At 34.7% G+C, this 142,210-nt stretch overlaps 14 protein-coding genes, 1 long non-coding RNA gene and 2 pseudogenes across 23 annotated transcripts; 12 read left to right on the top strand and 5 right to left on the bottom strand.

The window, feature by feature from the left end:
* LOC121203519 (uncharacterized) overlaps positions 1-3,392 on the top strand; it is a 4,525-nt pseudogene extending 1,133 nt beyond the window's left edge.
* Positions 3,393-3,981: 589 nt separating this feature from the next.
* On the top strand, positions 3,982-8,341 carry LOC121203295 (uncharacterized). Its single transcript, XR_005901505.1, has 3 exons — positions 3,982-4,967; positions 5,283-5,423; positions 7,265-8,341. It is a non-coding gene; the product is annotated as an uncharacterized lncRNA (long non-coding RNA).
* A 3,161-nt stretch (positions 8,342-11,502) lies between these two features.
* LOC107939826 (splicing factor-like protein 1) lies at positions 11,503-15,153 on the top strand. 2 transcript variants are annotated; one of them, XM_016873210.2, is made up of 2 exons: positions 11,503-14,177; positions 14,908-15,153. In XM_016873210.2, the coding sequence occupies exon 1, from the start codon at positions 11,781-11,783 to the stop codon at positions 14,139-14,141; it is 2,361 nt and encodes a 786-aa protein (XP_016728699.2). In that variant the 5' UTR covers positions 11,503-11,780; the 3' UTR covers positions 14,142-14,177; positions 14,908-15,153. The 2 variants fall into 2 exon arrangements, with proteins under 2 accessions (XP_016728699.2, XP_040933358.1); XM_041077424.1 differs by having other exon boundaries at positions 11,714-14,177; positions 15,021-15,153.
* Positions 15,154-39,884: 24,731 nt separating this feature from the next.
* Positions 39,885-41,039, top strand: LOC121206068 (probable transcription factor At5g61620). The gene is made up of 4 exons (XM_041076254.1): positions 39,885-40,173; positions 40,340-40,557; positions 40,678-40,839; positions 40,905-41,039. Exons 1-4 carry the CDS (start codon positions 39,885-39,887, stop codon positions 41,037-41,039), a joined length of 804 nt encoding a protein of 267 aa, XP_040932188.1.
* A 6,685-nt stretch (positions 41,040-47,724) lies between these two features.
* Positions 47,725-49,276, bottom strand: LOC107939836 (uncharacterized). Its single transcript, XM_016873219.2, has 3 exons — positions 49,109-49,276; positions 48,203-48,444; positions 47,725-48,119 (listed from the first exon to the last, which is right to left on the bottom strand). The coding sequence occupies exons 1-3, from the start codon at positions 49,201-49,203 to the stop codon at positions 47,953-47,955; spliced, it is 504 nt and encodes a 167-aa protein (XP_016728708.2). The 5' UTR covers positions 49,204-49,276; the 3' UTR covers positions 47,725-47,952.
* Positions 49,277-49,648: 372 nt separating this feature from the next.
* On the top strand, positions 49,649-51,459 carry LOC107939835 (stellacyanin). Its single transcript, XM_016873218.1, has 2 exons — positions 49,649-49,823; positions 50,442-51,459. The coding sequence occupies exons 1-2, from the start codon at positions 49,664-49,666 to the stop codon at positions 50,837-50,839; spliced, it is 558 nt and encodes a 185-aa protein (XP_016728707.1). The 5' UTR covers positions 49,649-49,663; the 3' UTR covers positions 50,840-51,459.
* A 137-nt stretch (positions 51,460-51,596) lies between these two features.
* Positions 51,597-62,001, top strand: LOC107939834 (peptide methionine sulfoxide reductase). The gene is made up of 2 exons (XM_016873217.2): positions 51,597-52,180; positions 61,530-62,001. The coding sequence occupies exons 1-2, from the start codon at positions 51,818-51,820 to the stop codon at positions 61,779-61,781; spliced, it is 615 nt and encodes a 204-aa protein (XP_016728706.1). The 5' UTR covers positions 51,597-51,817; the 3' UTR covers positions 61,782-62,001.
* A 1,464-nt stretch (positions 62,002-63,465) lies between these two features.
* On the top strand, positions 63,466-65,235 carry LOC107939821 (cyclin-U4-1). Its single transcript, XM_016873209.2, has 2 exons — positions 63,466-63,883; positions 64,750-65,235. The coding sequence occupies exons 1-2, from the start codon at positions 63,546-63,548 to the stop codon at positions 65,033-65,035; spliced, it is 624 nt and encodes a 207-aa protein (XP_016728698.2). The 5' UTR covers positions 63,466-63,545; the 3' UTR covers positions 65,036-65,235.
* LOC107939819 (ATP-dependent DNA helicase SRS2-like protein At4g25120) lies at positions 65,221-82,593 on the bottom strand (annotated as a pseudogene).
* Positions 82,594-82,744: 151 nt separating this feature from the next.
* On the bottom strand, positions 82,745-87,014 carry LOC107939820 (uncharacterized). The gene is made up of 9 exons (XM_016873208.2): positions 86,941-87,014; positions 85,792-86,131; positions 85,389-85,528; positions 85,188-85,287; positions 84,990-85,088; positions 84,231-84,578; positions 83,802-83,894; positions 83,514-83,720; positions 82,745-83,323 (listed from the first exon to the last, which is right to left on the bottom strand). The coding sequence occupies exons 1-9, from the start codon at positions 87,006-87,008 to the stop codon at positions 83,060-83,062; spliced, it is 1,659 nt and encodes a 552-aa protein (XP_016728697.2). The 5' UTR covers positions 87,009-87,014; the 3' UTR covers positions 82,745-83,059.
* A 576-nt stretch (positions 87,015-87,590) lies between these two features.
* LOC107939815 (chaperone protein ClpD, chloroplastic) lies at positions 87,591-93,480 on the bottom strand. Its single transcript, XM_016873200.2, has 12 exons — positions 91,955-93,480; positions 91,399-91,559; positions 91,079-91,308; positions 90,832-90,940; positions 90,621-90,751; positions 90,115-90,216; positions 89,748-90,029; positions 89,546-89,649; positions 89,140-89,434; positions 88,628-88,861; positions 88,250-88,483; positions 87,591-88,040 (listed from the first exon to the last, which is right to left on the bottom strand). The coding sequence occupies exons 1-12, from the start codon at positions 92,599-92,601 to the stop codon at positions 87,729-87,731; spliced, it is 2,841 nt and encodes a 946-aa protein (XP_016728689.2). The 5' UTR covers positions 92,602-93,480; the 3' UTR covers positions 87,591-87,728.
* Positions 93,481-93,787: 307 nt separating this feature from the next.
* Positions 93,788-96,645, bottom strand: LOC107939818 (calnexin homolog). Its single transcript, XM_016873206.2, has 6 exons — positions 96,231-96,645; positions 96,064-96,133; positions 94,586-95,712; positions 94,422-94,493; positions 94,233-94,346; positions 93,788-94,137 (listed from the first exon to the last, which is right to left on the bottom strand). Exons 1-6 carry the CDS (start codon positions 96,315-96,317, stop codon positions 94,009-94,011), a joined length of 1,599 nt encoding a protein of 532 aa, XP_016728695.1. The 5' UTR covers positions 96,318-96,645; the 3' UTR covers positions 93,788-94,008.
* A 2,530-nt stretch (positions 96,646-99,175) lies between these two features.
* On the top strand, positions 99,176-105,274 carry LOC107939816 (dual specificity protein phosphatase PHS1). 5 transcript variants are annotated; one of them, XM_016873203.2, is made up of 11 exons: positions 99,176-99,681; positions 99,846-99,923; positions 100,059-100,201; positions 100,557-100,761; positions 101,146-101,322; positions 101,487-101,647; positions 102,008-103,097; positions 103,525-103,671; positions 103,784-104,011; positions 104,348-104,505; positions 104,657-105,274. In XM_016873203.2, the coding sequence occupies exons 1-11, from the start codon at positions 99,622-99,624 to the stop codon at positions 105,015-105,017; spliced, it is 2,808 nt and encodes a 935-aa protein (XP_016728692.1). In that variant the 5' UTR covers positions 99,176-99,621; the 3' UTR covers positions 105,018-105,274. The 5 variants fall into 5 exon arrangements, with proteins under 5 accessions (XP_016728692.1, XP_016728694.1, XP_040933357.1 ...); XM_041077423.1 differs by having other exon boundaries at positions 99,194-99,681; positions 99,825-99,923; positions 101,221-101,322; XM_016873201.2 differs by having other exon boundaries at positions 99,194-99,681; positions 99,825-99,923.
* Positions 105,275-106,502: 1,228 nt separating this feature from the next.
* On the top strand, positions 106,503-110,570 carry LOC107939833 (uncharacterized). Of its 3 annotated transcripts, XM_041077421.1 has the most exons (5): positions 106,508-106,633; positions 107,525-107,824; positions 109,203-109,319; positions 109,409-109,839; positions 110,139-110,570. In XM_041077421.1, the coding sequence occupies exons 4-5, from the start codon at positions 109,409-109,411 to the stop codon at positions 110,383-110,385; spliced, it is 678 nt and encodes a 225-aa protein (XP_040933355.1). In that variant the 5' UTR covers positions 106,508-106,633; positions 107,525-107,824; positions 109,203-109,319; the 3' UTR covers positions 110,386-110,570. The 3 variants fall into 3 exon arrangements, with proteins under 3 accessions (XP_040933354.1, XP_040933355.1, XP_040933356.1); XM_041077420.1 differs by lacking the exon at positions 107,525-107,824 and having other exon boundaries at positions 106,503-106,633; XM_041077422.1 differs by lacking the exon at positions 106,508-106,633 and having other exon boundaries at positions 106,750-107,824.
* A 2,222-nt stretch (positions 110,571-112,792) lies between these two features.
* LOC107939830 (protein BONZAI 2) lies at positions 112,793-119,368 on the top strand. Of its 2 annotated transcripts, none has more exons than XM_016873214.2 (17): positions 112,793-113,192; positions 113,538-113,585; positions 114,523-114,671; positions 114,772-114,820; positions 115,169-115,225; positions 115,457-115,645; positions 115,740-115,874; positions 116,203-116,264; positions 116,345-116,447; positions 116,533-116,647; positions 117,700-117,776; positions 117,861-117,998; positions 118,099-118,263; positions 118,397-118,510; positions 118,629-118,725; positions 118,836-118,945; positions 119,024-119,368. In XM_016873214.2, the coding sequence occupies exons 1-16, from the start codon at positions 113,055-113,057 to the stop codon at positions 118,928-118,930; spliced, it is 1,731 nt and encodes a 576-aa protein (XP_016728703.1). In that variant the 5' UTR covers positions 112,793-113,054; the 3' UTR covers positions 118,931-118,945; positions 119,024-119,368. The 2 variants fall into 2 exon arrangements, with proteins under 2 accessions (XP_016728703.1, XP_016728704.1); XM_016873215.1 differs by having other exon boundaries at positions 113,060-113,192; positions 114,486-114,671.
* Positions 119,369-119,444: 76 nt separating this feature from the next.
* On the top strand, positions 119,445-121,563 carry LOC107939831 (ankyrin repeat and SAM domain-containing protein 6). The gene is made up of 2 exons (XM_016873216.2): positions 119,445-120,631; positions 121,275-121,563. Exon 1 carries the CDS (start codon positions 119,712-119,714, stop codon positions 120,579-120,581), a length of 870 nt encoding a protein of 289 aa, XP_016728705.1. The 5' UTR covers positions 119,445-119,711; the 3' UTR covers positions 120,582-120,631; positions 121,275-121,563.
* A 9,894-nt stretch (positions 121,564-131,457) lies between these two features.
* Positions 131,458-133,586, top strand: LOC107939838 (uncharacterized). The gene has a single exon (XM_016873221.2). It carries the CDS (start codon positions 131,771-131,773, stop codon positions 133,421-133,423), a length of 1,653 nt encoding a protein of 550 aa, XP_016728710.1. The 5' UTR covers positions 131,458-131,770; the 3' UTR covers positions 133,424-133,586.
* The last annotated feature ends 8,624 nt before the right edge of the window (positions 133,587-142,210 follow it).

Genomic DNA, 142,210 nt, shown 5'->3' with positions numbered 1-142,210 from the left:
TGATTCTACTGTTCTCTTCCTATATTAATATTTTACCTCATCCTCACCGTGTTTCTTTCTTATATCAACATTATGGATGCTAATGCTTCTTTTTTTTGCCGTCAAAGATTGATCTTTTCTTTTTTGGCAAGATATATTTTCCAATTTTACCTCTAAGGTTCAGCTTCATGATTCTGTACTTCTCGCTCGAGTGTTTTGAATGGTACATGTACCAAGGCTTTTATTAGATTCGTATTTACACCCTTTGAGGTTTATCTGAGAAAATTCAATTTTAACTCGACGTTTACTTGGTTATGATCTTTAAATTCAAATTTCGTTTTTTTCCCTTCAAATTTACCGTGTAGTTTCTTTTCTGGTTCATGTTTGATTCGTTACCACTTACCATGAACAAATTGATGCTACTATCTATGTGGCTTAATAAGTCATTTAAATAATATCAGCTTGCAGTTGTTTTCTTTTCCTATGAGGTTCTCTAGTAAAAAATTCAAGCTGACCAAACAGTTTGCAGTTTGAACTATTTATCTAACGGCAGTGTTGCCCAATTGCTGATTTACTGTGAACCCACTGCGTTGAATAAGACAGCACAATGGGGAAATAGGGAGTGGTGCTTGGAGGACAAAGAGCCGACGCCCGTGGGGAATGGTTATGTTCATTTATGGTTTTCCAACCAATGTATCTGCTCTTCAGGTCATATATATAATATATATTTTATATTTTATATTTTATATATAGTCTATAACATGGTTGTATTTGAATCTGTTGCATCACCTTTTGGGCTTAGTAGAAATCTGTCAGATTATTCTTGAAATGCCATTTATATGACTATGAATTGGTCTATCTCGCAAGTCTCATCATTTAGTGCTTGTTGATTTTCTTGTATACATGCGCTCAGGATCCTAGCTTGCTTCTTGTAACAAGGAAATTTGTTGGGCTCTACAGCTATATTCTACCTTGAGTTTTCATGCATTTGTATCATATTTTTTATTCTCATTGTATTTGGTTAACTTATTCCAGCGACTGCAGCAGAGTATCTTCTCACTCTAGAAGGTGAGCTTGTGCCTGCGCTCACCATCAAGGACTCTGTCGCTTCTCCCTTGCCTTACAAGTGTTTTCTCACGTGCTTTCTCAGCTCTTCTCCTCCATTTTGGCAGGAAAACCTGAGTCACGGTTCGCTTTCCTTTGATTTTCTTCTCGGAAAACTGTTTTGTTAACCTTTATTAACTTGAAATTAGGAAAATTATTTAGTTATTATCTGTTGCAGAGGCCTTGTCGTCGTTTCATTTTCCTGGAATCCATGTTTTATTTGGATTTGCTGAAAAACAAAGGAACTGACGTCGCTTCATCGGATAAACGGTGAATTTCTTTTTGGCTCTAACTGTTTTTTCTAAATGAAGAAACGAAATTTAACCAATTTCCTGATAAATTAAAGCTGTAAAACTGCACGAGTTCTGCTTTATTTCCTTTAATTAAATCTTTTTGGGTGACATCTCAGGATTCAAATTTTAGATTGTTACAGTGATCCACCTGGTTGGAAGGATCAATTAGCAGGTAGTGGAAACTTCACAGCTCTTCCCAATGAAGCTTTGGTTTCGAGTACTGCAAATGTTTTTACGGAAGTTAAACATATGGATAAGTTGTACAATTCAATTATTGAACTTGGCGAAGGTAAATCTTTTGCAAATCCTTTTCAAGTTTGAAAGATCAACATAAGCTTTTGATTGTTTGTTGAGTAAATTCATTTATGGTTTTTGTTGGGTTTTTTTTATTGTTGCTTTTGATTGTTTGTAGGACTGGTAGGAGGTGGAAATATCCGGTTTTCTATTGCCATAGACTCAGTAATCCTCTCTATCCTGTTTGCTAATGTTTGATTGAATGAATCTTGGACTTTTTTTTACTAGTAAAATTTCAATGTACAGAAAAAAAAAAGGTGAAGTATAGACAAAATCCAAGTAAGCATACTGGCGTTGCATGATTAGTATTTCTTTCAAAATATTTTTGTTGGATATCTAGCTGGGAGTTGTCTCTAGCCTGGAATGGAGTACAATCAAGAAGTTTGGAGCTTAATATGATTTTGTTTAATATGCTATTCTAATATGTGCAAGAACACGAAATTTTGTCTAGAACTTTTGTTAAACATGTCTTCTTATTTCTCAAGAAGGTGCAAGGAAGTTTCCTTTAATAACAACAAAGTACCTGAAAATATTATGACTGATAGGTAGAATTCGTATGGTCAAGGGCACAAGGTGCATTCTAGGTGCTAAAATTCTTTTATTTCCTGAGGTGCGAGGGGCAAAAACTTTAAAAAAAGAGCTTGCCTAAGTGCAGTAAGGCATAAGATATATGTGTCTATCCATTTATATACCAAGGTTAATATATATAGTTATGATAATAAACTCTAAATTGTGCTCCAGCTTATCTACAAAATGTGCAATTTTTTTTTCATTAATAGACCAATCTGCATGATTTCCTTACGATCCCATGTTGTTCTTGCCTGTTGTTGGATATGCAAATATTATGCACATTAATTAAAAGGAAAAAGAAACCTAATTGAACTTGAAGTAGTTGGGTTTTTGTTTTGCACCTATTGCCTCACAGAAAAGTGTATCTAGATGCACTAGGCGTGCATGTGTGATCGAATGTACTTTTCCTAAAGGCTCTAGGGTGCTTTTATCATTTGGCGCTAAGGTGCAATTGCTAGGCATACACCTTGACATTGAAGGTTGCAATGTCTTGGTTGATGCTCATTACTATGTTCTAAATTGTATTGAATTTTGAGTTGCCACTTATGGAGATAGTATGGCCCAGAGCTTAAAAAATAGTAAAGCCTATGTTCATTTATTTCTGCATGCTTGTTATTAAGTTGATCTTGCATGGTTTTTTTATTATAGTACAAAATGTTTAATCACTGAATGCAATTTGGATTGAAGTAGACTTGAAAGTTGTTAATAGGAAGATTGATTAGCTTTTCTACTTGAGAAGATTCCCCTTAGCTCAATTGCTAGCTTTACGGGACTTTAAGTCTTTAATAATGATAAATTTAAATTTAAATATGGAAATTCTTGTTAGAAAAGGTTAAGAAATTAACCACCCCCCTCTACACTGGGTTAAATAGAAGAGATTTTTGTAACTTTAGAAACTTACTATTATGAAATTAGTTTTCAGTCCCGTCTCGCTGAATGCTTGCTATTAGAATTTCTGCCTCCAATTTTCTACCTTAAGTGGTATTCTTCTTTTTCTGATTGTATTGCATTCTTCTATTTCTACCAGGTAGATGAAATGTTGAGACATACATCTGTGTCATCAGTTGCACGCTTGTAAAGCTTTGTTTATACTTTTCTGCTACAATCTTCACCCTGGAATTGTTTGTTTTGAAATTTCTCAACTTTCCTAGACATGTGATTTGTCTTTAGTTCTCTTGGAATAGTTTCAGTTCTGTCTGCAAAATTCTATGTTTTTAACACATTCCTTCTTGATTTTTAAAGGGAATGTTCCTGGCTTTTAGTAGATACTTTTGAAATTGATGGGTGGTATAAGTGATACCTGTAATGATGGGTGCTTTCTCAGTGGTATTTGTTGATGTTTGCAGATCAGATTTCCCGTATCTTTTGGTTATTACATTCAGACCTTCATGAGGCTAGGGTTAGAGCTGTTCTGGAATATTTGTCATCTATGGTGGCAAGTTTAGAACCATCACATCAACTTGCAAATGGACAGAGAGGTCACTTGGAAAATTTCTCTTTGATCAAGCATAACTCCAAGAAAGGAAAGTTTCATGTTAGATTTAAGAAGAGAAATGGACGGTATGGTAACTCTCTCTCCCTCTCTCTCTCTCTCTCTCCTGGTTAAGATAGCAGCAGACTGACACGATAGTTTTTAAACCTATATGTAGTCAGAGGAAGTTCACATTGACAGTCAGCTATCAACTTTACATCTTTGCCATCTGAAGGAGCAATTAATCAGGGTCTTGTGCCAAAGGTCATAGCTTAATATCTCTGTCTCTCTCTCTGCCTTTTGCAGCTTATTCTTTTTATCTTGTAGTACACTATTACCTGCAAGAAATCTTTTCTTTGCTCAAAAAATTAGTGTATATCGTAAAGAAAAATTGATGTGGATTGGGGAAGAAAACAGCAGCAATTAAAAGAACTAGGACTGAAGGAGCAGATGGATGCCCCTTCTTGTGCTGGCTGCAAATCTTTGTCCTAGTGGCATTGAATGCACATTATTCCAGCCAATCCAATCTATATGCTACTAGAATGTTTTGCCGACCATGCACTATTTTAATTGTATTAAATAATAATTGTTTATTTAAATAGTTACAAAAAATTCTGATATAAGTTGCTGAATCCGAGTGATTTTGATATTTTCTTTACTAGGTTTTTAATTGATTGGTAATACATAACCTCTGGACTAGCAGTGTCTATAATGGTAGTGGTGTACCTTGGAATATTAAATATTATAATTTTTTTAAAATATTAATAACTATTTAAACACTTAGTATTAATGTTTATAATATATATTAAAATTTTGAGTTATTATCATTTATCAATCAGATTTTTGATTAATTGATAATGCCTATTCATCAATACACTTAAATATTAAATATTATAACTTTTTTAATTTATTACATAAAATTTCCACATAATTGCTAGTGAAGCTTAATGAACCTCTAATTGGGATGGATCAATATTCCCGAGGAACTCATCATCCAATCTCTTATTACTGTTTCTGTACGTGGCTCTGTGCTCATGTAGAGCACCTTTTATTACAAAAAGAAAAAAAGAAAAAGGTACGCGGACGACCGCAGACCGTCCATTCTTATTTCTAGAGATTATTTATTAAAACTGAGCAACACCCATCTCGGTTAGGAGAGACACCCAACATCAGTAATAAAGTCTTCTCCTCTCTTCTCTGACCTCCCCGCCAACATCCCTCCCTTCCCCACCTTTCCTTTCTCTGCAAGTAACCAAGTATCTTCTCATTTTACCTTTTGATTTGTTTGTAAAGGTAAGGCCATCTCTGTCTGCTAGTAATTTGCATTGTGTGTTGACTGCCTTTATTTTTTTTTTCAAAGTCTCTTTTACTGTTTTAATCTCTTTTATGGAAAAATTTTAAGGACATTGTTGGATACTTCTTTTTAATTTCCATTTTCTCATTCATTTCTTATGCTTGTTGCTAAACCGTTGTTCAATTTACTTGGTTGGGTTACTAGTATGATGTTCTTATATATACCCTATGGTAATTATTTGTTTTGAACTGAACTTTGCAACTGTTGTTTCTGACAGATAGGTTTGCACATGTCTTTGATTCAATTTCGTCTTACCATGTCTTTCTCTACCAGCAGTATGGCAGATTTGCCCTCCTTTTCAACTGAAGAATTTTATTGGCTAGCATCATGCTTTTGGGGCATCATCACCTGCAAACTAGTAAGTAGTCCAATATGCTTTTGCTTTCATCAACGACATTTTTGGTGGATTGGAATTTTTTTCAGATCTTTCATCTTCGTAGATTTCGGTCAAATTCAATGGCTTTTATTAATCTTCTTTTTCATTTCCATCTTTTATAAATTCAATACACTCTAATCTTGGCACTCGGTAAAACATCCTCAGCCTTCTCTGGTTCGTGTTACTTAAAATTTTTTTCTTAATCTTGTTGATAGATTAGCTTCATAGGCTCCTTTTTTTTTTCTGGGAATGGTAATAGTTATGATAGTATAAAATTGCTTTGAATCATATTCGGGCAGTTTTTACCATTTCTTTTTATCCAGAATTTAGGAATAGGCTTTGAAATTGGCAATTAAGAAAAAGAGAATGGCTGTGAATAGTACCTTAAAACAGAGAGGAAGAATAGGTTGGCTGAGAAAAAAATGGTTTGGCACCAACAATGATGCAACTAAATTGTGCTGACGCTCATAAAAGACCTGCCTTCCAGAGATTCTAACCTCAAATGAATCATAAAAGGGTTTGGGAAACTTAGGATAAGACAGCTCCACACTGACGACTAAAAGACCCTGGTAGTGGTTCCACTTTTGGACCTGTATCTTTGAATTTTGGGCCAAAGTTATCCATATCTACATTTGCCGTCCATGCCCAAGTTGGAGTAGTTTATTAGGTTTGTTCTAAGTTGCCAAAGTTTGTGGACTATTTAGGGAAATTATCGAAACCGACTGAAAATTAGATTTAAACCACTTTAACTTTGGTTAATCTATTTAGGACTGCCTAGAACTGCAGTATTAGATTTGTCATCAGTACGATGGAATTCACATTTCACTTTTAGAATACAGAATGTACATAGTTCTGAGATAATCATTTCACAATGACTTTTGCACTTTAATTTTGACTTAGGCTCATTTTTCTATAGGAGCATTTGATTTCGATTAAGTTCCATTTGTTATAAGAGAGGGCTTTAAGCTCATTATATAGGAATGCTGGTACAGCACTTTTCTCGGTTGTGTTCATGCTTACCTTTCTCCTGCATTGTGGGCTAAATATATAGTGAGTGCTCTTGTAGGATAAAGCATTTCGCATCTTTATATTTTGGGGCTCTTTGCTTATTTAGATTTGTCATCAGTACGATGGAATTCACATTTCACTTTTAGAATACAGAATGTACGTAGTTCTGAGATAATCATTTCACAATGACTTTTGCACTTTAATTTTGACTTAGGCTCATTTTTCTATAGGGGCATTTGATTTCGATTAAGTTCCATTTGTTATAAGAGAGGGCTTTAAGCTCATTATATAGGAATGCTGGTACAGCACTTTTCTCGGTTGTGTTCATGCTTACCTTTCTCCTGCATTGTGGGCTAAATATATAGTGAGTGCTCTTGTAGGATAAAGCATTCCGCATCTCTATATTTTGGGGCTCTTTGTTTATTTAGCAATTAAAATCCAATTTGCCTAAGCCCTGATCTGATTTTTAAACTGGATTATTTTTGAGGGTTCAGAAAACTTAATTGAGTCATTGCTTTTGCATTTTAGCCTTGCAAGAACTTAAATCTTATCATAAATTGAAAGGTTCATGTTGTCCTAATTTTTGTGTGTACATTTATTCTGATTATAGCAGAACTTAAATATTATCACAGTTAGTGACTTCTGTTTTTAATGATGCTTGAAGATGATTTTTTCTTGTGGTATTCTGCTTTGTTTGCTTTCTTTTCATTTTGCTCACACTGGAACAATTGGTCTCTTTGTGGTCCTTCTTGTTGGAGGTTGATTATTTATCTTAATATGATCAATTACAGACTTCTGTTTTCTATGTGCCATAGGTGGTATGCTTGGTCATTACTTTAGAGACCGTCAAATGTGGACACTTCGGAGCGTGTGCTCAAGCCGTGTGCTCAAGCCGGTGTGCCCCTTTGATGCTTAAGAAATTACAAGTTAGAATTGCCCACGGGCTGGCCACACGGCCATGGGAGCCATAAGGGCCGACCACACGGGCATGTGCCCCTAACTTCAAGAAAATTTTTTCAAAGTTTTCCAAAGTTACCGATTTAGTTCCAAATCATTTCTAAAGCATGTAATGGGCCTTGTAGGCCCATATTAGGGACTTTATGGCGTAACTTGAAAAGTTTTGATTTGGAATGAAAAATTATGACTCGGTTTTGTATAAATGCTAGTGTAAGTCTGGTAATGCCTCGTAACCCTATTCCGATGATGGATATGGGTTAAGGGTGTTACAAAATTTGTGGTTGATTTTCGTGTTTTGCAGTAAGCTTTGGGGAGGTTTTTAAACCATATGGGCAGCCACACGGGCATGTGCCACTTGGATATTAGGTTAATTGTTTGTTACACGGTTCGGGACAGGTCACACGGTCATGCTTTCCCTGTGTCCTGCAAGTTAGTAAGTTACATAGCCTGTGCACACGACCGTGTACCTTATTCACACGGACGTGTGTCTTGGCCATATGGACGTGTCCCCTCTGTACTTAAAATTGACAATGAGCTACAAGGCTAGCTCACACAGGCGTGTACCTTAGTCACATAGGCGTGTCCCTCTGTCACACGGTCTGGACCCTTCCATACGGCCATGTGGCGTTATTTTTGTAGTTTTCCATCTTTTTTTGCATATTACTTCGTTTTAGTCCTCGAGTGATTTCGAGTTTGCTTACATCTTTGTAAAAGCAGTTAGGGCACTATTTCTATGAGAGGAAGGTTTATTTAAGTGCATTTTACTTCTCAATTGTATAAGAATATGTATTCGTACGGTTTAGTTCGTTATTCGAGTGAATACCTAGTGATATGGTAAATTAAGTTTGTAATGTGAGAATGTCTGGATGTGATAATTGAAAGTGTGTTCATTGTTGTTTCGTTAATTCGTATCTGAATAGGAGTATGTTTGATTCTGACGCTGATTCTGTTAAACTGAACTGATTACAATGTGTATTGGTTGTGCAAGTTCGGAAAATGGTTATGTTCAATTTTATATATTCGTATTGATTATGTTATCTGCATTTGCATATGAGTTTGTGATCTTAATATGAAGTGAAAGAAGTTTGATTTGGCAATTTAACTGCACAATTTAATTTGGCAATAAAACCGCAATAATTCAAGTGGCAAACTACCTTATAACTGTGTGATTTGGCTGAATGGGTCCACCATAACCCAAAACTGGTATGTAGAGGATGGAAGGGTCTAGTAAACCCTATTTGGTGTGATTAAACAGACGGGGATGGTGTGTAATGGTTAGGTAGGTGGGGCTACATTGTATTTGTTTTGGCATTCAAGTGTGTATTGCATATACGTCTGATTGTGTTATTTGCGTACTGATTCGTTTATTCAATGTGTGTGGATATCGTGAATTATTCAATATTTTTGTTATGCTTGGACGATTGATAACACCACTTATTTGCGCTGTTTTTCAATACCATTGAGCTTTTGTAGATCACTCTCTTAGTTTTCTCTCTTCTAGGTAAATCGAGTGGATAGGTCTCGAACTCAGCGGATCGCAGGATCTCAGAGTTTTTCGTTCTGGTTTGATTCAAATAAGTTTTCTATAGTATTTTGATCTGGTTCAATTGGTTTTGTAAATAAGTTTAAGTAAACTGCAATATGGGATTCTCTATTGAAGTTAACTTAATTGTTCCGGGCTTTGACATTTGATTTAAGGTATATTGGTTACTTGGAAAATTAGACAGTTTTAAGTGTTCATTCGAAATTTCAATTACTTTTACGTCGTATTACTTCAAAATTAAGATTACTAAGTCCATTTTGGGTTCAAAGCTAGTACATAAGTATTTTTATCTGGTTTTAAGATAACTGAATGGCATTTTGTTTTGAGCTATCTCGGTGGCCATTGTGACTTCCAAAATCTAGTCGAAACTTCTAGGTAGGGTATAGAGTGTTACAGGTCATGACGTGATAAACTGGTCTGCAACTTCACGATGTGGAGGAGGTGACGTCATGACGTCGACTTTGAAATTTTAAAACTTTGCAATTTGATCATATTTCATGCTCGGGTTAACAAAAGAAATTTGTTAAGCTCTATTAAACTCATATTTGATTGTATATCATAATGTAAGTGTGTTTAACATATAATTGTATGTTTGAATGATTATATTACTGTATAATTGACTGTATTTGCTCGGGCAATGAATGTAATATCTTATAGCTTGGACTCAGTGATCAAGTTGAGAAAGGGATATTACAAGTTAGGACTCAATTTTCAAAATTTGAAAAGTACAATGAATGTAAAATCATTTTTTTGTTTGATTTTTGTATTTAAAAAATTAATTATAAATCATTTTATTTATATTTTATTTTATATGTGTTTATTTATAATTAATTATATGTTCGCTAACATGTTTTTGTCCAACGATTGCAAACACATAGCAAATCTTGCTCGGGTATCCTTATTAGAAATGGTTTTGGTTCTGTGTTATGTTAGAAAACAACCATGCTTGGCAACATACCTTCTCCTTTTGCAACAGAGGCTATGGTTTGCTTTCAAGCGGCTGTGATGGGTCTACAAATGGATTTGTCGAGAGTGGAAATCAAGGATGATTCCTTCACCTTCATTCGAAAGCTGCAAGCAAACAGAGTTGAAAGGTCAATTTTAGGAGCTTATATCTGTAACATTAAGACTATTTGTATCAGGTTCCAGATGTGCCAAAACAAGCAAATGAAGGGGCTCAATTATTGGCTTCTGAGCGATTGAGCGATTAAGAGAAGAAGTGTAACACCCCCTACCAGTATTCCGAGCCTAGAATAGGGTATTAGGCATTACCGAACTTAATATGATCAATCATGTAAAAATCAGTCATAAAATTTCTTCTAAATTAAAAACTTTCATACATATGTTTAATGTCTCTTATATGGGCCTATGGGGCCCAAAACTTTCTAAGTTGAGAAAGAGATATTACAAGTTAGGACTCAATTTTCAAAATTTGAAAAGTACAATGACTAAAAATGATCAAATATAATTAAAAGGATTAAACCTACGACTTTTGTAAAGTACAGTGACTAATAGTAAAATTTAACCTTTTTTTAATAATTTTATCTAGAGGTGAGTAAAATTCAATTCAATTTAAAAAAAATTATTTTTTTTAATTTTGAGTTAATTAAATTGAATTATTTGAATTATTCGAGTCAACTCGAATAAGTAATTTGAGTTTCAAGTTCAAGTTGAGGTAAACATTACAATTTGAATCTTGAACAATTTGAATAACAGATTGGTGTAAATACTCATTTGGTTCCTATCAATTTCGAAAATGAGTAAATTAGTCTGTCTCTCAACATAAGTTAAAAAAAATAAAAATTATTTTCAAAAATATAAAATAATTTTTAAATTTCAAAATATTTATAAAAATCCAAAAAATATATATATTTAAAAATATATAATTTTTAATTTTTTTAAAATAATATATAAAGAAAGTTAAAATTTTAAATTATTCTAAAATGATAATTTTGGGACCAAAATAAGTTAATCAATGATTCAAGTTTATTATGTTAAAAGTATCTTACTTTTTTTAATTATTTTACTTTGAAAAAGTACTCAAATATATATGGTTTCAAATTTATATGCTTTAAAATGTAATTAGTTATACCGTAACAAGATTTTAATTTGACATGTTTAATTTTTTAAGTTAACTCGAACAATTTCACTCGATTTGACTCGAATATCATTTCACTTGACTCAATTTTAAAAAAAAATTAAAATCAAGTCAGAATGATAAAATAAGACTCAACAATTTAATTAACTCAAAATTTTTTTACTCAAATTTTTTTATTATTTGCATTGACAAAAGGTTTCATATAAATAATTTTAAACAAAAATATTATAATTATAGTAATTTTGGTGGTGGGTGATGGCTTTTTTATTTTTATTTTTAAATTTAATTATTTCAAAGTAGTTAATTTGTAGACAATGAATAATAAATAGATACCAAAATCTCAAGAGGTGATGATATTTTGAAACATGATTCTATTATTTCGAGATTTCAAATTTCAAAATTGAACTTCGAAATAGAAAGCATATCTTAACACATGACTTCAGTATCTCAAAACATCTAGATTGCTCACAGCCGAGTGCCCCCGGAATTGAACCAATAGCTTTTGTCACCGGAACCATGGCCTTGAACTGAATGTTTAGTTTATCCAATCGTGAGTGGCCTTGAACTGTATAGGGCCAGGGCTTGAGAAAGTTATCTGGGCTAACTCCAAAGCTCTGCTGCCTTGGGTTTTCTCATTATTTGTCCAAGTTGATAAATATAAAAATGAAGTAGCAACTCCAAGTCCATAGCACCTCTCTCTGTCTCGAACCCTAAGCTCTCTGTTTGGCTTCCAATGGATTCTGTCCAAACAAACCTTAATGATCCCCAATCTTTTTCTGTGCAAACCCTAAATTCATACAACCAAAACCCTCCTCCGCCTCCATCTCAGACATTCGATTCCGATCCTGTCCTTGAACACAACAACGCCAACAACGGTGCCCTGTCTAATCCCGATGCCCATTCCAATACTATTAACAATACTTCTTCATTTAAACCCGACATCCACAAGCCTCTACTGTCGGAAAATGGGTTAACTAACACCCATAGCGGTACCACAGACAAGGATTATTCTGGCGGGGAAGAGGAGACCACCAGCAGAAGGCGAAGGAGGAGCCGCTGGGACCCGCCCTCAAATTCCAACAACCACCAGACAGGTAATGATGAGTCTGCCTCTGGAACCAAGAAGAGGAAGTCCCGGTGGGCAGATGATGAGCCCAAGCCCGTGATTCAGCTCCCTGATTTTATGAAGGATTTCACTGGAGGTATCCAATTTGACCCTGAGATTCAAGCTTTGAATAGTAGGCTTCTAGAGATTAGTAGGATGCTTCAATCTGGATTGCCTTTGGATGATAGACCTGAGGGAGCTAGGTCTCCTTCGCCTGAACCTATATATGATAATTTGGGAATTAGGATTAACACCAGGGAATACCGGGCAAGAGAGAGATTGACCAAAGAACGACAAGAAATTATATCTCAGATTCTTAAGAAGAATCCTGCGTTTAAGCCACCAGCTGACTATAGGCCACCAAAGCTTCAGAAGAAGCTTTATATACCCATGAAAGAATACCCAGGCTACAATTTTATCGGCTTGATTATTGGGCCTAGAGGGAATACCCAAAAGAGGATGGAGAAGGAAACGGGTGCGAAGATTGTAATTAGGGGTAAAGGTTCCGTGAAAGAAGGTAGGCTGCAGCAGAAGAGAGATTTGAAGCCTGATCCTGCAGAGAACGAGGACTTGCATGTTTTGGTTGAGGCCGAAACACAAGAATCACTTGATGCTGCTGCAGCAATGGTGGAAAAGCTCTTGCAGCCTGTAGATGAAGTATTAAATGAGCATAAGAGGCAACAGTTGAGGGAACTTGCTGCGTTGAATGGAACAATAAGAGATGAAGAGTATTGTAGGTTGTGTGGTGAGCCTGGGCACCGTCAATATGCATGTCCTTCTCGCACCTCAACCTTTAAGAGTGATGTTTTATGTAAGATTTGTGGTGATGGTGGGCATCCAACAATCGATTGTCCAATGAAGGGAACTACAGGGAAGAAAATGGATGATGAATATCAGAATTTCTTGGCTGAGCTAGGTGGTACTGTCCCTGATTCAGCTAACAAGCAAAACTCTTCGTCAGTCAGTTCTGGAAGCAATCCTCCTTGGGCTAGCAGCTCTGGAGCTGCTGGAAGTGCACACCCTGGCTTAGGTTCCAATGCTGTTAAGCCCCCCAAAGAATATGATGATACTAATTTGTACATTGGATACTTGCCTCCTAGTCTTGATGATGATGGTTTGATTAGTTTGTTTTCTGCTTATGGTGATATTGTGATGGCAAAGGTAATCAAGGACCGGGTTACTGGACTGAGTAAAGGGTATGGTTTTGTGAAGTATGCTAGTGTTGACATGGCAAACAATGCTATTAAGGGAATGAATGGTAGTCTTCTAGAGGGAAGAACCATTGCTGTGAGAGTTGCTGGCAAGCCACCACAACCTGCTGTGCCTCCTGGTCCACCCACATTGTCAATGCCCGCTTACCCTGTCTCTAGTCAGCCAGTTGGTGCCTATCCATCACGACAATTTACAACTGGAGGTCCTATTCCTAATGCTGCTCCTGCTAGTTATGCGGGAAATCCAGTTCCATGGGGACCACCAGTTCCTCCTCCTCCCCCTTATGCCCCTTATGCCCCTCCTCCCCCTCCTCCTCCTGGCTCAACCATTTATCCTCCTGTTCATGGTCAGCCTATGCCACCTTATGGTTTGCAATATCCCCCACAAATGCAGACGGTTCCTCCTGGTGTTGCACCTCCACCTCCACCTGTGACTTCTAGTGAAACAGCACAAAGTTTTCCACCAGGAGTGCAATCTGAAAATAGCACGTCTGCCCCAGCTATGCCTGCTAATATCTACGGGAACTCAATGACTGCAATGCCTCCAAATTCACAATCTGCATATCCTACATCTTCTTTAGGTTACTCTTCTTATTACAATGCAGTTCCCCCCCCTCCCCCTCCTCCACTACCTACATCTTCCACAGATAATTCTCAGAGCCTTAGTAATGTCCCTTGGGCTCCAAACCCTCTTTTGACTCCGGCAGCATCCTCTGGAGAGAAAACAACCTATGGTGCAGATACTGAGTATGAGAAGTTCATGGCAGAGATGAAGTGATGCAAATTTACACCGTTGGTGGTTATATGCGGAGAGGTAATGTGTTAAACGTGTTTTCTTCATCTATGGTCATGTGCTTTTTTCTTATTTTATTTTCATTTTTAACAAACCATGACTTAACTATCCGAATACTTTTAACAGTGCCATGTGGTTCTGGTATGACCATACAAGCCAATTGCTCATCTGTATATATGGCAATGTGTTTTTTTTTTGGTCGCTGCAGTTGCAAAATTTTGGTTACTTATAAGAAAGTTAGAGCCTAAGATTGATAGTGCTTTTCTTTAGTTTACATTCTGTGCATTAAAAAATAAACTGATCTAAAATAAAGAATTCTGTCAGTCCATGATCAGGGTTTGTAATAGGAGTTTTCAACTGATTGTTTCTTATCTTTACATCTTTCATTATTTAACTTTTCTTTTAACCATCCATACCATTTTTTCTTGGTAATCTCATGTGACTTTTATATATTTGAAAAGGAAATAAGTGTTCAAGCCAGTCTTCTTCTAATGACTTAGAATTGTTCAACTTGGAATATTTGGAAAGGAAACAAATATGTGTCATGTTAAAGATTATAGTTTAACATTATAGTGCAGTGATCAGTTATGATATTGCTTGGACCTCACAGTATCTGCATATTTCCTTCGGGAAAATGCCTTCTGCTTTTGGGTTTCGCATATAAATGCTACAGATTTTATCTTCCAAGTCTCCTGTTATTTTATGTTTACATTCTTAACCATTTCCCTTGTTATTATTACATAATTGACAGGACTGATGTTTCTTGGAGCTCTTGTGAACCTGATTTCTTACCTCTTGCCATGACTTTGTTGGAAGTTTGGGACTCACATCTTTAACCTTCCTGTACTGTTATGATATTTGCAGAGACTTGGATACAAGTTCAGTTCATGAGGTTGCATTCTGAAAAGGCCGTTCAAATTTTATTAATATGAAATATTCAATCAACCTGTAGGACTTGGTTTTATGTTCTATGAATTCACATTGGGTTTCTGTTTTTCGTCTGATTGCTAGTGTTACTATGGTTCCATTTTGTCAAGCTGTTTTCCACAAATGGTTCCTGACATTTCTTGTTATTATGTTTACTTCTCTCGGGGATTGTTTGACAGCTTTGTCAATTAGTTTAGCATATTATGCTATTTCCTGGTTATAATGCCCTTTATTTGTAAGGTTAAATTTGCCTAGTTGCTGTGCCTGGAAGCTTTCTAGCGTTTGTCGTTTCTGGTTGTTGGAGGTAATTTGTTAATATTAAGGCTGCAGGGTTATGTTCTCTCTATTATATGTATTTGTGTGTGTGTGTTTTCTATGATTCTATTTGTCTTTATATTACACTGATGTATCTTCTAAGTTCAGATCTGGCTGGTGAAAGAAACGACGTCTTTATAGCCACTTGGTTTTTCATTTTGTCTTTTCTGCTTCTTGAGCGGAGAAATAGCTCCCATGATTGCAGTCTGTGTGGGAAAGAGAATGACAAGTGTTTGACTCATCAATAGAGGTTGTACATGGTCCAACTTAAAGTTGGATAGTTGTAAATTTAAGAAGTTTGATTTATGCCTTTTGAGTAATCTTTCATCTCTTCATATTTCTTTAAGCATACGACATATTAGGACAAAGAAGAGCAATCTTTGAACTAGTAATACTTCTCTAATAGGTTTTGGTTGTTCTAATTGACTGCTTAAGTTAAATGTTAACACTCTCAATAGCTATTATCTATTGACTGCTTAAGTTAGATGTTACTCTGTCTCTTCATCTTTCTTTAAGTATCCTTGTCCGACAAATGTTATGACATGGTTAAGGGGGGTATGATCTTCCAGATATATGGAAAAACTTAGTAAGGAACACTCATCTTTTGGTGCAGGCAACTTAGGCCATTATGATCCTAGTCATGGCAAATTGACTTTTGGAATCTGTAAAACTTGGTATGGTCTTCAGTGAAGAACTGACATGATGATTATAAAGCTCTGATGAGCTGATTAACTATTATATGATCCACTATACATAACCTTAATGTGTTTTCAACTGTTGGATTGCAGATTTCGTTGCATTTTTTATTTTCCTTATTCAAGTTTTATTTTTAACTTTTTTGCTAACATTATATAATTCCCATGGCAACTATTTTTTTATGTATCAGACCATTTCATTTACTGTGCTACATAGATTAGGTTTAACCTGTGTTGGTGTAACCTAACCCAGGATGCTTTTAACATTCATGCACTGCCTCAAAATAAAATAGTGGTATGGTCTTGCTGCAGTTTTTTTTTCTAATGGAGCATAGTATTGCTAGCTCCTTCTCCGTCTTTTAATAATTTAGAATTGTTGGTGATGCATTACTGACCTTATGTTTCTAAAACTTTAGAATTGGTGCCTGGTTTGTAAGGATGAATTTTGATGTCATATATATGAAAAGGTGAATACTATTTCTTATGTACTTGCTTTTCTGGGGAATTCATTGATGATAAAATATTGAGACTGACAGTTCCATTCTGTATCGTTAATTTCACATGTTGGTGTGCTTATATTCCGTGTCTATACTGATTAACCACTTGGGTTTCTTCTTTTGCCTTTTTCTTTTGTGCTTGGTATTTGTGAGGCTGGAGATAGTTTTAAACCAAGATTAATCTGCATATTGCAATGTCTTTTAATTATGGTGAAACTAGTAAACCACCGCTCTGCATTATCCTGGATTTTTCATTCTGTAATCCTGGTAGGTTAAATACTGAGGCAGACAGCCTCATCCACATTTTTTTTTGACCACCTTATCTGACCTTGTTATTTTGTTGAGTAAGTTGGTCAGGGTTTGCATGTTTTGAGATAATGGGATGTTTTGCAAGGTATGTGTTGCTGTCAGAAGTTTTTGTGGACTCCAATGAAAGCTTTTTGGTATATCGGCTAGTACTGGCCTAGCTTCATGGTCTTCAATAGAATGAATGGCTTTGTTCCCATTTTGTGTGTAGCGTTAGGAGAGTGTTGGTGTAGTGTGCTTATATAATGGAGTTCAGAATTTTTGTATATTCTGTTAGCTGCTTAGTGGCGCTTCTTGTTGGATCTCCTATATATCAAGTGTCCAGAAGTTGGTTATTGTATATGATATAATTCACAGTTTTTCTCTTAGATGAGTGGAAATCCTTGTGTTTTGTACCTTGGATCTGGTTTTCTGGACAGCATTGAGACAACCTTGAAGTTAATTACACCTGTGGCTCATTCCTTTTATGACTTGCTTTATATTTCCATTATAATCATAGCACAATTTGATGATAATGAGGCTTATATGCCCAAATAAATTGCCAACAATAATTACTTTGCAGGTCTCATATTATTCCTCTGGGTATTTTTTTGCTAGCAGTAAAGATCTTGCCCTAATTGGTGGCAGGAAGGCTGTCTTAGGTCTTTCCTCTGAAAAGCTGGTCCCGAATCCTCATTTGAACATATATGCTTTAGTTGGCTGGTTTATCAACCAATTAAGCCATCCATACGCAACATTTATTTCCTTCTCGGTACATTTTTATTTTTGTTTACTATTATGTTGCTCTGCTCCCCCAATTGTTTTTTTCCCTCTGAAAAGCTGGTCCCGAATCCTCAATTGGGCAATATTGTTTTGGTGTCTTTATCAAACCAAGTTTTCCTTACGGAACTTTTATCCCCTTTTCGGTATATGTTAACTTTTATTCTTGTTTAACTATAATGTCGTCTGTCTTCTAATGAAAAAAATCAAGCAATGCTTTTCTGGCCGGGAAGCGCTTCTAGATTTAAAGATCAGGGTCGTTGAGGTCTTGCGGACCGGTGTTTTGAATTACATTTACAAATACAATAGGCTCAGTTACTTTGGAGTTGATGCCTGGAAAGCTTTAAGGAAAGTAGCACAAGTATGTTTAAATGGAGTCTGGACTATATAGGAGGATCTCCTATCCCTCCCAGTCCTTGAAAAAGTTTTGATGCATTCGATCGTAGTGTGTCTGTCAATCGTTAGTTAGGGAGCTTCTAATATCAAATTTCAGATGTGATGTGAGGATGGTTACAACATAAAAATAAAATGCTAATACTATCAAGTATGTATTTTTCTTTAATTTATATGGTTAAAAGAACATCCTAATGTATCATTTTTTATTGTTTAAAAAATAAAATAAAAAAAGAAAGTAGAGAATTCAATTAAAAAAAAAAGTCAAACTAGAGAACCTAATTTAAGGTTAGATCTCTATTACTGTTGTGGTTGAAAAGTGTTTTTAGAGCAAGAAAAGGTAGAATAGTTTTGTGAAAAAAATGTGTTTATTAATTTTTAGTGTTTTTCATTATTGCTAAACATAGCGGTTTTTTTAGATATGATAGTTAAGGGTGTTCAATTGGTTAATCGATCCGAAATAACATTAACCGAATTAATCAAATTAATTATATGTTTTTTAACCGAATTAACTGAAATAACATTAAACGAAAATAAAACATTAATTATATGTTTTTTAATTTTTGGTTACAATAAGTATAAAATTAATCCAATTAATCGAATTAATCGAATTAATCGAATTATTTGTATAAAATTATATTTTTTTATTTTTTATTTTTTATTTTTAGTTTTAGATTTTTATTTTTATTTATTAAATTATTTGTGATTTTTATGATTGGGTTAAATAATTGGGTTGGGTTGGGTACTTGGGTTAATATATATTAGATTGAGTATTTGAGTTTATGTTGAATTGGGTTTGAGGAAATAGTAGGCTATTTATACATTATAATTTTTTTATTAATTTTTTCGATTAACCGAATTTTTTGGGTTAATCGATCGATTTCGAACCGAATTAATCGTTAACCGAAAACTCAAAAAAATTTTAACCGACCCCTAACAGAATTAATTTGGTTAACCGATTGATTAACCGAATTCGGTCGGTTAACTGAATTTGTTCGGTTTTACCCGAATTTTACACACCCCTAATGATAGTAGAAAAGTAAAAAATTAGTTAAGTTATATGATATTTAAATAATTTAATACAATTATATATGAAGTATAAATTTTAACTTTTTAAGTAATTAATAAAATTATTTTAAAATTAATTATATATAAAATATTTTTAAAAAGTTAAATATAATAATAAATAAGATTTAAAAAATTTAACTCAATAATAAATGATATTAAATGATTTAATATAATAATACATAAATAAAAATATTTTGATAATTTTCAATTTCAAACAAAAGCTAAAAGCTAAAGACATTTATGCTCCCTTTGGATGCAAAATATTGGATGCAAAATAAGCCATGGTGAGATGGAATATTGAGAGAGTACTCCTTTTCACTGCATTGTTTGATGTTTGGATAAGTGATGGTGAGCTGCGGTTTAAAATTTTTATTTCACTGTTGGTTTTATTTTGGACTGGAGTTAAAGGTATTAGTGGGAAAGAAAGCACCTGCAGTGAAAAGCTATTTTCTCACTATAACCTTCTTGTTCTTATTCAAGTCCAATAAAAAATATTGTTTGTATTTTCATGATAATAAATAATATTTTTAAGTGGATTCTATAAAAAATAATTATATAATTAATTAAAATATTTATAATAAAATATATTGTTTGTATTTATATATTTATAAATATCATAAGATACAAGCTGAATCGTTTTATCTGTTGCTGATCAAACATGAGTTAATTCACTTTCCTTCTTTTGTCTTTTGATTATTTCATACTGTTCTAACAGTCAAGAACTTGTGTAGTTGAGTAACTGTGAAGAAAAGTCCGTGATAGTTTTTTTCTTTTTGTATTTAATTTAATCCATTTGGCAATACCTGACTGTTATTTCTTGTTCGCTGCATGTCTAAAGTAGCATAGTTGAACTGGGCTCTAAGCTCTTTGCTATGATATTACCCTCTAACCATCCCATTATTAACCAAAGGTTTTGGCGTCATTAGCCCCGAACTTGTAGTAGCTGTTTAGCTGGAATCATTTGCACAAATATTTCTACGAAATGGAAATGCAACGTTTCTAATCTGATGCAGAAATATTTCATAATTTTTCCTAGTGATTGTCATTGAATTACCGTGCTTTACTGAACTGTCTCATAGTGTTGGCTTAACTTGTAAATTTGCTTTGATGCAATGTGTGAGGATGATCTTTTTGCTTTATTTTGCCTCTCCTGCAGGCCGAAAGTGATATATATATTGCAGCTCTCAACTGCAGTGGTGCAATTTTCGGATCACTGCCCATAAGGTTGGTTTGTGAGGCTTCATTGCTTGAGCTTGATGTTTTACATGTTTTTTTGGTTATAAGATTGAAAACTTTCCCTAAAAATTGTGACTATGTTGGCTGTTTCACATGCAGGGTAAGCCCATCAAAGACACCTGTTCGGCCCCGTACTCTTCACCCTGCAATGCAGTTAAACATCCTTGCTTGTGTTCGTTCAATTGGCAATATATTTACCACATACATAGGTACAGCGGCACAATCGATTCAGTGTTAAATATAAAATACCAGTAAGTAATAAAGTCTGATACTATGTGCCAAATTGAGGATTAAATTTTAACTTGGCTGATGTGCATCATTTGAGTTAAAACTTTGAATGTTCAATTACTGGTATGGTTCCACTACGCTACGCGCTGGGTCAATTAATTTTTGGGACCAAATTATAAAGTAACAATTTGAAGATCAAAATATGTTCCAAGTCTATGTTCTCCGTACGTTTTAAAATTATTCGTGTTGGGGGATCGACCCGATTAAATAACGAAGAAGTAAAAATAGTAGAAGAATTTTAGAAATTAAGAAATTGAGCATACAAATTTAACATGAAATTTTTTTTCAAATAGGATAAAAAATTCAGGTAAAAATAATTTTATTATAATGGTAAAAGAACGAAAAATACAAAAGATGGAGATAAAAACTAAACCTTAAGTTCTAATTTCTAATAGGTGTATTTTCTAATGTTCTAAAAGAACTTATTTATAGGCTAATTTTATAGATCAAATAATAATAAAATAATCTAGACTAATTAGAGTTTGATTAAAATAATAAACAGATTATAATTAGAAGATTAATTTTTAAATTTGACTGAAATAAGAATCATACTTAACAAATCTCCACCTTGACTCATGTTACCACAACGCTATCTTTGCTAAAGCCTGCCATGGGCCTATCTTGAACTATGCAGAGAATTAACCTTTGATTTTTACACTGCCAAATTAAAACTAATCTGAGTTTGATTTTTATGAACACAGTGCTATGACTTTTTAAAATCTGCATCCAAAAGAGAACCTCTCTTCAACGAAATAGTCATATCTTTTTCCCTCCTATGACCAACTTGCCTCCGCTCCAAATGAATTAACTTTAACTCTGTAACGGACGAGAAACGTCTGATTTCACCAGTCACTGTAGAAACTTCCAGAATATAAAGACTGACAGTCATTTTACCTTTTAAGAAAATGAGAGCTTTGCGAGATACTTTAATGCCGTTCGACTCGATATTGATTCTGCATCCTTTTGAGTCTAAAATATTTAAGGAGATGAGGTTCTTTCATAAATTAGGTACATATTTGACATTTGAGAGTGTCTTAATCGTTCCATCGTGCATCCTAATTCTTCTTTTAGCTCTTTGTATTTTTCAAACATTCTGGTGATAGAAAAAGATATCGTTCATTCGTTAATCGTTGTCGAGGTACTATTACATTGATCACTGTTATTGTTGTATACTGGGAGGCATTTGACTAACGTTTCTCGAAGTATTGTAGGAGCAGATGAATTTGTCTTAAGGAAACTTTGTTTCATTGGCCTCAACATTTTGTAAAATCTCAATTGTTCTTATTTCAATTTTTTATTACGGTTTTGTTTGATTTTTGTATTTAAAAAATTAATTATAAATCATTTTATTTATATTTTATTTTATATGTGTTTATTTATAATTAATTATATGTTCGCTAACATGTTTTTGTCCAACAATTGCAAACACATAGCAAATCTTGCTCGGGTATCCTTATTAGAAATGGTTTTGGTTCTGTGTTATGTTAGAAAACAACCATGCTTGGCAACATACCTTCTCCTTTTGCAACAGAGGCTATGGTTTGCTTTCAAGCGGCTGTGATGGGTCTACAAATGGATTTGTCGAGAGTGGAAATCAAGGATGATTCCTTCACCTTCATTCGAAAGCTGCAAGCAAACAGGGTTGAAAGGTCAATTTTAGGAGCTTATATCTGTAACATTAAGACTATTTGTATCAGGTTCCAGATGTGCCAAAACAAGCAAATGAAGGGGCTCAATTATTGGCTTCTGAGCGATTAAGAAGAGAAGAAGTGTAACACCCCCTACCAGTATTCCGAGCCTAGAATAGGGTACTAGGCATTACCGAACTTAATATGATCAATCATGTAAAAATCAGTCATAAAATTTCTTCTAAATTAAAAACTTTCATACATATGTTTAACGTCCCTTATATGGGCCTATGGGGCCCAAAACATACATTCAGGGTGGTTCGGGACCAAATCGTAAACAATGAAACTTTTACAACACTTAGAAAATTTTCACACTTTGGAGAGTCAAACGCCCGTGTTTTCAACCCGTGTAACTCTCTGTTTATAACTTCATCACCCTTGTCAGTCGTACACTTCATATAAATAACAAGAAACGTGTATGGACTCATTTCTCATTAAATTTCTCATATATATACACAATTTCACGTTATGTAATCATACAACATATATCAACCATATCTCTGTAATCTAAATATATTTTTATAACAACTTATCTTGATTTCATACTGTTTCATATTTAAGCTTAAATAACCAAAGTATTTGAAATATCATCTTTATGCAAATAGTACACATGAGGTATATAATTCCATAATTATGAATAAACACATTTATCAAATATTTTCCATATTAATATACCAATGTCTCATGTCTCCATATATCAATAACCATCATTTTCATGAATTCCGAGTTCAATTTCATAATTATTTGTCTCGTGTTCAATTTATTCCATGTCGGAACTTTATTCATTAATACGTTTGAATTATCAATACATATGGACAGTACATTCAAGATGAAGAATTATATAATCACAAATGAATTCATTTATCAATCAAGTTCTATACTCATATCTTATCAACTCGTACTTCCAGTATCACATAATTCCATGTAACACTTACCAAACTTTGTCAAATTAGTGAACGTCTTACGGAATTGAGTACTTCGTTTACTCGATGTCATAGTTCAACTATGGTCTTACACATCTTCATATATCGATGTCATAGCCCATCTATGGTCTTACACGTAATCACATATCACATATCGATGCCATAGCCCAGCTATGGTCTTACACGAATCACATATCTCACTGATGCCATATCCCAGATATGGTCTTATACAGAAGCATATATCACACTGATGCCATATCCCAGATATGGTCTTATACGGAAATCACTTGTCACTTGTAGCCGAAGCTACCACTATTCACTGATCAGGTAGCCGGAGCTACCATTTTTCATTGATTAGGTAGCAGAAGCTACCACTTTTCACTTATCAGGCAGCAGAAGCTACCACTTTTCACTTATCAGGCAGCAGAAGCTACCACTTTTCACTGATCAGGTAGTCGAAGCTACCACTTTTCACTTATCATTTGTCCTTGATCAGATAAGGGTAGCCGAAGCTATTACTTATCACTTTCACTTATCCTTGATCAGATAAGTGTAGCCGAAGCTATCACTTATCACTTGTTGCCATGGTCTAACTATGGTCTTTTCCTTCAATTCATCTTGTCACTGAACTGAAATGCTTAATTTGATCATTTATTCAATTTTCATGCTTTTACATTATTCACGATTTTATCATTAATACATATGAAATAACACATCATGAAATTCATAAAATTAACAAATAATCACTAAAATTGTGCCATATAAACTCACAAGTACAAATTTTGTATTATAACGATAATCATAATTTCATAATAAATATTCCACATAAAACATTATATCATTTCTAATCCAACAATTATCGATTATAATCGGGCATGTGTTTAATTTATACACGAGTCATTCATATATTTTTCCTCCTCCTCCTTCCACATCCTTGGTATAAATAACACACTTGTAAGTAACCTTATCCATAATTTTCACTAATTACTTATGTGAATATTCAGACTATCCACCCGTATCGTAGTCACTAAATTATTTATATCTGGAGCTACAGAACTCAAAATTAAGATCCGCTAATTTTTCATGAAAATAGACTCATATATATTCTTACCATAAAAATTTCATAATTTTTGGTTGGGCCAATTAATACAGTTTATTCATTGAAGTCTCCCCTGTTCTGCTGTCTGACAGTTTTGACCCTTCTTCACTAAAAATTAATTATCTCCTCGTACAGGATTCGAATGATGTTTCCATTTATTTATCTTGAAAATAGACTCATTCAGAATTCTAAACATATAAATTTAAGCACCTAATTATTTTTATCCAATTTTTTATGATTTTACAAAGTCAGAACAGGGGAACCCGAAATTATTCTGACATTGTCTCATAAAATTTATCATATCTCATGATTTATAATTCCATTGCTTACATCATTTCTTCTATAAGAAACTAGACTCAATAAGCTTTAATTTCATATTTTATTCATTCTCTAATTCCATTTATACAATTTTTGGTGATTTTTCAAAGTTAGACTACTGCTGCTGTCCAAAACAGTTTTAGTGCAAAATGTTGATTTCCATTTTGCCTCAAAGTTCACAATTCATACAATTCAGTCCTTGCTCAATTAACCCCTCAATTAAGATAAATTTCTCAATTAATACTTTTCCTAGACATTATAAGTTATTTCATAACTATTTAAATTCATAATTTCTACATAAAACTCTAACTTCAAACTCTTTTACAATTAGGTCCCAAACATTCACTTTCTATTCAATTCTTTCAATAAAATCAGCATATAAACAATTTAAAGCTCTAATTCCATGCAAAATCATCATATACTTCCAGCACATATTCATAGCAACTTTAAATTTCTTTCATAGAATCAAAAACTAATGAATTTAACAAGTGGACCTAGTTGTAAAAGTCATAAAAACACAAAAAATTCAAGAAATAATCAAGAATTTAACTTACCTGAAGTAAAAATATGAAAAAACCAGCTTAAGGGGACTCTTCCATGGTGTTTTTGCTGATGAGAATGCAGAAAAATAAAGAGAAATCTAGATAATTCCACTTTAGTCCTAGCTTTATTAAGTAAATTTTGCAATTTTCCAATTTTTCCCTTAATTCTCCTTATTTTCTTGCTGATTTCATGCCATTGCCGTCCAGCCCAAAGAGCCCTTGGGTCTATTTTCCTTTTAAACCCTCTTTCTTTTATCATTTAAGCTATTTAATCATTTCCCACAATTTTGCATTTAATACAATTTAGTCCTTTTTGTTCAATTAACTATCAGAACTTTAAAATTTCTTGAAGAAACTTTAATACTGACTTATTAACACTCCATAAATATTTATAAAAATATTTATGGCTTGATTTAAAATTCTCGAGGTCTCGATACCTCGTTTTCGATTCTAATTATTTTAATATTTATTTTTAGTACACTATTCACTACTTCAAAATTTTTCCTAACTTCACATTTAACTTATACTCACTAAATTAATAATATTTCCTACTCATTTGTCTGATTTAGTGATCTCGAATCACTGTTTCGACACCACTGAAAATTAGGCTGTTACAAGAAGAGACTTATCTTTTTAATTCGATTCCTCTCTACGCGTAAGAAACAGTGGAAAAAGATTGTCAACATCTGAACTCATCTTGTCTAGTCGATCGAGGCTCCATCAATTAAGAGCATGGTTTTTAGTTTTGGTCTTTAGGAGTGGAAAAGAAGCAAATTTGCTATTTCTCAAGTTTTTCTCACCAGTTGCATTTGAATCTAAAACCCCAAACTAAAACCCTAAATTAAAACCGAACTACCAAAGTAATCATCGTACTATTCATATCGAGCTTCATTCATTTCATCATAAGCACAGATTTTTCACATTCTTAACAATCTACATGGATATCGTTATCACTTGTTTTTGTTTATACATGAATAGTACACAAGCAAGAGTCAAGGTGCTAGATTGTTAAGTCATCAAAACTTGCTCTTTCAAAAATTTGGTGGTTTTAATTATGTTAATTTAGATTAGAAATGTAAACCTAAAATAAGAAATTTTTCTTGATAAAAAGGAGTGGCCAAAACCTTAAGATTTTGGAGGTCAAAATATTAAAAATCGTCACAACTTGCTTAGACTTTCAAAGTTTTTTTGTTTTAAGTCGGCTACTTTGGGAGCTTGGTTCTTTTACCACAAAACACTATTCGGCTTAAAAAACATACCAATGGATAGATCGCATTTAATATAATAAAAACCATCTCATGTTTGGCTATAATGAGCAATAATAGATGGTTTTAGAAAGCCTTTAATTTAGTTATTAAAATACGTTGAAAGCCTTAAATTTGGGATTTTAACTTCGATCTCAATTTAGGGTTTTGGTTTGGGGTTTTAAATTTGAATTTGATTTAGGAATTCAATTTCAATTTTGGTTCGAGGATTCTGTTTGAGGACATTTCGGTTGTTCGGTAATCTCTCGAGTAACTAAACAAGTGTTAAAATTCTACAATTTTGTAATATATATAAATATGAAATATCAACAAAAAAATTCAAAAGTAATTTAATATGTTTTTTTACATTAACAAAACATAATTTTCCAAACAATAATATTAAATTGAAATAAAATAAAAAAATTTTGTATTCTATATTTCAAAATATCCAAGACTTTTTGGCTCATTTTAAGTTACAACTTGCTTAGAATTTCAAAGTTTTTTTGTTTAAAGTAGTCTACTTTGGGAGCTTGGTTCTTTTACCACATAGCAAAATTTGGCTTGGAAAACATACCAATGGATAGATCACATTTCATACAATAGAAATCATCTCATGTTCACCTAGAATGAGCAACAATAGAATGTTTCAGAATGCCTTAAATTTAGTTACCCAAATATGTTCCTAGAATTTGGATTTTGACTTGGATTTTAATTTAAGGTTTTAGTTTGGGGTTTTAGATTTATATTCAAATTGGGGATTCGATTTCAAGTTTGGTTGGGGTTTTCTGTTCGAAGGTGTTTCAATTGTTCGATAACCTCTCGAGTAATTTAACAAGTAAGAGATTGACGGGAAAGTCATATCAGTCAACATCGAAGAAATTAAAATAAATCATGACCGTTCACAAATTCTATCATTGGAAAACAACATTCCGAAATAATTGTTTCCGACTCCACTGATTTTCGAGCCATTACACCGTTACTACCCCAAAACTGTAGAGTTTTTAAATCTCCAACTACTGGAATGAAAGAGTTATTTATTATAATCTTAATAAATAAAAGTAACTTTTTCTCTTTTCATTTATTATTTTTTCATGTATCTGCTACGTTTTTTTAGATTTTTTTTAAAAAGTTTTTCTATTTAAAAAAGCAAAATTTATAAGAGAGTTTTCTCTGGCAACGATGACATCAGTTACTCAGACATAATGAAGAAAAAGTTGAGTTGTTCACTTGTCTAATTAATCCTTTCAAACTTTCATTTATTACAAATTGAAACTAAATAATAATAAAAAGTAAAGGAGACTGACACAATTAAGCAAGCAGACCCAAGTTTACTTCTATATTGGACTCTAACAAGACCTTTGAGCTTTGAAATCTATTTTCTTTAATAATATATTTACTAATTAAATAATGTTTGAAAACTAAGTGAGAAAGAAAAAGTGGAATGGAACAATCGGTGCAATTTTGTCCTATGTTCTTTTCTTCTTTTCCTTTTTCTTGTATAAAAAATTTTCTTTCCTAAATTTTTTTGCAACATTGATCTAGATAGCCTTATCTTGTACAGGGGCTTTTCAACTTTCCATGCTTTAATTGCAGCATGGGCTTCTCTCTACCTCTTACTATTCTCAGATCTTTTTGACGAGAATTCCGGTAATGACTTGATTGTTAATAGAAGCTCTATTATATCGAACATGATCTTAATGGTAAGCTACAATTTGATCAATATGTAAACTGATTGTCTGGGTTTATTCTTTTCTTTTGATTAACATATTCTTTTCCTTTGATTAACATATTGTTGAGTCCGAGTTCACTTATGGATGGGTTACATGGTAGCTTGGCTACATATATGGCACTTATGTGCAAACTTTCCATGTATCCAAATTATATTCCGATGTGTTCAACGGGTAAAATTCTACTTAAATGGAGGAATACTCGAGATGAAAGGGACGATTAGTAAGTGTTGTGAAATGGATACTTTGAACAGGTATGTACTTAACCCTCGGGTTGAAAACTCGATATAACAACAATATGGTAAGATGATAAATGAAAATGTGATATGAATATCTCGGTGATGATTATGCAAATGATGTTTTATGTTTGCTTATATAGTTGTGTTACTTGCTATTTGCATGTGAACTTACTAAGCATTTATGCTTACTCCCTCCTTTTCATTCCTTGTAGTTTTGACAAGCCAGCTCAGAAATCGGGAATGGTCGGAGGCTCGCTCACACTATCCGTGTATCATCTTGGCATAATGGCTTGTATATTTTGAGCATGGCATGTATAGCATTATAATCATTTTGTGTATATGGTCTTATGATATGGTTATTGAGTGGTATGGAAACCCTTGGTAATGATTAGCCATTGGAATGGCTAATCATGATCATATTTGGTGTTATGTATGCTAAATTGCTAGCTAATCCATGGAAACCATGAAATAGGTAAAATTTACCATAAAATAGATTCAGACAGCAGCAGTGACGTGAGTTTGAAAAATCATTAAAAATAGTAGAGATATAATTAGATGATGAATAAAATATGGAATTGAAGAATTATGAGTCTATTTTCATATGGATGGAACAAAACAGGTATATGAGTTATATTTTATGAGATGTTTAAATTTTTGTGAAACAGGGCCAGAGCGATTTCTGGATTCCCTGTTTTGACTTTAAAAATTCATCATAAATTTTACAAAAACAATTAGAAGTCATGCTTTATATGTACAGATTCCTTATTGAGTCTAGATTTATTAGAAACAAACAGCATAGTTATTGAAACTCTGTACAGGGAGATATCAGATTCGTAATACACAGAGGTTAGAGAAGTCAAACCCTGAAACAGGGGAGACTTTAACTAATAAACTGTACTAATTGGCTCGACCAAAAATTCTAGAAAAAAATTAGTAAATAGATATTGAGTCTAGTTTCAGGAAAAATTTACGGAATTGGATTTCGAGTTTCAGAACTCGAGATATGAATTTTTAAGCGACTGTGACGCAGATTGCTAACTTGACTGGAAATTTTAAAAATAAATTGTTTGAGCTGTTTAAGTAATGAATTAAGTCTGTTAACTCCTCGTTTTCGATTCGGCGACGGTCTCGGGTACGGGGTGTTACATAATCCTTTCAATATAACTTCAATTTAGCACCAAATCATACCATATCAACCTATTCAATTATAAGTCATTCATCCAACCAATTAGCCATTCAACAGTTAACTTCCAATCTATGTTAATATATCTTTAATCATACTAGTTTAAGTTCCATATAACGACCCATATTTCACGGGCACCTGAAAAGTGAATTTAGGGCCTCCGTCTTAGGAAAACGAGTCCGTAAATATTTATTAAAAATATTTACGCAGTTAGTTATGAGTTGAATTAGATTTTGATTAGGTGAATTTAGTTTAATTAGAAATAATTATTAAAAAGGATTAAATTGAATAGAGTGTAAAAGATTAATTATAAAATAGAGAAAATGACAATGGATTAAATTAGTAATTAAACCAAATTAGTGAAATGTGTAAGATAGAGAATAAATACATGTGTATTTAAATTATTAGTACAAATGTATGTTATATATATATATTTACTTATTTATTAAGTAAAAGATATTTACTTATTATTATTATTATTATTATATTTTATCTATTAATTGAGATAGTGACAATTGTATGGTGATAAATAACACATGTAACATGTGTACATGTGTGTATAAATACAAATGTATTATTTTTATTTGCTATTATATAGATATTTTATAATTAAATATTAATTAAGTAAATAAATTGAAATAAAGAAACAAAAGAAAAAGTATAGAAAGTTACAGAGAAAGAAACGTGAAAGAGAGAAAGAAAGAAGAAAAGAAAAAGAAAAAGGGAAAATTGAAGGTTAAGGGCTTAAAGCTTGATTGGTAAGTTGATTTAGTTCTTTTTTTGATTTTTATGTGTATGGAATCCTAATTCAAAGTTCTACATGTATGAGGTTAATATGAAGAAACATAATGAATTTTTAGATGTTTATTTAGATGAATAATTTGAGGATTTATGTGTTAATTTGATAGAAATTTAATTTAGAAGTGAAAAATGAGTGAATTGTTAAAAGATTTTTAAGTTAGGTTTAAGTAGGGACTAAATTTAAAGGAGCTCAAAAGTTATGTTTTATGATGAATTTTATGAGCTAGAATTTACTAATGAGATGATTAAATGAAAATATGAAGATTAAGTTAAAGAAAAAGATTGGTTATGGAAAAAGGATGAAATTAGAATTTTTGTAAAAGTTTGATAGAAAGTGAAAATGTGATTTATGAATTAGTGTATTGATAAATTTTAATTGTATAATTGTTTGTAGCTAACATAGCACCGGAACCGTCATTGAATGAGAAGGGAAAGGAAAAAGTGATCGAGGAATAGCTCGAGAAAAATATCGGTTTGTATTATCATAATTCAAGTTATTTCTTATAAAATGTTTAATTTTAATATATGTGTATGGAATTTGAACGTGAGGTAAGTAGTGATATTTGAATTGGATTTGATTGATGAATGTATACATGTGTGAAATTGAATTGTATAATGATTTGTGGTGAATTTGAAATTGTGATTGAATTGTTATTGCGATGATTTGAATTCGAATGATTACGATCAACTGAAAGTGAAAGTGATATGAATATGTGATTTTGATACCCTATTAACTAGTCGGGCTAGGGTGGATATAGTTGACATGCCATAGGATAGGAAGAGTTCAGGGATATTTCGACTTCGAGTCGATGAGACACTTGGTGTGTCATTATTACTTCGGATAGATTCGATAAGGCGTTGGTCGCCACTTTGCTTTGGCTTAGCCGATGAGACGTTGGTCGTCATTTATTTGCTTCGAACTATCCGATGAGGCGTTGGTCTCCATTCTGGTGTGTTTGGTTGGATCCGTGTATCCGCCACAGTCCGAGTCATGTTAATAGAGAAAATAAGTGAAATAATAAAATCAAATGAATTAGATTAATCGAGCTATCGAATAAAATGAGAAAGTGATATTGTAAGATGTAATGTGAGATGAAATTTGTAAAGAGATTGAAGGCATGAACCAAAGAATATTCATGAAGTATTCATGAAGTGTTTATATTTGAAATGTGAATTGAATAATTATATGTGGTTGAGAGATGAATCAAAGGTTCATGAGTTATTTGAAATCTCATTGATGATTTATTGGATCCATCATTGGAAATGATATAATGGAAATATGATAGTTTGGTATGAATTTATATGTATGATTTGTATGTATGATTTACTAATTATCTATGTATGTTATGATATTTTATTGTTGTTATAATTTGAATTATGATAATACCACTGAGTATTTCCAATACTCAGCGTACGGTTGTTTCCCGTACGCAGGTTAGGTAAAGTTGAAGTTCAGTCAAGCATCCGAGTCAATCCCGACCTCAGTTCAATTTTGGTGATGCACCTATCTTTTAGAAATGTGGCATGTACTAGGTTTGGTGTTTGTCACTTGTAAATCTTTATATTTTGAATGTAAATGTGGTGCATAATCCTTAAGAGGTAATGAAATGAATGAATGAGAATTTGCTAAGTTTGAAAGGTTTGATGAATGTTATTTGATCAAGATTTATAAGTAAATGTTTTGGGCATGAATTAGGTGTGTTTAGTATGTGAAAATAGCTTTAAAATGGTAAAAAATTATGTTTTCACACGGCCAAGTCACATGGGCGTGTGCCCAGGCCATGTGGAAAAGTCAGAATTGGCCATAGGTTAGTTCCACGGCCATGTGAATAAGTCAGAATCTGCCTACGGGTAGGCCACACGGACATGTTCCAGGCCACACGGGGGTGTCCCAGGCCACACGGGCATGTGCCCTTATCTTCAAGGAAAAATTTCTAAAGTTGTCAGTTTAGTTCCGAATCACTTTTAAAACATATATTGGGCCCCGTAGGCCCATATTAATTACTTTAAGATAAAATTTGATAAGAATTGATCTGGAATGTAAAACTTATGACTCGGTTTTGTATAAATGTTAGTGTATAAGTCTGGTAATGCCTCATAGCCCTATTCCGGTGACTGCTTGAGGTTAGGGGGTGTTACATTCCATGCATAACTCAACCACAACTTGCGAACAAGCATTGCCAATGTCATGCAATATAAAGGTTTCAAGCTAAAACTATCATTTCAAGTTAACATATATAAACATCTATATGCATGCCACAAAATCGAACTTTAAACGATTGAAAAGCTACTGATTCAAAAATGGGATAGTGTGAGCTGTTGGAAGATCCGCTTTGCACATTTCGCAAAGTGACAATCTACAAGGAAAAGGGGAAACAACAGGGTAAGCATATTGTATGCTTAATAAGTTCATAGGCATTAAACAAAAATTTACCTCATTTTGAATTTAAACATAACAAGCTACTTAGCTTGGCAAAGTTTGCCTAAACATGGCAAATCACATATCATCAAGGTGAGTTTACATATAACCACATCATATAGTAATTCAAACATATATAAAACCAATTCACTTAAAATCAATATTTCAATACCATTATCGTAATCAAATCAACATTTAACCAATTAGATATTAGCTTACACCATTCCAATGCCATTTTCACTTTTCATTAATCATTTAGTCTGATGAACTCAAGTAAACAGATTCAAATACAGGGATAACTACACTATACCAGATTACTTGTTTGAGCATTAACTACACTACACCAAGGCACTAAAGTGCAAAGCCTGTAGGCAATTATACGTATAATCGTATAACAACACATCACTCCACCACATCAGGGTCTCCGTAGAGGCATATAAAACTCGATTATCCACAACAAATGTTGAATCTCGATATAATCTGTAATAATCTTATTATAAATGGTAAGCAATATTGCGAGGAATATACATAATTTTTTACATGATTCTTTATTTAATTCTACTATCTTGTTATATTTTCATGATTGATTTTTTATCTGGTGGTATCTCAACACTCATGAATAAGAAAGAATAAGAATTTATAATAGATTATTTTTTATTTAATGTACAATATTTTTTACATTATTCAGGAAAATTGTGGATGATGATGCAATTGTTATTAAATTATATATACTAGGAATAAGTAAATTATTAGTTTTACGTTTATTTATTGACTATATGTGTGCTATTATTTAAATTATTAACTTTTCTTTAAATCATACCATTCATTTTTTAAATATCTCTTAAATCTTTAAGTAATTATTACATATTTTAACTTATAATTATAATATATTAACTTTTTTTTAATTCATGTATTACACGAGAATATAAACTAATATAAATTTATTAGAAAATGAAATTTCACATAATTATATTTGTTGAAAGCAAATAAATCAGGATATTACAGTTACGAGTCAAAGAAATTGTTTTTAATTTACTCTTAAATCTTAAACATTAAAAGCAAAACTTAGATCATTTTGACCAAATTTTACGCAACGTTAAAAATCCATACTGAGTGTTATTTATAGCTTTGTTAAGAAGAACGAACCGGGCTTTTAGCAAAGATAATTTGATTAAATTAAACAATCTTTCTGTCTTGAAGGTAATCTAACTTTAATATTAATAAAAAAATAACTTTAAAAACCAAGTTTGCCCTGGTATAATACAACAAGTTAAATCTCTACCTCTTAAAGAATATTCTAAAATGAAATTTGGATAAGTTTTGACTGTTCTATACAGAAAATGAAATCTTGCCATGTTCATGATTTAAATTCGCCAAAAAAAACAATAAAAGCGGCTAAAAATTCTTGCAGGAGACCTTGGTTTAAAGAGAAAAACAAGGGTTTGGTTTTCACTTGTCAATATTGTTGGGAAGAAACCGAACAACCGAAACAAAGCGAAAGCACAACCGGTGTTCTTTCTCTCCTTATAACTCCTGTAAAAATTATGGCAAGCACAATAGCACAAGATATGTTCTCTAGCAACCTTAATCAACCACAAATCAACTAATGCAACCACAACAAAAATAAATAGAGACACCGATATTTTTACGTGGAAAACCCCTTTAAATCAAGGGTAAAAAACCACGGGACTTTAGAGTCCGATAAAGAGCTCCACTATCATCAAATGTTCAACTACAAGATCACAATATCAAGCCTACAACAAGCATTCAACTCCGACAAGGCTAACAACATGTAATCTTTAGCAAAAGAGAGAAAAATGAGAGAACATCACCAAAAACGTAGCTGCTGAAAAATGGGTATTTCCGACGCTACAAGACTCGGATGAAAAATCCGACCGTACAAAGTCAAGAACACCTTATCACCTAGCTGCTGTCCAAAAATCAGCTCAATCGAACCACGGATGGACCTTCGATCGAAGAGTTGATCACTGCTGCACCAAGCTTGAAAATCTGATTTTTTTCTATTCTCTTTCTCTCTATTTTTTCTTTAGCTCTCTGCAGAAAAATTTCTGCCCACTCCCGTTAATAAGCCAAAAAATTGGCTTTTGACAAAACCAAAAGAAAAAGGAAGGCAAAACATTTGTGCCAGAAAATATGGGTTTCCCACATAGTGGGACCCATACCCAACAAATCTCCCCCTCCAACTATGTGGGGAATGCCTCCATGCCGGAGGTCAAACAACATGCTTCAAACTTTCCTCTTGGTAAGGCCTTCGTCAACATATCAGCACCATTATCATTAGTGTGTATCTTCTCAAGCTCTAACAGCTTAGCTTCAAGAACATCTCGTATCCAATGGTACCTCACATCAATATGCTTAGATCTAGCATGAAAAGTTGAGTTCTTACCAAGATGAATAGCACTCTGGCTATCACAGTACAGGACATACTTCTCCTGAGTAAAACCAAGCTCATGCACAAACTTCTTCATCCAAAGCATCTCCTTACACGCTTCGGTTGCTGCAATGAACTCTGATTCGGTGGTGGACAATGCAACACACTTTTGCAGTCTCGATTGCCATGCCACAGCTCCCCCTGCATAAGTGATTAAGTAACCTGAAGCAGATCTCCTCGAGTCAATGTCTTCGGCCATGTCTGAATCTGTATACCCAACAAGAACAGGTTTCTCATTGCCGAAACAAAGTTTCATGTTGGAAGTGCCACGAAGATATCTCATAATCCACTTCACTGCATTCCAATGCTCTCTGCCTGGATTAGAAAGAAACCGACTAACTGTACCAACGGCATAAGCCAAGTCTGGTCTCGTGCAAACCATTGCGTACATCAAACTACCCACGGCTGAAGAGTAAGGAATTTTCTGCATCTCTTCCTTCTCCTTTTCTGTGGAAGGACTATGCTTAACACTCAATCTAAAGTGCATAGCAAAGGGAGTATTCACCGCTTTAGCTTTGTCCATACTAAACCTTTGAAGTACTTTCTCAATGTACCTCTCTTGTGATAACCATAATTTCTTGGCCTTTCTATCACGTGTCAGTCTTATGCCAAGAATTTGCTTTGCTGGCCCCAAAATCCTTCATTGCAAAGGATTTACTCAACTCTTGTTTCAACTTCTCAATTCTAGAAGCATTCTGACCAACAATAAGCATATCATCAACATAGAGCAAAAGAATAATAAAATCATCACCAGAGAATCTCTTAACAAACACACAATGATCAGAAGTAGTCTTCTTGTAGCCTTGCTCCCCCATAACAGACTCAAACTTCTTGTACCATTGCCTTGGAGCTTGCTTCAAACCATACAAGCTCTTCTTCAATCTGCACACATAGTCCTCTTTCCCTTGTGCAACAAAACCCTCTGGCTGCTCCATGTAAAGCTCTTCTTCCAAGTCACCATGAAGAAAAGCAGTTTTCACATCCATTTGTTCAACCTCTAGGTCATAACAAGCTGCCAAACTCAGTATAGTTCTGATAGAGGACATCTTCACAACCGGAGAAAATATTTCTTCAAAATCAACCCCCTTTTTCTGAGTATAACCCTTGACGACCAATCTAGCTTTGTATCGTGGAGATGAAGACTTCTCTTCTTGCTTCAACCTGTAAACCCACCGATTCTTCAAAGCTCTTTTGCCCTTAGGCAGTTTCACTAATTCAAAAGTATGGTTCTCATGCAATGATTGAAGTTCGCCTTTCATCGCTTCAACCCACTGATCTTTGCATTCACTCTCCATAGCCTCTTCATAACATTCAGGTTCTCCCCCGTCAGTCAAAAGAACATATTCATCAGGAGAATACCTGACAGAAGATCGTCGATCTCTAGAAGACCTTCGAAGTGGAACTGCTGGTGGAGCTATAGGTGCTTGTTGTTGATCATTCACAACATCATCCATGGGAGTATCAAAGTCACCTATAGTCTGATGGTCACCACTAACATCACCATGCACATCATCCTGGATAGGATCTGGTGAAGAGTCTAGGGGAACCGGATTCACATCGATCAAGTCACCACTACCTTGTGAATCCACTTTCTCTGTCTTATCAATGTCATCAATGGTCTGATCCTCAATGAAGACAACATCTCTGCTTCTCACGAGTTTCTTCTGAACTGGATCATAGAGTCTATAACCAAACTCACCATCTAGACCATAACCAATAAAAATGCATTGTCGAGCCTTGGCATCCAACTTGGATCTTTCATCCTTTGGAACATGAACAAATGCTTTAATACCGAACACACGTAGGTGATCATATGACACGTCTTTACCAAACCAAACTCTATCTGGCACATCACCTTTCAAAGGAACACTAGGAGACAGATTTATCACATGTGTCACTGTATTCAAAGCTTCAGCCCAAAACGATCTTGGTAACTTTGCATCTGACAACAAACATCTGACTCTCTCAATCAATGTTCGGTTCATTCTTTCAGCTAACCCATTTAACTGTGGAGTCTTTGGTGGTGTTCTCTGATGTCTGATTCCCTGTCGCAGACAATACTCATGAAACGACCCTGTGTACTCGCCACCATTATCAGTACGAATGCACTTCAACTTCTTCCCAGTTTCCCTTTCAACTGATGCTTGAAACTGTTTAAACACCTCAAAGACTTGATTTTTAGACTTTAAAGTGTAAACCCATAGCTTTCTTGAACAATCAACAATGAAAGTCACAAAGTAAAGTGCACCACCATGTGATCTTACTTTTATCGGACCACAAACATCTGAATGGACCAACTCTAGCAACTCTGATTTCCTATGAGGAGGATGGCTTCTAAATGAAACTCTTTTCTGCTTTCCTGCTAGACAATGAGCACAATTCTTCAGTGTAGCATTCTTTAAACCCGAAAGTTGATTCTTCTTCGCTAAACAGCTAAGCCCCTTCTCACTCATGTGACTGAGTCGTTTATGCCACAACTCAGTTGAGTTGTCATTCAGTGTCACATTCACCGTCTCTCGAGAAGTCAAAGCTTGCATCAAGTACAAATTTGAGCTCTTCTTTCCTCGAGCCACAACCAAGGAGCCTTTAGTCAGCTTCCACTGCCCTTCACTGAAAGTGTTACAGAATCCCTCATCATCAAGTTTTCCTGCAGAAATCAAATTCAAACGGACATCCGGTGCATGTCTGACATCCTTGAGAGTTAACTTTGTTCCATTGTTACTTACCAAGCTAACATCTCCCATACCAATAACCGAAACCAAACCATCATTACCCATCTTCAATACCCCAAAATCACCAGGAGTATAAGATGTGAAGAATTCCTTCCTCGACGTGACATGAAGTGATGCACCAGTATCAATCACCCAACTAGTCTCGTCGCATGCTAGGTTGACCAAATTCTGATCACAAATAACTAACAAATCTTCACGAGTAACAGTAGCAACACGCTCGGATTTTTCATCGTCATTCCGGTCGTGTTTATCACCACCACTTTTGTTCTCTTTCTTCCACTTGAAGCAATATTTCTTGATATGGCCTTTCTTACCACAATGATGACACTCAAGATTCTTGTATCTCGATCTTGACTTGCTTCGGCTTTTATCTCTACCTTTTCCATCTTTGTCTCTGTTTCTCTCCCTGTTCTCGATAACCAACACCTCGGACTGTGATGTAGAACCCTGAGATCTTCTTCTAACCTCTTCATTCAACACACCACTCTTAGCCAAATCCAAAGTAATAATACCCTGTGGGGCAGAATTAATGAGTGAGACTCGAAAGGTCTCCCAAGAGTCTGGTAGAGTAGCAAGCAACCAAAGTCCTAAAATCTCGTCATCAAATTTGACACCCATACCAAGCAACTGATTCATCATACTCTGAAATTCACTAACATGGTCAGCTATAGACATTCCTTCTTTATATTTCAGCGCCATCATTTTCTTCAGCAAAAATAACTTGTTATTGCCCGACCTCGAAGCATACAAGCTTTCAAGCTTCTCCCACAATGTTCGAGCATGTGTCTCCTGATCAATGTGATTGTAAACATTTTCTTCAACAAATTGCCGAATAAAGCCACACACTTGTTGATGCTCAAATTCCCATTCTTCATCACTTTTCGAATCGGGTTTTTGAGTAGTAAAGACCGGAAGATGCAAAGCCTTCACAAACAACAAGTCCATTTTATTCCGCCAAAGTTGATAATTTGTGCCATTCAACATAATCATCTTGCTCGTATTAATTTCCATAATTATCTGACACAATAACCAAGCTCTGGTACCAGTTTGTTGGGAAGAAACCGAACAACCGAAACAAAGCGAAAGCACAACCGGTGTTCTTTCTCTCCTTATAACTCCTGTAAAAATTATGGCAAGCACAATAGCACAAGATATGTTCTCTAGCAACCTTAATCAACCACAAATCAACTAATGCAACCACAACAAAAATAAATAGAGACACCGATATTTTTACGTGGAAAACCCCTTTAAATCAAGGGTAAAAAACCACGGGACTTTAGAGTCCGATAAAGAGCTCCACTATCATCAAATGTTCAACTACAAGATCACAATATCAAGCCTACAACAAGCATTCAACTCCGACAAGGCTAACAACATGTAATCTTTAGCAAAAGAGAGAAAAATGAGAGAACATCACCAAAAATGTAGCTGCTGAAAAATGGGTATTTCCGACGCTACAAGACTCGGATGAAAAATCCGACCGTACAAAGTCAAGAACACCTTATCACCTAGCTGCTGTCCAAAAATCAGCTCAATCGAACCACGGATGGACCTTCGATCGAAGAGTTGATCACTGCTGCACCAAGCTTGAAAATCTGATTTTTTTCTATTCTCTTTCTCTCTATTTTTTCTTTAGCTCTCTGCAGAAAAATTTCTGCCCACTCCCGTTAATAAGCCAAAAAATTGGCTTTTGACAAAACCAAAAGAAAAAGGAAGGCAAAACATTTGTGCCAGAAAATATAGGTTTCCCACATAGTGGGACCCATACCCAACAAATATTATATATATTCTTAATACAACCCAAATAAATGTTTTTTGGGCCTCGCAAGACGGAGAGAGAGGGGGAATAAATTTAAGGGAAAAGATCAAAAGAGATTATGGTGAAAGAAGCAGGGAGAAAGTGCTCTCATTGTGGACACAATGGCCATAATTCGAGAACTTGTTATGTTCACAATTCGAGATGTTGTAACGGAAAAGGAGGGTGTGTCAAGCTTTTCGGTGTTAAGATAGGTGCAATGTATCAAAAGCAAGAGAATGTAATGAAGAAAAGTTTTAGCATGGGAAATCTGCAATCTCATGCAGAAAACAACAACGATGATGATGGGTATTTTTCTGATGGCCAGATTCAGTCTAAGAAACACAAAGCCTCCCATGAAAGAAAAAGAGGTATCCTTTCTTTCTTTCTTAATTTGTTGATTTAATATAATCACTTGGATAAATAGGAGATTTCTTATATGTGAAACCTGGCTGCCATTGATTGAATAAACAAGTGGCTAATCTGGGAAAAAAGGGTTTACTCCATGTGGGAATTATTATTGTGCCTTTTGCTTAGGGAAGCCACGGACTGAAGAGGAGCATAGAACCTTCTTGGCAGGTTTGAGAAAGCTGGGGAAAGGTGACTGGAGAGGAATTTCAAAGAATTTCGTTCCCACTAGGACCCCAACGCAAGTTGCAAGCCATGCACAAAAGTATTTTCTCAGGCAGGCTGGGACTGATAAGAAGAAACGCAGACCAAGCCTTTTTGACATGGAATTTCAAGAATTCGGATCCGTAAGATATTGTCTTAATTAATCCCCTCTTTCACTTATGATTATCAAGTAGCCGGTTCTTTCATGTACATGACACTACTAGATATATACAGTTGATTATCGTTTGTATATTAATTAACAGAGTTCAAGTCCTTCGGATTCCCCTTCAGAGGAAACCACTAGAAGTTCACCTCAGACCGCCAAACCATTTCCACATCATTGCTTGGATGATCGTCCAATCAGATCCTTGACTGAATCTCATAGTTTTCCCACATATTATTATCTCGGGACTACTCAACCCATGGTAAGGGCCTATTCTTGCCAATTCCATCGGAATGCTGCCAATCTAATGGATGATGTTTTTAACAGGCACCAGAAGCGAAACTGATGGCTTTTTTACCATTTATGCATGCAAATGCAATGAATCATGCAGCACCACGTTACATAAACACTAAGGCCCTTGTAAATGTAGCTGCTCATTATTGGAACCCACCCATTGTTTGAAAAGTAAAAAAGGGTGGGCACCGAAAGTAGAAAGTAAAATTGGTTGGCAAGTTGGGTTAAAAGTTGGCATGGGATAATTGCAATTTTGGTCCCTAATTGTATAGGGACATTGCAAGTTGATCCTTGAACCTCAACTATAAATAGGCCTAACCATTTCTTACTTTCTTCATCCCACACTTGCCATTCTCTACTTAAGGCAATTGTTCTCTCTCCCTATTTGTAAACTTTCACTTGTATTTTTGGAGTGAAATATATTTGGTAGTGCCCGAGGACGTAGGCAAAATTTGCTGAACCTCGTTAAAATTCTAGTGTTCTTTATTTTTGTTTTGCATATTTTGCAAGTGTCATTGTAGTGATTTATTGTGCTATTAAATTACGATAGAGGGATATTCTGGCTAGGAAAGATCTGGTATGTAAGCGATCCTCGTGATCCACCTCTCTTTCCTGGGAATTGAACTTAGTGTGATTTTTCAGTACAATAATTTTACTCTTTCACACGCTTCCGCGCAACAATTGGTACCAGAGCCAGGTTCGTACTTGGGGAATACGACCGTTTACGGTACTATTCACGTATACGGCACTATTCACGTATACGGTACTATTCACGTATACGGCACTATTCACGTATACGGTACTGTTCACGTATACAGTAGTTGGGATTGAGGAGAAAAATGGCAGCAGCATCGTCATCAGCAAGGACTACTGTGACAAATGCAAAATTTGAAGTAGAGAAATTTGACGGTACCAATAATTTTGGTATGTGGCAGTGTGAGATCCTGGATGTCTTATGTCAGCAAGAGCTGGATATAGCCCTTGAAGAAAAACCTGACAAGATGGATGACAAGGAGTGGGCCAAGATCAATAGACAGTCGTGTGGTACAATTCGCCTATGTTTGGCCAAAGAGCAGAAGTACTCCGTCATGAGGGAGACATCAGCGAAGAAGCTGTGGGATACATTAGAAGAAAAGTTTCTAACGAAAAGTCTTGAAAATAGGCTTTATATGAAAAAGAAACTTTTTCGGTTCACGTATGCACCCGGTATGTCGATGAATGACCATGTGAACTCATTCAATAAAATTTTAGCAGACTTGCTAAATTTGGATGAGAAATTTGAAGATGAAGACAAGGCATTATTGTTGTTGAATTCCCTTCCTGATGAATATGATCATCTTACCACCACATTGCTTCATGGGAAAGATTCAATCACATTTGATGCAGTCTGTAGTGCGTTGTATAGATCTGAGACTCGAAAGAAAGATAAAAGAGATCACAGAGATACAACTGCAGAAGTCTTAACAGTAAGAGGTCGTTCACACAGCAGCAAACCTGGTAGAAGGGGTAAGTCCAAAGGGAGACCCGCCAAAGATGAATGTGCCTTTTGTCGTGAGAAAGGGCATTGGAAAAAGAATTGTCCTAAGTTACAAAAGGGCAAGTCTATTTCTAATGCATGTGTAGCGGAGCATGATGAGGAGTCAGACTTTAGCTTGGTTGGCATGGCAATGGCATGTCAAACGGATGAGTGGATATTGGATTCGGGATGTACTTACCATATGTGTCCTAATAAGGACTGGTTTTCTAGTCTTGAAGAACTAGAAGGTGGAGTTGTTTTTATGGGCAATGATAGTGCCTGTAAGACAATGGGTGTAGGTACAATCAAATTGAAGAACCATGACGGCTCAATCCAAGTTCTGACAGATGTTCGCTATGTACCCAGCTTGAAGAAAAATCTCATCTCATTAGGGGCCCTAGAATCTAAAGGGCTCACAATCACTTTGAGAGATGGATTACTAAAGGTAGTAGCTGGGGTATTGACGGTGATGAAAGGCACTAGAAGAAATAACTTGTACTATTTAAATGGAAGTACAGTTATTGGATCAACATCAACAGCTTCTGTGAAAGATGCAGATTCAGAGGCTACCAGGTTATGGCATAGGCGATTGGGACATGCTGGTGAAAAAGCTTTGCAGACTTTGGCGAAGCAAGGCTTGTTGAAAGGTGCAAATTCTTGCAAATTGGAATTCTGTGAACATTGTGTTCTGGGCAAGCAGACGAGGGTAAAATTTGGTTCAGCAATTCACAATACGAAAGGAATTCTGGACTATGTTCACAGTGATGTGTGGGGACCTACCAAAGTGGCTTCTTTGGGAGGTATGCACTATTTTGTCACTTTTCTTGATGATTATTCAAGAAAAGTATGGGTGTATCTAATGAAAAGAAAAAATGAAGTTTTGGATGCATTTCTGAAGTGGAAGAAGATGGTGGAGACTCAGACAGGTCGAAAGGTCAAACGACTTCGATCAGATAATGGTACTGAGTACAAAAATGATCCATTTCTACAAGTATGTCAAGATGAGGGCATTGTGCGACACTTCACTGTTCGAGATACACCACAGCAGAATGGGGTGGCAGAACGCATGAATCGGACTATACTGGAGAAAGTTCGATGTATGTTGTCCAATGCTGGATTGGGCAAGGAATTTTGGGCTGAGGCAGTTACATATGCGTGCCATCTAATTAACCGATTGCCATCAGCTGCAATAAATGGAAAAACTCCTATGGAGATGTGGACTGGTAAACCTGCTACTGATTATGATTCTTTACATGTTTTTGGTTCCACTGCATATTATCATGTAAAAGAATCTAAGTTAGACCCAAGAGCAAAGAAAGCATTATTCATGGGTATAACTAGTGGTGTAAAAGGATACCGTCTCTGGTGTCCTGATACAAGGAAGATTGTTTTCAGTAGAGATGTAACTTTTGATGAATCAACCATGATGAAGAACGAGGATTCACAAAAGGATGACAAAACCAGTAGTACTTTGCAGCAGGTGGAGTTTGAAAAGGTTAATGATGATCCAGCTAATATTGAAAGAACAAATGATGAAGAAGTTTCGACCCAAGAACTTCTACAGCAACAAGATTCAATTGCATATAGGAGGCCAAGAAGAGAGATTCGTAAGCCTGCTCGCTTTGACGATATGGTGGCCTATGCACTTCCAATTGCAGATGATGATGTTCCTTCCACTTACACAGAAGCAATAAGTAACTCTGATGGTGTAAAGTGGAAGCAAGCTATGAATGAAGAAATGCAGTCTCTTCATAAAAATAGGACTTGGGAGTTGGTGAGACTGCCCAAGGGAAAGAAGGCAATTGGATGCAAATGGGTATATGCAAAGAAGGAAGGATTTCCTGGTAAAAATGAAATTCGATACAAGGCTAGATTGGTAGCAAAGGGTTACGCTCAGAAAGAAGGAATAGACTACAATGAAGTGTTTTCTCCAGTTGTGAAGCATTCGTCTATTCGAATTTTGCTAGCCTTGGTTGCGCAATACGATCTTGAACTAGTTCAGCTTGATGTGAAGACAGCATTTTTACACGGTGATTTGGAAGAGGAAATCTATATGACTCAGCCTGATGGATTCAATGTTGCTGATAAAGAAAATTGGGTTTGCAAACTGACAAAGTCGCTTTATGGATTGAAACAATCTCCGAGGCAGTGGTACAAGCGATTTGATCAGTTCATGAAAGGGCAAAGGTACACAAGAAGTAAATTTGATCATTGCGTATATTTTCAGAAGCTACAAGAAGGAACTTTCATATACTTGCTCTTATATGTTGATGATATGCTAATAGCATCTAAGAGCAAAGTTGAGATTGAGAGATTGAAGACTCAACTCAATCTCGAGTTTGAGATGAAAGATCTAGGTGAAGCTAAGAAGATTCTTGGCATGGAAATATGTAGAGATAGAGCTCATGGCAGAGTTAGCTTGTCTCAGAAGCAGTATTTGAAGAAAGTACTACAGCAGTTTGGCATGAACGAGCAGACCAAACCTGTAAGTACCCCGTTGGCTTCTCATTTCAAGCTTTCTGCACAACTATCTCCTTCGACGAATACAGAACGAGAATACATGTTGCAAGTTCCGTATTCTAATGCAGTGGGTAGCTTGATGTATGCAATGGTGTGTACAAGACCCGACATTTCACAGGCAGTTAGTATAGTGAGCAGGTATATGCATAATCCTGGAAAAGGACATTGGCAAGCTGTGAAATGGATTCTACGGTATATTCAGAAGACCGTGGATGTTGGATTACTGTTCAAGCAGGATAATACACTTGGTAAAGGTGTTATTGGGTACGTTGATTCTGACTATGCCGGTGATTTGGACAAGCGAAGATCAACCACCGGTTATGTGTTTACACTTGCTGGAGGACCAATAAGTTGGAAGTCTACACTACAGTCTACAGTTGCATTGTCAACCACAGAAGCCGAGTACATGGCTGTAACAGAGGCTGTAAAGGAGGCTATTTGGTTACAAGGTATGGCTAAAACCTTGGGGTTGGTTCAGGAGCATATTAACGTGTATTGTGATAGTCAAAGTGCTATTCATTTAGCAAAGAATCAAGTCTATCATGCACGTACAAAACATATCGACGTACGATTCCATTTTGTGCGGGAAATTATTGAAGAGGGGAAAATTTGTCTTCAGAAGATCAAGACTGCAAATAATCCCGCAGATATGATGACTAAGGTGGTAACAGCAACCAAGTTCGAACATTGTTTGAACTTGATTAATATCCTGCAAGTTTAACAGTTGAAGAAGGCACTATCAAGTATTGTTGTCAAAGGCAGAAAGAATTGTGTGAAGATAAGATTATCCTAATCAAATCTTCAAGGTGGAGATTATTGGAACCCACCCATTGTTTGAAAAGTCAAAAAGGGTGGGCACCGAAAGTAGAAAGTAAAATTGGTTGGCAAGTTGGGTTAAAAGTTGGCATGGGATAATTGCAATTTTGGTCCCTAATTGTATAGGGACATTGCAAGTTGATCCTTGAACCTCAACTATAAATAGGCCTAACCATTTCTTACTTTCTTCATCCCACACTTGCCATTCTCTACTTAAGGCAATTGTTCTCTCTCCCTATTTGTAAACTTTCACTTGTATTTTTGGAGTGAAATATATTTGGTAGTGCCCGAGGACGTAGGCAAAATTTGCTGAACCTCGTTAAAATTCTAGTGTTCTTTATTTTTGTTTTGCATATTTTGCAAGTGTCATTGTAGTGATTTATTGTGCTATTAAATTACGATAGAGGGATATTCTGGCTAGGAAAGATCTGGTATGTAAGCGATCCTCGTGATCCACCTCTCTTTCCTGGGAATTGAACTTAGTGTGATTTTTCAGTACAATAATTTTACTCTTTCACACGCTTCCGTGCAACACTCATCCCTCTGGTATCCCTTCCCCAAGGTCAGTTCACCACAGCATGTTTCGAGCTGGCCCTAGTGCCTCTTCCACGGAAAAAGATGTTTTGGAGCTTAAGATCGGCCCCCCTCAATCACCTAAAAATGCTATAATTCTTCCATCTCACGCATCCATCAGGGTGATTTGAATAAAGTAAAACAAGAAAGAAATGGTCATTTTGGCACCAAGCTGATCAGCAGAATTAGAACTAAATTCACCAACACTTCTTTCATCATAATCTTTAGATCTTTTTGCATGCGATCGATTTTCACGACTTGTCATGTTTAACCTCTTTTCAGTGTCAAAAACATAAAATAAAATTACGAATTAAACGTTGTACGTGGAGATATTACCATAATCATCTGTATATTTTAAAAAAAACTTATTTCTCTTTCAACTTTGCCCAAGCAAATACATATGAAGAATAAAGTACTACCATCAAACAACAGAATTCTGTACAGGCCATTAATAATCTGCAAATTAATGAAATAAACTTTCATAACAGCTTTCGAATTACCACTGCTTCTTAAGATAAGCTCCCCTATAGTCGAATGCCAACTTCAATTGCAACTGCAAATGCCCGTTTAGATGAATCACTTTTTCTTTACCCAGGCTGTTACACTTTGTTTCCAACCAGAAGCTTTTCACATTCTCACTTGCATAACGATCAATATTTCTTCAGCCATTGCTTCACATTGCTGAAATTGTATTGGTCAGCGACATCATAAATTATCTACCAGATCTTCTCCTTGCATTCAATGACAAAAAGGCTGAAGCTCTGTTAACAGCAAAGGGTACTATTGAAATAGTTTGCATTTTATAGTAGAATTAATTCTTCCAAGTTTTTTTAAAAAAAATGTTCTGTTTGTCCTATAATTACAAATAGTTCCAATAATAATTTTCCCTTGGTTTAAGGACATTGTATTGTTCTGTGTCTATAACGTTGCTATTATTTTTAAGTTATTCTGGAACTCTTTAATTTAAAAATGAACAAATACACATAAATTTTCAGATTTCTTTTATAGGATTGACTATATTGAGCAGTTGAGCTTAAAATTGATACTAAAAATTATGATATTTGGATTTTTTTTATGTAAAAGTTTTCATTGCAAAAAGACTTAACTTGTTCTTTACAATTATTTATTGAAATGTTTCTATTTGGATTTCGGAGGATGAATGTAAAATTATTATTCGAAGAAAATATTCATTTTAAGATTTCTCATGTTATCTATACATAAGTTTTTATTATAAATATTATTTAAATCAATATCATTAAACATGAAGTAACAACATTTAAGAGAATGCTTGATGTGCTTTAAAAAAAAAAGGGAAGCTTTATCTACCCAAAGAATAAATGATGAAAAATATAAAATCCAACGAGTTAGATTAACTCATTTGTAACAATTAATCCAATCCACAGTATCAATTTGTAATTCTTGTACAACTTGATTTAACTTAAAATTTTCATTTGGAATATGCAGTCAAATTCTTATATTATATTCACAAACTAGAATATAGAGGAAAAGAAATTCCTCAAATCTGAAAAGAATGTCCTTCCAATTACCATGAACAATATCTAAAACAAGAGAATGGAATTATTGTTGGTGGCTTGTCGAAATGAATTAAATGAGAAGGGAATCAAAGAATTGAGGGTAGGAGAAGTGCAGTTTCCTTTAAGGTTTGTTAGGTTTAGGATGTTTAGTGGAGTCGACGTCTCCCACTTCCGCAATTGGCAAAAACCCTGTTTGAGTTCCGTCACTATCATTGTCTATGTCTCCATCTATAGTCAAGCCGTCGATTCTGGCTGCTACCGTCTCCACTTTCGTTCCCACTTCCACATCTGCATTAGTCGTTTCAAAACATTAATTGTACTTATACTCCAAGAATATATGTATATATATATATTCCCAGCCCAAAGGATACCTGGGTTGGAAAAGAACCAGAGGATCAAGGCACAAACAAGCAGCACCAAAGGAATTATATGTACAGCATTCTCTGCAAACTTAGCCCTTGACTTCTCTTTCTTATTAGCCATCTCTACACTGGGATCATATACGGGCGGTTCGTTACTGTCGTCCACCGATGATGACATTCTCAGCCCCGTAATACTCCCCGCCTTCGGGGATGAATAATACCCATCCGTAACTCTGCTCCAGCTTGATGATCTATACATTATGTTTTTTTTTTCTTCTGCTATCAAATTAATTAATAAAACAATGTTTATGTATGTAATTTATTTTTCTAAGAGAACAAGGGTTTGGTAGATAGCCGGATTCTAATTGTGGATAATAATAAAACTTTGTCATTGTTATTAGATTTAAGATCCGATTATTTTGGCTTATTCCTTGCTAGCTATTTTAGACTTTGTCAACCTTTTCTTTCTTTCTTTTTTCTTTTTTATCTGTAAGAGTTTCTTTGTTAGCTTTTAATATATACGTTTAATCAATTAAAATTGAAATGAATTTCTATTAGAGATAAAATAAACCATCTTTAATAATATAAATAAATAGATAGACTATCTATGATCTATGTATGATGATAGCTAGCTATAGTCAAGTTATGAGAGGATTAGGTTTTTTTTTAATCTTATTAGATATTAATAGTGCTTATATATTTTTTTAAGTATGTGTGTATGACTATTATAACATTAATCTTATGTTACTAGTTTGTATATTTTACGCGTGTATAGAGCGGAGGAAATTAGCAAGTCAAATAAATGGCATCCAAAATGAAAAGGAAAACGCTTTGCTATGGCTTAGGGGCTGATAGCTTGTAACGCTAAGAGGAGTGGGTGAGGGTGAAGTTTGTTGGTGAGGCAGATAAACGCACCTCAGCTCCAATACCCTTCCTGTTGACATGCAAGAAAGATGAGGCAATTGAATTGCTTGTATGACCTTATAACTCTTTATGGTATAGAACTCCATGCTCCAAGCTGCAACAGGAAAAAAAGAAAAACCTTGGTGTTAACCAAATGATTCAGCCTCACAACTCAAATCATCACAACAAATTTAGGATTTGAGCTTAATCAATGTAATTGCTACAAGAGCTAGTGGTTTAATAGTAGAGCAACCATATTCAATAAAATTCAAAGGGAATTTGTTCAACTGAAATTCACCACCATTTGTCCTATTTAATGTAACCCCCACCAAATTTCAACCACTTGTTAAAAAACAATGGAAATGGAAAGTTCCAAAACAACCACATATGTTACTTCTTCACTCAATGTTCATCAATAAATTAATCCATTTAATATACTATGACCCAACAAACATGGTCATATGCAGCTATAAAGTTAGGTCATCTAATCATAAGCAATCTTGAGGTATATATATGATGCGCAATTTTTTCATCTCAAAATAACAAGTTAATCTCCCATTAATCGTCATGACTAAGCTTATTCTGCTTTGTTTTCTATCTATTTTCTGCTTTGCGTTAGCAAGTCATGCCGCTACATACGTGGTTGGGGACACATCCGGTTGGGACATAAGTTCTGATATCGATTCATGGGCTAGTAGCAAAACATTTAATGTTGGTGATGTTCTATGTAAGTGGTTTCTTTCTGCAATTCTTCTTTTTCATTCTTTTGCCTCCTATAATAATTTTTTTTAACAAATGCCTACTATAAGATTTAAGTATGAGGGTTAAGAATTTTGGTGTATATTTAATACTGGATTTGTTTAAGAGTCTAGCTATTCACTCAAATTTAAAGGTTAATCCAATATTTGAGAGGATTTAAAGAAAAATATTCGATTTGAAAAACTTGTTTAGACAAAATAATATATTAAATATTTTTATTTGTATATATTATATAATTTATATCTTATGTAAATTAAATATATGGTACTATAATTTAAATAATGAGAAATATTTTTTTAATAAAATAATATCTATAAGATTATTGAATATTATATGAGAATAACATATTTTTATAATAATGATTTTTTTAAATGCTCAAGGTTAATCAAACTTATGTTTTTCATTTATAAATAAGAATGAGTTTTAATTAGAAAAATAAGAAATAATTTGAAATTTTTTAAAACTTATATTTTAGTCCTAACAAGTTTTGACAATTATTAACGATATACATAAAATCCGACTAAAGCTAAACTCATAGACATTTCTATTTGACACAAATTTTTTTATTTATTTGTGTTACTTGTAGTGTTCCAGTACTCATCATCTCACAGTGTAAATGAGGTGAGAAAAGAAAGTTTTGAAACATGCAGCACGACAAATATATTGAGAAAGTTTTCCAATGGAAATACGACAGTTATATTGTCAAATAGTGGTATCAGATATTTTGTTTGTGGCAACAAGTTGCATTGTCTAGGAGGCATGAAGCTTAAAGTAGATGTAGATGAGAAATCAACTAGTGTTGGTGCTCCTCAAGCACAGTCTGAAGGAGCTGCTACGCTCCCGCAGCCTTCCTCTAAAAGCAACAATCCTTCCACTGTTATTCCAACTTCAACTGGGTATATGAATGGTGGATTTCAATCTCAGCTAATAGCCTCCATGTGTTTGACTGCTGCAATGCTACTTGAAATTAATGTTGGTATATAGCTCAGCATGCACCATTACTCCTTGCAGTGGCGGAGCTTAGATTTTTAATTTAAGCTTTTTATAATTTATAAAATTTTAAATTAATAATAGTAAAATTACACTTTAACTCTAAAAATAATAAAAATTTGATTTAATTTTTTAAAAATTATAAATATATAAATTATTAAATTGATAAAATTATATTTTTATTATCATAAAAATATAAATTTAATTTCAGCCCAAAAAGATTTTCCTGCTCTTCCACCGACTTTAAGCATCACACAGTTTTAAGCAAAATTATGTGGATTTTTTATATTGTGATATATACCCTTGTTATGCATGCCAAATACAGCTTCCTTTCCTTAGGTTGCTGGTGGGAGTCGTGATTTCTAATTAAAAGAGAATTTTTAACAGTTTCAAAAGAGAGTTGAAATTTTCAAAAAAAAAAAAAAGTTACGTGAATTGTGTGATTCTATAAATATTGCGCCACAAGAGATTGGCCAGTTTGCTTAATAAGATTTGGTTTTAGCATTATCGTAATTAAGTTTCTTTCGTGACTCTATCTTTTTATGTATTCTCGAATTTATCCTATGTATTAACGTTTTTTATAATAAACAAGAAAGCTAAGATCATCATCCCAACTTTTTTTCTTTTACTAGTCAAAACAATTGTGCTAGTCCAGAATAGCTCTAATTACACCATTTGGAAAAAGATGACTGATTTAGTTATTAAAATTATAAAATAAATAATTAATTACGAATCCCCATTTTGTCACCATAGTATGGTTTTCTTTTAAATAAAAGAAAAGTGCAAAATAAGAAAGAATCCAAAAATAGCAAAACAAAGTTGCTGTTGTTGAATTCAATACTCAACTCTTAACTCAAATAAACCCGTAACTTCAATGCTAATTGCTTTGAGGCCTAACGCTCGCCAATTCTTCTTCCCTTCTCTCTAAACTTTTTTTCTTCTTTCTCTCCAACTTTCCTTTGCTGACCCGCCATGAACATCCTCAAAAACCTCGGCTTTGGGGCCAACAACAAGCCAACCGCTTCAATGGAGAATTGCGCCATCGCTCAGGGTCCTGAAGACGACGTCCCGCCTTCTGGTCAACAGTTTGCTCAGTTCGGTGCGGGCTGCTTTTGGGGCGTTGAACTGGCTTTCCAGAGAGTTTCGGGGATCACCAAAACTGAAGTTGGGTATTCCCAAGGATTCATGCATAATCCGAGTTATGAAGACGTGTGTTCGGGGACTACCAACCACAGTGAAGTCGTGAGGGTTCAGTATGACCCTAATGAGTGTAGCTATGACACTTTGCTTCATGTCTTTTGGGCTCGCCATGATCCTACTACCCTCAACCGCCAGGTGGGTTTCTATGAAAATTTATGGCTTTTAAGGGTTGTTTTGAGGTGGGTTTGCATGATAAGGCTTCTTTTTCATCATCCATTCATTTAGCTCGTTAAAATTTTTATTTTAGTGGTGTTTTATGTGGGTGGATCCATCTGTAATCTTGGGATTTTTTGGAGGTGGATTTTGTGCTTGACCATCGCAATTGTGAATTATCTTAATTTTCAGGTATTTTAGGGGTTCTGTCATCTATGACTAAGTGGGGAGAAAAAAATTGGGGGGTGGGGTGGGGATGCTGCTGGTTTGTGTGTTACTGATTTCCTTACCTAAGCGAATTTGATTGTCAAAGTTCCCATCTAGTTTATGCGATTTTGAGGAGTTGTCTTCCTTGCTTTAGCGTCTTGTCTTGTAATATGTCTTTGTTTTGCTCATCCTTTTGAAAGGGGAATGAGTAGTGTAACATCTCACCCTGCAAAAGTGTTTTTTTTTTTATTTAATTGATAGTTGGGAATTATAAGTTGTGCATGCTACTTCAGTGGTGGTCAACATTTCTGAAGTTACAAGTATTTTCTTTAAACCAGTAAAATTTGGAGTTATTGAAATGTGTCAGGGCGTAACAATGAAATAGAGATGTTGTGGAATTCTTGTCATGATATATTGTTTCTTTTTTCTGGCATGTTGCTAGATATGAGGCTTATTTGATTGCAGCTCATGATCAATATGATCTTTTGTTGGATAACTTGAGATTTGTTTTCTTGTAATTTCAACTCCACTCGATCTGGGGTCTACTGCTCGTTTTCCTTAATAGATAATATTGGATTCTCCAAGAATAGGCTAAGCAGGTGTGTTTGGTGAAGTAGAAAGTGAAAGAAAATAGAAACCAAGAAAATTGGAGAATGATGAGGTCTGATATTTGAGATTCCTTGCTTTCTGTGATACAGCTCATTGATATTTATACAGACAAGTTGAGAATAACTATTTCTATTAAGCTGACTTCAGCTAAACCATCAAATCAACTAACTGTTAACTTCTCCACTACTAATTCTTAGCTGACTCAACTGACATAACTAACATGCCAACTGCTTATAGTCTAACATTCCCCCATCACCTAAAAAAAATCCGACAGAAACCAAATCAATTGCCACTTGCTTCTCTGTCAATTTCTTCTAAGGAGCAGACTCCAAGTTTCTTGCTAAGTAAGCAAACGCTCCAACTGCTAGGGGTTTTGTAAGAATATAAGCTACCTGTTCTTCACCTTCACCTGGTACATAGTTCATTTCAGGCTTCCCCTCAGCAACTCTTTCATGAACAAAATACACCTGTAACTCCTCATGCTTTGATCTATGCTTTGATCTAGCATGGAGACTAGGATTCCATTTCCTTGACTTGGCAACAAGCTCATATAGCGAGGATGGAATCCAAAAAAGTTCAGAAAAAGACATTGGCAACACTCCTATATTCAGCCTCTGAAGTTGAGAGAGCTACCAATGGTGGTTTCTTGGAGCTCCAGGATATAGGGTTTGCTCCCAAAAACAAGACCCAGCCTGATGTAGACCTTAGACCTTCAAGACTGCCTCCCAATCTGCATCAGGGTATGTTTGCACTCTTAGCCGCTCAGCTGGTTGAGATAAAACCCCATGATCAATTGTACCTTGCAGGTAGTGTGGAACTCTTTTAACAGCAACCCAATGAGACTTTTCTAGGGTGACTTAGATACTGACTCACATTAATAACAGCAAAAGTGATGTCAGGTCGAGTTGAGCACAAATACTGAAGCTTTCCCACAATGCTTTGATAAAATGATGGATCTTCCAGTAATTCTCCACCCTCAGCAACAAGTTTAGTTGTGCTCACCATAGGAGTAGGTTGAGGCCTATAGTTCTCTATTCCTGCAATCTTAAGTAGTTCGCAATGCTTTCCCATCAACTACTTGTGCTTCCACTCCAAGGTAGTAGTTTAGATCTCCAAGGTCTTTCAGTAGCTGCATAACTATCTAGTCAACATCACTTTGAGCATCACCTGTGAGCACAATATCATCTACATAGCACAGCAAAAACACCCTTCTTTGGTTATCACCTTTGATAAACAAATCAACATCAGTTTGGGGTGAATCAAAACCAAGCTGCTGAGTTCATCAAACCAGGCCCTGGGAGGCTAGGAGCTTGTTTGAGCCCTTATAGGGTCTTGTGTAACCTGCAACCTTCTCTCATGTGGAACTTACTTGCTCAAACCCAGGGGGATGAGCCATGTAGACTTCTTCTTTAAGTGTGTCATTCAAGAAGGCGATGTTAATATCTAGCTGCCTTAACCTTCACTTGAATGTCATAACAAGAGTTAAAACAACTTGCACTGTGTAATCCTTAACAACAGGACTGAAGTTCTCTTTATATCACAACCTGCTGTTTGGAAATACCCCTTTGCCACTTATTGTGCCTTATAATGAGCTATGTTTCCACTTGGATTCTTCTTTAGTTTGAACAACCATTTGCAACCCACTGCTTAATTCCCTTCAGGTAATGGTTGAATAGTCCATGTTTGTTGCTGTGTAAAGCTACCATTTCTTGTTCCACTGCAGCTTTCCACTGTGAATGTTGCATTGCTTCTTCAACAGATGTTGGTTCTTGATAAGTGCGGTCCACATGATAAACTTTTGGTTTGAATACTCCTGCCTTTGATCAAGTAATCATTGAATATTGATTACTCACATGACCGGGACTAGGAACAGCATCATGCAAAAATGATGCACCAGTAGGAATGTCCTCAACCTGTGGAGGAATGTCATTTTGTATTGAAGCTTTAACTTGTGAGGAAGCTAATGTCTCATGTGTAGGATCATCATACACAAGATTCTTAGCTTGTAGAGAGACTTAGGGAGAAGAAAAACTTGCTTCCTGTGATGTTGCTTGTAAAGCTGAAGATGCTGTTGATTGAAAAACAGTAGGAGCAACAACAATAATTCCTGGAAATACATAGCCTGAATCAGTCGATGAAGTTTGAACTATAGATTTTCCCCCTTTTTGCTTATAAGGAAAATGTCCATCAAACAAAACATGCCAAGAGGTGAACAATCTTCCATTGGCATCCGAACATCTATAGCCCTCATGAATGGTAATGTGGTTTAGGGGAGAAAATAACAGCAATTAAAGAATTAAGGCTGCACAAACAAATAGGAAAGCAGATGGAATTCTAGAAAACTTAGGCTTATGGAAAATCTCTAGTTAATTCAAAGAAAATAATAAGAATAACACTAATAACAGGAAAACCTACAACTTATTTGTATAGGTTATAGGCTTCTTTCTTGCAAGTAAAGTTCCTAGGCTTTCTTACTAGTAAAGTTTTATTCCTAGCCCTAGCTTTAAACTCTAAAGATAACTAATAACTCTAGCTGCCTATAATATATCTAGTGGTTAAAATAAATATTATGAAATAAAACTGAAATAATACAATATTATAATATAAATGAAAGCTCTTGGATCATTCTCCCCGGCTTGGAAAATCGACTTCGGTAAGAAACACTTCCACCACTCCAGTTTCTAGTTCAAGAATTCCATTGGCTGATTCAACAGTAAGATCTTTCAAAGAGCGTACTTCTCCCCAAGGGATATCTACTTCCATATCATGAACGTTGATATCATTACCTTCCTTAACTTTAACCACAGGTTTCTTACATGGCACCTCATCTTGTGGAACACACTGTATATTAATATATTCAACAGTAATAGGGAGGACATGTTCTTGCACAGGGATGGCGTCAAGGGTGGTAGGCAGGGGGGCCCCCTCCCCCCCAAAATGAAATTGTAAATTATCAATTTAGTCCCTTGAAATTTTTAAATTTATAAGTTAGTTTAATGGTAAAAATACACTTTGGCCTCCCCAAAGATGGAAAAAATTCAATTTAATCCCTTCAAAATTCTAAACTAATAAGCTTGTACAAAGAAAAAATTGTAATTTGACCCCTTTAAAGTTTTATAATTTAATTTTGGCCCCTCCAAAGATAAACTTTTGGCTTCGCCCCTTTCTTGCATACAGTTCCTCTTAGCTTCACTGTCACCGGATTCCAGGTTGCAATTGTCAATCAAAGCCCTTTCTAAAGGAAGGGTCTCATAGACTAGAGTTGTATCTTCTGCCAAAGAACTAGCTCCAACATTGTTTGTGTTTTCTGAAGCTTTGGCACCTTTTGAAAATAGGCTGCTATAAAACACCTCATAACTATATAAATCAGGGCTAACTTGTCAAAGGGTACGCCACTAAAACAAGCAGCAAATAGATCAGAAACCAATGTTGCTGCAGGAATATCATTAAGAGAAACACTTCTATTACCCACTTCAATTCCATAACCTTTATCAGTCTTACCAAGACTTGCTTCTTTGATTTCAAATCATTAATAAAAAGTCTCCACCATACCTGCAACAAATAGGACCACTATAGAATTATTACCAATAGTTTCAGCTTTTGGATATTCTTTAAACCAGACCCTAAGTTGGTTTTATCACTCTCAGCAATTTGAGGTAGTTCCATTGGACTGGTATAGTCAGGTTGAACCTAGAATCTGTTTGATCACCACCATAAGCAAGAGTTCCTTGAGAAACATCTTTATTGTCATTAGTATTCTGAGGACATGTACTATCAAGCTCCATTTAACTCTTTGTAATTAAAATTTCATTTGAAACCTGTTTTGGACTTGCAACATTCTCTAAGCCAATATCGGTTTTGTATTCATGTTTCAAAGAATTAGCTCTCTGAACAAAGGCTGTAACCACAAGAGATCTGTTGCTTTCCACACTATTTTCACGTTCCTGTGCGCCAGCTTCAGTAATATATACCTTTTTTTTCTTTCTTCTTTTGGAACAGCACAAGCTACAGCCTGTTTTCCGTGAGCTGGTGTGCTGACAGCTGATTCTCCATCTAAATTGTTCTTGTTTACCTCAACCAATGTCTTGTTTGACATATAAGCAGCAGGAGTATTCCTGCTCTCGCATCCTGCATGTTTGCCATCTTTAGTTTCTGTCGAGCAAGTCCCAAAGAAATTTACGGCATTGAAAGTAGTTGTTACAATAATTGAATGTTGTTTTGCAATGTCTACTCGTATACCCACCACACTCATTATCTGCATATATGCGCTTGGCATTTCTAACAACTCATAAAGGCCATCTATAGTCTTAAAAGTTGTTTCAGAGAAAAAACAAACTAGTCCAAGATGTTCAAACAAATAATTTTTGTTCTGATGCCAAGGAAAACAGTCATGTGAAATTATCAACAAAAGTCCTCATTTGTACCTATTTCATGAATTTCATCCACTAGCAACTGACTTTCTATGGAAACCACTAGAACTCGATTTTCTGCAACAACTTCCATGTTTTTTTGCAGGTAGTTTTTCTTCAAAAGACTGCATCACCTTTACACTATGACTTACCTTCAAACTTTCTAGCTTTTTTTTTTTCTGAGGGAAAAAAAAAAAACTTTCCAGTTTTTTCTTGAGTTCAGCATTGAATTCTCCCTCAGCAGAATCTGTTTCGTTGTAGAAACTGAAACTCTTTTTACTTCAGAACTATCACTTGCCTTTGTTTCCCATAAGATATCTAAGAGATTTTCGACTTGCCTCCAATCCTCCCCTTTTTCTAAAGATGTGTTTATCATTGTATGAGCAATCAATGACTCTTCATTAACCGTATAAACATCAGTTGCTTCACTTTCTTTTAGGATATTCATCATAGATAGGTTTCAACGTATCATAATCTTGCTTTTCCACATGCATCTTTCTGTAAAAGTTAGTAACTTCTACATTAATACCCTCATTTAATTCAAGGGCATGCACCAACCGCTCTTTCAATCCACCTCGTACCGTACAATCTGCTGGTCCAACATCCAAGGGGTTTTCTTCCTGACCAAGATCAGATTTATTAGTGAGACTACCTTCCAGTATATCTAATTGTGCGCACCTTCACTCCATCTGGGCTGGCACTCATTCTTGTTGCCGTCAAGTGTAAATGGCATGCTTCAATTCTTCAGTTGCACATCATAGCATAGCCAATTTTGTTTCTTGACACTGATTTTGTCTTCCTCAACTACTAACGTGTCCAACCATGGCTTAATAGGAAACCCTAATATAAACACTCGGATCTAATTAGGCTTTCCTTACCAAAATTGATGTGGTTCGAGGGAGAAAACAACAACATTTAAGGCTGAACAAACTGTAGGAAATCAATCTAGGCATGTGATTAGTTGTATCATGCTGTGTAGTTGATTCTTAGGAGATCAGTTACCTAAAATATTGATATTCTATATTAGTTAAGATTTTGTAATATTAATCCTAATTATAGGAGCCTATCAAGGCCATATGTACAGGATATTATGTGTATATATTGGCATTCAGCTTCACGTAAATAATAATAAGCATTTTTCACAATTCTCACAAAACTTCACAAACGAATAGGAAAGATGGAACTCTAGAAAACTTAGGGCTATAGAAAATATCTAATTTTTCTATTAATTCAAATAAAATAATAAGAATAATGATAATGGTTGTACAACTACAAGCTACAACTTATCTTTATAAGTTTTCTTTCTTGCAAGTAAAGTTACTAGTCTTTCTTGTAAACAAAGTTTTATTCCTAGCCCTAGGCTCTAGCTTTATACCCTAAAAATAACTAATAACCCTAGCTATCTATAATATATCTAGTACTTAGAATAAATATTATGAAATAAAACTGAAGTTATACAATATTATAATATATATAAAAGCTCCTGCATCAAATGGGGCTATAACCTAGGAATATATAGGGTGATGATCTGTATAGGAGCTTGTGTCTATTGAAGGGATGCTGATATGGAAAATAGAGGCTCCCAAAAATCCTGAGGTGAGCATAATCAGGCTTAGAATTATACAGCTTTTCATGTGGTGTGGGACCATCTAGAGCTTAGTAGGCAATCGGTTGATGAGAAGAGAAGTCTGTGCTAAGTGTGTAAGGCCAACTTCAACAATTTGCTGCTGCTTACGTTCTACAGCTCCATTTTGTTCAGAGGAATATGGGCAGGTTACTTGATGTTTAATTCCAAAAGAAGCCAAGACACTAGTTAAACCTCTAAACTCACCACCCCAATCTGACTGCAGCTCAAGGATTTAAGTGCCAAAATGAAGTTCAGCTGCTTGTTTAAAGTGAAGAAATGCTGCGTTAGCTCCAGGTTTTTGCTTCTACATATAAATCCTAGTTGGAGTGGGGCACTATACATTGTAGATGAATGACCAAGGGCAATTTATGACTTTTTCCTATATAACAAGCTATGCACGATGACTGATGTATTCTTAGATCTAGGTAGGACTAGATTTCAAGACTGAAAAGTTTTCATCATAATATCATGAGATGGAAGCCCAAGCTGAAAGTGCTACATCTCACAGGACCCTTCAACTGATTGTGATTTATTCTCAGTGAAAGAACTTGACAGAAAATAGCTCACATCATCTCCTTTCGGCTGGTAAAGACCATCTCGTTGGACTCCTTGCATCACTACCTCCTTAGAGATTGAGTCCTTCACATAGCAGTGAGTAGAATGAAATTCAAAAAACACACTGTTATCTTTCGCAAGTTGGGAAAAAGATTGCAAATTCTTTGTGATTGCAAGTGTGTACAATATATTATTTAGTTGCAGCTGTTTGTTCTTAGACATAAAAAAGTTATGCCCATTTTGAGATATATATATATAAACCAGAGTCATCACCAACTACTACTTTGTTTGTACAATATGGAGTGGAATGTTGCAACTTTGTCAAATCATTGGTCAGATGGTTAGATGCACCAGAATTGGGGTTCCAGGCACCATCTCTCACAACTGAAGGAGTAGCAATTAATCCATCATGGTTGTTGTAGAAGCATCAAACTTGACTAGTGCACTAGAATTAGATCCCAGGACTAGATATTGTTCATCTCTCACACTGCCATTTAGAACACAAGAATTGGAAGTCATATTCATGTGACTATCACCATTGTTGGGAGGACATGCATTAGAAACAAAACCTGCAGCACCACCAAGTGAAGGATCAAACTTTTAGCAACAATTTTGAGCCAAATGTCCCATCTTTGCACATAGCTGAAATTGGGGCCTTCCATTAAAATTGAACCTTCCTCTTGTTCTTCCTGTAGAGAGAATGGTGTTCTTGGTCAATATTGATAGGGCACACCTGTGTACGGCAATTGAGGACCTCTGTTGACCACCATTACCAATTTAAGTTGGAATCTGATGCACCTTATTCGGACTAAATTATGTAGACATGTGAGATGAAAATTTTCTATTTTCCATATCCAGCAAAATCGAAGACATGGCCCCAGCATCATATGATTGTCTGCTTGTGGTGATTATAGCTACAACAGATTCATGAAGCCATTTAAAATGGATGAAATCTGCTCAGTTTCTGTAATCTTTTCTCCACAAACATCAAGATTATCACAAATGATCTTGATATTCCTGAGATAATCACGCATACATTGCTCTCTTTTTCTTTGAGCATGTAGCGGACATATGAGATTGATGATTTTTGTGTAGGATTTTGATGAAAACAGTTGAAGAATTGTAGACCAGATATCAGAAGATGTTTCACAAGCTACTAGAGTATATCAGAACTTACTACAGGTGGAAACCATGAAGCAAGATCGCTATCTTGCTGATTGTAGGTGACTCAATCTCATTCTTGACACGCTCACTGGATGCACTGAGTGTGAACTCTGGAGGAATTGTCTTTGTGCCATCAATATAGTTTTCAAGTCCATAACTGTTTTCTGTTAGGTACACTTGTTTTTTCATAAAGGAAAGTTAATCTCTCCAAGTTGAATGTTCACCCTTTTAATGGTGAAGCTGCCCTCCAATTCTGTTGCATCTTGTCTGACCATGGCTGCATTGATGAGCGGGATCTGCATGCAAAAGAGCTATTTTTGCTAGAAAACAAGCTCTGATATCATGTTGGATTCTTTCAGAATAGGTTAAGCAGGTGTGTTTTGTGAAGTAGAAAGTAAAAGAAAATAGAAACCAAGAAAATCGGAGAATGATGAGAACTGATATTTGACATCCCTTGCTTTCTGTGATACAACTCATTGATATTTATACACGCACAAGTTGAGAATAACTATTTCTGTTAAGCCGACATCAGCTAACCCAGCTAACCAACTGCTTATAGACTAACACAGCTCATGATCAATATGATCATTTGTTGGATAACTTGAACTCCACTCGCTCTGGGGTCTACTGCTCGTTTACCTTAATGCTAATCGTGTTGTTAATATATCATGAGAAAGCTTGTCCTGGGCGATCAATCAATTTGATTCAACATAGTCTTGATTAGTTTTGGCATTGTGATAGGTTGTGAATCCTTTGGCAGGGCAATGATGTGGGGACACAGTACAGATCTGGGATTTACTTTTACAGCCCAGAGCAGGAGAAGGCAGCAGTGGAATCCATGGAAAAACAGCAGAAACTCCTCAACAGAAAGATTGTTACTGAAATTCTGCCGGCCAGGAAATTTTATAGAGCAGAGGAATATCACCAGCAGTACCTTGCAAAGGGAGGTCGTTTTGGTTGTAAACAATCTGCTGAGAAAGGATGCAATGATCCTATCCGATGCTATGGCTAAGTTGCCACTTTTTCTGTATGCACTTCTGCTTTTGTCTATGGAATTTTAATGCCTTGTGTTATCTATGTAGTTACTGAAGGTGGTGGACTTGTAATTATTCATAATTCCAAGGCAGACCGATATCTATGTTTTGTATATCTACAGTGATAGGTTAGGACATGATGTTTGAACTTTCAAATATGGCGATCATGTATTAATATAGAAATATTACATGCCTTTATGGGGGAGGATGTTTCCTTTTCTTCCATTTTTTTTTCTGTATAATATAAAACCAACGAGTCACTTAAAGGCTAGAGACAATAAATAGGATGATTACTGCATTTCCATCAAAAAGTCACAAACCTTTGCTTGGACGGCCAAGTATCATTAGGCTGATGAAGAGCAGTATGTATTATTCTCACTTGAAGCTATCTCAAGACTGATGGGATCACGAAAGCAATCCACCCGTAAATGTGAATACAACAAAACCATGACAGTAGCCGCTGAAAACCAAATCAAACCCATTATACTACTGTCTAAATTTGCTCCATTATCTGATTAATTTTTTCTAAAAATATTTATGGATTTGGGTGAATTAATTAAATGTGTATTTTCTCTAAAAGTAAATTTGAGGACTAGATTGCAAATAAAATGAAAAAGTTACAGTAAAAAAAAACTAAATTATCAATTAAATTCAAAAAAGTAAATGGCCAAACCTAACAACAGAGATGACAACTAATTACTTAAGCTAAAAAGATGAAATAAAAGTTTAACCAAAAAGAGTCCTTTTAAACTGTTGAAAATCAACTCTTAACATTAACAAAAATGCCCTTAAAATGTGTGTTGACTTGAATTGGTGTTGGACAAAAGACAACCTCTGCAGCAATTTTTTCCTTGTCAAGTAGCGGTGTCGTGACATCCATACCTCAAGGCCGTGACACCCTAGATAGTGGCACAAATGTGGCTCTAAGGGTTCCCAATGTTGCGACATCCACTAGTCGATGTTGCGACATGCCTGTTGGTGCCCACGATTTCTCCACTTCAACACCTTAAGTGATATCTTGAGTTGAAAACTCAATATCACGACTTTGAGCTTTATTAATTTGAACGTGTGGTTTTAGGGGCACATTTTTAGATAACTCCAGCTAAGAACTCTCCAATGCTTAATCTCAATTGAGATCTATTCCAATTTAATGATGTTGATATTTTGGTTTCAAAATCAACTTCTTTTTATGATTTTTTTTTACTATCAATTAGGTTTTATTTAGTATATAATTATAAGTTTCTTCAATTATTTTACAGTCTAAATTTAATTTTATTTGGGTTGATATTATATTCGAATAGAATTTTTCAATAATAATAATTTCAAGATTCAAACTGTTTAGTAAAAAAGTTAATATCAATAAGTTACTTGTTACAAAAATCACAATATATATAGTTTGGGCTGAAATTAATTATTATATATACGTGTGTTTTGGTTATTCATTATATCCAATACATATTTTAGTAAGTTGAATGGCTGAATCATGTTAAAATATTGTTTTTCGATTGCACTTATTTGTTGGTTTTGGCATAAATAGTATTAGGATATTCAATATTAAACTTTGTTATTATATTTAAATTTATAAAAATAAAGATAATGTAAATAAAAACCAACCATAAAATTCAATATTTTGTGGTAAGTGGTAACATAGCTGGAGGACAGGTCAGACATAATTATTTGGACGCAACAAAGATGAAAATAAAAAGAAAGGTGTTGGTTATAAGACACAGCTAGCGAAAAAAATGGCAGAAGCAGATGACGACCAACAAACTGTTCCCAAGGTCATAACTTGCCTCTCCTCTTTGCTGCAAAGAGTGGCTGAGTCTAATGACAAGCGCCGCCTGTTCCAGTCCCAGAAGATGTCTGTTTTCCTTGGACTTACCAGGCCAACTATATCCATCACAACCTATCTCCACAGGATCTTTAAGCACGCAAATTGCAGCCCTTGTTGTTTTGTCATAGCTTATGTTTATCTTGACCGCTTTATGCAGATGCACCCATCTTTGCCTTTCAATTCTTTTAATGTACATAGGCTGCTTATAACCAGTGTTTTGGTTTCTGCCCAGTTCATGGATGACATGTAAGTTTTTTTTTCTTTGTTTTAGATTTTTATTATTCTTTCTTGGATATTTAACTGGATTTGATCTGGGTTTCAAAGTTGATCCAAGTAACTTTTCTGACATGTTCGATTTAGAATTCATTAGCTTCCAGTTCCAGGGTCAAATAAAACCTTTTTCTATATGTCATGGTATATCTTCAATCTTGAAATTTAATGTTTGGTGAAAAACTAACCTTGTTTTAAGCTGATATTTTCGTTTTCCTGGAATTTTTTTGGGAAAAAAAAATCTTTACAATACAAATCAAGCAAGGTGACCATACAAGTACAGCCATGTAAGAAAACCAGCATCTCTGGTCAGACAAGACAGCCCCACTTACCTTGCATGTTCTGTTGTTCCTGTAAATTCCCATAATGAATTAACATAGGGGAAGGGGATGTCAACTTTTAGAGCTTATGACAACTTAATTAGGGCCATGTATTCTGTTATAATGGCAAAATATCAACTTGGTTGTCTTCAGCCTTTGATTATGCGAAACTACTTATTAGTCTTTTTACTATAAATAACATACTAAGGTTTAGTATTTAGTTTTGAAGAGGTAATTTTGAACCTTAATAAATTCTCTTCTTTTTTTTTTTTCGTGTGTTAAAGTGATTAGTTTGCTTTCTTTAAAACGTGATAAGCATTTTTTTTAATGCTTAACCTTACCCCATTTACAATTGCATTAAATGCACAATTACTTTTATAGTAAAGGTACTAATTTTCTCATAGCAAAGAAACCCGGTAAGTATTTTAAATACCATCCTGTCCTGATTTCACAAGCAATCATGGCAGCTCGTCATCCTTTTTAAAATCTAAAGTTATCATATAAATTATTTTTATATGTCAGATGTTACATCAATGCATATTATGCCAAAGTGGGAAGCATCAGCACTGAGGAGATGAACATCCTTGAGGTGGATTTCTTATTTGGTTTGGGGGTCCAATTGAACGTAAAACCTGACACCTTCCGCACCTACTTCTGTTTTCTCCAAAGGGAAATGCGGTTGCAAACCCCCCCCCCTTTACAAGTTTTGGCAGAACCTTATCAAAACGTTAATAATGGGAGACCTCTCAAGATCCACTGCTGTTTCAACGAAGATGAATCCACCCATCAGCAGCAACTTGCTGTTTAAACTGATATTTTATCATTGGTGGTGGATTACTGGAAATACATGGCCAACAATAGATGTTGGCTCAAGTTAAAATGGAGCTGACATTAGGAAAATTACGGCATTGATGTCAGTTTTACAGATCGGATGTCAAAAATCTCATTTTGGTGTAAATGTGACTTTTCAGGGCATGTTTGGATTACCCATAGTTTTCCTTCTACCAACACTCTGGATAGTTAAAATGATGCGTACAGATCTTGCAATGGATTGTTTAAGGCCCCTGGTGCCAACCACCCAAAGAACTAAAAGTATCCACTTATAAATAAAGTATTAAGTATGGGTATAAAGGAGCTACTTGCATCATATGAATTCATGCTCTATAGGAACATAGTATCTTTGAGAGTTCAAAATTTCATGTCTGAGTCGGACAACATGACCTTTTCACCCTCCACATTAGAATGAGTCACAGCGATTTGTATTGTTCTATCAGACGGGAGGCGTGAAGTCTTGAAGTAGGAATAACGGTGCACCCCAAACTTTGCAGATAGGCAATCTACATTAGAATGAAAAAGAATATTTTGACTGGTGAAGGATTTGGTTCAACAAGTGAAACATATATGCATAGGTGTCAAAGCTATGGCGACAATCACTATCATGACTCTTAGAAATCTTCAAGCATAATGGAAAGCCTTAGAAATTATCATCAAATGCTATTAAGGTTAACTGGACAACGCTCTCACATCAGAACCCCCAATGAACAAAATCAAAGACTTTTGACATACCTGTTTTGGCGTTGCTGATGATGAACCCATTGAACTCTCCATCCTTAGTTTCTGGAAACGCTCCTAGAAGAAGACCAAGGTAGTGTCATTTGCAGCAGAAAGCACAGATAAAAGGCATTAATTTTTTTTAAATTCATGTTCTCTATTTTATGAAGAAGCAAGAAAACTACAACTGAAACCTAGAATCTGAAAAAGGACCAAACCTGCTTCTCCCGCATCAAGTGAGCACGTTTATCGGCAGGAATTTGCTCCCACTTCACTATCTAGAAAAAGATTTTTTTCATACTCAACTGTTAACTACTTCAGGATTATATTGGAAGGAATAATCGTTAAGAAATATTCTATTATCTTGTGAAGAATAAGAAAAGTCACAAGAAAATACAAAGTTAAACTGTTGAGATTTGAGAATAGCAACGTAAACTTACATATTCTGCATACTGAAATGCTTCCTCGCTACTCAAACATGGCTTTAATTTACGCAGAACTTCCTGGTAATCATGCAAAATCATGCCATTGTTAGAATAATATTTATGTTCCACATCCATGAAAGCACAATTGCTGTTCATCCTGGGAACCTCTTTGGTAGGGGGACAATGACATTATCTTTGCCCTCTTAAATGATGTAATCAGGGACGTATATCAAAGGGACGATCCACCAGGAAAGTTTCCATGATGAGACTACATATCATAGTGCTAAGGTCAGAATGTGCTGTAAAGGCTCTTTTTACACCTAGTATAGGAATTGAAAACATGTCCCAAATGTTCCCTTTATGTTTTATTTTTTATTTTTATTCCTTTTTTTGGCTCACATCCAGAGAAAATTTTGTTTGCTTTGCCAATGGAAGGATAGATTAAAACATGTGCAAAAGGAGCATTAATAGGCTATTGCTAATGGATAATTGGCATAACCTTGTGTTTATAATTTTTGACTCTCAGACGCTCGTCAATTACAAAGCGAACCTGTAAGTATAAAAAAATAAGTGGTTAACCACATAACACATACGCATTCTAAGCAGTTCAGAAGCAGCAGAAGTGAAATAAAACTCAAATGAGTCAATTTGTTATTGGCAGAAAACTAAGAGAGATTAAGTGGGAAAGAAGAGACATGGGTCGATCTCCATCTTTCCAGAACAAAGGATACCTTGTCAAGCAATCTCCTAGGCTCTTGAAAGGCTTGCTTCTTGGCCCATTGATGGAATAAGTGGGAGATGATTGATCTCTCCTCCACATCAAACCTACAAGAGAAAGACCAGGTGAGAATGTACATCCACATATAGCATTGCTAAAAGGGAGATAACATAACTCTAACCATTAAAGTTTGAGGGAAAACCTTTTTAAAAAATTACTTCCATTGCAGGCCTCAACTGATTCTATAGTCTCTTTTGAGGCTCTATCTTGAGCGTCAGGGAAATTGTTTTGCACCATGTCTGCTTCAATTGATTGCTTTTTGCTTGGCAGATCCATGGAGAACTGTTCAGTTCCTTTTGCAATAACTTGATGTGTGGTTTTTAAATCATGCCTGGTTACTTCAGCCTACAAGACACCCATTATAAATCTGGAATCAAAGTGCCTACCATCCACTCAATAACAATCTGGAATGGAAACTAATAATTTTAAAGAGTATTATGCTTTGTCAATACTCAGTAATAAGAAGCTCTCAGTAACAAACAATTCTTCACTTTTAATGTGCAAGGTCCAATGCCTACACAATCCTTATTTAGATATATATTACTTCGTGCTTTAAGAGGTTAGACCAAAGTACAAGCAATTAAAAGAAAAATGGATCCTACGAGCAAGCTTAATATGTTAGCAAACTCATATTATAGAATCTGGATAATGATCCTAATGGTATTAAAAAATTTAGACATGCACAATTTATTTATTCTGATTTGAAATATATAAAAATTATATATTTTTTTAATAGAAATTCCAAGAAGAGGGCTGATAATATAGCATAAAGGATACAACATCAGAAGGCTGAGCCAACAGATTATTTGGATAAAGATCTATGTGACTTTTCTCTGTAATTCACCTGAATTTCTCGAAGATGATCTGGAATTTCTTTAAGAAAACGTGAAGGTTGAAGCATCTGAAAAGGCCAAACTGTTACCTCAAAATGACAATACTAAACACCATTTTGCTCAAGTTTCATGTAATTCCAACCTGCCAATTTGAATCCACTGTAACATACAGAATGAAAAGCTTTTGACGAGCACGGCTTATTGCCACATATAGAAGACGTCGCTCCTCCTGTGTATATTTGATTGATAATTAGTCAAGTGTCATAATAAAATATTAACGTAGGAGTTGCCAACAACTTTTAACTCTTGGAAAGGCATAGAATTAATGTCCTATACAGCCCCTATAGAATTGAAAGATGCCAAATGTAGTAACCCATACTATAAAATATTCAATCTTTGTAACATAGGACATTGTCCACTACTATAGGGGTTGTATTGGACATTATCTTGAAAGCATACCTCGAGTGATGTCCCATTTTCGGTTGCAGCATCATTGAACTCATGTAACAGAGGAATCTCTGTTTCATTTGCCTGTTACAGCATCATCTATTAGAAACAGATAATTTAAGAAGTGAAAGTGATATCATAAAATTTCACTGCTTGCAATCATTGTGAATAGAATCATTGTAGCTGTTCTTTTATGGTCAAGCGGCATTAACAAATTAACATAGCAATATACCTTCACTATGAAGACTGTATCCCATTCTAAGCCTTTTGACTGCAGACAGAATGTAATGAGTTAAGGAAAAGGCTCAGCAAAGGTCATTAACAGACACCAAAACAGCATTAATCTGAGAACAGAATAAAACAGAATGTTTGTGGAGGTGATAACCTGATGAATGGTAGTCAAGGTAACTGAATTTTCATTGTCACGTCTTCTAGAACGGAAATTTTCTCTCTCACGTTCAGTTATGTAGTCAATGAAAGAATTTAGTAAACTGACACAGCCTTTTTCTTCGCCACTCTCTATCTTCTCTTTTCTATCAGTAGATTGAGTAGACAGGAAATCAGAAACATCATCAAGTAGATATTCAAGAACCTGCAAGGTGGACCAATGAAATATGTACTTTGAATTGATAAAATTTCAAAATGAATGTAACTAGACATCATCAGCTGACAGGTGTTCTGCTAGGTAAGAGATAGATTATCAGAAGCTGGATAAAAATCTAAACACAGAACACAGGGCCTGTTGATACAACAAAAAGGAACTGAAGTACTATAGCACTATATTCAGATGTTATCCAACCAGAGGACCACAGTAGACACATGTATAGTTAATTGTTAAAGCATCCCAAGTAAAACCAATTGGTTTTAGGTGGAGGCGTCCAATTTTAATATAAGGCGACAGGTAACGCTATATTTAATAGATGTAGGATAAAATCATTTAACACTCCATCTCATTGTAGCTCACATGTTCTACACATGTACAACCTCATCAAGGGTCGTCAAAGTCACATGGGATTAGGCAAGAACAACAACGTAACATACCCTCAGCTCTTACACAATGTTATCCAACATTAAATCAACTGGCAACAGGTCGAAGGGCCCAACTTTAATATAAGATCACCCCCAACATATACCAAATGTTGGAGAACACCTTTTGACATAACTGGCAGACCACTTAACAATTAACATTACTGGCAAATAAATCACCATACCAATAAAATAGATGAAAGTGAAAAATAAAATGAAATAAAAACTAATGGAAGTACATCCTGATCAATAGAGAAATATGGAGTAAATATAACAACAAATGGAATCTTTAATGTAAGTTGCTGCATCAGCATGGAAATCCAAACTTACAGATCTGACATCATTGTCCTCATTGAGTAATTTTCCTCCATCAACATCTATGACAGCTCGTTGTTCAAGAAGGTATTTCTGAAAGTCAATGCCAAATCAGAAACGATTGAAATATCAGTATCATAAAAAAAGCAAAGCCATACCAATTTTGTTTATATTACAATGTTCAAAGGTAGAACTCTTTCATTTATTAAATAGCGAGAAGAACAACACAACCAGCCAGAAACAAAATGATGATTGAAGAGTTTGACAGAAGTTAAAAAAGCAAGAGGTCATATGGAGACATTTTGAAGAAGCTTAAACCAATATGAAATAGGATGAAAATTGGAAAATTTTGAAAAGGCATCCAATACAACGGGGAACGATGAAAATCTTGGAAAGCAATCATCAACCTTCAGTTGATGCCTGTAATTTAAATAGCATAGCCTCAAACTCATTTAAGTGAGGCAGCACCTCAAACTCTTATATTGCCTAGTGCACTTAGGTGTTCTTGTTATTAAAAGCAACTTTAATAGTAAAATATAGGTCAATATTAAACTCTCTACTCAAAATAGCAAATTGTTTAACTTAAGATTTACTTTTATATAGAGGCACACAGTCATGCACATATACATACACATCTTGTTTCAACCAAGTGAGCATTTTTTAGAACATTGTCTCAAGGAATACAGAAGTCCAGGAACCTAGCCCTGAATCGTTGAGGACACTTTCTTTCGGACAAATAGCATAAAAATTATCCCAAGTTACTAGTAACCGTTTAAAGACTTGAGCAAACCTGAGGTATCATGTTTGAGACTTAAGTTTTAACAGCTGATATTGATTGTTCCTGCAAAATAGCAATAAAATAATTTCTCTGAAAAATAAATCTCAACAGATATATGACTTTGTCTTTGTGAAAAATAAATCTCAGAAGGATATATTTTGCTTCCTCTACTCAAAAAATAGACAAATTAGCCCTTATACTTAGATTAAGGTTAATTGATGACGTGATTAACAAAGCAAGTAAGAAATGACACATGCATTGCCACCTATACCTCATGCTGATGTGGCATACCACATCAGCAAATATTTAAAAAGACTAAAAATCCTAAAAAATAAATAAAATCTTTTATATAATTCTAATGTCTTGAGACATGTTATCATCGAAGCAAAATTTCTTAAAATAAAATGAGGCCTGTCTCGAGACATGAAGTTCGCTGTCTCAAGACATAATACTGAAATTTGACAATTGAGTTTAGATTCAAATCCCAATTCTGAAGCTAACGCGGCAAAACTTCATAACTTGATGAGTTAGGATCTTATGTATTATCAATCTAGACACAATAATAAAAATTAATAAAAATATTTAAAAATTAATCTTAATCTAAAATAAATAACCAAAATTAAAACAACCCTCACTAAACCGAAAACCCAAAAAAATAAAATCTTTTAACTTTTCTCTTTTCCCCTTAATCAATATTTATATTTCATGCTATTTACTTCAACCATATTCCTTTAAATGTTTATTGTTTTTTTGTCCAAATTTGTGACATATTTTCAAATTGGTCCACTTAGCAATGGATAAGAGGTAGGACATATTATAAAAATTAATAAAAATATTTAAAAATTAATCCCAATTTAAAATAAATAAACAAAATTAAAATAACCCTCACTAAACCAAAAACCCCAAAAAATAAAATCTTTTAACTTTTCTCTTTTCCCCTTGATCAATATATATATTTCATGCTATTTACTTTAACCATATTCCTTTAAATGTTTATTGTTTTTTTGTCTAAATTTGTGACATATTTTCAAATTGGTCCACTTAGCAATGGATAAGAGGTAGGGCAATTCAATTCCAATAAATTTTATATTATCGTTATAATTATTTGTCATTTTAATTTTTTTATATTTATAGTAATTCATCAAGGTAATTATTGAATATTTAAACAAATTGTAACTCAATGGTGATAATTAAATTGCAATTCGAATATTTATCATAATTTTAATATTTTTAAATATATTTTTTATTTTTTTTTTGTGGTTTTTCAAATAATTATTAAAATTTTTATTTATTTTTAAGATTTTAAATTTTTAAATATTTGGCAATGTGACAAATGCCACATCGGCATGAAGTACAAGAGTACAAGTGATATATAAGTTGCGATGGACTCCTAATGTGGAGGGCCTCTATGGTATTTTCACCACCTTTGTTCTCACCACTTGCATCAAAATAATTTTCCTTCTAATGCGAATAAAAACATATATCAATAAAACACTCAAGTATGCAATTAACAAATATGATTGATAAACTTGTTGAAATATGTATATATTTTAAATTTAATTAGGTAGATAAATCTTATTTGGATAGATAAGTTTTATTCATATTCTAGAAATATTTTTATTTTATCTTTTAGTAGTTTACTAGAATAAGGAAACTATTTTCTTTTTATGTTTTAGTAGTTTATTAGAATAAGGGAACTATTTTCCCAATTAGGATTAGCACTTTTTTTTCCCTATTTAAGTTCAATTCTTTAGTTAATAAGAGAAGTACAATTTTATTCAAAGCTCTCTTGAAATCTTTCATGGCATCTGAGCTAGGTTAAAATCTCTAGTAACATCATGGTTAAAACAGCCTTCACTGGAGATAAGAGATCCAGCAATCAAACAGAGGAAAAAAGTTCTACAGTTGAAACAACTACCGAGAGTACAATGACTCAAGGGACAGAGGCGTCTCACCTTTCTTTTCAACTGACATCTCACAAGTTGAATGGCAAGAATTATCTGGAGTGGTCGCAGTCCGTAAAATTAGCAATTGATGGGCGCGGCAAGCTAGGTCATTTAAATGGAGAAGTTGAGCAACCACAGGTGGGTGATCCAAAGATGAGCAAGTGGAGGTCAGAAAATTCTATGGTAATTGCGTGGCTTATTAATTCCATGGAAGCTTCCATAGGTAAACCTTTTCTTTTTCTCCCAACTGCTAAAGATGTTTGGGATGCTGTGAAAGACACCTATTCAGATTTAGAAAACGCTTCACAGATTTTTGAGTTAAAAATAAAACTGTGGAAAGCTAGGTAAGGGGAAAAAGAAGTTACTCTTTATTATAATGAGATGATGTCTCTTTGGCAAGAACTGGATCAGTGTTATAATGATGAATGGGAGTGTCCCGGAGATGGTGTAAAAGCTATGAAAAAAGAAGAGAATGAAAGAGCTTATTTCTTTCTGGCTGGTTTAAATAAAGAATTTGATGAAGTGAGATCTCGGATTCTAGGGAAAAAACCGCTTCCAAAACTTTGTGAGATTTTTTCTGAGGTTAGAAGAGAGGAGACAAGGAGAAAAGTAATGTTAAAGCCAGGGTTTGAAGCTAATGATGATAATTCTGCTCTTGTAACTATTAAAAATAATGATGATAGTGAAAAAAAAGAAAAACCTTGGTGCGATCACTGCAAAAAATATTGGCACACTCGTGAAACGTGTTGGAAGCTCCATGAGAAACCGACAAATGGAAGGAAAAAAAATGACAATGGTCGTGGTTCACAATCAGGGGATAACAGAGCTTACCAAACAACTAATGGAAATTATGAGGGCCAAAGTTCTCTGGAAGGGTCTCCATTCACTAAGGAACAATTAGAGCATCTACACAAGTATTTTCAATCACCACAATTTCGGATGAATTCTTCTATTCCTAACTCATCCAATAATCCTTTTTCCTCTTTTGCCCAATCAGGTACTGATTTTTTTGTTTTTTTCAGTGTCAAGCCTTGTAAAACAAACACATGGATCGTTGATTCTGGAGCTAGTGATCACATGACTAGCAGTCATTTTCTTTTTTCAACTTACACACCTTGCGCAGGAAACAAAAAGATCAAAGTAGCAAATGGGTCCTTCTCGGCAATAGCCGGGAAAGGCACTGTTAAAATTTCATCTTCCTTGGTTTGACATGATGTTTTACATGTGCCAAATCTAGCTTGTAATCTCATATCGGTCAGTAAATTATCCCAGTCCTCAAATTGTCATGTTATATTTGACTCCTCTATGTGTAAGTTTCAGGATATGATCTCGGGGAGGATGATTGGCAATGCTAAAGAATTTGGTGGAATTTACTTTCTTGAAGACGACCATCTAAGTCAACCAACAACTACTTTATGTTTAAATTCTGTTTCTGATTTTGATAAGGTTATGATTTGGCATTATAGGCTTGGACATCCTAATTTTTATTATTTAAGATATTTGTTACCTAATCTATTTAAAAATAAAAGTCCTTCATATCATTGTGAATTTTGTGAATTGGCTAAACATCATCGGTCATTCTTTCCACCTGAAAAATATAAAGCCTTCAAACCTTTTTCGTTAATTCATAGTGATGTTTGGGGACCTTCAAGAGTCTCAACTTTTTCAGGAAAACGTTGGTTTGTCACATTTATTGATGATTATACTCGACTTTGTTGGGTGTTTTTATTAAAAGATAAGTCCGAAGTTAAAAATGTGTTTCAGTCTTTTATGCTATGGTGAAAACACAATTTGGTGTGAAAATAGAAGTATTTCGAACTGACAATGGTGGGGAATTTTTTAGCGACCAATTAGGTATTTTCTTAACCAAACATGAAATAGTCCACCAAAGTTCTTGTACAAATACACCACAACAAAATGGGATTGCAGAAAGAAAAAACCGACATCTTTTGGAAGTAACTAGAGCCTTGATGTTCACTAGTCAAGTACCACGTTATCTTTGGGGCAAAGCCTTGTTAACAGCTACATATCTTATTAATAGAATACCCAGTAAAATTCTAAATTATAGAACTCTTTTTAGTCTCTTTAAAGATAACTTTCCTAACTCTAAATTGATTACAGATTTATCCCTCCGAGTTTTTGGGTGTAGTGTTTTTGTTCATCTTCACAACCAAGGTAAACTAGATCCTAGAGCAAAAAAATGTCTTTGTTGGTTATGCTTCTAATAAAAAGGGTTACAAATGTTATGATCCAATTGACAGGAAGATTATAGTTACCATGGATGTCACATTTGTTGAAACAAAATCTTATTTTCATTCTAATCTTCAGGGAGGGAATTATACTAAAGAAGATTCTATAATTGATCAAGAAGAAACTAGGAATATACAACATAGGGATTCTAATAATTGGGAAGGCGAATTTATAATTAACACAAAAATTAATGATGTTAATGTTAATGAAAAGGAGAATGAAGGTGTAGAGTCTGATATGAAAATAAAGAACAAACAAAGGAGTTAATTGTTTACTCAAGAAGAAATCAAAATCAAGAAAGTGGAATCCACCAGATTCATCACCAAGAATCCGACCCGCAAGATCCTGTCAAAAGCCCAGGTAAAACTCATAATCCAACCAATGAATTTTCTGATTTAGATATTCCAATTGCCAAAAGAAAATGTGTTAGAAATATTGTCAAATATCCCATGTCTAACTTTGTATCCTATAAAGCCTTATCTTCGACATTCTCAACCTTTGTTTCGTGTCTCGATACTGTCCAAATACCAAAAAATGTGAAAGATGCTTTACAGGTTCCTGAGTGGAAGGAGGCTATTTTAGAGGAGATGCGTGCTCTTGAAAAAACAGGTACATGGAAAACAATGGAATTACCTGTAGGGAAAAAACAGTGGGCTGTAAATGGGTGTTCACAACCAAATTCAAACCAGATGGATCTTTAGATAGATACAAAGCCCGGTTGGTAGCAAAAGGGTACACTCAAACATACGGGATAGATTATCTTGAAACATTTGCTCCAGTGGCCAAATTAAATTCCGTCAGAGTTCTTTTATCAATTGCTGTTAATCTTGATTGGTCTTTACAGCAACTAGATGTGAAGAATGCTTTCCTAAATGGAAAACTTGAAGAAGTTTACATGGATCCTCCTCCAGGTTTTGAAGAAAAATTTGGAACTCGAGTATGTAAACTCAAGAAATCTTTATACGGTCTGAAGCAATCTCCTCGAGCTTGGTTTGAACGATTCACTCAAGTTGTTAAAAAACAAGGTTACTCACAAGGGCAAGCTGATCACACAATGTTCTATCGACATTCACAAAAAGGTAGAATAGCTGTTATTATAGTTTATGTCGATGATATCATTCTTACAAGAGATGATGTGGATGAAATAAGACGTCTCAAGGAGCATCTAGCATTGGAGTTTGAGATCAAAGACTTGAGTCCTTTGAAATACTTTCTTGGAATAGAAGTTGCTCGATCAAAGAAGGGTCTTGTGGTCTCTCAGAAAAAATATGTGATTGATCTTTTAAAAGAAACTGGGATGAGTGGTTGCCGCCCAGCTGACACACCAATTGATCCAAATGTAAAATTTGAAAATAAAGAAAGTCGATTAGTTGATAAAGGGCAATACCAAAGATTAGTTGGTAAGTTAATTTACTTATCACATACAAGGCCAGACATAGCTTTTGCAGTAAGCTTAGTGAGTCAATTTATGCACTCCCCAATGAAGGAACATGAAGAAGCATTTTTTTGAATTCTAAGATACTTGAAGAGTTCACCGGGAAAGGGCTTATTCTTCAAGAAATCCGAACAAAGAGGAATTGAAGCTTATACAGATGCAGATTGGGCAGGCTCAATAACAGACAGAAGATCTACATCAGGATACTGTACATTTGTTTGGGGAAACCTTGTGACTTGGCGAAGCAAAAAACAAACTGTTATAGCAAGAAGTAGTGCAGAGGCTGAGTTTAGATCAATGGCTCAAGGAATTTGTGAAATGGTTTGGTTAAAAAGAATTATGGAAGAGCTGAGGAAACCAATAACTTCACCAATGAAGTTGTACTGTGATAGCAAAGCTGCCATTAGCATTGCTCACAACCCAGTCCAACATGACAGAACTAAACATGTTGAGATTGATAGACACTTTATCAAGGAAAAGATTGAAGAAGGCCAAGTGTGCATGCCGTTTGTTCCTTCAAAACAACAGATTGCTGACATACTCACCAAAGGACTCTCTAAGACAAGCTTTGTTTTTCTTGTAAGCAAGTTGGGCATGATTGATATATATGCACCAACTTGAGGGAGGGTGTTGAAATATGTATATATTTTAAATTTAATTAGGTAGATAAATCTTATTTGGATAGATAAGTTTTATTCATATTCTAGAAATATTTTTATTTTATCTTTTAGTAGTTTACTAGAATAAGGGAACTATTTTCTTTTTATGTTTTAGTAGTTTATTAGAATAAGGGAACTATTTTCCCAATTAGGATTAGGACTTTTTTTTCTCTATTTAAGTTCAATTCTTTAGTTAATAAGAGAAGTACAATTTTATTCAAAGCTCTCTTGAAATCTTTCAAAACTTACCTTGCGAACAAGTCTGGATATCATTTCCAATGTCTGTAGCACTTTACGACCTTGTGTAAGTTGACTTCTGTGATCAGTTTTAGAAATCATGTTTCAAAGATTACGCAGGTAGCTTCATTGGAGGAAAATAACGCAGATATAAAACACTTTCTACATGCTTAATCCATGGAAATAAGTGACATCGTCAAAATATATAATGGATTCAAGCAGTAAATTCTGAAAATCTATCCCTATTCCCTACGTTTTAATTAGCCACTCATATTCAGTGTCACGCAGGTATAAATAGACTACCTAACCTTGTTGCTCACTTTTATTGCTGAAGGTCAATAGCTCCTAGCCTCCAACAGCACTTTTCAACATTGGTTTTGTTAGAACTCAATCTCACAAGTCAGAATGGAGAAACATTCAATTATAGATATTTTGGTTAAGATAAATTATGTAATACTAATATTTGGGTACTTATTTTAACTAGTTAACTTTATCCTATTCCAAATATTTGCTTATGAATGTTTTTCCCACTTCCATTTCAAGTGCCAAACCTTGCACCAGTAAGCAAACTGGTATATACAGAAACTAGGCAAAGCCATACACTTAAAATAGTAAAATGATGTGTATCTCAATGATTGCTATTATATCAGCCCTTCATCTTTTCCAATTGCTGCTAATTACTGAGAAACAAGAACAATAGCAGTATGTCTTTTATATAAAAGCAATTAGAAGCAAATTAATAACTGCTGCCAGCAATCATCCCCAAGAAGTTTAATGTTTCTAGGGATTTCTAGTGTTCAATCGTAAGAAAAATAGTAAGGAAAAACTGTTGTAAAGGATAGTTAAGAAAACCTCTTAAAGGTACCAGAAATCTTTGCATTAAAGATGTCACAGGCAGCTGATATGAAGCTGCATTTTCTACATTCTGTAATTTTTTCCACATGCTCAATTACCTGCAAAAGGGATCATGAGTAGAACTTTATAAAATATTAGAGGACCATACTGAGCAATATAAGTCTGAAGGTTTCAGGAAAGCAAGCGTACTATCTGCATATACAATTGCAATTAATGATTAAAAATGAATTGAAATGTACCCTCTTCTTTTCCTCTTTTTCTAAAGGAAGCAAAGCCTTGAACACTTTACGATAGGGACTATCACCACAAGGAGGCAATGTTGTTTTAAGAGTAGCAATAATAGCTCTAACTATCTGTCATAAGACAAGTCTTTTGTCAACATGCATCTTTAAAACAAATAAATTATTATAGATGTCAGAGAAAAGTACTTTAAAAGAATTCTGGCAACCTTTTTCCTGTAAAAAGCTACACCGTGAAGATTAAACGGTATTTTCCTATTCCGGAGGGTAGTTTGAAAAACTCTTCCTGTGACCTATAGAACAAAAAGATGCTAAGAAATATCAGTAGATATATATATAGAAGATGCTTCATATTTCAAGCATACTAACACTTCAGAAAGTAAGCTTGACCTGCCTCCGGTAAAGAATTGCAATATTTCCATAGGAGGAACTACCAGCAGCACTGTTAGACACAATTTCCAAGATCTTGTCAACAACAAAGGCACATTGTGCATCCTCATTGTAACATTCCTTGATTGTGATCTATGTTTTAATATTCAAACCACAAAGAAAAAGTAAAGGTTTTAGATATAAATAAATTGGAGAAGTAAAGATATGGAGAAAATGGCACAATTAACATACCTTAGATCCATAGGCATTTTCAGAAAGAAAATTCTTTGACGGGCATCTTTTGGTATTGTTTTGTATAAGACAGGATGCAGCCTCGACAATACAACGGGTGGAGCGATAGTTTCTGACAAGTCTTATCTGGATGATTAATGTATTAAAAATTCAGGAATCAGAAGCAATAATGATGTAAATTAACATACTCCATTATGAATTGAGAATTAGAAAACGTAAGTGGTAAGAGGGGACAGACCTCCTTGTAGTTTGTAAAATCTTTGCGAAATGAATTAAAACCAGAAATGTCAGCTCCATTGAAGCTGAAAATGGACTATGGCAACAAAGAACCGTTTGCATCAGAATTGTTGTGAAAGGAACACGGAATATGTAAACTTAGAGTACCAAAGGGAAAGAGGGAAAAAAAAAAAGTACTCAATTTCCTAAACCTGGAGAAATAAAGAGGTAAACCTGGTCATCATCACCAACAACCATTATGCGGTTATGGGATGCAAGAATCCTCAGAAGTCTGTATTGTGTTGCACTGGTATCCTGAAATTCATCTACTATGATGGCTTTCCATGAATCTTGGCACTCCTTGTACACTTCAAATAGGATAAAGTAAATCTCAGCAAATGAATAATATAAGTAGTTGCACAAATTGACTACACGAATGAACCTGCATCATATTGACTGAGGAGCTTCACTGAGCAAATGATTAAATCATGATAATCTAAAGCATTGCACGATCTTAAGATGTCATTGTAATTTCCAAGAACTTCCGCCTGATCCAGGTGCAGATGTAAGAATCAGAAGAACAGAAGCAACAGTGAAAAAGAATTTATGAAACAATATTTATCAGCTTACTCCTATTTGATCACCCATTTTACGGCAGTCTTCAGGAGTTCTCCCAGAAGCTTTTGCCTGGAAAAATGAATAATAAAGTTTAATTTTTTAAAAGGAACGTTTTGCTATTTCCACATAGAAAAAAGTGAATAAAATATAAGCACAGTTATATTTGATGGGTAAAGTTCATGATTTTAATAGTTTTAAGAATGAATCATTATCACAAATATAATATTCCCTTGACAAGCAAAAGAGATTAAACAAACTCCTCTACCAAATATGGACAGATGCTATAGGAGTTGAAAACAGAAAATCCATGTCAAACAACATGAGTTGATAAAGGATGTCAAAATAGGCTTTCACTAGTGGTTTTGGATAAATTTTGTTATTGAACATGAAGATATTTTACAACAACTAACCTGAGTCACAAACTTCTGCCATTTCTTTGATCTATCCTTAAAATATTCTGGATGTCTCACACCATTGAAATTTTCGATTCCAGAGGATTTGCAGGAATTATGCTGCTGTCCACTTTTTTCATTTTCTAATAACCTCACTGCCTCAATTATTGCTCTCCTTTGTTGTCCATGTCCATATATTAGAAAATCTGGCGTTCGCTCTATCCTATAACACAATGTTGATGATGTCCAATTATCATTAGCAAGAATTATAACTAAGACAAAAAAGAAAAGTTAAAGAAATATGGCAAGCAACATTTAGTTCATTTCTGCCTCAATCACATATTTTGTCTTTCATTTTACACCATTGCCTCTATGCCCATTAATTCTCTGAAAGAGAAGCAAATCAGCGTTACAAGAGCTATCTATCAGACAAACATAAACACTTGTGTGGGCCTCTTCTGTTTTAGTGACTCTTTCTTAAAAATTAAACCCTATCAAAGTTAAACACCACTCAATGGCTCAATGGTTATAAGTTTTGCGGCCTTCAGCTACTAAAAAACATTTGAAGTTCATTCAGGCATTTCAAAAGGCATAAATAAAGAAAATATAAATATACTAAGGATTCACATATTTTGCAACAAAAAGGTATCCAAAAGAAAATGCACCCAATGAGTTTGAAAGGCTGACAAGCATTGAATAATATGAAGTTAGGCATACTTCTCTGCATGTGAACGACACAACTGTAGAGAGAAAGAATGGAATGTGCTGATTGTAAGTTCCTTAGCTCTAGCCTTTCCAGCCACTGCACCTATACGTTCTCTCATTTCAGAAGCGGCAGCTGTAGTGAAAGTCATTGCCAATATGTTTGATGGACTAACACCCTGACAGTATTTAGAAGATTGAAGCAAAAACCAGTCACAAAACGCAAACAGCGGATAACTAATCAATGCATCTTTTGTATCCTCTATGAAGTCAGATTTTACATTATTACAAGGAAGGAAAGAAGGGAAAATCAAGGATTGCATCTGGCAACAACTGACAAGGAATGTTAAAAGGGATAAAAAAGGGCCAAATTAAACAGACGAAATATGATGGGGAAAAGAAAAGCAATACCTCATTGAGCAACATCAGAACACGACCAACCATTGTGGAAGTCTAAAATAGAAACAGAAATATAAAGGTCAACAGTTACTATCACATGATAAACACAAAGGAAATACTAAGGAAGTTCAAGGAAAGAGTTTGTCTGCACATGTTATGAAAATTTGTGATAGTAAGAGACCTTTCCACTTCCAGGACCAGCAACTATCATTAAAGGAATAGATATACCACTACAAGCTGCTTCACGCTGTTTATCATTCAAAGATTGCAAGTATTTTGAATACTCATCAGGCATATTCCCACTTTGTTTATCCCCCAAAGTACATAAATCCTCCTCTTTTAGCCCAAAATAATTCCTGGTATCAACTGCACTTTCTGCACTGACATTCTCATTCATAGTGAAAAGCAAAGTAGCAGTATGATCATTTCTGTTATTATTATCATTTTGCTGACCTTCCATGTTGACTTTGACATTCAGATCCTCCTCCTCCTCTGCTTTTGCTGCAGACTGATGTTCACGTATTGCATCAATTTCTTCAAATATAGATTCATCAAAATCCTCGTCTAAAAGGCTAGGAGTCAAAAACGGATCACTTAAATTAGAGAAAGCTGGTTGTTTTATCGGGGTTATAAAAGGACCAGACATGCATCCGATGTCTATAGAACCAGCTACGGATCTGGCACTTGAAAAGTCGCCGTGTTGACAATTTATTGACTTGTATCCAGTGGTAGAAAATGGAGGAGTGTTCGTAGGTATCTCCATAAGAGCAATCCTCTTGATGCCAGTATTTGAAGCTGGCAATTCTCTTTCAATTCCATCATCATATCTGAAAGTAAAACACTCGGAATAAAAACAAGATTCATTCCTAATCATTTCTATGAACAGACGAAACAAATTGGACTTTTAAACATGAAGAATTTTCGGAGCGGGATATTAGAGCAAGAAAAGAAAGGGGGGGGGGAAATTGATGTGCTCCATCAAATCATCGTTTTCTTTATTATTATTATTATCAGTCTAATGTGGAAAGAAAAGCTTTTAATTAGACAACTTATTGGGCGTATTTAGCTTATGAGATGAAAATATTTAAGCTATCATATTCTCGGAGCATTCTCCAAGCTCAAATGAAGAACAAGGATTTTCAAATTAGGACTGAAGTTTGACTAAACTTAGCTTTACAGTCAAGAAAAAAATAGGGAAAATTCTAATTTTCCTTCCATAGTTTCCCGGCAATTAAAAGAAACAAGAAACCCCCAAACGGAAACTCGCTTACTCGTGAGGATACTGGCGCTGGGAATAGGTATCATCGCTAGTCCGTCTACGATCAAGGAAAGGCTTGGCAGCTCTAAAATTCAGAGAAATCCGAGGTGTTTTTAGCTGCGAAGTCTGGCTGGTGGAGTGCGAGAGAGGCGTGACATTAACGTTTTCTTTGGACATCTGTGTCACTGTGCTTTCAGAGCATAATTCCGATTCTGGAAGTGGCCGTCGAAGATGCAAACAATGGTTGTTTGAATGATGAGTGTTAGGGTTTTACATTTAGCAGCACTTAATTTCCAAAAATGTAAAAAGGTCATCAAACTTTTGAACTGATGGGAAAGCGGGAACGGGAAACCAACAACAACTCTCGGGGGTTTCCGGGTTACTTGGAAGCCCAAAATAGTGGCCCAATTTCATGGAAGCTCCATTAGCTCAAACTATCCCAACTAGCTGGATTCAAAATATTTTATTTTTTATTAGAGTTACTTTTTTATACATAGGCTTGATTATGATTTGATGGGGGACGAAAAGGAAAACGAATTTGGGTAGAATAGACAGCAACTGATATTATTTGCACAATCTTTATTTTTATCACCATATGGTGTCTTCCCCCCTCAACATATATCTTCAATAAGAACTGTTCCTACGGGGGAGTATAGATTAGATTACATACTAAGATGGTGTGAGGGATCCGACACTCGGAACCAAAAACAAATCCCTCTACTTCAGTTATTTCCCTATATGGCATTGAATCATCTTTTTAATCCCCCCTTGTGTATTGTTCTACAAATTTATATATAGCAAGAAATTAATATAAATTGCAAAGAATGGTTTGAGCAAGTGAAATTCAGGGGCTTAGAGCCCCTGGATAGACTCAAGACTGTATTGTTTAGGAGCTGAAGTATCAAGCTCTGGACTATCCTCTGGTTTTGGCTTCTTCATGGCATCAAGAGTCTGCAAGTAGGTGTAGGAAGCTGTCCGATCAAATGAACTGCCGGGGTTGCTTATTCTGCTAGATAGGAACCGACGGATAAGACCCTTAAGGAATGGTGCTATGCTATCTGGTTCATATTCTAGGTAGTACATGATTCCTCCCATGCATGCACAAAATAACGCCACCTGCAACAATTCACCACCCATATTTATACCAAAAACAATTAACTCAGCAATAATGCAGTAGATAAAGGGAATCATCTTTCTGTCTCTGCGCAAGAATTTGGACAAATCTTGGATTGTAACAAAGCCCCGAAAACAACCTCAGAAACAACTTGGTTATCTATCTCTAACTATTGGTGTGATTTTCACTTACCTCGGCATTTTTAACATCAGGAAGAAGGTGCCGATTTACTGAAATATACCACAACGATTCTGTGGCTCGTGGAAGAACATATAGAGCAAGTTCGCTGCGTCTAGATTTTTTCACCAGCAATACAGAAAGAGCAGATAAAGCACCAGCCACCCAATATACTAGCTTGTGGTCTTTGGATGCAATCTTTCTGTGCATACAAATAACTCCCTTGAATTGCACAAGAGAAAGTATCAACAACATATCCATAAAATTAGAAAACAAGTGAATGAGAAATGAGAAATCAGTTACCTGAAAGATTCCAACAAATGCAGCTAAGAAACTTGTTGATTGAACAGCATCTTTAACAGCAAGCCAACAGGTACGAGAAGGGGATTTCATAAACTACAAGTGCATCACAACAAAAAAGAAACCTGTAAATCAACTAAAATAAATCTTGTCCTAGTTACAAAGGATAAAATTGTTGATTTCTTTCGTATGCTTGAGCGGGCATAAGTGCTTGACTCAACTATAGGAAGAGTAAGCTCATATTAAAACCCATCATTCCCATTCCACTAACTCAACATTACTAATGTGGAAGTCTATGTTAATCAAACTTAGGTGTCAGTGTCCAAAAAATGTACGTATCATCGTCTTGTTTGTTTCTTGATTATAAGCAGAAGCCTATGATAGGAAAGTTCAAAAGCAAAAGGCAAAACAGTATGTAGTGCAAGATGTTACCTTTTGTAGGTGAAGAACAACGAATGGCACAAAAGTCAGGGAGAAGTAGAGCGGAAATGTTTTGCGGAAGGTAGTCGATGATGCTTTAGCATTGTGTGCTAGACAAGAATCTGTGTCAGGATGAATAACAGAACAAGGAATAATAGATGGGAACTTTTCCAACTTCAAATTATCAGACTTCCCTCGGCTATATAAGTAGGCCGATATAGAAGCAACATCTACTGGACCACCTCTACAGTTCTCCCTTACAGCCTTATATACAGGAGCTGCAACAGGACCCGTCTTATGAATAAAATCTTGATATGAATTCGGCAAGCTTTCGGGGCGCATCACAAATGCATACATGACCTGATGTGAGCATCATTCAGCAAAATGGGATGAAGAAGAAACAACTGTAAACCATCTTAAGAGAAAAGCTGATATGAAACAACACGAGATTCTCCATTTATTTGTAAACCTCAGAAGCCCACTCCAATTTGTTATTAGACAAGCAACCTTTACCATATAGTAACTTGTAAAATGGAAAATAGTAATCACAAACAGAATGGAGTTAAAATTCAAAAAAAATGCAGGAAAACCAGATGTAAAAAGGGTCATATCTAAGTTTCTCTGTGCATTTAGAGGCTCATATCAACATTTCCATATCAGTAATCAGCAGTCGGCGTAAAATAGACTTATGGATTTATGATTGTTTCAGTATCATCAATTAATGTACAGGGAAAAAGCAGAAAAAGGCGAATATGAAGTTGGTAGTATTACCTGAGCACATGCTAAAGCAAAAAGCAGAGAATCGCCATGCCTCCAATGGCTTCCCCATAAGTGAAACTTATTTTTTGACTTGGCAGAATTGTAAGCGCACTGAAGAGTAAAAGTAAAACGTTAGAAGAAAACTGGTTTGGTTCCTACGATTGAGCTTTGCAAATTTACAACTAAAAACGGATGCGTATATGTATGTACCTGGGCCACTCTAGCCAAAAGATAGAGAGCGAGCGTACGTCTTCGGTTTGAATCATCTATAGCTAAAACAGACAATCCCGCAATCGAACCTGCTAATATTCTGTTTCATAAAACAAAGGAATCAAAAGTTCATTTAATGGAAACCAGCCATTTTAGAACAAAGGCCAAAGCCGAAGTAAAGGTTTATATTAGTAAACTTACGCATTCACTGGTGTCTCTTTCTTTCTCAGTTTTCTTAGTAAACATCGAAGAGCATGGTATGATCCTGTGAAGCCACCGAAAAGTAAACCAACCCGGCATGCTTCCTCCCTTACAATCAAATCTTTCTCCGACACAAGTTGCTGAAAAACACCATTCAAACATTGCTTAACATCATATTTCTTCACATGCTAATTGTCTTTGCCAACACAAATAACAAAACTCAAAGTCAATTTAACCATAATCCATCATTTCATAATTAGAGAAATACATACATACATACATACATACATACATACATACATACATACATAAAAAATTCAGTTCCCACAAGCATTTCATAAATTTTCAAAAACATCAAAGTCAAAGCAAGACCTTTGATGAAATTGCCATAAAATGCTCCAACCTTGAGATCAAGAAGCGAAGAATAAGACTGCCCTCTGGCGAGCTTGAAAGCGCGAAGAAGAATCCCTACGCCTACTCTAACACCATAAGAAAGGAGAAAGCTTTGGCAAAGATTGCCAATGGCGTGAGCCACGCAGGAGTCGTCAGCGTGATCGCATGGCGGCTGATCACCACTCGCTGCTGTCCTCTGACGCCTCTGGAGCTCCTCTATGGCCTCCCTCAATCGCTCCTCCGCCTCACGCAGCCGCCGTTCCGCCGCCGCGCTGTCCGCCAACAACTGCGCCGAGGAATTCGGGTTTTTGGACAAAGTTGGCATTTCGGATTCAGTGTCGGCGTCGTTGCTATTGGCATCCGAAAGTTAAAATAGAGAGAAAAGACAAGGAAATTATGAAGTTCTGTCCAATACGCAAGTAATAAATTTGACTTTACTTTTCAAGCATTTCCAGTTTTAGGTCATCTTATCTTATCTTAACTAAATCTTCTGTCAAAGACAGAAACATTATTCTACCATTTTTTAACATTTTTTTTGTCTGTTCTTATCTATTTCCGTGCCATATTGAAAGATTTAACTTTAAAAAAGAAAAAAGAAAGTGAGAGAAAATGGAGGCTGAAGCTAAGGATGAAGAGAAAAGGCCACTTGGTTTGGAACAGCATTCATCACTTGCTTTGTCCTCAGATAATAAGCTGTTTTGGCTTAATTTGTGGAAGCCATTATTGTTCTAAGGGAGTATCTTTACTTTAGCTGGTTCATTGCTCTTCTCGGGATGGGAAGTACTGTAATCAATTTGCCCATTCTTTTTAATAAACAAGATAATCTTCCCATAACTTTCTGACAGAGTTATCGGCGATCTTCTTTTTTTATTAATTTTAAAAGCAAAGAATCAGTGTCTCCACTGTGCTTACCGAGGCTAATTCCTTGTCAGAAAATTGTTCCATATTTAGCTACTTGGGTGAGAGCTTTTTTTTCCTCTATTAAAAGGCTAAACCCCAGGTTCTTTTTCATGTCTAGAAACTAGAATGTTACAGTGTCCCCACGGAATGGATCAGAGACATATCCATGGGGAGCTGGTTTGATGTTGAAGTTGGCAAGCAAACTGAGAAGTTTCAGATAAAGTAAATTATGCTCAAAAGTCAAATTTACCCCACCTACCTTGCAGTCACGACACGCCAATAATGAATACCCTCAGCTGATGCATTGCAATATTGCATACTTAACATGCACAATTTCCCCAAATTATATATCCATATCTAGCTGCCTCGTTTATATTATCCAAGTTGAAGCAAAGTATACAGGCAAGGTTAAGGGACAGGAACCATCACCATCGTACACTTGCAAGCTCACAATTTGTGAAAATATCAGACCACTTGTTTGGCAAGCAACTTGCTCCCTCCATGTTCATGTTTCAGACCCATGATTGCAAATATCATAAGCATTGAGCAAACTTTTTCCATGGTCTTTCAGTGACAAATGAATTTGATTGAACCATAAGCCTAACACGTTTATGGTACAGAGTGTAATCCAGACAAGTCAAGTTCAAACAGTAAAATAACTCGAGTTCGAAATTAACTTGAAGCTTGCCATTGAGCCCTAAACCATAAGCCTCACACGGTTAAATTGGTTTACTACTAGGAAAATAGTTCAATTTCCATGCTCATCTCAAATTGAGATCTTTCAATATGATTAAAAAAAGAACTAGTTTCATCTCATGATGATACTCGATTCAAATATCAAAATAATCTATTTAATAACTGGCAGTGCTCTAGCATATATAATAACGTAGATGTACTATATATATTATATTTGCCAACTTAAAAGCTTTACTTATATACAATTGAATAAATTAAAATATACTCTAAATCCACCCAAAAAAAATACCCGTATATTTTCTACATGTATAAGGCTACATCATCAAATAATATAGTACTAGGAACAAGTAACTAGTAGGTAGGTGTTGTATCAGACACAGTGACGACCTTATCTGATGGACTTGAAACGACGGTGTTCCCTGAAGCATCTAGATCAATAAAAGCTGTTTCGCCAGGCTTGTATTCTCCAGCCAGGAGAGCTTCACTCAAGGGATCTTCAATTATTCTGGTAACCGCCCTCCGAAGGGGCCGAGCACCAAAGGTCTGGTCATAACCTTGTTCACAAATGAGGTCCTTGATTGACTCAGACACCTCTAAACCAATTCCAAGTGACATGAGCCTTGTTTTCACCTCTTGCAACATCAGTTTTACAATCTCAAGCATCTGCACAGAAACCAGATAGATGTGACTGACAGCGTTTCAGTAAAACATATTCCTAGTAGAACACAGTTTACAGCATTGAATTACCTCTTAACTCATTCTAAGTATCAGCAATTTTTTCAAATGGGTACTCTCAGACGTTGATACTCAGGCTAAAAAAGAGTATAGGAAAGATGGATATTGTTTAATAAAATCAACAGAAAGTTGCAAACCTGAGATTTTTCTAGAGACCGAAATACGACCACTTCATCAATCCTGTTGAGTAACTCTGGACGGAAATATGTCTTCAGTTCTTCCATTACCAAAGCTTTCATTCCAGTATATGAAGCTGATTCATCGTCATTGAGCAAGAAGCCAACGGAAGCACGTCTACCTTTTGCAATAGAAGAAGAACCCACATTTGAAGTCATCACCACCAATGCATTCTTGAAAGATACTCTTCGACCCTGATTCACAGAAGCTTAAATAAGAGACGTGGATAATCAACTAATATCAACAGATGATGACTATTTATCTTTGCGAAAGCACCAGTTTTTATTATTTTTGTAAATACTTGCATCTCAGACTAATGCACTTCAAAACAAACCAACCTGTGAATCTGTGAGGTGGCCATCTTCAAACAATTGTAGAAGAATGTTGAATATATCTGGATGGGCTTTCTCTATTTCATCAAGCAATAACAACGTGAATGGTCGTCTTCTAATAGCTTCTGTAAGCATACCCCCCTCTTCGTAACCGACATAACCAGGGGGTGATCCTATTAGTTTACTCACTGTATGCCGCTCCATATATTCACTCATATCCAATCTTAGCATAGCATCCTCCTGCAATAATGGCATTGAAGGACAGAAAGTATAGCAAGATTAAGCGGTGTTACAAGCCAAATTAGAAATACAGTAACCCAAAAGACAAAGGAATGCCTAAAATTCCCCAGCTAGTACATAAAGTTGCATCCCTTTCTTTAATTCTCGGAGGTATGCTGTGTGAATTAAGGCTCTACAGGAAAAATTTGCAATAAAGAAAATCTCCGTATTTTCTTACCAGTCAATCATATAAAAAGACTACTAAAAGCTGATCCCAAAGACTCAAAATGAAGACTTACCGACCCAAAATAGCATGCTGCTAAAGCTTTTGTTAACTCAGTTTTTCCAACCCCAGTTGGACCACAAAAGATCATTGCGGCGATTGGTCTATCTGGATCCTTCAGGCCAACACGAGATCTCTTCACAGCTCGAGAAATGGCAGCAACAGCCTCGTCCTGACCAACGACCTTTTTCTTAAGTTGCTCTTCAAGGCCAACTAGAAGCATTCTTTCATCGGCAGTGATTTGCTGAACAGGGATCCCTGACCAAGCTGAAGCAACTGTTGCAATTTCTTCAGGTCCCACCATTATAGGTCTGAAAGAATCACCACAACAAATTGAGTTTGAGACTAGACAAAGACTAAAATACCAAGAACTTAATGGATGTATCATTAAACATGACTCCAGTAAAGAAAGAAAAACATACTCATCATCATGTGAAGCAGAAGGCAACTGGGATTTGAAAAGGTCTTCACTAGAATCATCCACATTGGAAGCACCATTACAATGTTTCAACCTACTGGCCAAGACCTAATATCGAAAGAAGTGCAAAATGGAGGTTAACAGCAAATTATTACCAGAATAAATACAAAAACAAAAATAAAGTACATCACAAGAGAAGATTTTACCACTTCATGCATGGCCTGCACAGTTCTTATTTCTTCCCAATAATCATCAGGTGCCTTAGAGAGAATGTCAGTTTCTTGCTCTCTTTTCCTCCTAAATGCTTCAATACGAGCTCTACTTCCAGCCTCATCAATGAGATCAATTGCTTTATCAGGAAGATACCTGTCAGGAATGTATCTTGCTGACAGGTACACAGCAGCATTTATTGCTTCCAGAGTGTACTTGCAGCGGTGATGGGACTCATATTTTTCACGCAGACCAAGCAGTATCCCTACTGCATCCTCCTAAGAGTTATCACGTAAAATTCAAATAAGAAAAGACAGAAATATACACTAATTTACATATTGGACAGAACATATCGAAAGCAACCTGGCTTGGTTCATTAATCCATACTGGCTGGAATCTTCGCGCTAATGCTTTATCCTTTTCAAATTGGGTCCTATATTCCCCAATAGTGGTTGATGCCATACACTGCAAGCCATGAAAATTCTTAATGCCCCAATTAAAAGTTTAATAAAAGCTTGGTCAATGAGTAGAACTTAGTTCCTTAATGGTTCAGATACCTTGGTATGCCAATCATAATATGAAGAAATACAACATCTATACTAAAATATTGAGGCTAACCCTGAATTGGCCCAATAAGGACTAGGACTTTATCGACGGTATACAATGAGCAGGACCTCCCCCAGCTTGGACTTCAACTTTTCCCCAATTTACAAAAGCTTGGCAGGAGAAAAAAAGTCGGTCTCTATTGAATAGAACAAGGGTGTTTTCTGCCTTTTAGTTCAAAGAGGTAATTCTTGAATTTCCAAATTGTCATTATGTTTTTTGCATTTCAGGCTTTCAACAAAAATTACCATAAGAGGAACATATACCTGTAATTCACCCCTCCCAAGTGCAGGCTTCAATAGATTGGCAATATCAAGAGCAGCTCCCTTATTTCCTCGGCCGACTGTACCAGATCCTATAAGTGTGTGGACTTCATCAATAAATAGAATGACTTCACCTGCAGAACAAGTATAGTAAGTATGAGAACAACAAAATCCATACTTTGGACCCAAAAAGGCAAGTCATCTCAGCAGGTACCCGATTTTATTGCCTCGCTTAGTAAAGCAGTAACACGTGCCTCCAGCTCTCCCCTCTCCTTTGCACCAGCCATCAGAAGTCCTACGTCCAAGGACATTATTCTTTTATTCTGTGTTAAAAAAAAGGCAATAAAATAATTAAATTTTGAGATAGAGCATCATGAAACGTAAGACCATTGGCATTTAGATGAAGGAAAAATGAACTAGCTATACTATCTAGAACATCAATGACTTGTGAAGAGACGGACCAACAAAAATGCTGGGATTTGTGCCTGTGCAATCCTGATTGCAAGTCCTTCAGCAATGGCTGTTTTACCAACTCCACTTTCACCAAGAAGAATAGGGTTATTCTTGGACTTGCGACAAAGTATCTGAATAGTTCTTTGAACTTCATTCTCCCTGCCAATAACAGGATCAATGAGTCCCTCACTTGCACGAGCTGTAAGATCCACACAGAATTGATCCAGAGGACTTTCCCCTAACAATCACATATGAGATACAAAGCATTAGCCTTTATGATTCTAAAATAGAATTATTAAGCAACCCAAAGAACGGGTCAGATTTCTACCTTTTGTCTTGTCGGGGGACCTCGTGCCAGAAGCATTACGAGAGAGAGATTTTTCAGGCATCTTTTTTGACAACACTGGAGGTTCCCTACCATCTTTTGCAAGCTCCCCTTGCAGTCTGGCGACTGCTGCAGTTGCCAAGTGATTTACATTTGCTCCCAATCTGAAATTTTTCAATACAAAAGTTGATGGCATGAAACATGCATCAGTCATTCAGTCCCAGATGTTCATATGAAAATATGATGTTAATTTCAGTTGTTACTTAATTTCTCAACAAAACTAATGACACTAAAGATATAACATAAAGCCCAATGTTAATTTTATTTTAATTGTAAGAACTCTATAGTTAGTTCATTATTTTGCATCCCTGTTTTTGCCCCTCTTACATTACGACATACAATTTATATCCTTCCTCAACGAGCTTCTGAAATAGCTAAATAATAACTTCATACGTCAGATAATGCAAAGCAGACAACCCAAGTTTATGTTTTACAAAAATGTTTCCACAAGCAAAAAGGAACCAAATTTGCTCGGCCATTTTATTAAAAAAAATGCTACCTTTTAAGGACCTGATCAGCATTTCCATCATCAACCGTGAACAATCCAATAGCAATATGCTCTGGTGAAATAAAATTATAACCCATACTCCTCGAATACTCCACGGCAGCCTCAAAAACCCGTTTTGTGCTTGCAGAAAACGGCACCTCCGTTGAAGAAACAATGGACCCTTCTTGTTTACCCGAATCCGAATCATGATTACTAGTTTGCCAAATGCTGCGGACAGCCTCACGAGCCTCATCAATGTTTAAGCCGGACCCTAAAAAACCATCGGGGTCGCGGTCTTCACCGATCAAACCCAGCAAAAGATGCTGGGTGAAAACCATATCATTGCCTAGAGACTTGGCTTCCCTTTGAGAAAGGATAATAGCTTTGATAGCTCGCTCTGTGAAACGCTCGAAAACTGCAGAAATTCGTAAGGGTCTGTTGCTTCTTCTACGAGAATTGAAGCGTTTAACGTGAACAAAGCTATTGGAACGAGAGATTGATAGGCCAAAACAAGAAGAAGTTGAAGAAGAAACTGAATTGTTGTCATTTGGATGGAAATGGGAAGGGAAACGTGAAGGTGATGAAGGATGAGAAAATAAGCAACGTGACCGGAAATTAATCGGCAAAGACGAAGAAGACGAAGAAGATAAAACCTCCATGTTTTTTTTGGGACAAAATTTTGTGTTTAGTTTTTTGTAGCTACGAATGCAAGCAAAAGAAGGAAGGAGCAAGTATAGGCAGAGTTTTGAGTTGATGTCCAATCAAATTTAAAGGATATTTTCTGGCTGTCGGATGGGGGAAGAAAGTAGAAAAGAAGAGCAGGGTTGACACGTCAAAGCCACCCTTCGGGGTTTTTTTCTTTTTTGTCGTTGTTGTTGTGTTGTGAATATAAAGCAAAATTAAGGTTTAAAACCTCAACGAAGAAAAAAGTCTTCACTTTTAGCTAAAAGCCTCGACTACTGCATTTTGGCTTTGATTTTTGAAGGTGTCGCGCACGCAAGTACAACAAGAAGGAGCAAAGAATAATCTTCCGCCAAACCCCATAACTGCCAAGCTCTTACCTGACACTGCCAAAACCCTTTTTTTGGATTGGCCCAGCTTGAGACGCACGTTTTAGTTTGATTTCCACGGTTGTTGTTCTTGGTCGGAGGCTTCTAGTCTTTCTTGGAAAATCAATGTATGAACCCACGATTTTGTTAACGTCAAAATCATTGCTAGGCTAGCTGTCTCAGTCCCACGACTAGGAATGCAAAACCGAAGAAAATGCATACATACGGTTCATAAGTACACATTTTTACCATGCCAATGTTGCATAATCAATTAGTTTCAGCTTTTGATTTACGATAGAAACCTTTTCACATTTTAAGAAGTTTATCCACGAGTTGTATCCACTAGTGACAAAAATTTGATGGTTTTAAACATGATGTTAATAAATATTTATATCATGTTTGAAACGTTGACATTGCATTGACAATTTACCTACGTAACTAACTTCGTTTATAAACCCAAAATAAAACATATTTTCTTTAGAAACCGAAATTGTTTCAAGTCAAAAGGGCCAACAACTACGACGAATAGGGACAGCGATGGATCCTAATGGGAGCCAATACATCTCTAAATATGTATTTATATCTATTATATTTCCTCCAAAACTAAAATGATTAATTTTTTGTTTGCATGTATTTTTATATTAAAAATCTATAGAAAATAACTTAAATGAAAATAAGAAATTATAAATTTACCCCTATAATTCTTGAAATTCATACATATTCATCATACCCCACTCATTTGCTCAATCATTGAGCTTTGAATTTTTAACACGAAAAAAAAAACAATAGCAGAACATACAACAAGCTTCAAATTCCTTTCTACTTGGTTTTTGCTTTGATGCAGAAATTTGTCTCGTTTACATCATTCAAACCATACAATCTAATCATATTCAGAAGTAAATCTAAAATAATGCCAAAGGCAAATAATATCTCAGCTACGAAAACCACCTACAGTGCAAAAATTAGCCAAAACTCAAACTGCTAGTCGCCACCAGCCACCTTTGTTTTAAGATTTGCTCAATTGTCACGGCGCCTTCGGCGAGGAGCGGCAGCAGCTTCTTCCTTCTCCGCCTCTTCAGCCTTTTCTCCACTGCTTCCTTCACCATTTGATGTTTCAGCAACCTCTGGTTTCTTCTCTACTATTGGCTGCAAACAGACAGTTAACCAATGGAGTAAGACTACTATCAAAAAAACACAAACGCGTAGAATAGACCCGACAAGAAGGATTCAAGTAACCATACTTGTTTCTTCCCACCAAAAATGAGCTTGAAGAAAATCGTGAGAATAATCACCACAATAGAGACCAAGACACCAATGGTGAGGTTCGGCTGTGTCTCAGCATGCTCAATAAGATCCTAAAAGAGAAACTACAAATTTCAGATGAATTGGTAATTAGCATATGAAAGACCATATTAAGAGGGACAACTTACGAGAATTTGATGCTTGTATTTGCTTAAGAAAGGAATGTCAGCAACCTTGTATAAGACATCAAAAACCTTCCTCTGCAAGAGAGAAATTATCAACTTTAAGTTTTATGGTATAAGATTGAATAACATTATAACAATAATAAGAAGTCCGGTGGCCAGTGGATTACCTGAAAGTCTGCGAGCCTGGCAGAATCGGCAGCTTCATCCTCAGCCTTCTGTTTTTCCTTCTCAACCTCAAACTTTGGCTTCCACGTGGTCTCCCGATATGACTCAGCAACCTTGTCGTTTTTGGCTATCAAAATATTGTCAAATAATATACCATCTTGCATTGTCCAAATCTCAATACCAATGGCAGCAATAGGATCAAAGTCAGGCTTTTCAAGCTCAAAGTAGTTGGGGTTTGGAATCTCCTGAGGCTTCCAAATACCCTTGTAACTGGGATTGTCAATTAGTGGAGGAGACCATTTTCCTTTATAAGCTGGATTCCTCTTCATTGGCCTCTTCCATTCGCCACAACCAGGGGCTGTCTCACACTTTGGGTTCTCAATTTTGGGGGCTTCCCACTCACCATCTTCTTCATCATCCCAATCTTCAGGCTTGGTTGCCTCCGGATCATCAATCTCCTCGGGTTCTTCATCTAACCAACCTTCGGGTTTCACAGCCTCCTCATCTTCAATTTCCATGTGTGCATCCTCATCCCAATCCTCTGGCTTCACGGCATCTGGATCAGGAATCTTAGCTCTCTCATCCCAGTCCTCAGGCTTCTTATCATCAGGATCAGGAATTGTCTTGGAAGGGATAAGTGGAGGCTCAAAATCTTCTGCTGAAAGGAAGCTAGCCTTCTTCTTTTCCTCACCATCAACCAGAATGCTGACCTCATTGTCAGGCTTCAATATGGCAGTGAAGACATGAGTAAGCTTGTCAGATGGGACAGAAGGTGGGTATTTCAGATGGTGTTCAATGTATTCCCCACTTTTAGGATTCTTATGCCTCAGGATGAAGTGCACCTTGTTTGTGGCCCCACATTTGTCGGGTCCAAACATGATAGAGTAAGGGGATTCATTGTCAAACTCATTAGGCTTCCATCCAGCATCTTGAGGACGAAGATATTTCAAATATGCACCACCACATTCCAGTCCACTCTGTAGGCGAGTCTCAAACTGAAGCACAGTGGTACCTTCTTTGAGATTCACAGCCTCATCAAGCTCTTTCACTATTGCATACTTCTTTGCCATCTCACTCACGAGAAGACCATAGTCATCATGCCCCTCGCTCTTGGAATGCTTCCACACGCCTGCAATCCCAATCCCAAATCAATGTTATAACTTCAGCATCTTAAAATACAAGTTCAATTTGAAGTTACTGAGAAGCCAAGTGCTCAATGAGATACATTAGGTGGATAAATAACACAATGAAATATAAATAACACAATGAAATTCCAAGGCAGATAATTTGATATCAGAAATGGATTTAAAATAAATAAATAAATAAACAAATTCCTTAAAAAATGCATCAAAAGATTGATTGACAATGATAGAGAAAACATCAGATCATCAATTTTCTAATGCAAACCAATTAGCTAGTAAACAGAACAAAAACCAGCATAGATGATCTTATTAGCCCGGAATCCAAAAAAAAATCCTACCTTTATAATCATCTTTATCAGAAACGATCCATCGTCCATCAAATGACTCTTCAAATGAATCATAGAACACCTGTAAACAGACCCCAAAAATGGAAAAAGAATCTCATTTTCAATTTCACAGATTCAAATATTCATAATAGTGCAAGGTTAAAAAAAGTTGAAATTACCTCGTCAACATCAGCGGCGAAGCAGAGGAGTTGCAGCGAAGCGAAAGCTAATAGGAGAAGAAGAGCGTAAAGCCTCATTATCATCATCAGTCTAAGAACAATAGATCTGATGATGATTGTAAATTTTTCTTTTGGGATCTAAATCTAAATAAAAGATTGAAATGTGTCGATGAGTTTAATAGATGCTGTTGACGCCGACGTCGACTTGTTTCACCCAATGATATTACGCGCCACGTGAGATCAACCAATCGATGCTACCCACGTAAGCAAATCCAGCAACTTCGTCTAGAATATGATTTTTTTTAATGATATATAATACACCTTTTTCCCATTATTCTTTGCTTCATTGCTTTGCCGTATTGCCTGTCTCTAACGTAGTTACGTAGGAAATGGGTTCGGGTCATACTTTCCACCCATTTGCTGAATAGCCATTGAACCCTAAAAGGGCCCATTATCATATGTTGATTAAGAGAAACCATTGCATAATAGTAGCTGAAGAGAAGAGTTTTGGTTTTTTCACAGTAGACATTAAATTGGGAAACAATTGCATTTGATTTAGTAAACAATTGCTGAATACACTTTGTTTTATTAAGCAATATTTAATATATTTAAATAATATTTAAATTAATTAATATTATGATATCTTAATAAGAATATAAAAATAATTTATTATAATTTTATTGTTAATATTTTAATATATAAAATATAAATTTTAAATATTTTTAAGCAATTAATATTAATTATTTATAAAATTTAATTCGAATATATAAACTATATTTTAAATAATAAAATATGACCAATAAAAATTTAAATATATAATATTATATATTTAAAATAAGTTTTAATAAGAAAATAATTACATACACCATATAAATATTATATAAAAAACATTATCAAGGTTAAAACTGTTATTTATTCCTAAAAGCTATTTTATGGCCTGCTCTGCAGTGCTTAAAAAAATATAATTCTGGCTCCAAAGGCATTTCTGGAAGAAAAGTTGTGCTAAATAAGCTATTTTTGGCTGAATTTTTTAATTTTTCAGAAGTGCTTTTCAAAAATATTTTTGAAAAAGATAAGCTAAAATTTTTAATTTTTCTCCTCCCAAAAGGAATTTTAGTACTTAATTACTTTTTCACCCCTCCAATAACATAGTACTTTTCTCTTTTTTTCCTTAGTGCTTAATTACAAATGTAATAATATTAACTAATTTAAATATTAACAACAAGTTATAATAATTTTTTTTATATATTTACTAAAATGTAATAATATTAACTAATTTAAATATTATTTAAATGCATATTTATTACTTGATAATAACATGTCTAAAATGAACATTTTATTTCTCAAAAGCATTTTTGACAGCAATGCTAAACACTCACATTTTAAACTAAAATTTTAAAAAGCACTTCTGAAAAGTACTTTTCCACAGCATTTTTCAAAAGTATTTTTCAAAAGTATTGTTAAACTAGATATTACTTTTGGGTTGAAAAACAATTTTCAAAAGCACTTCTAGACTATAAAATTATTTTTTTTTCTAAAAAAAAAAGAGTTAATATAACTTTTAGTCACTGAATCTGATAATGAATTCCATTTAGAATGAATCTGGACGAATGGTTGTCCCGATCAAATGAACTAGGAAAATCTAATGACTAGATTTTTTAAATTATTTTTAAAAATTTTTAAATGAATTTTTTTTCTGACATGGCATGCCACATGTCATCTCCTAGTGATTATTGTCAGTCACATCAGCGCTTTTAACAATTAAACAGTTAATTAACAGAATAACTTAATTAAAATTTTTTATTATTATCATTAAGGACTCAACAAGGTGTATTTTTTTTAAAGACTCAATTAAATTTTTTCATTTTTTGGCAAGGGCTTTTTTTACCTTTAAGCTTACAATAAATTATTATATACATTTTATTGTATCATAGTGGCATCCTAACTGTCAACCATTATCATCTCAATTTAATATAATCTGAAACTATTGATTAAAATACGGGAATCAAGTACATACTTTCTTCTACCACCAAAAAGACATGGAATTATTGAATTAGACATGTTACTAAGGGAAAAAAAAAGAGTGAATAAACTGAAGAATGAAACAAAATGGCTACAAAATTAGAGATGCAATAAATGGTAAATCTCACGACAACATATTCATATGGTGAATAATGTCACAATTGATAGTTCGTAAAATCAAGCAGATTAAATATGATATTGCTTTCTGCAAATAATGATCTTAAATGTTGTATTTGGATGGAGGGCTCATCACTATTGAAATAGAAACTTGCTTGAACAACAAGAGTGTGTAAGTTGAGCATTGGGTCCAACCAAAATGTAGAAAAGCCCCATCACTCCTATATGCTACTGTAATTAGGAAGACATTTAAAATACCTCTCTCAGTATAGAGCAGAAACAGATCCCCCTGGCATGTACAGTAGGCTTCCAACACCAAATGGCATGACAACAACGCCCGTCATCAGCCAATCCAGTAGATGCACCTGGCATCAACAACGGGTCAAATTAGAGATGACTTAACAGATATCACGCCGTTGCTGGCGTACGTAAACAAAATTTAACGGAATGAGTCATTTTCTTGTAATGTACTTGATTGACTAACGTAAAAATACGTAGTAATAATATAATAAGAAAGTTGCCAGGATACTTTAACGTCTCTATCTATGAAACCAACATTTTTAAGGCTCGAAAAGATAAGATATAAATTGGCACTAAACTATTTATATGAAAATATATAATAAATTAGTTGCCAAAAACAAATTAACTGGACTACTTTTTTAGCTTCTTGGATCATGCACACAACGTTCAATAGAAAAAAAAAAGTGCTTACAAGTTATCTAGTACATGTTAAAGCAGCTTCATCACATGGGATGGATGGGATACCATTATAATATTACCACCAATTTAGCTGCCCCCACCGAAGCCCAAAGGCTCCTGCTGAAGGTGACTTGGGAACTAACTATTACACCGTCACTGCCATCCATCATCATCATCCTTGCTGAAAATAAAGCAATAATCTGATGATGAAACTAATACAAAAGCTCCCACAGTCCCACCCACTCGAATCATACTCCACTTTTTTCTACCTCTATTGCTTGTTAACTACTAAAGGCGCCTGCTTTGCTGTAGCCTATAGGCTATAGGTGAAGAACCCCAATAATAGATCCCCAAAACACAGAAAATAAAAGATACAGTTTTCCACTGCCAAATTCTAATTGAAACTTAAAAAAGAAAATAAAACTACCTATAACCCCCTTTTCCCCATCTTTCTCTAATTTGACCACTCAGCTGTTTCTTTGGGCCTCGGTGGCCTCCAATTTTTTTTTCTATTTTTTCTTTTTATTTTTCAAAACTAACCCCCCCAAAAAGAATGGCACAACACCAAAAAGAAAGCCCTGCTCCTGCAATCATCAACCCTCTACGTCTCCAGGTAAAAAAACAAAAGGAAAAAAAAGAACTTTTTTTTCGTTATCTCAATCAGTATCATTGTTTTTCTAAATAAACCCAATGATGTAAGAAATTTTAAAAAATTTTCTTGTCTAAGATTTCACTCAATCTTTTTTTTTTGATAAGTTATATATGCAAGAATTACAGGAAAAAGAGGAAGACAAAGAAGTGGACCTCAGATCTTACGAACCTGACACCCCATTGCCCTTAACTGTCACTTCCAGGGTAAAAACATGACAAGTCTTTGTTTTTTTTTTTTTTGGTTGTTAGAAAACCTAAATATTTCTTCTTTTTTTGAGCAATGTGAAACTGGGGTGTCAAAAAAAAAAACATGATAATAATAATAATAATGAAATGCAGGTATTGTATATGTTGGGAGATATAACAGCAGGTCCGGCGTATCGTTTCAGCCAATGGTTGGAACTGGTTCGTAAACGGAGCGGGAAAAACCGATCCTCTGGCTTCCCTAACCGTCCCAACAGGCTCGTCAACATGCCTTCTTGGTACGTCATTTCATAGTTCAATTGGTTTTCACTAGAAATAATTTGGTACTAATTTATGAATTTATGAACTTTGTTTTGTTTAGCATTAGCATTTCCCTTGTAATCATGGAGTAATAATGGAATATCACTTTTCTGTATCTTTAAATTTTATTTCTGTTACATTACCATGTTTTGGCATATATTTTATCCTCCACAGGTAATCAGAAGCCATTGGAGGACTATTTCATAGGTTATGACCAATGATTAACCATCCCACAATTGAATATCATTAGTTTGTATAATAAGGAAATTGATGTGTCAAATTATCATGGATGAGATTTTTTCCTTGTTACTTCTCACTGTTATTATTGTTCAGTGCAGAAGAATCATCCACTGATTCACAGTCCCTTCCCTCCGCTGAGCAACCTTCCGAAATAAGTTTGTGGGATAGACTAGGTAAAGCAGCCATTTTGGACATCGAGTCAATCTCTTTTTCCTGGGACATGCTGTCTTCACTTCACCATACTGAGCATAGCAGTAGCGCTGAACAATCTGAGGATGAACAGAATAAAGCCCTTGAGGTGTGTGATACATCATAGCCATTATAGCTGGAATGACAACTTTCTTCAACTTTGTATTAGCATTTGAAAATTTGGTGTCCTATTCTTTATTTCCTTATCAGGTCTCTTTATACATGGGATTTGAATGCATCTCACTTTAAATGGATTAGTTTATTCATTACCATAGATAGTTTTCAGATGCCGAAAAGGGTAAATATACATAAATACTGAAGGTTTTGAACTGCTAGAGTTTGTGTTATAATTTCCATATAAATTTTATGTGCTTAAAACTCTGGAGTTCACATACCAAGGATGAAGACTTTGCTTGACTTATAGATAAATCACTTCCTAATTAGTTATATTCTCATCTTCCACTTCATTTTATCTTTGGTCGTCTGCTTTTAGGTTACTGTAAATTCTGGAGGAGTTGTTTTCTTTGCATTATTCAACCAGCCTATATTTGATGATAATTCTCTGAAGGAAGCAGCAGCTGTTATAAAGTTTTCATCTTCAAGGATGGCCACACAATCAGAACGCCTAGGTTATGAGTTTGCAAAGTGGCTAGGGATTCGTACTCCTCAGGTTGTACCTTTGTACTCAGGTGTTCTGCGGTTCTACCATTTTGGCAAAGATTCCAACCTTACAGACTGTCGGCATTGTGTTTTATGCCCCCCCCCCCTTTTTCTTTCTTTCTTTCTTTACCTCTTCTGTTGATGTCCTGATGAATAATTGTTCTTTTGGTACAGGCTCGAGTAGTTCATAATTGTAGCCCAGAGTGGCTCCAGATTAAGGAAGCCGCACAAAAAGCAAGAGTTACAGCAACCCAAGAAGGAGATGAAGTAGGTGAAGTCACATGTTCAGAGCTTCTGGAGGCACTAGAACTTAGCCGATGCCTTTTGCTGATGAGGTGAGAACAAAACTTAGTTTTATTAGACTTCAATGGTCATCAAATTAGCTGATTGTGGTTATGGCCATATGGTTCCATTGATTGATGCAAAACCCAGAGCCTTGGAATTCTGAAGTTTGGGCTCTGAAAATCCTTATATCAAGCAGTAGATTGTAGGTTGTCTCCGTGAACGTAGCAATTTATTCTTGATTGCTGCAAAGGTATGATGTTACTATTGCACAAAGTAGTAATATAATTCTTTATGCACAAAGTAATTTAGATGAAGTTTGAGAGCAATTAGGGAAGAAAGCTAGGCATCCAAGGAAAATAGTTGCATTATTTTTGCATCATTTTGAACATAAAGAACCATGTCTTTTGCAGTTATGTTCATGGATTGCCTTTGTTGGAAAGCTCAAGTGCATTTGATTCAAAGGAGGCTGCAGAAAGAACTGCTGCAGCTTTGGGTAGGGTCTTGATGTTGGACCTTGTCATTAGAAATGAAGATAGACTTCCCTGCCGTCAACTAAGATGGCGTGGTAATCCTGCAAATTTGTTGTTAACAGACAAAACAAGCTCTGCAAATATTGGCTCCTTTGATGAAGCCTTTGACACTGCAATCAAACGATTCCGTCCAAGGGTGATTAGAGCTATTCAAAAGGAACGAAGGGCATCTTCAGTTGACTGCAGATTAAGCACTCATAGTCCAGGATTGACATCACAGAGCTCTGATCTTTCTGATATTATAGAATCACCAAGATCTAGTGACATGAGCCTAGTCGGTTCTTCATTCAGTGAGTCATTCCATTCTGATTCCTATATTGTGGCTATAGATTCTGGTGTACCGCGTCGACCACCTATAGGAAAACGTTCAAATGATCAAGTAATGTATCCTAAATTGGTTGAGTTACTTCTCAACAGTTCTAGTTACTCCTCCAACTTGTTACATGATATTACATGTGGGAAATTAGGATCTGCCCCGCCAGAAGATACTGAAACAACTGATGTACAAGGGATGGAAGCGACCTCAGTTATTCAGGAATTTCGTAGTGGATTCCGTGCAGCTTTAAGGGATCTGCAGGGATTCCATATATTCCTGCTGACACTTCATCAAAAACTAGATAGCTTGTTACGCCAATTTTTGAGTATTATAAATAAGACAACATCAGGGGACTTTGACAAGGAGGATTATACAGTTCCTGAATCACCATATACTCCTTGCCTTGGAGGAGCTTCGTTCCCATTTACTCCAACTAAGGAGCGAATGCTTAGTGATAACCAAGCAGACTGTAGTGATTCAGAGTCACAGAGATCAGCTCCCAAAACATCATCTTCAGGGCACAGAGAAAGCCTGGACTCTAGTTCTCCTGTGTCACGAGATGGCTGGCATGGAAAGTTCTACAAAGGTAATGGAGAGCCACATAGGAGCTTACGTTTGACGGCCAAGCTTCGAGACTTCAATAAGTTTGCCAAGGTTAGTAATACATGTAAAGTCATTTTAAAATGTAAAGTCATTTTAAAAGGAAAAGTAGATATGTTAAGGACTTATAAAGATTATTGAGAGGTGTACCTTTTTACCTTTAAAGTCTCTCCTTGACAAGAGTAAATTATGCATAGGTTGAGTCTTAAATACCAACTAGTCTTGTAGAAAATTCTGTAATGGATAGAACAATATCTTGGTTTCCTGTCACTAAACACTGCTTGGACTGGCTTAATGCTGATTATCTGTGCTTACGCATTTAACGTTGACACCGTGCATGTAGGAAGTAAATTCTTTTATAGCAGTGTTTGCAAGTTGCCACTCTGGGACAGTGCCATGTTAAATGTATTAATAGTAACCTTTGTCCTAGGTCAAACTTTTCTCTGTAATGCTCCATTATGAAATACTATTTTGCATTTAGGTTGATGCGGAACCAAGCAAAGAGTTGGAGCAATGGAATGAAATGCTTAAAAATGATGCTGTTAAACTCTGCCAGGATAACAATTTCAATACAGGATTTTTCGAGGGTAGTGATAATAACAGTGTCGTAGATGCTTATGAATTGAAGGTAATACCTTTATTCAGCTTCTTGGCTTTCTTGCTATGCATCTATTACTTCATTTTTTGAGTTAGCATTCTGCAGATGCTAATTGTCTCCTTTTGGCTATTACAACATACAGGTTAGGCTTGAGCATATTCTTGACAGGATAGCATTGATATCTGAGGCCGCTAACACAGAGAAGCCATCTTTAATTACGAGTTGCTTGTTCATTGGTGGAGCACTTGCTGCGAGATCTGCTTACACACTGCAGCATTTTGGAATTACTCATATATTGTGTTTGTGCTCCAATGAAATTGGACAGGCAGATTCTCAATACCATGACCTATTCGAGTACAAAAACTTTTCCGTAAGTACCTTTTATTCCCTTCTCATTTTGTCAGTTCCTTTCTAGTGAAGAAAGTTTTCTTGTTTGAAGTTTTTGCTTATTTTCTCTGCTATGGACATCAAAAACTGAACTAACCAGGCTCAACTTCAAGTAGAACTGAACCACGATAATATTTGTGGTCGATATAACCACAGTGGAAATGGAAAGTGGTAACAGCCATTTTGTTTTTATACACAAATCTTAGACTCGGCACTACGGAAGTGTTGAATGCAGAACTCTCTGATTCTGTGTCTCGGTTTTCTGCTACCTGCATGGAAATTTCTTCTATAACATATGCGATGTGCCGTATTGAAACAGATATATGACAATGAAGATTCAAACATCAGCAGTATCTTTGAAGAAGTTTGTGATTTTATTGATCACGTTGAACAAACAGGTGGAAGAGTCTTAGTTCATTGCTTTGAAGGGAAAAGTCGGAGTGCCACAGTAGTGATCGCATACCTGATGCTACGAAAGTAAGTAGTATTTCATGCTATGTACTTTTCACAGAACTTATACATAGAAGGCTACATTGCTGCTAAAGTACCTCAAGTATCAGTAAACCTTAGGTTTCACTGGAATCTTTTTTTTTCCAATCGAATAAAATATTATTGCTATTACGGGCAGGAACTTAACTTTATTAGAAGCATGGAACTCCCTCAAGCGAGCTCATCGTCGGGCCCAACCAAATGATGGGTTTGCAAGGATACTATTGGATCTTGATCGGAAACTGCATGGAAAGGTTTCAATGGAATGGCATCAGCGAAAACCAATGATGAAAGTATGTCCAATTTGCGGGAAGAATGCTGGTTTGAGCAGCAGCTCACTCAAGCTTCATTTGCAGAAAGCACACAAGAAGCTATCTTCAGGGAGTGTGGACAGTGCAATGACAATGGAGATACAAAAAGCTTTGGATGCACTCAAAATAAACCGTGGTGGGAGTGTAAGCCCCACACAGAGACAATCTCACTCGGTTATGGACAAGTAACAGTCTGTCTATATTCGGTTATTTTACTTGGAACCAAATCTCTGCAGTTATTAGTAGTAGTAATCTTGTTTTGTGAGATCACCATCTCAAATGGTGAAAGGGAGACAAGTTGGTTTTTTACAGAGTTATTTGCCTTGTTACTGCAGAGCAGATCAAGACTGGGTTTTAAGTTAAATGTTTTTAGAGTGCATTTCTATGTCATTGGCCATTGTCTTCTTTCAGCAAAAATAAATGAAAAGCCATTTCCTTTTTGGCAACTAAGCTATAAACGGATGGATCATTAAAGAACAACCTCACAGTTTTGAGAATAAGATATTAGAAAAAAGACCCTAATCATGCTTTGAATGCATTTCAAACAAAAATTTCCATACATTTAATGATCAGGTGACTGCCAACCTAACAATTACCAGCGTCGGCTGTGTCTTTATTGAGAAATGCATCAATACCTACTCTTCTGCTTTCTATTCTGCCTTTTGAATTGTAATGCAAGTAATAAACACGGCTGTCTTTTTAGTTCTAGATATTTCACCTTATTGCTTTCCACATGCCATGGAAAGAACACAAAAAGATTCAAATCTCTACTTTTCGATTCAGATGCCTTCCACAACCATATGATAAATTTTGGTTTGAAATTTTCTCATCAAATCTTTACGTGTTTCGATCTTTAGTATTTAAAACATTTTTCATTTCATATTGGTACTTAAACTATCTTCTGTTATTTGGTTCATTCCATTCATTAAAAAAAATACCTGACTGACATGAAACACCAATTAAAATATGTCATGTAATACATTTAGCCATTGAAAATGTGCCATGTGGCATTATTTTTATTAAAATTAAAAATTATTCAAAGAATAGAAAAAGTATTTAAAGATTAAATACTTTTAGAAACACTTTGACTTTGACCAATAGTTTTACCAGTGTTGACTGTGTTTTTCTATCTTTTAAATATTTTCAAACTTTCATAAAATTTTAAAAATATTTACATTTTTGCAATATTTTAAAAATATTAAAAAAAAATCTAAAATTTATATATTTTGATTTTTTTAATTTTTAAATTTTAAGTTAAAATTTTTCAAAATTTCAATTTTTATATATTAAGTTTTTTTTTTCAAGTTAAACTTTTTATATTTTTTTTAATTTTTATTCATTATTTTTAATTTTTAGAATTTAGAATTTTTAAAAAAATTAAAATTTATTACGACTTTTCTACAATATATATTTTTGAAAATTTTAAATTTGTTTTTCAATTTCTAAAATTTAAATACTTTTTTTCATTTTTATAAAAATTTCAATTTTTATATATTATTATGAGCTTTTAAATTTTAAATTTATATATTTTCTAAATTTATAAAAAATATTTAAAAACAAAATTTTGATTTTTTATATATTATATATTTTTTTAATCAATATAATATAGCCTATATTTTTATGAAGCCCAACACTGCAACACCATGCGCCTCAAGCTACAGTGTCTGCGTTCCATGGGCCTACTTTTTCACTACTCTTGTTTTCCCCCCTTATTTGATCCGCGCTTTTCATAGTTCACAGTTCACGGTTCATACACCAAACAGAACACTGAAAGGGAACTTCAAATGTTATTCAGAAAACAACAGGTCTTTAATTTTTTTTTAGAAAATTCATTTTTCCTTTGTTTCTTTTCTTGTTTGGTTTTCCAGAATGCCATTTTCCCTTTTCCTCTTGATATCGGCTGGTCATGGTGTTCTTTTTTTTTTTAAATTGTTATTCTTGTTTTGAATTCTAGGATTATTGATTCTCAATCGTTATAATCTTATCTTTTGGTTTTACATGAGGTGTAAGTCAACAAAAATAACTGATAGCAATCTTTTTTAGCCTGAACAGATTGCATGTTTTGAATGTAAATTCTTTTAGAAGAAAGAAATTTCTTTTATCTTACGTAGGTAAATTAAGAATATATATATTTGATTTTTTAATCTGAAATCAGTAACCGCGTTACCTAACTAAGAAGCTGTAGATTGTAATTTTATGAATTTGGAAAAGATCATTTTTTCTCAGGTGATATTGAGTGGAGTATAGATTCCACAAAAAGATGTGGGTATAAATAGAGCACTCCTTAGTTATGTTACCTGAACTTGGGTGAGTTTGGATATGAGTAGACACACACACACACATATATACATTTGGAGGATCTTACCAGTAGTGATGTCTGAATATGTGCCCGTCTTGAGTACTTACTGGAAACGAAGAGTCCGTGTAAAGAAGCTTCTTGGGAAAGTTTTGTGAAACATAGATTGGTTGCAAGGATGTGGTGATTAATCTGAATGGATTGTGAATTATGGTTGCTGCTGTGAATGAGATCATATATATTGCTTATTGTAATCCCTTTGGTGTTCTAGGTTCATAGTTTTCTCCGTCTTCCTTAAGTTATCATTTTTGCCTTGCCCCCCTTCAATGCTCTTGTCTACTGAGTGTTGTTCTAATTATTGAGATCAACTAAATAGAATCGATTTATTCAATCTTGACAGCCCTGTCCGTGAATAGAGAAGAGGCGAAGAAGTTTGTGAATAAATGTCTACCGCATATTACAATGATATTGCCATGCAGGCAAAACAAAATGATGAGCGTGACCAAGAGCAGCTTTCGGGTTTTATATTTATGTGCAATGGAAGAACAAAAACACAGTGCTACATGTACCGTGTTTTTGGTCTTCCTGCTGGAAAATTGGATGTTGTAGAGAAAATCAAGCCAGGCATGAAGCTGTTTCTGTTTGATTTCGAAAATCAAGCCTGGAACAATCTGCTTTCAATGGGAGGTTTCCTGCCCAGGCAAGTAACATTATGCACTTAACTTAAAGATTTAGACATTTAAGATTTAAGCCTAAGATACATAACTGTAGATCATCTTCATAGTTGGTATTTGAAATCCATGCTTAGATACCTCTTTGAAAGGTTTCTGGTAGAATTATGCAGTCCTCCTGTGGCTTCTTTCTATCTCATAACTTGGCTTGTTTTTCCGTAGATGAAGGGATGCTATATCTGTTGCTTGTATAAGTCTCCATAATGTTTGGACCGACATGGCATGGAATCTCTGTTCTAACTTTCTTGCTAGTTTCTTCTTTCTATTTGACATGTAGAGACATCTAGGAGAACAAGGCTATGACATGCTTATATTGCCTTTTGGCCGCATTCTTTTTCGGTAGAACCTTGTTCCAGATTCTTGATGTGCAATACCCTTGAGAAATAAAGAAAAAACAAATTTATTCTTTGGCTGCATGGACATTAGTACTCTGGATGGTTAGCACAGTGTTTAATGCACTCAACAAACTTTAGAATCAAGCCGGTATGGCATTACACCCGTTACTCATTGGAAATAAGCTTGTAGATTTAGTTCAATAACTCGTAGGAATATAATTTGGTGATGAGGCATTGATAGGTATTAGCATTGACCTTGCACAATATGGCATAACACCCATGGCTTATGGGAAACAGGCTCATAGGACTTACGTACAATAACTATGGGAATGTATTCTGGCAATGAGCCATTGATAGCTGTTAGCATTGACCTTGAACGGTATGGCATAACACCCATGACTCATTGGGAATGGGCTTATAGGACTTAGTTCAATGAGTTAGGGAATAAATGTTGGCAACGAACATTAATGGGCATTAGTATTGACCTCACACTATATGGCTTAGCACCCATGGCTCATGGGAAATAGTCTTGTAGGACTTGGTTCAATGACTTACAAGAATGACATTTGGTGATGAGCCATTGTTAGGTATTAGCATCAACATTGCAAAATATGGCATAAAACCCATGACTCATGGGAAATAGGCTTGTAGGACCTAGTTCAATGACTTAAAGGAATATAATTTGGCGATCAACCATTGTTAGGTATTAGCATCGATATAGCAAAATGCAGCATAACACCCACGACTCATCAAGTGTTGGATTTAGTTCATTGACTTATAGGAATAAAATTTGGCAACAAACTATTGGTAGGTAATAGCATTAACCTTGTTCATATAAGCTTTTTAAGGTTTTGCTATTTCTATCTAGGAGACCATATACACAAATGAATTCCATTGTAATGATGCTGGCATTTTTTTCTAATTGACTTGAAGCATAAGGCCCTACTTTGTTCTAGTTAGAGGATTTTCCCGTTCTTTATTCCGTTTTTCATGCACATTCTGCAATTTTCAGGTGAGGTTCAAGATCTATAGTGCTTGTTTACCTTTGCATGAGAGTTCCTTTAGATGTGCCATTGAAAATAACTACCAGAAGGGTTTCAAGTTCAAGCAAGAACTCAACAAGCAGCAGGTGAGACGGATTCATGCGACATTTTCTTTTGCCTCTAATAATTTTCTTCATTCTCCAGTTTGACTGAATATTGTTATACTATGGTGCAGATGGGCAGTCTATTGTCAATGTTTCGGCCTTTGCCAGCACCAGCGCCTGGTTCTATGCAGCCTATGCTACTTCAACCTGTGGAAAATCAATTGAGGCTAACTTTTTCGAAGGATTCATTTCCACAAATCTTAGAGTCTCAAAAGTTTCAGCAGACCAGGCTTCAGCAAGGCTTATGCCATCCAATGGATCCAAATGTAACTGGGTTGCAACTCAGTTATGTCCAACCAGTTTCAGAACCTTCTGATATTCAATATCATGTTCCTTTTCCAGAGCATCATTATTTTGGATCCACTGAGAACATGGGCCATTCTCATCCAACTGTGGTAAAACAAGTTTTTTTGACACAAAATCATCAATATTATAAGGCAGATGTTAAGCAGCCATGTGCAGTTGGAAACCCTACCCAAACTATGCCAGACCAGTATAACAGGTGCCTTCCTTTTTTCATGGATGAGTTAGGATTTAGGAGTTGAATCTTCAGAATTGGAGACATTTATTTCTGGTTGGTTACTGTTAATGCAAAACCGTTTTGGCTACTTAAAAACAAGTCTGTGGCTTCTGAATCCACTCCCCTCGTATTTTCACCTGAAATTCATGGCTTTGATAAGCAATTTTCTCTACTCTGGAAGATTTTTGTTTTCTAAAAAAAAAGCTTTATACCTAATGTTTCTTCCAAGCGTATTGAACTTCCTCTTTAATCTAATGCTTCTTATTTCACTGCAAATATAGCTATGGCACAATGGGAATTAATCAACAGCTCAGCACGGGGAATATTTATCAGTCTGCATTACAGCGAGAGGGGGAAACTGTTCAGCAGCAGGACAGTGCTATCCAGTACTATAATCCCAACACGTCACATGTAGTCACTCATGCAACTCCGTCAGTGATATCATCTATGCCAACAATGGGAGTACCCAAAGTGGCAAACCGGACTCTTCCCCTTGGTTACTTACATCCCTTTCCAACTCATCATTGACTTTGAAAGTGAGGTGATATTGCCTCGAATCTGCAGAATGTAAGCATATGAAAATATTAGTGATTGTGCCAGGTATATCTTTGTTTGGCATGGCTTTAATTGTTCTACAATGTCTGAATTAGCATTAGGAATGTTGATAGTCTGTTGGTTTATCATGTTATGTAGTAAATACCAATGATGTCTAACATTCGTGTTCCATACATATTGTAGACATGGATAAGAGAATATGGCTCTCCAAAGGCCTTCAAAAATTCTTGGAGAAGACTTACAAAAAATTGAACATATCATTGTAGTTGAATGTAGGACCACCTAGTGCAGGTTGATGTGACTAAACCCACCATTTTGATATAGGATTTCCTTGACAGAAGTATGAAATCTTTTTCCCTCACTCTCTTTACTGTTCTAGTTTTGATTGCCATGCCGTGAAAGTCATTTATGATGATGAATTGGAATCAGAACATGAAGTTAACTGTATTTGATTGTTTTTTTAGCAAATTAGGTGTTTTAGCTGAAGGATAGAAAGCAGATAATAGGCCTTGTGTTTAGACACCATATGCATATCTCAAAATCTTTTTAATGCAACAAAATACATAAATGATCTATTTGCATGTCTGCATCTACATCCACTCTCCCCTACCCCACCGTCCACCATCTCTACTTCTAGTGGTTGACATCTAGACCTTATTGCTTTGTTGACTTAATGACATTTATTGTTTATAGAAAATCAAACATGAGATATAATCTGTTTGGAAATGGCTACCATGGAATGCCTCTTTTAGACTAAATGAAGGTACTAGTAATTGATTTCCACTACTCTTGGCTTGGATCTCTATGATTCGCTAAGAAGACAGCTCTTCGATTCCATAATTGTGCACCATAAAACTCCATGATGGGGTTTCCTTAATCTGTCGCTCATTGTCTTCACTTTCACGATATCCAAGACCTCTTTACATATGAGAGATATTAAACAGTATCACTAGATATTAAAAATCTATTTATAATATGCTATATGTAAAGTCAGTGGGGTCATAAAAAAATCATTTGTTTAGTTGTCCATTATCAATGCCTAGTTAATTTATGATTTGATATACCGTCCTGATGAACATAATATATATATATATAAACAGAAAAGAAGAGAGGCCTTTGCCAATTACATGGGTATGGGGTGTGGTATACTAATTATGCTTTGCTTTTAGGAGTTTAGCGGTGAACAAAGCCGCCGACAGGTGACTAATTCTGCCTTTTGTGGGGTCCGGCCATTGTCGACAATTCTTTCTGTTTCACGACTTGCCTGCCATGTATGAATTGTCCTTTTCAGCTGCTCTTCAATAAACTCTTTTTTCTTATTAGGAAACCGAGTTGAGTGTCTGATTAGAGTGTCTGATTAAAGATCGAATTATTCATCTGATTTGATAGGTTGAAATTAGCTGGGACTAGCTTATATTTATATGTAAATTAAAACATTAATCTGCGAATATTTTTAAGAGTAGTAAAATAGGCTCGGGGTAAGGGATTTAAGAATTTTTTGGATCACTACTTGACCCCTCACCATATATAATTCAACCTCTTTATTTAAACGGAAGTTGAGTTATTAATCTAGATTTGATTAATCCGTCTGATTTGTTTAAGTTTAAAAAATAAAAATATATTATTATGCTACGATTTAATAATTAAATTTTTACAAATACTATTTTGAGCCGAAAAGGATTTTGCTCAAATTCAAAGAGATTATCGAAAACTTTTGGGTGAAATGTGAAGTTTTATTTGTTTAGTTGCTTATCATGGTAATGTTTCCATTTCTTTGAATAAAATAATTATTATTTTTATAAAACAAGTGGGGACCATTAAATTAAAAGAAAGAAGACATTATTATAATATTATTTTAATCTTTAAATAAATACCATCATGCCTTACGTCCATCAAGTCACTAAAGTTAATTTGATTGTTTGTAAACTGGACCCCCCACCCCTTTCTCTAATCTTCAATAAAATATTATTTTAGAAAAAAATTGATTTAAAAAAAGCATTTTAATCAACGGTCTTAGTGAAATATTAATGCAGCAATAGATTTTTAATTGTAATAATTTTTAATTTAAGTTAGTTATTCACATTTTCAACAAAAAGATTTATAAAATAACACTAGTAAACGAGATCGGATAAAATTTTAATTGTTAATTTCTTATTATACATTTTTTTAGTTAAAATTTGATTTAAATCTATATTTGGTTAAAATCTTTTTTTAAATTTATATTTTGACTCGAGTTGAATTCAACATTTTATTCATCAATGAATAAAATAATATAAAATTTAATGAACCTAGTTTCACATAATTTAATTTATAATATATATATTTTTTTAAAAGGGCTTCATAGATAAAAATAATATAAAGTTGTATAACGACCCAAAACGCGCCTTTAGCTAGTTGTAGAAAAAAAAAAAGTAGTCAACAACTTGAAAGTTTTCTTTTTTTTTTTTTGGCCTGAACAACTTGAGAGCTCGATTTTAGTCTCCACTATTTCCATTTTTTTAATAAATATCGAAGACTCTGTCCTCTCTCTTTCTTTACTTCAATTTCTTTATAATTAATTTTTCCTTATTTTTTGAGCTCATGCATATATATTGTTTATGATTTGTCGAAGTTGAAAAAACAGCTCGTGAATACAGTTATAGATGGGAAATTGCTGCTCCGACGTCGGCGGCAGGATGGCAGCTGTTGGTGGCACCGCCGCCATCACTGGCAACCAAATCGACGCTGCCGACATGTACTTAAAATCTCGTGACATCCACGGCATCCTCTCTCAGATCGAGGTTTTTTTTTTTAGTGATACTAAGCAAATTGCCTAGTTTTAGCTTGTAATGAACGTTCGAATTGGCTTTGTTACCCAGCAGAGTTGATGATTCACTAATCTGTTTAACGCTGCTTCTTTTACGGCTTAATTTGACCATTTTTTTCAAATTTAGAGAATAGAAATTTCTAGGTTTAAATCACTATTTAGATTTGGAGTCTCTGGTTTTGATCAGTGTTGACTAGATAAGCTGGCGTCTATTACGCTTTATCTATATTTGTGAAAATTCTTCTTTTTACTTTGTTCTTTTGTTGCAAACTATTTGCCGTGGCATTGGCTCTTAAGTGTGATTTTTTTTTTTTTGCAGTTATCATTTTCTGCTACAAATTTGCGAGACCGGGATGCATTCTCCAAGGTATGTTCGTGTATGAATATGCTGGAAAGATAGACCCCAGCTTATTCGCTCTACAAGCAATGTAGTCATCAAATTCAATGTTGTAATTTTCCAATACCATACTTGTACTTTGCTGTTCAAATTGAATTATCGTGAACAATTGATTCAAGCTTATGGAAGTTCTGCTCTTAAGGGGTAGCCTTTGTTTGCATTAGTTTGATAGCTGGCATTAGAGTTTGTGGAGGGTTTTCTGGTGTGGGGTGACTTAATTATGCCTTTAAACAAGTGGAATTGGGAAGTTAAAATTAGGGAGTTCAAGTTCAGAAGGCACTCTGTATGGAGAAAGCCTTTGTAAACCTTTTTCTTTGAATTGAAACTTAGATGCCATATAGATAAGTTAATATTTGCATTTAATAAAATCAATAAAAAGATGCTAGCTCATATTTGTTGAGAAGAAGTACGATGCGTTCTTGCGTGATTGGTCATAACAGTAGTAGTTTGACCAAAGTTATAATTAAAGCCATGCTTCAAGTAACAAATATTTGACGCACTCACATGATGCAAAGTACTTAAAGAACTCTTTAACTAATCCCATATCCAAATTGATCAAGAAATGTCTCTTAAAATCCTTGGGATATGATCTTAATGAATACAAAAATCATCTCACTAGCTCTAGGATTACTACCATCACTTTGATTGCCCCTTTTGTTCATATGATGATATTTCAAGAAAAATTTCTGAGATAGGGACAGATTTGAAAATCTATAATAAATGAAAAGTAAGCTTATGCTTAGCTTTAGTTTGAACGCTCAGTCCACTCTTACAACATTTTCAATTGCAGTTGTTGTATCAATTAATCATTTTAGGTACTTTGCTGCCATCCTTAACTTGTTAATCATAAGAACCGTATTTTTGTTTCAGAAAACTTAGCCTGATACATAAGATTTGTTTGCTTTAGAGTGACCCGATGCTGGTGGTTTATATTAAAGAAAGAGATGGAGCAGTTATAGAAGTATTTCGTACTGAAGTAGTTCTCAATTCATTGAATCCTACATGGATCAAAAAGTACACAATTGCTTATCATTTTGAGGTTGTCCAAACCTTACTGTAAGTTCTATAGTTCCTATCCATTTTTTTTTTGGTCTGCGAAATGATGGTTTCATTTGTTTCATTGAAATTTACTTTGTTGGATCACACTTGATCACAGGTTTCATGTCTTTGATGTTGACACTCAGTTTCTCAATATTGAAGTAAAGGTATATTCGAGTAATGCTGCCTTTTCTTGTTCCTCCTTTCCAATCTTCCACTCATTTTAAATAGTTAAGTTTACACACTGAAAAACTCAGAAAATATGTATACTGTGTTTGTGATATACATTTTAAGTTTTCACACTGAAAAACTTGGAGGAAATATGTATACTATTTTTGTGATAAATATTAGTCTTTGTTTTAGTTGTTTAGGATTTGTTTTCTTAGAAGTCATATTTTATTAGCATGCTTGATTCCACTTCTGTTATTGGAAATATACATAAGTTCCTCCTCAAATCATTCACGTGATATAACATATAAGCATGAAATATTTTATATGTACTCAATTCTGTGCAGATGCTTAAGCTGGAGGAGCAGCAATCTCTTGGTGAGGCAAGTTGTGCATTATCAGAGGTATAGCATTAGTATCTTCTAATTATATCTTTCCTTTTCTAGTTCCTGTCCTTGCTAACTATTTCAATGCAAGGATGTATTATATTGTAGTTGAGCTAGAATGCTTAGTTTAATTGCAAAACACATAGTTTTAAAATAAAACCTAGGGGTTGCCACATGCTGTTTTGCTTTACTTCGTTTTGTTAAATTTCTAAGTTTTTACTCATCAAAAAATTGTTTTTATGTCTTCAGATTGTAACCAAACCAAACAGGTCTTTAACCTTGGATCTTGTACGTAGAGTTGAATCTGTCTCATCAACCCATTCCCAACACCATGGAAAACTTACTGTGCATGCTGAGGAATGCTTTAGCTCAAGGACTACAGCAGAGATGATGTTAAGTTGTTTAGATTTGGAATCTAAGGATCTCTTCTCAAAATGCGTATGCACCGCTGATTTCAAGTTTACTTTCTTTTTGTTATATTTTATCAGGAATATTAGTTATCATTTGGTGCACTTCTGGACTTATTTTGCAGGACCCCTTTTTGGTAATATCAAAACTTGTGGAGAGTGGGATTTCGATTCCTGTATGTAAAACTGAAATCTTAAAGAATGATCATAACCCAACATGGAAGCCAGTATTTTTGAATATTCAACAAGTAGGAAGCAAGGTATAGAACGTTTTTGTAGTACTTTTTGACAAAAACTACTATATCTGTACTTTGTTACATGCTGCTGCTAATTTGGTCTAATGTTGGCCTTTTCAGGCCTTGTGAGAGATCAACGATTTTCCTTTCAATCAGTTTGTTCATTTAGTTCTTTTATAGTTGCATTTGGTTATTTCTACTGGGCTGTCTCTCAATTCAATCAGCTATATAAACATTCATGTGTCATGAGCAGATGTTTTCATGTTTGATGTTGAGCATCTATTAATATGTTAGCCTTTTTGTTGTTGTTTCTTGCTCGTCTTATGAATTTTGTTTTCTAATAAACATGCAGGATAGTCCATTAGTGATAGAGTGCTTTAACTTCAATAGCAATGGGAAGCATGATCTGATTGGGTAATTGTAGATCCTATTTTCCTTTTTCCTTATCCCGTTGGAAACTTGCTGATTTATCTTCCTTTCTTGGGTTTAATCAGAAAAGTCCAGAAGTCACTAGCAGATTTGGAAAAGATTCATTCTGGAAGGGAAGGAGAAAATTTATTTTTGCCAACTCTGGTTGGGCATGATTGTGAGAACAAGGTATAACTATATGAACTGGAATTAATTGAATAATGCAATTTTCATTTACTAGGCTTTATTTTGGTATTTGCCAACCTTTTTGCAGATATTAAAAAGCAAGCTTTTCGTGGAAAAATTCTCTGAGACTATCCAACATACCTTCCTGGATTACCTGGCTGGGGGATTTGAACTTAACTTTATGGTGGCTATTGATTTTACAGGTACTATCCGGTTTACTAGTACCATTGACAAAATTTTCTTATGGACCTTATTACTTTCTTTCGATTAACTTTTAGGAGGTCAAAGCATCAAGTCAGGTAGTCAGCTATGTCGTATATGGAATTCTTTTTGTTTGTGCTGGTCTTATTTCTTATTTGCATTTGAGTTATATGTCAATCTTTTATGTTAAAAGATTAAGTCTGCTTGGACGCACAAAGCATAATCATTATTTCCCCTTTAGTCATCTTGGGTACATCAAGATGCCATGCACTTGGATACTCCCTTTTCGTTTCATAGCATCTTGCAACATGGATATTTTCACCATATTTATATTCAGAATTTCAAAGCTCTTATTTATGGCCTTTTCCATTGTGTTTTGTGTATTTATTGCAAGTTTTTTTTATTACTGTTCGGTTGGAAAAGTGACATGCGTGTTCTTACTTTAGAAATGTCCATTCAAATTTTTATTAGTGGTCTTTGTACCTTTAGCAAATTTGCAACCCAAGCCTTTCAGAATCAGCATTATCATGATCAAAGGTCCCTATACACCATATATTGCTTTATTAGTCCCTTAACACCAAATTTACAATTGGGCTCGCAGTTAAACTCCTCTGATAATATTCTCTGCTTTGCTGGGAAGACAAATTGATTTCCTTAAAATTTTAACCAATATAGAACAGGTTCTGAAAAATTGTGAACTTAAGGAAGATATTCAGTATAGTAAATAGTAACACAAGTAAGCCAGTATGAATATAAATCTGGCCTATGGTGAACTTTTTGGATTAAAAATATAGTTGTGAATTGAACAAACAATTTTTAAGAGCACGAAGATCATTACTGCTATCATCTCTTCTTGTTTCTTGATGTTCCCTTCTCCCTGTACTTTTAAAAGATTTTATAGGATGAATACCTAAAATATGGCCATAGGATTTGGTTTTATAAATTTGAAACTGTTAGTTGTATGGATATATGTTGAAGATATCATGCTGCGCATGCTGCTTCCCAAAAGTGCCATAGGTTATGCACATTTCAACTTTTAATTCTGGTCTATCAGCTTCAAATGGAAATCCCCGTCTTCCTGATTCCTTGCATTACATTGATCCATCTGGACGGCAGAATGCATACCAGAAAGTAAGAATTGAAAGTTCTCCATAAATTTTTCCTTTTTTCCTTTTTCGGGGACCCAACAATATGTGAGTGCATCTTTTCAACCAGGCAATCTATGAGGTTGGAGAAGTATTGCAGTTCTATGATACAGACAAGTGTTTTCCTGCATGGGGATTTGGAGCACGGCCCATTGATGGTCCAGTTTCTCATTGTTTCAACTTGAATGGAAGCAATAACTACTGTAAGGTAAGTAGTTGCAGTCACAAATATATTTTCAGTGCATTTTTTGCTCTTGTCTTTTACTCTCTGTGTCCAAAATATTAACCAATTATGCATTCTCTCCCAGGTTGAAGGAATCCGAGGCATTATGATGGCCTATACAAGCGCCCTTTTCAATGTTTCACTTGCAGGACCAACACTATTTGGACATGTGATTAACAAAGCTGCACTAATTGCCAGCCAATCTCTTGCAGATGAAGCTCAAAAGTACTTTGTTTTGTTGATTATCACGGTAAGATGTAGGGAAGAAAGGGATTTCTTTTGGGAACTTGTATGTAAATGGTATCCGTAGCTGACATTCATTCTTTATTAGAAAATGGTTGCTAAATTTTCCACTGCGTCTCATACTTGTTAATGTTGTCTAGGATGGAGTTGTGACCGATCTCCAAGAAACCAAAGATGCACTGGTAAAAGCATCAGATCTCCCACTGTCGATCCTCATTGTTGGAGTTGGAGGAGCAGACTTCAAAGAAATGGAGGTACTTACTACTTAAAAGATTTTTATATCCATTTGAGTGAGAAGGATTGCTTCATTAATGGCGGGTACTTGACTAGAAGACTCAATTGAGTTATCAAATTACTAAACCTATTTTACAGATTTTAGATGCAGACAAAGGGGAAAGACTTGAAAGCTCGACCGGACGTGTTGCTTCACGTGATATTGTTCAATTTGTTCCATTTAGGGATGTACAAGGTTAGTCGTCTACTCATTCCAATGGTACTATGCAAAAAAAATAAGAAGAAGAATTAAAATGCTTGGGAAATGAGTTGTAGTTAGGTTATAACTATCGTTTTCCATTGCAGGTGGTGAAGTATCTATTGTTCAAGCGCTTTTGGCTGAATTACCGACACAATTTTTAACCTATATGCGAAGCAGAGATATTAAACCCAGGATCTGATTTTGTAAAAGCATTGTACATATCAAAATCCATTTTTTCTGTTTTCGTTTTCATACCTGAGTTTGTCTCTTATCAATTGTCATAATGTTTCAGTTTTTTGAGGCATGTTGTATCAAAGTCAAGCAATCATGCTTCTTGAGAGGCAACGAAAGATGAATATATATATTCATACCACGTTGCATTGAAGATTGATCAGGTCAACAAAAGCTTCACCTTGATTCCTAGTTATTGGAACTAAGGGTTCAACACTCTACCAACAGATCATACGGCTACTGAAAACACCTAGCTTTTGCTACTCGGCTGACAGGACATTCTTGTCTCACATCCTGTGTCCTTGATTGGTTGTAGGGAGGGATTTAATAGATTACGTAAGGTTTAAGAAATGTTTTGTTGTTGAAAAGCTACCATTATCTTAAAGGAAGAACTTTACTATTGAAATCTAGTAGAATTTTACCGACTTTTATTTTGGCAAGAGAATGCAAGATAATGAACAGATAAATAAAGTAAATAACAAAACAAAATTTAAACTGGATTATACCAACAGCTACAACCAACAGCCACTCAAACTTCACTTAATTACAAATTTGAGAGACGAGGAGGATAATCAAAGAAGCAAAATTGAGAAGACTTTGGTCGGTTCTTCTAAGAAAAGACTAGAGGGACACGCGTCGCTAACCCAACATCCGCCATTCACTCTCTTCACTTCACCACTTTATTTCTCTCTCTCCACCCAAACTGCAGAGCCCAAAACTCCTCCTTTTTATCTGATAAAAACAAACCCATGGCGGATATACAGCCATCAGATGCCCAGTTAAATGGCGTCGTAGCACCCCTAGTCGTGGCTTCATCCGACACCGTTGGACCCAAACGCCAGAGACGTCCCAGCGTACGTTTAGGCGATATTGGCGGTGACCAACCCCACGATTCTCATCTCCGAAGGCCCTCCTCCTCTTCTGCCGCCACCAAGCCATGGAAACACCAACCCCACTCCGCCGCCGCTGTCACTTCTAAGTCATTCAAGACTCGCGCCCTAACCAATGTCACCACTGACGATGATGAAACTGAAGCTGACCACAACAACACCAATTTGGATGGTGTTGCAATTGCTAGCTGGAGGGTCAAAGATTTCAACAAACGGGGCTCCGCCACTAAACGGGTCCGCTCGAATTGGGTCCCCAAACTCGACGATTTCAGCGGCGGAAACGTCATAATCAACGGCAACAGTACCAACACTACTAACAACAACAATTTAGAAACAGATGATAGATATAGTGGTGATCAAGATAACGATGATTTCGACATGGAGAACTCGGAAAGTCCCATGAAAGAGCACAGTCCAGTTCATTCTTTGGATAACATGGCCAATGAAAGGGAACTTCTTTATCAAAGGAGGCCAATTCGTACAAGGGTTTCGGATCGGGCGGACTTATCCGATTCCGACATAAGGCCGTGTGAGGAAGATGGGGTTAGGATATGGTTAAACAGTTTGGGTTTAGGAAGGTACGCCCCTATTTTCGAGATCCATGAAGTGGATGATGAGGTTTTGCCATTGTTGACATTGGAAGATTTGAAAGATATGGGAATAAATGCAGTGGGTTCAAGAAGGAAAATGTTTTGCGCAATCCAGAAGCTTGGTGAAGGTTTTTCCTAACATATTTCAAAATGGATTTTTGGAAGGAGAATTTGATCAGCCATGGCAATGTAAGAGCTTCAGCCTTATGTTCAACTTCCTTTTTTTGTTGTAGAAAAATAGGTGAATCAAATCAATAGGTAGTTTTTGTGCTTTTGTTAAGGTAGTACTAAGCTAACTGTTGTTGATTGAGAACTTAAATGGAAAACAGTGAAAGAATATAAGCTTTTGTTTTGGTTATAAGGAAAGTGATTAACAATATCAGATAATTTCAACCGTTTTGCTTATGGTTTTCTCATTCTTCTTGATTAATGAAATGGAATGTGTTTTTACAATTAGATACAGAAATGCTCTTTCTATGTTGATTATCATCGCATATTCTTATTCGAGCTCGAAATCAAACAAGGACGCCATCGCTCGAGGGATGTTTGTCTGGATTTAAGTAGTTGTTTCTTGTTTTTATTGTGAATTTACTATGGACTGGCTATAGACATCTTCGCATTTCATTTCTACACTCCTGTGCTCCTTCGGCATTTCCATACTACTTTATATGCATTTATATCTCAAGTACTTTAAATTACTCAGATTCGGGTGTGAATGTTGGGTATGGGTATGTATCCGACATGAGTATGCTCAATTTTCTTTTCTATGTTTTTCCATATAGTTGGAGAACCATACCCTCCATAACAATGTCCGAATATGTGCTCGATACAGGTGTCCACACGGAAAATGAGGAGTTGGAGCATATATCTAGTCCTCTAGAACTTTCCTCGTACCATGCAAATTGTGTTTTAGGATGAAAAAAAAAAAACATGTTCGAATTTCTGTTTGCCTTAATTGCACTTTCTCATCATGGTTATGTAAATATTTAGTTGGCAAGTAAACAAATACTGCTACTCACCTCAAGCACGGTTCCCATTGTTGAAAATTTCTTGTATGTTAAGCTGTTATCATTCAGTACCTTCTGTTCAATATGCATAAGATATTAGAGTTTTCTATGGCCTAAAATCCCGTAAGCCATCCGTTTAAGGTGTCAGTAAGTTTCTGTGCCTTAATATCGACCCGCACTGATTGAATCAGAGGAGAGGGGCCACACATCAGTAAGTTTCTTATTGCAGATATGGTTTTGCCATTCTATTTTAACCTAAAAAAGGTGCACGAGTGCTTTAAGTAGTTTGTGCACCTGAAACTCGATAGCTTTTCCAATGGTGGATAGGTACATTTAAGATCTTTTATGCATGGAAGAGATGTTGGTCAAGTATGAAAGATAAGAGGCAGTCAGGATAGCCAAAGGTGACTGCCCACTAAGCATTAGAAGGACTATAATTACGTGCAAGTGAAGTGGGAGTCTCAAGAGAGATGAAACTGACCTTCCTTCTCCACAAAATCCTTGTTTGGATATAGGCAAGTCATCCTTGGCTACCCAACAAGACTCTTTAATCTCGATACAAGACCCCTCTTCCTCAAACTTACGAATAAGCATCGAGAAAGGCTAAATTTATAGCCATTGACAAAAAGAAAAAAAGATTCCAGGTGCCTGCAAAACTAGCAGTTTCACGCCTACATTGATTATGGTTTTATAAGCAAGGCCAACTGTTCCACATGGGCATGGTGGTGACAGAATATATTCCAGTAGTGTGTTTAAAAGGACCATACCCACGACTGTATCGGTCAATTTGCTATACCTGGTGTTTCCCTTACATCAAATCAAACAAATATGGAATAAAACTAAAGGGAAAAGGTTAGCCATGTTGCAATGTCGAGGGACATGTTGGTTAAGCAACTTGCAATGAATCAAGTTGAAATGATGTTAATTAAGTAACGTTTTAACGTAGTAAACCAATCCAATTTGGCTTTTGTTTCTTTCTATTAAACTAGATATTACCTAAAATCTAAATATTTCTATAACCAACTTTTATTCTTGAATTGCGTAAAAATTAAAATTTTCTACTTTTGCTCTTGGTTAAAAAAATAGTTTTGCAAAATATTTTTTGTGCCAAAAGTACTTTGAAAATTTTAAAAAGTATTTTGTTTAGCGATACTTTTTGTCGCAAGAGTGCTTCTTAAAAACAATGCTAAACTTGTCAGAAAATGTCTTTACATTGTTGCATCTTCCATTCATATTTTAACATTTGGCTCCATTCTCCTCCAAAACCTAAACTTGTCAAACAAATTTTAATAATTTTTTTTATCGGCTAAATATTGAAAGTAAGAAATTCAACAATTTTACTATACTGAGCTCTCGATGTGTGCTTTAATCCATAAATTGTTTTCTGCAACTTACATACATAATCAAGATGACCTTGACTCTAGAAGCCCATCAACTAGTTTATGTAGATCTCGTGATCCAACTCTTCAAGCAAAAATGCATTCTTCACATCCATTTGCAAGAGGTTGTAATCTTTGCTAGCGGCGGTTAATGGTAGTAAGATTCACTTTATGTGATCTCCCAGAGATGTATCTGACTTTGATATCGAAAACAAATTTTCACATTACTATTAATCTCACAAGAAAATGTTGCAAAATAGAAAAGAAAGGAAATATTACTAAAAAGCTCTAGAAGAAAGAATGGTTGATAATACTTTATTTGGCGAAAGTTAGTACAATTTTAAATGCATAACAGGTTGAGTATTTAGATTTGAATTTTATTATGTGCTATTTTATATATAGATTTTAGTTTGATGAGTTAGTTTTAATTCAAATTTTTATTGTTTTTAATTCGTTTATATTTTATATTTATTTTATTTTATTTTATAATTACTCGAATATATATTTATGAGGTTAGTATTATATTTATACAAGCTTAGAGAGAAGAAAAACAAAGTTTGAAATGGTGATGTATTGTTAAAAGATGTTTGTCAATAATTAAAAAAATTGGTGTTGTTTTTACTTGTTAATGGAAACTGTATATTTATTAAGTTTGAAATATGATGAGTCCATCTAATATATATTCATGGATGATAGATTGTATCATTGTCTAATCATTGTAGCTCTGCATTGCCGACAAACTCATACTACTTTTTCAATTTCTTAAATTATATGCTGCTTCCATACAAAAGAAAGGATATTTGGTTTGGTGACAAATAACAGCTAATGCCCTCACACTCACATATTTGCCCTCTCTACCCTACTTGTAAATATATAAATTTACACCAAAGTCGCTTTTATTTTTTTAATTAATTTTTATCTACATGTCATTATTTATTCTATATGTTATGTTAATAAATAATCTTAAAAATAAAATAAATATTATGAAGTACATGTATATTGTTGTTATGTTTTAACCAGCACCTTCTTTAAATGGTTGATAATTAAAATTAATTTTTTTATTTAACTCTTTATAAAAGGTAAAAGGGATTAAATTTAATAAAAATAAAAATATTAAATTCTAAATTTATTCTGTTGTTAATGTTGGGTATGGGTCCCACTATGTGAAGAATCCATACTTTCTGCCACAATGTTTTACCTTCTTTTTGGTTTTATCAAAAGCCATTTTTTGGGGGGGCTTTTACGTGGGAGTGGGCAGCATTCTTAAGAGAGAAAAATTCTCAATTTCATCCAGAGAAAGAGAGTGAGATTGAAGCTCGTTGGAGAAAAAGAGAGAAGAGAAAAATCAGTTTTTCAAGTTTGGTGCAGCAGTGATCAACTCTTCGATCGAAGGTTCATCCGTGGTTCGATTGAGATGATTTTTGGACAGCAGCTAGACGATAAGGTGTTCTTGACTTTGTACGGTCGGATTTTTCATCTGAGTCTTGTAGCATCGGAAATACCCGTTTTTCAGCAGCTGCATTTTTGGTGATGTTCTCCCATTTTTCTCTCTTTTGCTAAAGATTACATATTGTTAGCCTTGTTGAAGTTGAATGCTTGTTGTAGGCTTGATATTGTGATCTTGTTGTAGGCTTGATATTGTGATCTTGTTGTAGGCTTGATATTGTGATCTTGTAGTCTAACATTTGATGATAGTGGAGCTCTTGATTAGACTCTAAAGTCCTGTGGTTTTTACCCTTAATTTAGAGGGGTTTTCTACGTAAAAATATCGATGTCTCTATTTATTTTTGTTGTGGTTGCATTAGTCGATTTGTGGTTTATTAAGGTTGCTAGAGAATATATTTTGTGCTATTGTGCTTGCCATAATTTTTGACAGGAGTTATAGGGTGAGAAAGAACACCGGTTGTGCTTTCGCTTTGTTTCGGTTATTCGGTTTCTTCCCAACAGTTAATGTTTAGAGCTGAACTTCCATTTCTCTTACTCCTTTTTACATTTATGATAATTTCATATGTAACGTCCCCTAACCCTATACCGTCGCTGGAACAGGGTTACAAGACATTACCAGTCAGTACAGCCCAATTCCGGTTATTAATTAAAATAAATATTCACTCTCACCCTAGTTTTAAGATGTCGTCCCATTAATGGGCCCTCGCGATCCAATATGAACAGTAAATTCAATTTGGAACTAATTTAGAATCACTAAAAATTTTTTTTTTATAAATTTCAAAATTCATACTATATACCGTTGCCAACCATAATTTACTTATTTCATCAATACTTTTACAACCTAAATGACTCTCATTAAACATCCTAGGTACATGCCATTATCAATACTCAACATACTTTATTTCTACTCAATTTTTAACCAAACTTAGACACAATTATCAATTTTTCATCATAAAACCTTAATTTCAAAATTCTTTCAATTTAGTCCTTAAAGCATAAAACTTATGAATTACTTTACAATTCAATCCTTATTTCATTTCTAACTTGAATTTCTATCAATTTAGCCTTTAATTCATCGTTTTACTCAACATGAACAATATTTATAAATCTAATAACTTTCAAAATATCAACTTAATTTCTTCAAAACTTTGTTCTAAAGCTTTTAAAACATCAAAATTAAGTAAAAAGGGCTAAATTGACATACCTATTAAAGTTTAAAGCTTCAAAACCTTAATTTTCCCTTTTCTTCCTTTCTTTCTTTCTTTCCTTTCTTTCTCCCCTATTCTTCTCTGTTTCTGTTTCGTTTGCTTTTTTTTTCTTTTTCATTTCTTTTATTTCATTTTCTTTATTTTATTATTAAACTATTATAATATTTATTATTTATACATGTGTAAATTTATTAATACACATATATTAATTTTTAACCTTTTGAAACAGAGAAGAACAGGGGAGAAAGAAAGGAAAGAAAGAAAGAAATGGAGAAAAGGGAAAATCAAGGTTTTGAAGCTTTAAACTTTAATAGGTATGTCAATTTAGCCATTTTTACTTAATTTTGATGTTTTAAAAGCTTTAGAACAAAGTTTTGATGAAATTAAGTTGATATTTTGAAAGTTATTAGATTTATAAATATTGTTCATGTTGAGTAAAATGATGAATTAAAGGCTAAATTGATAGAAATTCAAGTTAGAAATGAAATAAGGATTGAATTGTAAAGTGATTCATAAGTTTTATGCTTTAAGGACTAAATTGAAAGAATTTCGAAATTATGGTTTTATGATGAAAAATTGATAATTATGTCTAAGTTTGGTTAAAAATTGAGTAGAAATAAAGTATGTTGAGTATTGATAATGGCATGTACCTAGGATGCTTAATGAGAGTCATTTAGGTTGTAAAAGTATTGATGAAATAAGTAAATTATGGTTGGCAACGGTATATAGTATGAATTTTGAAATTTATAAAAAAAAAATTCGTAGTGATTCTAAATTAGTTCCAAATTGAATTTACTGTTCATATTGGATCGCGAGGGCCCATTAATGGAACGACATCTTAAAACTAGGGTGAGAGTGAATATTTATTTTAATTAATAACCGGAATTGGGCTGTACTGACTGGTAATGTCTTGTAACCCTGTTCCAGCGACGGTATAGAGTTAGGGGACGTTACATTTAGTGGTATTAGAGCTAATCGGGTTTAGCCGATTCTAGGATTAAGTCAAGTACTGAAAAGATTCTGGAGGTACATGCCATGATTGAGTCGAAATTGAGTCGGGATCGGATGCTGATATATTTGTTTGGTGCTGTTTTATAGTTGAAATGTTAGATGAACATATCGATGGTATTGATTACGAATTATATACTAGAGATGAATAGTTTGGTGAATTAAATGAAAACTGAATCGGTAATATTGAGTATTAACTCAATAAGTAATTAATTATTGAATGTTGACTGATGAAATAATAGAGAAATAGATAAAATATAACTGTTTAGAATTATAACTAATGCTGCACAGTGAATAGAAGAAATTGTATCTGCTACGACATCTACCCCTCCTGTTTCTCAATCGGTTCCCGAAGTGCTTCAAGGTACGGAGTTTGTCTAAACGGGTAAGTTATCTGTGGCTAATACTTCGTAAATATAGTGTGGATGAATTGAGAATTAAAGTTGAAAATGATTTTGAAAGAACTGAAATCTAGTTAGAGAATATTATCGGGATTGTAAATGAATTATTCTGTTCAACGATTAAATGTTAGAAAGGTATGATATTTTTGTTAAAAAGATTCAGATTGCCAGCGGTGGAAAATATTAATTTCTGTTGTGATTCAGAAAGGGTTATTTGGAAATTTTCTGAGATGAGTTCTGAAAGATATATACATCAGTTGGAGATTTCTTGATCAGAAATGTACATAATTCTTGAAGCTTAAACAGGATCATATGATCGTAACTGTGTATGAAGGGAATTTGTTTGATTGAATAAGTATAGCAGAGGGTGTATTCCGATAGAAACCTTATGATACAAATGGTTTGAAGATGGTTTAAATGAAGACAGAAGCTGAATAATATAGAATAAGGAATAGAATATGTGTTAGACATGATTCTTCTTATTATTATTTTAGTGATTGCTCGAGGAAAGTTGAAAAGATATTATTCAGAATTCAAGACTGAGTAACACAGCTATCAGAGGCAGATTACTCTGTAACTCCTGAAATATGGGTGATAGTCGAAGTGTGATAAAGGACTTCACTGAAAAATCTAGAGCATGAACATCAGCCACGACATATGTTAATCGTATAAAAGAAGATATTTCTCTGTCGGATGTCATTACAACATCCATTAAAGATTTGCTTGTTGAGTTAGCTGAATTTTTGGTTGAAGTATCAAATTTCCAGGTCAGTATTTATTGATTGATGGAATCTGCATGAACTATCTGATAATGATACTAAGGTACTGTTTTCTGATCGATTTGATGTTATTATTGTTTGATGTGATTTTGAGAACGAAATAGTTAATTCTGCATGATGCTATGGTAAATTATAAGTAGAAGTATATTATACTGCGAAGTTAGGATGATGAAATATTTTGTTTTGAACTAGAGAAGATTGAATGATCTATTTATTGTGATATTGAACATACCAACACAGACATATGCTGGAAAAGGGTCATGGTATTTACCTTACGTATGTATTGGATATTAAAGTGTTCAAGTTAAAGTTTAAATTAGTGACAATAGTGCGAGAAAATTCTGAAGTGTTTCTGGAAAATTACTCGAATTACTGTTGATTGAAGAAAGATTCTGGATGATATGGTTACTACAATATGATGTGGAAATTGGAATGATCTGATAAACTTCAATAAGATTCTGATTAATTGGAAGTTCCGTTAACTGAAGTATTAGTTCTGGTTCAGTCTGAAATCCAGTCAAGAAACTTGTGATTTATAGGGATAGCAGTGTTCTGATGCAAGAAAGAAAACTAATAAATTATATTTTGGAAAGTTAGAATTATACGAGAAGAATTATTTGATACTTGATTTAGAGATGATAGTTATTGTTCTTGCATTAAAAGATCAAGAAATGATAATTGATTATCATCCGGAAAGGGTAAATGAAGGTATGTATATTTAGAATTAAAAGTTCTGCTTTGTGTTATAAGCTATGGACATTCGACTGTTATTACTTGATGATGGCTCAAGTGTAGTTGAGATAAAAGTTAAACTGACTTCTTTACAACAGGTCTGCAAAGCTCAAAAATGTGATAATGAGTTATCGGTTAAATGGGTATAGTATACAAATGACCTTTGATTAAATATTTCAGATTGAATCTAATGATTGCCTGTTATGTAGAGATAGAAGCTGTACCAAAGAATTCAGAAACTTATACAGAAGATTTTTGTATGGAATTTATAGTAGTAATATGTCTATGCATTTTGAAAGAAATAAGTTGTACTGTGATTCGAAGCAGATGTGGTGATGACTTGGAATGAAAAGCGGTAGTTTGAACTTGTATATAAATGTTTATATCAGATACAGATACCTTCAGAATTGTTACAACTAATGATGATAATAGAATGGAAATGGAATAGAATTTATATGGGTTTGGATTGAAATCATCTCTATCTGCGAAAAGAAAGATGATATTTGAATGATCATTAAAGGTACGGTGAAGTCTGCATATTTTGTTCTGGTATGAATAAATTTCTTACTTAATAATTGTCTAAAATATAGGTTTATGAGATTATCAGATTACATGGTATGGTGGTTTCTATTATTTCTGATTGAGATACGTGGTTTATACTTTAATTATAGAACAAGTACAAGAAGTTCTAAGTATGTGATAACAGTTTTCAGCACTGTATGAAGTTCTGAATGATTATGAGTGTAAAACTGCATGGAATCTGATTGAATATAGTGAGAAAAAGAATATGCGGAGCTGTTTGATTCGTGAAATTGAAGAAGAGTGGAAGTGATTCGAGATAGACTGAAAGTAGTTTTGACAGACAGAAATCATATATATAGACTTGAAACAATGGGATATTGAGTATTTTGTTAGTGATATGGTATTTCTTAAAGATTCACCTTGGAAGAAAATTTTGAAGATTGGGTTGAAAGAGAAATTGAGTTCTTGTTCTGTTGGACTATATGAAGTTGTATAAAAGTCGGATTGGTAAAATATTGTTTCATTTTGCTTCTGAAGATTACATAAAGTTATGATAATATTTCATGATTTGAAGCTCAAAAGATGATATAGATCAGATCTCTTACATGTTATATCGACAGAGGATATTGAGATTCAATTTGATCTATCGTATGAAGAAGAAGAACCGATTGAAATACTAGATTGCAATGTGAAGTTACAATACTGATGAAGCAATATGGGAACCGCAAGAAATAGTGAGACTTTTATACCCCTACCTCTTTTCAGGCAAATTTCGAGGACGAAATTTATTAAAGGGGGGAGAATTGTAATGACCCAAATTTTATGGTTATCGGGAAAGTAAATTTTCGGGTCTCCATTTCTAAAAAAATAGATTCGTAAATATTTATTAAAAATATTTACGAAGTCAATTGAGTGGTTAATTAGACTTTAATTAAGTAAATTTAGCTTAATTAAGGGTAATTAGTGGAAAGGATTAAATTGAATTAAGTGTGAAAGTTTAATTATAGAATAAAGATAAATAGGAAATAAGCCAAAAAGGGGTGACAAATGTATGGTTAAAATAAGTTAAATGTGTACAAATATAAATGGTACACATGTATTATACATGTGTATTTACTTATTATAAGTAAAATAATAATAATTAAAGTATATTATATTAATATTATTTTATATTAATTAATTAAATAAATAAAAGTTATGACATCATAAATCTAAAAATTCCTCCATCACATTTAATTATGTTCCATTAAATGTCAACTTAGTGGGATCTCAACTTAATTTCTTCTTTAAGGTTGTTTCAAATTTAATCAACATTGCCACCATCATGTTTAGTTTTACAATGATATCATCTTTTTCATATTTTCCTACACTTTCTTATCTTCTTCTTCTTATAATTTCATTTCATTTATGTATTCCTAATTGCTGAATCATTTCATAAAAAAATGTATTGGTTTTGTAGTATAAGTTTCCAAAAAGTTTTTAAACTTTTTATAAAAAAAATAATTAAACTTTTTATAAAAAAAATAATTAAATTCGTACTTAAACTTTTAAAATGTATCAAAAATTTCTTCAAATCTTTTTTTAAAAAAAGGAATTAAGTCATTGCTTTCTTTTTTTACTCAATTAGGTGCTTGAACTTTCAAAATGCATAAAAAATTTCTCAAAATTTTCAAGAAAAACAATTAAGCCCTTACTTTTATTAAAATTTAAATTAAAAAATTATAATAATTACATTATAATTAATTTCACCTAAATTTGGATAGTTTTAATAATATTTGTTTTGTTTTATAACATGATATATTTTACTATTTTGTCATAGTTTAATTCAAGCATAGTAATAACTCACATTTGTTCACTATATTCTTCCCTTCAATAATTAAAATTTCATTCACAATAATTTTTTGTTAACTTAAAAAAGAAGTGGAGTTAAAAAAAATGCTCACTATATATCTACTTATACCATGCATGCTTAATTTACAGTTGCATAAAAATCATGGAAGTATAGCAATAAATAGTAATGTAGAAATCACGTATTTAGAATATAAAAAGTATGTTTAAAAGAATAAATAACGAAAAACATATGGTCTGAAATAAATTAATCATAATAATGAACAAAGTATATATGATATTAAAATAAAAGATGAAATACAATTATTTAAATATTAAAAATAAAATTTAAACACATAAATATATAAATAACAACTCATCAGGAACTTAAATAATAATATAAATATACAACTGATAAAAATAATAAATTCTACGTATTAATATATATAAATATTAAAATAAAACTTTAGTTAAATAACATATTACTAATTCAATTTGCATAATTACGAAAAAAACATTTAAAATCCAATTTAAGTTATAAAATAGAAACCTTTCAACCCTACATTTCCATTTTCTATTAACCATTCATATAATATCAGCCACATGATATTTTTTAAATCTAAAAAAGCCCCATAATATAATTTAATAAAAAATGAAGCAAATTAGACCAAGATGGTATATTCTAGTAAAAAGAAATTTAAAAAAAAAAGAGTAAATATTACCCGGTTATTCCGAAATTGGAAAAGTCAAACGACAGTGAATTTCACGCTCCATAGTTGCGTGTGGTAGTCAAACAATACCAGCCTTCTCTCACAGTATATCTCGGCAATCTCAGCTAGTACAAACTGCTTGCTGGTGTGCTTGTTACACTCTTTCACTCTCTTTTACAGATTCATAAGATTCTAATTCTAAACCCTAAATTATTCTTAGTTTCCCCTTTCATCCCTTTTGGTTTTCTCTCTGTTTCACTGCACAAAAAAACTTTGGGTAGCTAAGCAAATAATCTGTCCGCTCCCGCCATGAAAGTGCCCGAAAACGACGACCCAATGTCTCTTTCGAATCATCTTTTGGCTTCTCTTTTGGAGCAAATCCAAAGCATTAACAATTTCAAAGGCAAATGGGCTTTGATCAAATCCAAACTTTCTGGTCTCGGTGCTCAACTCGCCGAGTTTTCCGAGTTTCCCGCTTCTTTCTCTAACCCACTCGCCGTCGACCTTCTTCGTTCCATTTCTCAAACCTTGAATGAGGCTTCATCGCTTTCTCGGAAATGTCAAAGCGCCGATTTGGCCGAGGGAAAACTCAGGACCCAGAGCGATATCGATGCGGTATCGGCTAAATTAGATCGACATATCAAAGATAGCGAGATTTTGATTCGTAGTGGAGTCCTTCAAGACGGTGGGGTCACGGTTTCTTCAAAGAAAGAAGCTGCACGAGTTGAGTCGAGGAACTTGATAACTCGGTTGCAAATCGGAACCACCGAGTCAAAGAACTCAGCCATGGACTCGCTTCTAGGCTTACTCCAAGAGGACGATAAAAACGTGATGATAGCCGTGGCGCAGGGTGTGGTTCCCGTGTTAGTCCGTTTACTAGATTCGAGCTCATTAGAAATAAAAGAGAAAACAGTTGCCGTCATTTCACGGGTATCATCGGTGGAATCAAGTAAACATGTATTGATCGCTGAAGGCCTATTGCTTTTGAACCACCTGCTTCGAGTTCTTGAATCGGGAAGCTGTTTCGCCAAAGAAAAAGCCTGCATTGCTTTACAAGCTTTAAGTTTCTCAAAGGAAAACGCTAGAGCAATCGGTTCCAGGGGTGGGATTTCGTCACTTTTAGAGATTTGCCAAGCTGGTACTCCGGGTTCTCAAGCTTTTGCAGCTGGGGTTTTGAAAGTTTTAGCTTCTTTAGATGAAATTAAAGAGAATTTCATCGAAGAAAACGCGGTTTTTGTTTTAATCGGCCTTGCTGCTTCTGGGACTGCCTTGGCACAAGAAAATTCCATTGGTTGTTTATGTAATTTAGTTTCTGATGATGAAAAGTTGAAGCTTTTGATTGTTAAGGAAGGTGGGATTGAATGTTTGAAGAATTTTTGGGATTCATCTCCCAATCCTAAAAGTCTTGAAGTCGCTGTAGATTTCGTTAGGCAATTAGCTTCTTCTCCACACATTGCAGATGCTTTAATTGCTGAAGATTTCATTCCCCGCCTCGAGTCTGCTCTAAACTGTGGGGTTTTAGCTGTAAGAATTGCAGCTGCTAGAGCTGTTTACGTGCTCGGGTTTAACTCGAAAACAAGGAAAGAAATGGGTGAATGTGGATGTACAATAGCATTGATCAAAATGCTAGATGGGAAAGCTGTTGAAGAAAAAGAAGCAGCTGCAATGGCCTTGTCGTCGCTCCTATTGTACACCGGAAACCGAAAGGTTTTCCGAAACGACGAGAGAGGGATCGTAAACGCGGTGCAGTTATTGGATCCTTGGATTCAAAATTTGGATAAAAAATACCTTGTTTCCATCTTATCAGAGCTTGTAAGTTCAAAAAATTGCAGGAAGCAAATGGTTGCAGCTGGTGCTTGTGTTTACTTGCAGAAACTTGTGGAAATGAATGTTGAAGGGGCTAAAAAGCTATTGGAGAGCCTTGGTCGTGGTAAAATTTGGGGTGTTTTTGCCAGACCATAGCAATGGAAGATGTCTGCAAAATTGGTACATTGAACTGTATGTACAAAACTCATGTGTTTTACTTTAAATTTTCTTGTTTATCCTTTTTACGTTGTCTTGTTCATAGTGAATGTTGATTTGCTTAGATTTAGAGTGTAACTGGTAATCAAAAGGAGTTTTTTCATAGGCCTCGTAATCTTGGTTTGGTCACCTAATTCAATGAGTTTATTACATCTATACATGAATGAAGATGTATGATATTGAATCTGCTGGTCTTATAATTTCTTGAGTTCTTATTGACTTTCACAAAGGGGTTGTTGATGACTAAGTCTTAACTATACTGAACCTGCTAGTCTTAGATAACTTTTCTTGGTTCTTGGAAATTTCACAAAGACTAAGTCCTTATATTGATTTCTTTTATAATAACTTCATTTTTGCCTATCAATCTTTGTGGGTCACTTCCTGTATGTAACAAGGTGTGGATGTGAAGCATGTGAACATGTTCTTTCACCATGTGCTTTTCTTCTGTTGTTATTGCCCTCTCTTAACACTAGTTTCCACATTGACTTCGCTTTTTTTATTTTATAAAAACCAAAAAATGGGACCCGACTCCACAGCTTAGTTGGCACCTACACTCTCATAAATCTTATTGTTTAGGATTTAAATTTTGCTATTTGAAATTATATTTTGCGTAAATTATGAGTTTAGTACTTATACTATAATTTGATCAATTTTACTCTTTATATTTTTCAAAATTTAAAATTTTAGTCCTGATCCAATGTTAATGGTTAAATTATGTTATTAGTCCTACATTATGTTTAAAGTTATAAGTTTAATCCACGTTCATCCATAGTCATTAAATCTATTAACTAATTTTTTTGTGCGTAATATGTGAAAATAATAAGATTACACATGTGATCATATATTTGATACTTCAATTTTAAAAAATAAGAGAACCTAACTTAATAAATTTGATTAGGATTAAAATTTTTAAATTCTAAATGAAAATGACCAAATTTAAGTAAAAGTACTAAATCCACAATTTATGCAAAATATAAAGTTTAATAGCAGAATTTTACCTTTAAATTTCATCGGTACAATTTGGTTATTCCAAAAACAAAGAATTCGAAATTTCAAGCTCTTAAAATTTTACACTTAGCAAGTTTAGATTCTCTTATTTCGGATGCGGAAGGCGTGTTTGAAGGGATAGAAGTTGGCGATCCATGTCATGCGTTTACGCGGAGGATCTCATTCTGTTGAAAAAAAGCAGCAGCAGCTGAATACCGACTTTAAGGAAAGGAAGAATAAACAAATGCACAACTGTGCTTAAGCTGTTCGTTCTATTAAACTTAGAGACTAAGGATGGAGCAATTTATTATTATTATTGGATTATAGGCGTCCGATTGCAAAACGCTACACCATGTGCTTGTGCTGAAGGAAGCTTTTCTTACATTACATTTAGGATTTAGCTTGCCACAGCTTTTCAACTAATTGAGAGCTCATAACAATGTTTTTCTTTTCTTCTATAAGTTAAAAGTTCTATTCAAAATAAATTATTCTTACAAGTACTAAATTAAATAATTAATGCAGCTACTATAACTAGAATAGATTTATTTAAGGTGGCACTTGTTGATACCGAGTACAACAAGGGAGGATGACAAGGAGGAGATCACAGCTACATGATAGAAGTTGGTTCATCTCAAGAGGTCAAGAGCTAGAGCTGTGACAAGAGGACAGGCTGATTGAAAATATGTTTGCACAGAGTAACTTTAGGGTATCTAGAGTTTGATACTTTCTTCATCTTTCTTCACGATATTTATAGGAGAGATCCTCTCACCCATTGGTATAATGTGTCAGGATATACATTTAGCTCCACAAAATGCATAAAAAATAATCATGTTTGTATATAATGGGGCTCTATTAGTACGAGGTAGTTATGCCTAAATAAACTCATTACATTGAAAGTATATTCACACTAGTGTAGTGTTCACACTTGAACTCGGTTGGATGGCTCCTTTGAGATAGAATGACTGTCAAGCTTAAAGGTACTGAGGTTGGGGTGGCTTGTTGGGATGCTATTTCAAAAAAAGTCAACGTGAAAGTCAACAATGTGTTTGGTGTAGCACTTGTTTGTGTGGTGGAGGGATATAATAATAGCCTCCCCCCTCCCCTCCAACCGAGTTGAACAGGAGATTATAAAGTGGCTTTTTGTGATATATGATCTGAATTTCGATTAAGGTTTGTCCTTCAGGAGAAGATGAAGGAATATCAGATTCTAGAAGGATAAACATGAATGCAAAGTTTTGGGGAAGAGTGACCATGATGAGGAGTATTTGACATGGTGCAGGTGGTCTAATGTTATTGGTCATGGCTCTCATAACCAAAATGGTGTATTTATGAAGGAAGGTTGAAAAAACTTATAAATATAGGTTCTCGTCTTCCTTAAAGCATTTTGTTGTCTCTGAATTATTACTCCTTTCTCGATTCAGATTTCTTCTCCATAGTTGTAGTTAGGGATTTTCTTTATTTTTTTTTTGTTTTCATGATTTTTTTGAAAAATTGTGAGACTCGCAAGGAAAGGTGGAAGAACTAGTTGGGCTTTGTGGCAAAGGGGTGGAGGTAGGTCTTCTACAGTCGACAATGTAATACCCCATACCCGTACCTGAGGCCGGGATAGGATACGAGGCATTACCGAGATTTTCAGAATAATTTCAATTAATTTATATTATTTAGTATTCATTTTCATGTTTCATGTAACATTCTTTTCATATATTCAATTCAAAATATCATATAAAATACGATACAATACTTAAATTTTTCATATTTACATGCTCATGCAGGATATACGAACCTACCTGACTAAATTGCAGAAATACCAAGATTTAGGGGCATATTGGTAATTTACCATATTCCCAAATTTCACCCAATCTTAAATTGATAATTTCATTCAATTTATTAAATTAGATAATAAAACAATTCATTTCCTTCAATTTAGTCATTTTCGACATTTTTACAAAATTACCCATAAAGTTTTACTTTTATTCAATTTAGTCCTTGAGCCAAAAACATACAAATTAGCCATGCTAGCTGAATATTCATACATATTTTTCCTCCTCCTCCTCTCCATTCCACATCCTTAGTACAAACAACACACTTGTAGGTAACATTATCCATAATTTTCACTATCTACTTATGTGAATATTCAAGTTGTCCATCTGTGTCATAGTCACTAAATTATTTTTATCTTGAGATACAGAACTCCAAATTAAGATCCTCTAATTTTCCATGAAACTAGACTCATATACCTTCTTGCCATAAAAATTTCATAATTTTTAGTTGGGCCAATTAATACAGTTTATTCATTAAAGTCTTCCCTGTTCTGCTGTCTGACAGTTCCGACCCTTCTTCACTAAAAATTAATTATCTTATTGTACAGGATTCGAATGATGTTCTCGTTTGTTTCTATTGAAAATAGACTCATTCTGGATTCTAAAAATATAAATTTAAGCCCCTAATTATTTTTATCCAATTTTTGATGATTTTCCAAAGTTAGAACAGAGAAACTCGAAATCATTCTGACCTTGTCTCACAAAAGTTATTGTATCTCATGATTTACAATTCCATTGCTTACATAATTTATTTTATAAGAAACTAGTCTCCATAAGCTTTAATTTCATATTTTATTCATCTTCTAATTCGATTTCTATAATTTTTGGTGATTTTTTAAAGTTAGACTACTGCTGCTGTCTAAAACAGTTTTAGTGCAAAATATTGATTTCCATTTTGCCCCAAATTTCACAATTCATACAATTCAGTCCTTGCTCAATTAACCCCTCAATTAAGATAATTTTCTCAATTAATACTTTTTCTAGACATTATAAGTTATTTCATAACTATTGAAATTCAGAATTTCCATATGAAACTCTAACTTCAAACTCTTTTACAATTAGGTCCCAAACATTCACTTTCTATTCAATTCTTTCAATAAAATCAGCATATAAATAATTTAAAGCTCTAATTCCAAGCCAAATCATCATATACTTCCAGCACATATTCATAGAAACTTTCAATTTCTTTCATAGAATCAAAAACTAATGAATTCAACAAGTAGACCTAGTTGTAAAAGTCACAAAAACATAAAAATTTCAAGGAGAAAGAAAGAATTAAACTTACATAAAGCTAGAGTATGAAAACCAGCTTGAACCCTCCTCCATGGCTGTTTTTCAGCTGATGAATATGAAGAGAAAATGAAGAGAATTCTAGATATTCCAATTTAGTCCCATTTTTATTTAGCCAAATTTGGCAATTTTCCAATTTTGCCCTTATTTCATCCATTTCCTGATTTTTCTCAGCTATTGCGGCCCAAAATATCTCCTTTAGGACTATTTTCACTTTAGGTCCTTCCTCATTTGACAATTGAGCTATTTAATCCTTCTAGCAACTTTTACACCCTTTTCAATTTAGTCCTTTTTATTTAATTAACCACCCAAACGTCAAAATTTTCTGGCTAAATTTTAATACTACCTCACCAACACTCCATAAATATTTCTAAAAATATTTATGGCTCGATTTATGAAGTCGAGGTCTCGATACCTCATTCCCGACCCAATTTACCTAATTAATTCTTTTAAATCACCAAATTCACTAATTCAAAAATGCTTTTATATTCGCATTTGACTCATAGGTATTAATTTATTAAATTTTTAACTCACCCGTCGGATTTGATGATCTCAAATCTCTATTCCCGATACTACTGAAAATTAGGCTGTTACAACTCTCCCCCTATTTAGGGATTTTCGTCCCCGAAAATCTTATCAGAAAAGAGGTTAAGGTTTCAACATAAATCCTCCATCCTGTAATGTTGCCTAAGAACCTTACACTGTACTCGATTACTTTAAATTTTCTGAATATCATTATACAATATTAATTAAGTAATCATCACTCGCAAAGTAAACAAAACTTCATTACTCAGAGCATACATATCTACGTTTACTCCTCTCAAAGGTCAATCGATAGCTACTCACAATCTTTCGACAACTCAAATCATCATTACTGTCTTAAATTCAAATTTTTTTGTAATATTCGACACTTTAAACTCTTGGAATCAGGGATTATGTAGCAATTTTTTTTTATTTTTTTTTCAGACTGTCCATCTATTTACTCATGAATACATAAAATTCATTTCCAAACTCGAGGATCGATTTACATGCATATATCTCAATTTACCTTCCAACTGAATAACTTGTTTTGATTAAAACATTTTATTCCATCTTAACTGTCAAACAATAATAACCTTTCAAACAATTTCCTTTTCAAGTTGTTAGAACAGAACAACTCAATCACATAATCTTTCACAAATTTCCGTAACATGCTAGTCAAAAAGCTTTACTAACGGCATTAGTTCAAACAAAACACCACATCTCGATTTATCTCATTGACCTTAATCAATATTACCTAATAAAAGAAAATCAATATAAAAATTTAGCTTGAACAGTCACAATCCACACTTTGTTGATGTCAATCTTCTTAAGAAAACTCGAAGAATTCCTGATAACACATTCTTTAGATATCATACCTGGATAAGTTAATTGTCCTCTTCTTTAACTGTGGCATCACTTAATTTGAATGATTTTCAAAACAGTCTATCATCTATTCCAGAACCGTTTTTACTTGCTAAACCATTCTTATCTCTGACCACTTTATTAATTATTCCACTTTTTTGAACTCTTTTATTTCACACTTGTGAACTTATTCAATATAAATTTCATAAACTTTATTATATAATACCATAATGATAGGGGGTGAAGATTGTAAAGCCTCGACTTTTAGCTCTTATATATATATACACACATCTAACATATCATTTATCAATCAACATAACATCATATAAATACCAAACAACTTAGGCGCGCTCATCACAAGATAAACTTTTATTTCATTTCTTCATTTTATACATCATCACATCCATATCATGAACTCTTTTCATACCTTTCCAAGTTTCAACTCATCATAAACACATTCTTACTTAGACACATTAGTGTCACTTTCAACACTTTCTGAAATAACTCGCTTAAAAAGTATTTCTGTCTATAAGTAAAATAAAAATTTGATCGGATTATACGCATCACTCTATCACAGATTTATATGGCATGTATCTCTAAACACTTTATACTATTTTCTTTTGATCATGAATTTCATTATTTCTATAATTCTATAGTTTCTTTTTGCACATATTTACCTAGTTTGTCATTTATATCTATTTTCTATCCTTTCATTTCACAATTTATTTTCAATTCAATTTTCACATTTGCCTTTCAGAGCTTTTACCAACTGGAATAGAAGATAATATCATATGAATCTTATTATCAAGTGTTTTATCACATATATTAGCTTGGAAAACCAAAGAAAGATAGAGTAGTACCGCTTGTGAATCAATCAGACTTGCGATAATTTCTGTCTATTAGCATATTTATCTAACCTTTTAATATATTTATTATAGCATCCAAACATTAACAATTGCATATGCCTCTGAAAATATCAGTACATATAAGATACCCACATAATATCCCAAAAATTTACTATAATATACCCAATTATAACTACTATATTCAAATATTTTTGCTATTTATTCACCAATCTATTGACTAGTATAGTCATCAATAATTTCACATCATTCAGTTCACTCAAGAAATTAATTTGGAAGGAATTTTCAGTTAACTATTCTGTAAATACCATATTTGAACAAATCGATTTTCCTATAAATAACTTCTTTATTTAACAGTGGTACTGTATATCCCAGCTAGTTTTCAGAAAAATTTGATCTCTCTATTCAGAACCCATCTTTACCTATTAACTCATTCTCAGTTCCGACTGTATTATCAATTGTTCAACCATTGAACTTTTTCACTTTCCGCTTCTGAATTTAATCAATATAAATCTCATGAATTTCATTGCATATAACTGTATTAGTAAAGGGGTATAGATCGTAAAGCCTCATAATTTAATTTTCATGTATTTACTCATATAACATTTATTATTCTCAAGTATTATAAAATATTTATCCGTGCTTTTACGAGTACTGCTTCATCATAACTAACATTTTTACTCAGGGATAATCCTTTATCTTGTAACGAAAATTGTTTAATTTTTATTTAACAGAGGCCCAGTAGACTAGATAGAACACTTCGTGTAACACCCCGAACCCGAGACCGACACCGGAGTCGAACACGAGGTGTTAACAGACTTTAAACCCCTTATAAAAAATATTTCCCAGACACTGCCAATCTGCGTACTAGTCGCTTTAAAAATCATATCTTGAGTTTCACAACTCGAAAATCAGTTTTGTGATTTTTCCCTGAAACCAGACTCATATGCCCATCTACATATTTTTTTCTAGAATTTTTGGTTGGGCCAATTAGTACAGTTTATTAGTCAAAGTCTCCCATGTTACAGGGATCGACTACCCTGACCTTTGCGCATTACGACTTGGATATCTCCTTGTACAGGGCTCCAATACTGATTCCATTGTTTCTATAGAAACTAGACTCAGAGAGGAATCTATACATATATGGTATGACTCCTAATTATCTCTGGTTAATTTATAATGAATTTCCAAAGTCGGAACAGGGAATCCAGAAACCGTTCTGGACCTGTCTCACGAGAACCTGAATATCTCTTAACATACTATTCGTATGATTGTTTCGTTACTTTCCTATGAAAGTAGATTCATCAAGGTTTGTTTACATAATTTATTCACTATTTAATTCCATTCCTACTATTTTTAGTGATTTTCTAAATCTACATCACTGCTGCTGTCAGCATCTGCCTTTAAGGTAGACTTTACCTATTTCATGGTTTCCATGATTCAACTAGCCCTTTTTGCATAAATAGCACAATTTATGAAAGTGATTAACCATTCCCGTGGCCAATCCTTGTCAAGCATATCCACACCAAATGATTATAACATTATACTCAAACACATATAAGCCATTTTCGCATGGCTATCCAAAATTTATAAAGTCCAAAGGGTCCACGACCCACAACAAACGGGTAGTCCTATACATGCCATTTCGAAGTTCAACCAAAATTGTACCAAAAGGGGGGGCTTTGATAGTATGGGCGACTTTGACTTCAAGATCCCGAGTCCGATAGCTGGAGAACCAAATCTATAAAACAGAGGAGCAATGAAACGGAGTAAGCAATTTATGCTTAGTAAGTTTTGAGCAAGGAATTCCAGCACAACAAAAGTATAGCATTCATATAGCTAAACGGATAATTTCATATGCACAAATTTACGATATCGTACTTGCTTCACATTATCAACCCTTATGTACATACACAAAAGATCAACTCAGCCAAAGGCCGGTAGCTCGTTTATCAACTGAGCGAATACTTATTTGTAAGGGCTCAACTAAATTCAAGCACATACGAAACATACCTCAATGTTGGGATGTTTCGAGAGTATTAACTGGAATTTTACAGCAAGTTCATTCATTCCCAAATCACGTACCTTCGGAATTTAACCGGATATAGCTCCTCGTTCAAATGCCTTCGGGACATAGCCCGGTTATAGTAATTCGCACAAATGCCTTCGGGACTTAACCTGGATTTAGTAACTCGCACAAATGCCTTCGGGCTTAGCCCGGAATTAGTATCTCGCACAAATGCCTTCGGGCTTAGCCCGGAATTAGTATCTCGCACAAATGCCTTCGGATCTTAGTCCGGATATTGTCACTTAGCACAAGCCTTCGGGACTTAGCCCGGACATCATTCAAATAACCATGCACATTTAACAATAAATCATGGCCC

The sequence above is a fragment of the Gossypium hirsutum genome, chromosome A09 (genome assembly GCF_007990345.1).
Source record: "Gossypium hirsutum isolate 1008001.06 chromosome A09, Gossypium_hirsutum_v2.1, whole genome shotgun sequence".
Taxonomy (NCBI): Eukaryota; Viridiplantae; Streptophyta; class Magnoliopsida; order Malvales; family Malvaceae; genus Gossypium; species Gossypium hirsutum.
Note: the sequence above shows the minus strand (reverse complement) of the source record. Positions and strands in the feature narration are given on the sequence as shown.

Excerpts from the sequence above, each read along its gene's own strand:
- LOC107939826 (XM_016873210.2), top strand. The coding sequence starts at position 11,781 with ATGGATTCTGTCCAAACAAACCTTAATGATCCCCAATCTTTTTCTGTG.
- LOC107939831 (XM_016873216.2), top strand. The coding sequence starts at position 119,712 with ATGGCGGATATACAGCCATCAGATGCCCAGTTAAATGGCGTCGTAGCA.
- LOC107939838 (XM_016873221.2), top strand. The coding sequence starts at position 131,771 with ATGAAAGTGCCCGAAAACGACGACCCAATGTCTCTTTCGAATCATCTT.
- LOC107939820 (XM_016873208.2), bottom strand. The coding sequence starts at position 87,008 with ATGTTAAGTATGCAATATTGCAATGCATCAGCTGAGGGTATTCATTAT. Across the intron at positions 86,132-86,940 it reads TGGCGTGTCGTGACTGCAAG|CAACGACGCCGACACTGAAT; the intron begins GTAGGTGGGGTA and ends GGATGCCAATAG. Across the intron at positions 85,529-85,791 it reads CTTCGCTTCTTGATCTCAAG|CAACTTGTGTCGGAGAAAGA; the intron begins GTTGGAGCATTT and ends GGTGTTTTTCAG.
- LOC107939816 (XM_016873201.2), top strand. The coding sequence starts at position 99,622 with ATGGCACAACACCAAAAAGAAAGCCCTGCTCCTGCAATCATCAACCCT. Across the intron at positions 101,648-102,007 it reads CGATGCCTTTTGCTGATGAG|TTATGTTCATGGATTGCCTT; the intron begins GTGAGAACAAAA and ends TGTCTTTTGCAG. Across the intron at positions 103,672-103,783 it reads TAGATGCTTATGAATTGAAG|GTTAGGCTTGAGCATATTCT; the intron begins GTAATACCTTTA and ends TACAACATACAG.
- LOC107939836 (XM_016873219.2), bottom strand. The coding sequence starts at position 49,203 with ATGGAGTTCTATACCATAAAGAGTTATAAGGTCATACAAGCAATTCAA. Across the intron at positions 48,445-49,108 it reads GGAAGGGTATTGGAGCTGAG|ATCATCAAGCTGGAGCAGAG; the intron begins GTGCGTTTATCT and ends CATAATGTATAG. Across the intron at positions 48,120-48,202 it reads CTGGTTCTTTTCCAACCCAG|ATGTGGAAGTGGGAACGAAA; the intron begins GTATCCTTTGGG and ends CGACTAATGCAG.
- LOC107939833 (XM_041077420.1), top strand. The coding sequence starts at position 106,613 with ATGTTATTCAGAAAACAACAG. Across the intron at positions 106,634-109,202 it reads TGTTATTCAGAAAACAACAG|GTGAGGTTCAAGATCTATAG; the intron begins GTCTTTAATTTT and ends TGCAATTTTCAG. Across the intron at positions 109,320-109,408 it reads AAGAACTCAACAAGCAGCAG|ATGGGCAGTCTATTGTCAAT; the intron begins GTGAGACGGATT and ends ACTATGGTGCAG.
- LOC107939815 (XM_016873200.2), bottom strand. The coding sequence starts at position 92,601 with ATGGAGGTTTTATCTTCTTCGTCTTCTTCGTCTTTGCCGATTAATTTC. Across the intron at positions 90,941-91,078 it reads AAATCCCAGCATTTTTGTTG|AATAAAAGAATAATGTCCTT; the intron begins GTCCGTCTCTTC and ends TTTTTAACACAG. Across the intron at positions 90,752-90,831 it reads AAGCGAGGCAATAAAATCGG|GTGAAGTCATTCTATTTATT; the intron begins GTACCTGCTGAG and ends CTTGTTCTGCAG.
- LOC107939818 (XM_016873206.2), bottom strand. The coding sequence starts at position 96,317 with ATGATGATAATGAGGCTTTACGCTCTTCTTCTCCTATTAGCTTTCGCT. Across the intron at positions 95,713-96,063 it reads TGATAAAGATGATTATAAAG|GCGTGTGGAAGCATTCCAAG; the intron begins GTAGGATTTTTT and ends TTGGGATTGCAG. Across the intron at positions 94,347-94,421 it reads AATACAAGCATCAAATTCTC|GATCTTATTGAGCATGCTGA; the intron begins GTAAGTTGTCCC and ends TTTCTCTTTTAG.
- LOC107939834 (XM_016873217.2), top strand. The coding sequence starts at position 51,818 with ATGAACATCCTCAAAAACCTCGGCTTTGGGGCCAACAACAAGCCAACC. Across the intron at positions 52,181-61,529 it reads CTACTACCCTCAACCGCCAG|GGCAATGATGTGGGGACACA; the intron begins GTGGGTTTCTAT and ends ATCCTTTGGCAG.
- LOC107939835 (XM_016873218.1), top strand. The coding sequence starts at position 49,664 with ATGACTAAGCTTATTCTGCTTTGTTTTCTATCTATTTTCTGCTTTGCG. Across the intron at positions 49,824-50,441 it reads TAATGTTGGTGATGTTCTAT|TGTTCCAGTACTCATCATCT; the intron begins GTAAGTGGTTTC and ends TGTTACTTGTAG.
- LOC107939821 (XM_016873209.2), top strand. The coding sequence starts at position 63,546 with ATGGCAGAAGCAGATGACGACCAACAAACTGTTCCCAAGGTCATAACT. Across the intron at positions 63,884-64,749 it reads GCCCAGTTCATGGATGACAT|ATGTTACATCAATGCATATT; the intron begins GTAAGTTTTTTT and ends TTTATATGTCAG.
- LOC107939830 (XM_016873214.2), top strand. The coding sequence starts at position 113,055 with ATGGGAAATTGCTGCTCCGACGTCGGCGGCAGGATGGCAGCTGTTGGT. Across the intron at positions 113,586-114,522 it reads ACCGGGATGCATTCTCCAAG|AGTGACCCGATGCTGGTGGT; the intron begins GTATGTTCGTGT and ends TGTTTGCTTTAG. Across the intron at positions 116,448-116,532 it reads GGCATGATTGTGAGAACAAG|ATATTAAAAAGCAAGCTTTT; the intron begins GTATAACTATAT and ends ACCTTTTTGCAG.
- LOC121206068 (XM_041076254.1), top strand. The coding sequence starts at position 39,885 with ATGGTGAAAGAAGCAGGGAGAAAGTGCTCTCATTGTGGACACAATGGC. Across the intron at positions 40,174-40,339 it reads CTCCCATGAAAGAAAAAGAG|GGAAGCCACGGACTGAAGAG; the intron begins GTATCCTTTCTT and ends CCTTTTGCTTAG. Across the intron at positions 40,558-40,677 it reads AATTTCAAGAATTCGGATCC|AGTTCAAGTCCTTCGGATTC; the intron begins GTAAGATATTGT and ends ATTAATTAACAG.